The 110733-nt window shown below is 39.4% G+C and overlaps 5 protein-coding genes across 7 annotated transcripts; 4 read left to right on the forward strand and 1 right to left on the reverse strand.

Annotated features, from left to right (window-relative positions):
• Window positions 1-416: 416 nt before the first annotated feature.
• hcar1-3 (hydroxycarboxylic acid receptor 1-3) lies at window positions 417-4675 on the forward strand. Its single transcript, XM_015362749.2, has 2 exons — window positions 417-593; window positions 2995-4675. The coding sequence occupies exon 2, from the start codon at window positions 3142-3144 to the stop codon at window positions 4105-4107; it is 966 nt and encodes a 321-aa protein (XP_015218235.1). The 5' UTR covers window positions 417-593; window positions 2995-3141; the 3' UTR covers window positions 4108-4675.
• An 812-nt stretch (window positions 4676-5487) lies between these two features.
• On the forward strand, window positions 5488-8115 carry LOC102691637 (hydroxycarboxylic acid receptor 2-like). Its single transcript, XM_015362965.2, has one exon. The coding sequence runs from the start codon at window positions 5610-5612 to the stop codon at window positions 6585-6587; it is 978 nt and encodes a 325-aa protein (XP_015218451.1). The 5' UTR covers window positions 5488-5609; the 3' UTR covers window positions 6588-8115.
• An 802-nt stretch (window positions 8116-8917) lies between these two features.
• mta3 (metastasis associated 1 family, member 3) lies at window positions 8918-82022 on the reverse strand. Of its 2 annotated transcripts, XM_015362964.2 has the most exons (20): window positions 81749-82022; window positions 79454-79521; window positions 72261-72354; window positions 69897-70023; window positions 66740-66803; window positions 65995-66112; window positions 51555-51657; window positions 44972-45071; window positions 40355-40543; window positions 39424-39498; window positions 39044-39102; window positions 37925-38046; window positions 36606-36760; window positions 35516-35738; window positions 25983-26072; window positions 25233-25415; window positions 22722-22753; window positions 20255-20373; window positions 17810-17837; window positions 8918-10493 (listed from the first exon to the last, which is right to left on the reverse strand). In XM_015362964.2, the coding sequence occupies exons 1-20, from the start codon at window positions 81774-81776 to the stop codon at window positions 10446-10448; spliced, it is 2025 nt and encodes a 674-aa protein (XP_015218450.1). In that variant the 5' UTR covers window positions 81777-82022; the 3' UTR covers window positions 8918-10445. The 2 variants fall into 2 exon arrangements, with proteins under 2 accessions (XP_015218450.1, XP_006638709.2); XM_006638646.3 differs by lacking the exon at window positions 17810-17837.
• Window positions 82023-90898: 8876 nt separating this feature from the next.
• Window positions 90899-99582, forward strand: kcng3 (potassium voltage-gated channel, subfamily G, member 3). Of its 2 annotated transcripts, none has more exons than XM_006638647.3 (2): window positions 90899-91958; window positions 96466-99582. In XM_006638647.3, exons 1-2 carry the CDS (start codon window positions 91306-91308, stop codon window positions 97109-97111), a joined length of 1299 nt encoding a protein of 432 aa, XP_006638710.1. In that variant the 5' UTR covers window positions 90899-91305; the 3' UTR covers window positions 97112-99582. The 2 variants fall into 2 exon arrangements, with proteins under 2 accessions (XP_006638710.1, XP_006638711.1); XM_006638648.3 differs by having other exon boundaries at window positions 90899-91928.
• A 4911-nt stretch (window positions 99583-104493) lies between these two features.
• cox7a2l (cytochrome c oxidase subunit 7A2 like) lies at window positions 104494-110471 on the forward strand. The gene is made up of 3 exons (XM_006638649.3): window positions 104494-104667; window positions 106700-106834; window positions 108355-110471. Exons 1-3 carry the CDS (start codon window positions 104596-104598, stop codon window positions 108493-108495), a joined length of 348 nt encoding a protein of 115 aa, XP_006638712.1. The 5' UTR covers window positions 104494-104595; the 3' UTR covers window positions 108496-110471.
• Window positions 110472-110733: the final 262 nt, after the last annotated feature.

Here is a 110733-nt window from a genome sequence, read left to right on the forward strand (position 1 = left end):
TATATACAATAGTTACATATTCAATAAATATTCATCTGTAGAATATTAATTGGAAATCAACACAAGATGTTTGCAATATTCATTTGGTGTGATTATTTTAATTTTCATAATCCAATGACATCCCTGGCTGCATTTCATTTATTAATACAACAATTTTAAAAATAACATTTTAACATACATTTACTTGGGCAAACTAAATTCAAGATTTAGGCTTATACTTTTTTTTGCTGACAAAAAGACTGCAAACAAGCTCTTCCATGAGTATCTTACTGGTTTTAAAAAGCGTTCTTTTTTAAAGAAGCAAGTTATAAGGAGGGACCCAGTGAAAAAGTGACAACTCCTTATAATCAACTATTTATATCATTTCCTTTTACTCCCTAAAAGGAGGTGTCAGATAACTTAAACCTTTAAAGAGCAATCCAACCGAGACCAGCTGTTACCTCATAGCTAACTGATTTATTAGTTCATAGAAATAGAAGATGGAAAATATGCGGATTTATGATACGATATGATCAAAGACACGAGCAGTGGAGGATTCTACTACTCAGCATTCTGAAGAAGCCAGAAAGGTGTCGGACATACTCTTACTGTAGGTAAGATATTCAATTTAAAAAATAGTATTCGCTGTTGACATAATTAAAGAGAACATGTTACCAGGACAGCCTTTGTATTGCTTGAAACAATTGCTTCAGTGCCAGATTCATTTTGATTGGAACTTCGATTTTTCATTTCTCGTTCCAAAATCACAAATACAAGTGGCTGTGAGCTGATACTATTCTAGCCAAACTGCCCCATTATATTTGAGTGAAAACCCAATAATCCAGTCAGTCCAGTTCAAAAGTACGCAGTAAAAGCTTGGATGAGATTTGGAGATGAGATGAGACTTTGAATTTAGATGTGAATTTTAACGTCTTATTTGCTTATGTTTTTTTTTTTTTGGAATAATAGATGTAGTTTTCTATAGTCTTAAAAAGTCTACATGGTGGTTTATAACTAGCATAACACAGCACAGTTTTTATATAGACAGGTTTATCATGCTGAAGGTTATCCTGGTTTTGTAGTGATAGCTGGACTGAAACTCCAGGCATATCTCCCCACGGAGTGGCACACTAGTTATCCCCAGTAATGCTGGGACCCATTAATACAGCTGAGTGGACTGAAGCAACAGGGGTAAATAACCCAGTTTAAGAGCACAGATCACAGAGTGTAGCAGGGAGACAAATTAAATAAATGCAGAGATTCTTACACAATTATACACTCCAGTCTTTTTCCACATGCTTTCTTTAACATTCTTCACTTGTTTTCTGATAATTTAAAAGATTTTTATAAAGAGAATTCATTTTCATTATGATGTGTAAAATTTAAACATCCTGACTCAGATGGCTTCCAGGAAGTTATTCATATGAGGCATTTACTGTCATTTAGAACAGTTTGGTGATAGCCCACAACCCCATGCAACGTTTGAAAAGATAAAAAAACTGATAAAAAGGTGATTAATCTATGGATAGACAAATAAAACATTTCTGAAATCCAGCATCTTGCTATCCAACAAACATCATGGAAATTATATGAGATTTGTGAGATATTTATCATCCTCTTTTTTTCAGAGTCTTACTAGAATCTAAAATTAGGTCTTAAAAAAGAAAAATGTTGAGCAATGTGTATGTTTGCTATTTTGTTGAACACCACTGAAGTGATGATGTGCTTTAATTAGATCAGGTCATTGCACTCATTATTTTCACATCTAACTTCTATTTCACAAGTACAGTAGTTCAAGTAGGTAGCTGCTTTGGCATACGAAGGCTGCAAAGGAACAAGTAAAGGTGTATTCCCTGCTGAAAAGAGAAACAAAGAAACAACGTTTTTGCTCTGCACACCCAAAGAAGGCCCCAACGCTGAAACATTGTGTTTCTTTTTTCTTTTTCCAGCATGTAATAAACCTTTACTTGTTGCACAATGTGTGTCTTCTTGGCTTCATGCTGCCATGCAAAAGTAGCACTAAGGTTTCTAAAAATGTGCAAGATGACGTATTCAGTCTTTAATGTTTACTGGAACTGGGGAAAAATTCTATGACAGCATTAATTGCACATTGTCACGATATTAGTTCCCCCTCCTTAAGGGTGCTCAAGCCCTATCACTCAAGACTTTATTCTATGCACCTGCTCCCTATTCCTAGCCCACCTTAAAAGCCAGGCGCTGACGCTCTTCCGGGCTCTGCATCTGATTTCCATATTGTGCGAGTCCGGGACCTGGAAGCGCCTGGTCCCGTTAAGGTTTTAACCTCCGTTCCCGTTCCCGTTCCCCGTCCGCCGGTTCCGACCCGGCCTTCGTGGTTTTTTAATTCTTGCTCTGACGGATCTCCTGGTTCTGGACTTTCTCGTGTGTTTTGGATATTCCCAAAGGACTACTCTCTCGGATTGTTCGCCTCGGCCACACCTCCCCCGTGCACCAGCGCACCTTGGACACGCCCCCCTGTCTTCTGCCCCGTATTCCTGCATGGCGTTTCCCCAGTGTTTCCCCACTCCGTCGGACTGTGTCGTCCGCATAGGGTCCGGAAAGAACTGTTCGTTACACACATGGCATATATACTGTATAAACATATGTCTAGAACTGAGTGTAGTGCCCCTAGTCTTCCCTGCAATCTAAAGAAATCCCCAAGGCTCAAAACTAAAATGTATCTGGAACAAATTGAAGATGAGTATCATTTAACTCTATCATGGCAGGATGGAGGGGAGGGGGAGTTTTTTTTATTAAGAACTGTTAAGTGGTCTTCAACAATATCTAATGGAACCACTTTCTACTGAAGTACTGTATAAACATCTGTACCTTATACGCACAAAATATTGCTGCTAGTTCCTTTGTAAATGAAGTGCAAGAAAGTTTCTTAGTACTCACTTATCTACATATTCTTGTGCCATTCATTTTATGTCTTTTTTTCAAATAATTTTGTGTTATTTAAAAAGTTGATAATTTTTTACCTTTTTTTTTACACAGATCCTCCGGATGCTGTAAAAAAAGGCTTTGAAAATCTGTTACTTAAGTAAGTGGGCTGGAAAAGCAGCAACCTTCCCATTTTTGCAGAAGTGAAGGTTCAGTTTAAAACCACAAGCTCAGTTTTGCAGTGTACACTTGTTTTTAACCATGGCTAACAACTCGATGCACTGTTTGTCTTCACAAAAGGATTTGGGCAATATTCTTCCTCCTATCCTCATCATGGAGTTCCTGCTTGGCCTCCCAGGAAATGCTGTGGCTTTGTGGATCTTCTGTTTCCGCATGAATCTATGGAAGCCCAGCACTGTGTATCTTCTTAACCTGGTGGCGGCAGATTTTCTGTTGATCATCAGCCTGCCTTTCCGAATTGACAACCTGATGAGGGGGGAGAATTGGGTGTTTGGAGATGCCATGTGTCGAATTAACCTCTTCATGCTGGCGGTGAATCGCTCAGCCAGTATCAGCTTCATGACAATCATTGCCATTGACCGTTACTTCAAGGTTGTCCATCCACACCATTTTATGAACCGCCTGTCTGCAATGCAAGGGGCCATAATATCTGGCTTGATGTGGGCCCTGGTGCTCTCTCTGAGGATCCCTCTGCTCACTAATCAGCTACTCTATGAACACGACAACAGCTCGCTGTGTCGGAGCTTCAGCACCTACAAGGAATACAGCTTTGGAATCAAGTTGCACTACGTACTATATATTGCTGAGTTCTTCTTGCCCTTATTCCTTCTGCTCTTCTGCACTTTCAAGATTGTCTGGATTCTCAAGTTTCGGAAGATGGATAAGGACCGCAAGGTTAGACGAGCCATTGTGGTCATCGGGGTCATCGTTGGAGTATTTGCACTCTGCTTCATGCCCGGGATTGTGACCGGTATAGTTACCCTTCTCATCCAGAAGTACAGACCAGGTGATTGTGTTTCATTCTTAACTGCGTCCAGTCTTTTCAGCCTTTCCATAGGTTTCACCTATCTAAACAGTGCTCTGGATCCCGTCATTTACTGCTTCTCTAGCCCGCTGTTTACAAAGACATTGAAGACTGCCTTCAACACACTGGGGTGGTGTCACCTGGAAGTGGACAGGAGAGGTAGTGCCACCAGTGAGGGGTGAAAGATGGGTCTTTCTACTCACAAGATTTCAAATACCAATGCACGGACTTCTAGAAAGAGTTATCTGCTTGCAAACATGCTTAGAAACAGTCATCACTAATTTGGAGGGTTCTTTATCCTCCTCAAAAATGACTCCCAAGGTAATTGAATCTAATATCACTTTTGAACTTATGTCTTACAGCTTGTGCACTTTGAATTAAAGGACTTGACTTCTATGTAGACATCTGTGTGTACAATTTAGTGTGCTATTAATATGAGATGGCAGCCTATATATCAGGATATGGCCATTTTGAAGGCCATTTAGAAATTGTTAAATAGGAGACCATGTTGTGTAAAAAAGTACTTAGTCATCAAATATTGCTTTACTTCAAAGCCTTTTCAGAAGAGTATATGATTTTTTTGTTTTTCAAAACTTTCCTTTGCATGTTTGTGGTCTTAAAAAGTTGCAATTAAAAGCTATGCAAGACAACAGCAAATATAATGTTTCTGTCATTGAGGAACTCTGGATTTAATTTGTGTGAAATGAATGTAAATGTAAATCTAAAAATAAATATGTATATAATGTGCAACTCTGTGTATTTCAGTTATTTCTTAACTATGTAAACACCTGTCCTTAAAAAATAGATTTTTAGACTGAGTTAATTTGTTTTGTATATAGAATGATTTTATAAGACACAAATAATATCTGTACTAAAATGAATATGATTTTTAGCATCCACTAACAAATGCTAATAATCAACATAATTATACATTTGTTTAATTTATCTTGATGTTATCAAAGTAGAAATCAACAGAATGTTATTTTTACATTAATTAGAACAGAAATATAAAACAGTGGAGGGTGTAAAGAATTCAATTTATTCTAATTCTGTTTGATTCAATATCAATCAGCTGAAGTTATGCTTCACTCTGGCCATAACTTTACTATTAAAACTATATTACTCAAGAAATCTATGAAGTTAAATGCAGTGAAAGCGAGACTGTAATCGGTATGAATAGAGGCTTTCTTGTCAAAATAAAGTTTTCATTCCTTTGATGCTCTTAAGGAGGTGATAAAATTAATGTGTGTGAAAGAACACAAGTGCTGCAAACGTTCATACCGATAAACTTAAAACTATATGCAACCCCTGAAAATGATTTTAAACACATAGTTATAAAGAGCTTTTCTATTCTACTTTCAGCTTCTGTACAGAACTGCAATACATCCTGTATACTTGGAAACAGGATGGCCATTACTGCGCAACATTTGACAGACCTATCAGAAAGACGTGCTAAAAATGTTTGCTTGTGACACAACCTATTTCAACACACTTGTCGGAAATTTATCCAAACCACAAATCTTCCCCAGCAAGCCTTTGTATGTGTATAAACACTTATCACTCTTTGGTTCACTCATTATAAAAAGAAGTGGGCAAGAGACGGTTCTTCAGCACTGCTCTATGTTCTCTTCTCAGTGTATGAGCGTGAGTTTCTGCTGGGATTTCTAGAGAACCTTATTCTCATATGGCAGGAAACAACTCATTATTCTACTGCGCTGAACCACACAAGAATGTTGGGAAGGTCCTGGTACCAATTCTATCCTTAGAGTTCATTTGTGGATTGGTTGGGAATATGTTGGCATTATGGGTCTTCTGTTTCCGGATCAGATCTTGGAAGACCTACACAGTGTACATGCTCAATCTGGTCATCGCAGACCTCCTCCTCATCGCCGGCCTGCCTCTCAGAATCATTAACTATCATGAACAGGAGAACTGGACTTTCTCCGAACCTACCTGCAGGATCAACTTATTCATGCTGGCCATGAATCGTACAGCCAGCATCTGCTTTCTCACCACTGTGAGCATTGACCGATATTTCAAAGTCGTCCATCCGAGGCACCGTTTCCACGTCACTACGCTAGCGGGAGCAGTGAAGGTGGCATGCCTGCTGTGGGTACTGACCATCCTCATGTCCATCCACCTCACCCTGGCCAAGCTAGTGGACATAAATCCTCAGCAGGAGAAAAACTTCACGCTTTGCAGAAGTTATAGCTCCTACCGAAATCCGACCCCTGGCATGATCTGGCATGGTGTACTTTTCTTCATGGAGTTCCTGGTAGCATTTAGCCTGATCATCTTCTGCACTTTCAGCATCCTCTGGCAGCTGAGGCGCATCAAAATGGACTCACAGGCAAAGGTCAAGCACATCCAAAAGCTGGTCATTCTGATTATGATCATGTTTGCCATCTGCTTTATGCCCAGTATTGTGGCAGCAGTGGTGGCCCTGCTGGTCAAAAGTCTCTACCGTGATGACTGTGACAAGTTCAACATCTTTGGCCGTGTGTTTCATGGCTCCCTGGCCTTCACCTACATGAACAGTGTGCTGGACCCGGTCTTGTACTGCTTCTCCAGTCCCTCTTTCAGAGACAACGTCAAGCTGACACTGCAGTCTATTTGTATATGGAAGAAAGGATCTGAAGTCTCTAGCAAGCACCTGAGGTAAACGTTAAGATGTACAAATAAAATGTCCCCCTCAGGAGCTGGGGTGTAGTATACAGACTGGACTGCTCCACTGTTACCGTTGCTTTTGATACTGCCAAAACAAATTGTTTCATTTCCACAAGGAATTAAACAAAGGAAACATTTAATTTAATGCAGCATGTGCACCTGTACAAAGAAAACTTTTAAAGTCTGTTTCTGATTCTTCTTCAAAAGAGTATTCAATCTTCATTCGATTGAAAAACATACTGCTTCCTCTACATTGTGCATAATCTTCACTGCCTTACCAGTTAATTGTTGTGATGAACTATTACCTATTACCAATAATTAGCAACTATTAAAAAGTAATGTAAATGTTTTAATGGTCTTAAAAATCAGAAATCCTGGAAATAATTTCACACATCGCAGAAAACAAAGTTTGTCCCATAAATCTACCAGATTTGTTTTAATTGCCTTGTAAAATAAAATAAAGCATTATTGCTTATTGATTAACTTTATTGTGCTGTATAGTTATTAATGAGCAGTTCAAGGAAGTCCTACTGTAAGATGTACAGAATATCCACTTTCTCAGTGTCAAAAATTAGGAAGTTAAAACCTAGTGAAATTGCTACACAAACCTATAAAAACTGCAACAAAGAATATTCTTTATAAAGCCTGTTAGCTCCTCTATTCTAAATTGTTTTTTATTGTTAATGTCAATATAGACATTGATTTAAATGGTTTGCATAAAAATATAAATACATACTCTTTAGAAACTATGCAATAGAACTACAAGTCACTCTTTCAAGCAGTGGAATAGTGTCTGTAAAGGGCAAGACAGCCGTTAGCTACAGTATTTTCACAATGGCTTCAACCAAAAAAAAGCCATGTACCACGTTTTAATGAAAACCATTGCTAATGGGATTTTATTTTAAATGAAAAAGCTGCATCTGCAAGTCCTACAGAATTTGCAAAAAATATCTGCTAAATAACTTTTTGCTGAGATTGTAGTTGTGTTCTGCATATTTTGGGAAAATTAATAATCCAGCTTTATTAAGTGGGTCCATGATATTAACTGTGTGGGCATGAACAGAATGCTTGACAATTGTAGGCTTAAGCCTAGATCTGAGAGCATGAACATGAAGCTCAATTGAGAAGTGCAAGCAGGCTGAATATGCCACCAGAAAACCTCAAACACCCAGACAGAAAAAAACAACATCCTTGGCCACAGTGCTTCAAAACAGCCCACACCCTATTAAATACAGACAGCAATTCTATCAGCTGTTGTTTAGTGTGTTTCTCCATAGCTAGCCAAAGACGAATACAAAGATGTGTGTTGGAAGTATAAACATAAATAATTCATGTATATACAGTGTAAATATACCATATTCAGAATGATAAAATTGCATTCAATGTGCACTCAAAAACATGCAGAATGACACTGTGTGACTTAGAATAAATGGATATGGGCACTTTCTGCCCATTCGAAAAAATATACCTGACAATAATCCTGTAAAATACGTGAAATACATAAATACATACAATTCAAGAAATTGTGACTACTGCTTGTTTTTTTTGTGTGAAAATTTCTTGAAACACTGTTGACTGACAAGAATACACAAATATAAGATTTGATACAGTCATAATATTTATTCACCACTGTAAAATTGTAAGACTTTTTGAACACAATCAAAGTAGTCACAATTTGAGTCAAAATCTGTAAAAGGAATGAATGTATAATTTGTAATTGTTGGAAACTCATCTGGATATGAGATCACCAGTCTGGTGTCCTAACAGGACCTCCCTGCTAGATGCCTTTCAACGCACTGCGTACATTTCAGAGCTCAATGGAAAATTTCAAATGCATTATACTTTCTGCTCAATTTTCTTTCATGTTGGTTATAACATTCTTGCCACATTATACTCTTAAGTGTTTAGTTTTTAAGTGCTTCTTCAATAATAATTTTCATTATATACATTTTGTATGCAATGTAACAAACAGAATGTCATATCCGCTTCCTTTATAATACAAGCTAAAGCTTCCAGTAGTCATGAAGGTTAATAAATGCTCTCCATCTTTAGTGTGTATTACATAATGCTCAATTTGGACATTTTGGTCCTTGATGCCCGTTTCCTGTCCTTGCTTCTTGTCAATCATCTGCTGTGTCTCTGAGCCATCATACAAGAACGTAATAGTTCACACATCTTAGAAATTATGGGTCCACCAATCTGCTTTCAGAGCTTAAGATAAAGGGTCACACTTCTACTTGTGCATGGTTTTCACAAAGATACTGTAAAGGCATTGCATACTGAGAGGTGAAAAGAGAAACTGAGAATCAGAATCAGACACAGACAGGGGTTTAATCAAACCAGCACTGGTTTTAATTTGATCTGAATGCTTGATCCTTAGCAAAAGCTGAGAAGTACAATGTATGTTGATGGCAGTGACAACCTGGAAATAAGTGGACAGACAAACCTCATCCTAATTCTTCATTACTACCCTAGAAAGCACATCAATGGAGAACATCCCAAAAACATAGAGAATAAAGGAGAAATAGCCAAAATAAAATCATTTCAGAACACTGAAAGCATTAAAAATTGAAGTGGTTGCACAAATGTGACTTTATCTTTTACTGGTTTCAGTTAAGCTAAGTGGATGATACTTTCTGGTCCTTCCTTTGTAGGGATTAATGCATAGTTAATTATAATTAAGATTTTCAATATGTTGGGAATAATGTCGCCTCTTCTTGACATTACTTATATATGGGAAGAATACTGCAATGGAAAGCTGTTTAGTGGCTATAGATGGAAATAATCCCTTATTTGTTCATTGAAATTTTAACTATTGTATATTACAGAGTGATCAGAATGCTGAGGCTGCATACTTGTGAAGAGTTATTGGTTTCATATGAGAAATAAGAAGTAATGTCTAATGAAAGAGACCAAAAAATGCAGGAACCCAGTCCATACCAAATCTCAGTGATACCACAACAGGCTCCATTTGGTGTCAATGACCTTTGTTTCAAGAGGCCTTGTTGAAAACTTGGGCTACAAAGGGGATGCACCCTATTTAATGAAGGTGTCCTATTTCAAAATCAATAGATTATCTGCATAGATAAGAATGTCAATAGAACAGAGCACCCTTATAATTATTCTAACAGGTGTCAAGACCACTTCTTATCAGTCCACTTTTTAAAATTTCTGATCACATTTTAAGTTTGATTGTCAGTGGTAAAAATTCAGAACAGGCACAGTACAAAGACCTGTTATTTTAGAAAGCATTGAAACACTTTAGCATACTGCATGAGGGGAAATGTTAAAAAAGGAAAATATTTTAAAAATACATCAGACAAATCTGACGAAGATCAAACATATTTACAGTCATTTGTTCACACTGAAAAGTAAAAGCAAAAAAAGCTTCCCAGTCCAATATAAGGACAGGAAACTAAACTTTGAAAAATACAGACATGCCTTCCAAAAGTCCTGCCATTTTTAGGAAAGAAATGGCCAAAATTAAGAGGCACTGAGCATTATCTTATTGCCACTCTACCAGGTAGGCTTTCTTTCACCTTAAAGACTGGCATTGAACACTGCACAAAATTAAAGCCTCTTTTATTCCAAAATGATTGTGCAATATTACAAAATGAAATAATGATGGCTGATGTCAGTACCCTCCTGATGTAACTGGTTGGCTGGTTTGGACAGTCCAGGCTGTGGGGTAGATGCCACTGAAGAGCTGGCAGCTTGCTCAAATGGGTGTGGATGTGTTTTAAGGACAGCAGGGTGCAGTCAGTCATGGATGATGATGGGTCCGTGGGTCCTGAGGCTCGGGTACGAGGGGCAGTACACTGATCTCCTCACTCGGATCTGCTCACACGGCTGTCTACATGCTCTTCTTAACTGGGTCCGAGAAAGCAGCTTCCGAACTCTCCTGAAAGTGCGAAGAGACAGGACAGTCAGAGGCATGTGGTCCCAGGCAAACACAAGACTCCACAGTTTTCCTCCAGCCATACAAAGATTTTGACATATTTGTTTTTTTTAATTAAGTTATAATACGAATGAAAACGTTTTTTTTCTGAAATCTCTATAACAGAGAGAGGTGTGTTATTCTTTGTTTTCATCTGCAGAGAGCACTTCTCATCTGCAGAGAGCACTGTTAATCTGTTTATGTGGACAGATGGCTTTAAGAATCACTCTAAGTCTGGTTCGTCTCATAATGTTAAAGCACTTGTGAATGCTTTCTGCTGTTTGTTATTCACAGCTGTTTCCTTTAACAGAAGATATTCCCAACAGCAAGCTCCAATCCTCTGTCTCTTATGGGAGCCCTCCAGCCATCTGTCTGTAGAAACCAGTCTGCTGGTGTTCAGTCTGCACACAGACCAGTTCCACACTCAAGTATAAAAGACACCTGAACACGCCAGACCTCTTGAGCCTCTGGATCTGAATAAAGGATAACAGCACAAAGCAGAGGATAACAATGTTTCCCTTTAAACCATAGCAAGAGAAATCTACCACAAGAAGATTATGAAAGGCTCTAGAATTATTTTAGCATTGAATGCATTTGTCAAATATTACAGGGGCTGCAGAAACAGATAATCCAGACATACGGTAGTTTTGTAAGTGTCTGATATTGAGTGATGACAAGCAGAAAAAAGGTTTCAGGTTTGATATTTGAAACTGCCTCTCTTAGACACTAAAGAGTATTTGCCAAGACATCATCAAAGACAGCTTCTATTTACTACTATGTTCAGTGTTTTAATATCTTCAAGCAGTATGAAAGACAATAACTAAGCTTTTATCCAAACAGAAAAAAACACCTTAATTATACACTTTGATTCTGTTTTCAATCCTTCAGAGGTTTAATTATCTCCCTCTCAGGAGGGCCAACAACCTGACTGGGAGCCAGTGTTGGAGCTCCTCTGTGAGAGAATTAACACAGAAACAACTTCCACAGATAACACACAGTTCTTTGTTTAAAAGGCACTGCTGTAACTGTCGTATTCAAAGTGATTTAAGCCTGGAGCAAGCAGTAATTCTTTCAGATGTGTTGTAGAAGATTTTAGAGGGTGCAACTATACCAAGACGTTCAGAGTTCCTCTTCTTGGAAGTTATTCTTGGATATTTACTCCTGCTATTCCTCGTTTGGGGATTAATTTCCTTTAAAGTATACATGTTTCTTTCCCATTCTGAAGTATAGACTTCATAAATTATATTTTGTGACATTCCAGACATGTTTTTACACAACACTGGTAAAAGTATGATCAGGATATGTTCGAATAACTATGATTGTATTACAACTCATTTAGAATGAATAAGTCCACAAACGTTGTGGGAGTGAAGACTGGATAGAGGCATATTATGGAAGGTACAATAAGCCATGTCAGACACATTAAAACCACAGAGCCAACATCAGCTGATACATTGCAGAACACAGCTAATATACAATGGTAATGTAGAAAGAAGCATAATTAAAAAGTAAAATAAACATAGCATGCAGATTAATATACATATTGGAATTTATATCTTAACATGAACAGCAATTATATTTAAACACAGAATATTTAAAGTTGTTGTGGAACAGAGATATTTCCATTGAGGGAGATAAGATGTATAGCCAACTATATGATATATGGCTGCTATAACTGATATAGCAGCCATATCACCCTGCAACTCACAACTGGCAACCCACTGAAGCTAAGCAGGTGTGAGCCTGGTCAGTACCTGGATGGGAGACCTCCTGGGAAAAACTAAGGTTGCTGCTGGAAGAGGTGTTAGTGGGGCCAGCAGGGGGCGCTCACCCTGCAGTCCCTGTGGGTCCTAATGCCCCACTATAGTGATGGGGAGACTATACTGTAAACAGGCGCCATCCTTCGGATGAGACGTAAATCCGAGGTCCTGACTCTCTGTGGTTATTAAAAATCCCAGGGCGCTTCTCGAAAAGAGTAGGGGTGTAACCCCGGCGTCCTGGCCAAATTTCCCATTGGCCCTTACCAATCATGGCCTCCTAATAATCCCCCTCTATGAATTGGCTTCATCACTCTGCTCTCCTCCCCACTGATAGCTGATGTGTGGTGAGCGTTCTGGCGCACTATGGCTGCCGTCGCATCATCCAGGTGGTGGTGGTGGAGGGGAGTCCCCATTACCTGTAAAGCGCTTTGAGTGGAGTGTCCAGAAAAGCGCTATATAATAATTATTATTATTATTAATTATATCCCTCAGACAATTGCTGGTTCCTATCACAAAGCATATTTTTGCAGGCTCTAACTTTAATTAAAATATTATCAAACATCATTTCATCCTGTTCAGTTCTGTAGTAACTGAAAAAATGTGGTTTGTACCACCTCTTAAGTTAAGTTTCCACTCCTGTGCGCCTCACATTCTCTCTTGACCTTTGTCTTTGTCTTAGTTTATGGCTCCTTATGGGAGACTTCTAATCTAAGTTTACCCTTTTCATTTTACTTCTTTTCATTTCACCTTTCTTCAGATGCATCACCAGGATACAAAATGTATCATGTTGTGCGGCATGTACATGTGTTATCAAGCATTCTTACGTACCACTTACAATGCCTCTCTCAGACTGGCACTGATGCAAGCAGATTAAAAAAAACACTGGTAAATATTTGTTTTTCAGACCTTTTCCAGAGACTTCTGGAGAAGCATTTGGCCTGGGAGACATTTCTTAGCCAGAGTGACAATCAAATTTGCCCTAACCCTTGTTTCAGATAACAACCGCCATTAGATTGTATATTGTGTTAAAGGGTGTTGCTTGTTGGCTAAGATTTGTCATCTCACTCAGCAGGAGTTTGAAGACTGCAAGGTAAAGCTGTAGGTGTCTGGCGGATGGTTATGGTCTCTAGTTTTCAATTCTGTAAGTGTTTAAGAGGGTTAAAGAGGAATAAAATGGAGAAGCCATAAAAGAAATAAAGAATATATTTCCTCTAAAATGTTGGTATTAGTTATGTAACAGGCGTCAGTGAAGATGAAACCATTCCAGTGATGTCATTCCATTAGAGTCATTCTCTAGGAGTGTTGAACCTCGCTATAACAAGGAACTGGCTCTTGATTTTAAAGGGTTTGGTTGTGACCTGTAGGAATGCTTCAGGTGTGCTGAAGGAATACCTGTGAAGGTGGATCAAATCCACACACCCCAACTGCACTTTCAAAAGGAATAACATGACCCAATACAAATGTTTATCCAGGTGGATGCTGCACATTCGTGGTGGTTGAGGGGAGTCCCCATTACCTATAAAGCGCTTTGAGTGGAGTGTCCAGAAAAGCGCTATATAAGTGTAAGCAATTATTATTATTATTATTATTATTATTATTATTATTTATTGAGAAGTTAGGCAGAAGAAGCTTTGGTTTAACATATGGTCAAACACTTGATCAAAGGAAAAGGAAGTTAGGATCCCCCACACAGAGAGAGGTGTTAACCAAGGAGTGGCAGCAAAGGAGTAGATGGGATAGAGGGATGCAGAAAGAACAGAGAAAAGAACAGAGATTTACTATGGTTTACATAGTTTTTTATGTATTGTATAGTAATGTCATGGAGAAGTATGAGTAAGAGTAGCAGAGGTGAGGAAGACCTTGGATGTTGTTATCCATCTGGAACTTGTGTTAAAAACTCCATGAATTCCCTGTTTGAAAGGTTGTAAGATATTTTGTTTGGTAGTTTTTGGTCACAAGTAGCTCAGTGTTGTAAACATTTGGCAACCAAAACTCTTGAATCTATGTTTGCAAAGAAATGCACAACCTGATTTATCATCATCTAACAGCAATAGGCACAGGTGAATCTTTTACAGTCATTAGCTACGCTGATAAGATTGAGCCATGGCTGCAGAGCACTCTTAGATCTTACTGTGTTATGAGACCACTGCAACGTCACCAAACAACTTGGCATTCACTCATGGTTTCAGTCTAGGTGACTTTGTGTCGACTTTGACTGAATATAATTTGATGACATCTGGCTCAAACCAACTGACGAAGTGGAATGTTCAATGTTTTGTCGAGGTGCCATTGTAAGAGAACAGCAATAAGTTTTAAGCAAAAAAATAGTCTGAATGGATTTATTCAAAGTATCCTCACTTTCTAAAGCAGGCATGGCCAGACCTTATGCTGTAAAGACAAAGTCAAACATATTCATTGGTTATTTATGAGTGAGCTGCTCAATAACACGTAAGAGTTAAAGTCAGGTTTTAATTAATTTATCAAGTTAATAAATTCAGCCAAGCCAGGAAAGACCTGCTCGAAGAGGCTGCAGGCAGTGCGCTCACATTTCTATTCAGAATGATCTCTAAACTACTTTCCTGTATTCCCTGCAAATTTGGTACATCGTTATATGTCTTGCAATGATTGCAAGCAATCATTCAATGATTGAAGGTGTGACCTTTAACACCTGTTGAATTAGGGATTTTGTGAGACCATGGCAGGCAACTCTCACCTAGAATATCACTCTTATGATGCAAAACACATAATTGAAAAACAAAGGCATCACTGCTGTATTACATGTGGATAATCACAGTGATTATCCATGATCATCCTGGATTATCCTGGAACAAATAAAGTACAAAACATCTTCCAGCTAGAGTAACTTAAAGTATGTTAAAAATCTAAAAAAATCAGTTCAAAATAGAATTCAATAAGGTTTTGGATTATTATATGTTATTTTCTTCAGAAAATACAACATTTTCTTTTTTCAATGAGCAAATTACAGAGCAATTACATTTGATGAATAAACCTGATGACCTTGCAGGAGAGCAGCTGCATACAAAGAAAATAAAAAAGCATGACTGTCAATATTGTGTAATACTGTGAAAGCTATCAAATGCAAGACTTGGAAGGCTGTTTACCTTCTTTGAAGACATTGTCTTTATTAGTAAGCCCACTGAGAAAATGTAATTTTAATAAAGAATCTATTAGCTAGATAATTAAGGTTTACTGCATGTCAGTGCAAGCTAGTCATTTCTTTCTAGGGTTATGTGACAGTAAGGTTTCACCTGTTCAGCCTGGCTGTTTGTTTATGTGTTTGAGTGTTACGTGAATTGTACAAGTATTGATTTGTATAGGGTCTCATAGTATTACATTTAACCGGATCTAACTAAAAAATGTGTCCAAGCTTGGTTTGTGGAAATAAGGCAACAATAACTGTTTTACAGCCACAGTTGCACGTGCACATACACTGTACAATTGTTCAATTAAAAGAGACACATCCCTAAAATAATAATGATAATAAATGCTACATTATTGTCAATAATTAATATGTCTATTAATATTATGTAACAAAATTGCTTACTTCGGTGCTAAATAGGTATTTTGATTAAGAATACATATGATAAAACATTTATCTAGAACTGCTAACACAGGAAAAAACATAAATACCCTCTAACAGCAGTGTTTGACAAATTTCTAACTGTAGACGAACTGAAATAGGTTGGCACTAACTATCTGTGAAGACATGACTGCTATAAATAACACAGCTGTAATTACTTGAATTTTACATTTTTGTGTTACAGCTTCTCCGATGAGCAATGGTGCACCCCTTTATGACATCAATGCTTGAGCAAAAGGATAAGTTAGTTACCAAAGAGAAAATAAATTGACTGAACTACTGTCATGATATAAACTGTGAGTATGAGTTTCTAAGAAGCACAGGCCAGAAAATTATGGCTGACTGACACTTATGGAGTGATTCCATTATGGGGTAATTAATAAATAAATGCAGATCTCATTTTTGATGAAGGCCCATATCAACTTAATCATTTAATAATGGTTTTACACATATAATAATATAAAACATTACTTTATAATTCTGCCCTCTCTATACCCTTTCTTCCCTGGTTTCAGTGTAGTTAAAGATCCATCAATCAGCTTCAAGCTATATTTAGATACTGTTTGGTGCCTTGGAGAACAATGACTCATTCTGACATTAAACTAATGGGAAAGTATTTTTCTCCATAAGATGATTGGTAATAGCTTCATGCTATCGGATTTTAAGTCACATTATTTCTGAATTCTTCTGCACAAAGACTCATAATGTCTTCCAATATTGAATTAAAGGGGTTGTCTAATAAAGTAGTTCAAGGAAGGCAAAACATTAAGTTGTAGCATAAGTTTTAACCAGTTTTAAAGGTTTATATTTCATAATATGTTTAGCAGTGGTTCTCAGTGTTGGTTCTGGTTAACCCTGCTTTTTTCTGATTTTTATGGTCTTTGCTTTCAGCTCTGAAAAAGCTGGCTAAGATTTCTAACATGAACCTTTTGCTGATAAGAGAGTTTCAGGATAGCCTTGATTTAGGTGTGCTAACTGACATATAGCTACAGTAATTGGATTTAAGCAATAGGAAAACACTGACTCATTGTGGGAGCTGCCTGATACATTGTCATTTCAACCTGTGTCTGTTCATCATCAATTGATCACTTATTAAGTGATCCTTTAAGTCAGAAATGGAGCAAAATCGTAATGACTAAAGTGAAAGACTGCATGAAGTTCTGCAGGCGGAAGTTGTTGGAAATAATCTACTTTAACAACAGTATTTATGAAACAGGACTGAGGGCAGAAAAAAATCTAAACTAACAAGCTAATCAGTTAAAGGCCCCAATTAGCACTGCTGATTAAGGACCCAGCTGGAAAAAAAGCCAGCAGAGACAGAGTTACTCCTGGAGCAGGACTGAAAACCATTGTTTTAGAATAATAAAGGCTTCATGACTAGGTCTCAGAAGCTGGAATTTATTTTTCCTAGAATGGCTGTAAGCATTAGTAAACATGAGAGCTGTATTATCTAGATCGCGGGTCTCAAACTCCAAAACTGGAAGTCCACAGAGCCCTCAAACCTTGTCCCACCCGACTCTCGGTTATTTAACTAGATTAATTGTTGTGATACCTGAATAAATTCACACACATTTAAAATTACTGTACCAGAATGAACAACAAGGGGAAAATACAAATGAGGGTAGATTTATCTGAGCTAGATAATAACTAGATTGATCAAGTCAATTGATATTTCAAGGTTTTGTCAATACCAAAGGGCACTGAGGCCCCCTAGAACAACAAGTCGAATTGACGTTATTTCTAGTATTTGGTGTCTGGTGTCTAACTATGTACTTGGCCCATTTTTTGGGCAAACACATGTGTTTAATTTATCATGCTGTAAAACAAGGACCGATATGTGAAAAAGCAACATGAGGAGATGTGTGTTTGGTGTGTGGATCCTTGGAATCAAGTGAAGGGTGGGATAAAACTGGACTTACCATAAGAAGTTGTCTAACGGCTGCCGAACTGAAATGAAACAAGCAGCCAGTCATTGCACAGAAAGACAGAAACAGACAGCTCCTCTGCACCAGCAGGACAAAGCGGATCCTTTGTATCAGCCTACAAGCTACCTTTGAAGCACAACCCGCCAGTGTCACAGACACTGAAGGAAACACTGACCTGACAGGGGGTCAGTCAGAAACTCTTTTGTAAGAACTAAAGAAATGTTACAAACAAGAAGAGGCCATTCAGGTCATCTAGCTTGTTTGGTTGTTAGCCACTCATTGATCCGAACAATTTCAGCTTTGTCTTGAAAGTTGAGTAACATGTTCCGGGTCCAACAACTCTTTACAGTTTGTCTGAGTTAAATCTAGTTATGTACTGTATCTCAAGATTAATATTTTCAGGCGCAGGGCCACACTCAGATTTGTACTGAACAGTTATCTATTTATATGGTATCTTTTATTTTTTTAATAAATTTACAGAAATGTCAGAAATGTTAGCTTCCCCTGGCAAATTCATAATACAGAATGAGAGAAATGCAACATAACACACTGAGAGGCAGAGCAGTTCCTGTGAAGTGTACAATCCATTATTCTTTCAGTGACAGGAGACATACAAGCTATGAAATAGGAAATAGCTGCTATATTATGTTATTACCTCACAACTGCTTTTAGATTACAAGGAAGAAAAAAATTCTTGCATCATGATTCAGTCCATTTCTATGCAACCCCTCATTTTCCAGTTGTCCCCATATGAGAAGAAATTGTATTTTAAGTCAATCATTTTGTAATTACAATGTTATTAACATCCATTTACCCTTCGGAGGAAAAAGAATTGGAGAATAATATGCATTGATATGATATACACCAGCACCCAGAAATATACCTGCAGTATAACAGGTGGTGACTAAGGAGTACAGTGTCCTAAATCGTAGCGTACCATCCAAGGATACTGCAGTCCCTGAGGCCAAGCTGTACGGTGAGGAGATTTCAGGGCAAATATGACAACGGATTTTAAATCACTTCTGATTACGAGAAGGATTATATTCCCAGGGTCTTCAATTTTAGATAGAGCTTTGAAGCTAAGGACTGGAAGTGAAAATGCCCAATAAAGGGAAAAGCACCTCATCAATATACATCAGATGTGGCTGTTGTGCTGCCACACTCAAATCTTAAAAAAAGAAAGAAAGAAAAATGCTGAATTATAAGCAATCCAGCACAGATTACTGAGGATTATTGTGTGATTGAACAAAGGATAATCATCCTTTTCAGTCTTGACATACACTGTGCAGACAAGCTTTCAGGTTTCAATTCATCCTCACGCTACCTTTGTTGCAGAAGAACGCCACAGAAACTCCAGCTCACATCCTCTTAGTGATTTCCTTTTCTCTCAAAGACACAAAGACAGACTTACAGCCACCTCACATGGCGCTGCACTAGGGTTCCTCAAATTCAAAAACACCCAAGGTCAATTTTAAATGTATGCTTGCAAGTGCCCTGTTCTTACCAAGCAGGTATGCTGTGCAGAACATTTCATCTGGGTTCATCCATCAACCTCTGCTTAGCTACATTTAGCTGTTTCCTGCTTCTCACTGCAGATGTGCCAGTTGTGTGAGAATTGCATGTATTGCGAATAAAAATTCAAGAGCAACTTTTCCTTTCTTTTTTTTCTTCACATGAACTGTATGGCTGATCATCTGTACACCTGAAAACAAACTACTGTTTTAAACTTTCTTTGAAGCAGTGCATGGGGATTTTCTCTAATTGATAAAAATGTGTTCACAGTTACAAATGCTAATTAATTAATTATGTTTTATTATGTATATAATGCAGTTCTAGAATGCAATGGAAAATTGAATTATGGTAGGAACCATCACAATGGGTAATTAGTTCCCTCACCATTCTGTGTACAACGCCCTGAGCAAAGGAGTACTGATGTGTTACAGCACAAAATTAGATATCACTAATCATTACATAATGCTGCAAAGGAACTAGTAATAGGTTTATTCCATGCTGAAAAGAGAAGAAAGAAAACACAACATTTTGGCCGTGGAGCCTTCTTCAGGTATAAGGCACCCTTCTTCAGAAGGCTCCATGGCCGAAACATTGCATTTTCTTTCTTCTCTTTACAGCATTGAATAAACCTTTTACTTGTTCCTTTGCAGCCTATACATGCTGACGCATCTACCTACCTGAACTATTACATAATGTTGTTGTGTACACATTGTAAAAAGACAGTACAGCCCTGCAGATGATAGGGCCATGTTTGAATACTAACAACGTATACTTTATTTAGGACAGCAAGACACTAACTTGTAGTTCTTTGCTCTATTGTGTGCACTGCATAGGATACCACAGAGCTCTAAATGATACTGCTCTACGTGGCCATAGGCTGTGTCTCACAGGGTGCCATGCTGTGCATATAGTATGGTATATGCCCACCTGGTTTCCTGGGACACCAGGAAGAAGCCGTCGTCAGGAGCATCAATCCAGTTGGGTCTCTGTTTGCGGAGAAAGGTGCCAGCAGCTCTTGCTGGGTTGCTGCTGGCTCTGCCATTGTGCTGGACAGGAAGAGGAAAGAACAGGGGCACCACAAATACATAGATGTTAGGCCTCTAACAGGTACACAGCTGCTCCTTCGCTTTTGCAATACTGTAGAACTTGATTTCAAAGTTTTTATGAAAGCAAAGTTAACTTTTGTACTTTTCTTTATAATTTAGCGTTCTATGACAAAAGTGAGCTTTTACCCATTTATTACGAACAGTTACATATCTACAAAGATGCATGAATGTCTGGTGAGACAATAACTATGTTGATCTTATAAGTGAACGTAAGAAAAAAAAATAGTTTGGCTGCAAACCAAGTTTTAGTTCCTTAGTGGTTCTAATTTAATTTCATCAGGGTTGCATGTGCCTCAATACATCATAATGTGCTTGAGATTCTGAATGTGAATTTTTGCTTTATTTTAATTCAGAATGTGTTCTGTTTTCAAATACTCTTGAGGCTGAAAAAAAGGATATTTTTTTTTGCAGCAGTTTATATCTACTGCTGTAATACCCAATCCCATCATATCAGCTACATGCCCTCCTCGAGAAATACTATCAAACACCAAGACAGCAAATGAGAAAAAAAACAGTCCACAGATCAGCCCTTCCCCTGCTTCATGCTGACAAGTCCCTGAATGAATTCAAACAGGCTGACTTGCTGTAATTCTACAGCTCATTAATCACTCTTGCCTGTGCATTAAGAACAGAACAGTCAAAGGTTATGTTGTGAGGATTATAAATGCCTCTAATATGCTATTACTCATAATAACTTGTTGTGTTCTTGTCTGTGGTTTTTGCTAGACATCATTGTTTTGCCAGGGAATCCTTTTAACAGCAATGAAACTCTGAATATAAGCAATGTCCTATGTGCTCAGGGACCATGAGAGTAATGTGGCTTCTGCCATCCTGCAATTTGTGTCATGCTTGATGGGGGTTGAACCCAGCTGAATACATAAATAGGTGAAGTAAGAAAGAAATTTAAAATTGTACTGCATCTTTTATCAGTTCACACTAATGCCAAACTGAATTCTACCCTAAGACCTTGGATGTGCAGAAGCTAACTAGTTTTCAGATAAGGAAAAAACACAATAAAAAAATTGATTGAACTATAAATAAAGTGTAATGCGTGTGAAAAACCCATTATATTCCCTACAGTTTGTACAGATTTGAGAATGTGAATGTGTTTCTTACATGAATAAACCTTTTGAGGGTGAAAAATGAATATTGTCTTCAGAGCTTTCAAAGTGGTGTACTTGAAAAGTTGAGCAATTTTGGGATGAAAAAATAAAATGTGAAAGGAATTTACTGGCTCCCATGCACAAGCAGTGTGGTTTGTGTTTCATATGGCTTATTTAAACATCCAGGGGCACTGAACAATGGCTGACCCTGTGTTCTGATCCCGGGCTTTTCTCCCTGTCTGTGTGTCTGTGTGTCTCATGGAGAGCAAGCTGGGGTATGCGAAAAGATAATTCCTAATGCAAGAAATTGTAAAGGGTTAATAAAGTGATGTTATTATTATTTATGTTAATGGTCCTCATGAGGAGTTTGTCCCATTTAAGTAATGTTATTTTGTCCTTTTCACTCACCGGTTTACTGATACAACGACCACGATTAGAGTATAAGCAGAAAAACAAAGTCCACTGGTTCTTTTTCCAAGATATTAAGACGACAAAAAAATGGACACAATTGTGTAGTGTGGTGCCTAGTGTAAGAGACATAAGCACTGGATCAAGGGGACTCCAGCGTGGCTTTTTAGTTCAAGGAAACAACCTCATTATTTTACAGTTGCCTGATGTAGATGAGCATTTAATTGGAGTTCCACGAATGACAGTAATCTCTGTTATTCAAGAGCCAGACACAAAGACGTTGTAACAGCTGGTTTGTGTTCCATGTGGGTTGTCAAGGAGGCACTGGAGCAATGTTCCCTTCAAGATTTTTTATTGTATTTCATATTTGTATTTTCAATCTGTCAAGATATCCACCTCCCATCATCTTGTATGATAGGGTGCCTATTGTTTTGTTTTGTTTAAAGGTTTTTTCAATATTTGTCAGAAAATAACCACAACAAACAGTGCTCTCAGGTTCTGACCTTCATGGCAAGATTTCCACTTTTTTGGGGGAAATCTAATTTTGATTTCTTCCAGTTTCAATTCATACAGCCTTCTCAGACATCCCTCTTTAGGGATGTTTTTCATTACTGTTTCCTCATTACTCCAAACCACCATGGGAAATGCCCTCTGATTTTCTTCTCACTTGTTTTTATTAAAAATCAGTGGTTGCCGTGGAGCTGGGCACAAGGTATGCCACAACTGTCTTACTCATAATAAAAATTAAGCACAGAGCTAATTAATGTAGGGACTTACCAGGACTGGTCCCATGATGTGGCTCATGTTGTCTAAGAAAAAAAGATATAGAAATTCATTTTAAATATATCGGTATTGATTGATTTAGAAAGAAACGGACAAATACCAATAATAAGCAAGAGGTACACTATAAGTCATGCCATAAAGCGAAGTATTTGTATCTTCCAGATTCAATAAACCAGATAGACAATAAACAATAACAAAAAATAATTATTATAATAATTGACAACAAAAAAGTTATAATATGTCATGTCTGTTCTAAATACTGTTTTTCAGCATCATTTTAGTTTCATTATGCCTTTGGGTTGTGCAAGGAAACCAGGGAACCCAGAGGAAACCCTTACAATCACAAGGAGAACATACAAACTCCACACAGACAGCACCCCAGTTCCAGAATTGAACCCAGAGCCCCAGTGCTGCACTTTCCCGTGTGCTACAGTGATGCCCTAGAGTGATACTATGGCAAATAAATTATTTAAAAAGTGGTCACATTCTCAGTGTCTTTGAAACAAAAGTACACTCAGCCCAGAGATATACATTTTGAAACAACGCACAGCCTAATGGTGTCATATTGGATCCGAAAAAAGCCAAAGATAACATAAAAATTGCTCCTAAAGAGGAATGTGGGCATACATTCTGACAGCTTTGCCCTTTTACACTTTCAAGTTAATGAGAGAAATTAAAGGTTTAACAATTACTGAATGTTCCTCTCTCTAATTTTATTTTCACTGCCAGTTCCAAGGCTGAGGCAAGTGTTAGCACAGAGCAGTTCTCACCCAATTTTAATTATTTCTACTTTTAGACATTCTGACACGACAGTAGTGCCCAATGAGCTAATGAGGAAACTAGGGTGCTGAGGTGTTGGACTGCTTTAGTCTCTCATCCTCTGAGTGACTTTGCAAGGTGCAAGAGACCTACAGTGTTGATCACACGTGGCTGGTGGTCTATGAAGAGACCAGAAAGTGTCCAGATTTCCAGCTTCTCCTCAATGGTTACACAACATAAATCAGACTGCTCACAGCCAATTAATTCCACGGAGTTATGCTGATGAGTGTTTAAAAATAAATGTGGGGAGATATTATTATCTATCTTAGAATAACTGATTAACATCACTCACAGCTGCAGAAACAATAAACGTAAACTGTTTACTTCAGGCGCATCCAGTAATGACCTGCTGAAAGAAGTGATGAAGAGATAGGACAGAGCACTCTGAAGATCTGTTCGCACATGGCAACTCCATGTGGTTTACAAGAAGAAGAATCTGGTGAAAGCCCAGAGAGGAGAACAAAGTCTGGAGGGACGAGGAAAAATGAAAAACAATTAAACAGATGGTCCGATTTTCACATTACGGCTGCAAATGAAAACGTGAAGGATATACAGTATGTTTGTCAACTCATATGCATGGACTATAGGTGGTTCCTTTGTGTGTGGAATTTGTGTGCTCTTCCCATTGTGGATGGGTTATTCTGAGAACTCAGGTTGCCTTCCACATCCCAGTGATTGCTGACAGGCTGACTGGTTCATCTAAATGGTCCTCTCCATGAGAAAGAAAGCTGGGCCACCCACTTCTTAAATCTGCCCAGCCCTGCGTGGCTCTGGTGCCTCTGTCTCCAGGGCTTTATGATTCACAAGTATAAATATATTCACTTTTCTGCTTGATTAGCATGAACACTTCAAAGAGCTCATACACACTACTGAGTCCAGGATTCACAAAACGGGGTCAAAAGACATCAAAAGTATAAACCATTTTGAAGATCGTTTAACTGAAGCTTTTGTGATCTGCTACATTCTGACCCTTGTAAGTTAAAAACAGTTTTAAGACTTAGATTATCTAGTGATGGACGCCTATTTGAGGGGATGAAAGTGAGAGAATGGAATTTAATTCACACTGTGTCAAATTAGGTGCCCCTATGTCAGTGAGCCTTTAAATGTGAAACTGGATTTTCAAGTATTTTTTTTTCTGTTCACCGCAGGTGTCGAGCTGATGCTTTATTAGCCAAGGGGAGTCTTTGCAATCAAAGACTCATTCAGACTCATCTTCTTCGAGAATTTCTCTCCTTGTATTTCTGAGACTTAGGAGAAAAGTTCATGCCTGTCTGGTAAAATGGGGATGTGGGATAGCAAAGAAAGCTTCACTGTCAATGTGTTTGTCACAGAAGACAGCACAGTGCTGCCTAGAGAGGGAACACGGGTTAGCTTCTATCAGATAGACAAAGCCAAGACAAAACGTTATTTCCACAGTAAAACAAGTCTCATAAAGAAATGAAAATGAAGGCGGAGGGCATTTGTTTTCTCTTGTGTGTTTGATGCAATGAAATGAAGCCGGGTTCTTAAATCTTTATGGTCAAATGGCCACGAGGTTGTCCAGCAACCCAAAAGTGCCAGGATCCTTGAAGGGATCAGGCAGAACCAAAAGGACAAACTACAGATTATGTCACGATGAATGAGAGCATAACACACATATATACAGTGCTGTCCATTTTAGGATGCATAATTTTACGTGTAGATTACCATGCCCAATAATGTTCCCTCTTCTCTCCAGCCCCTCTATCCTGCTGTGGTGGTTGTAGCTCCGTTTCCCCAGAATTCCAAGGGGACCGTGGCTGGGCAGAGAAGAGAGGAGGCGTTTTGCGGGCTGGCACTGCAGGCTGGGTGTCCGTGCCACTCTGGGGCTGTGGAGGGGGGGGCGGGACTCTGTAACACACAGCACAGGCAAACTGAGCAGCTTCTCTTTGCAGGGAACCATAATGCTTTAACGACAAACCTCCAATAATCACACATTGATATGACCACGACACAACACCAAGTACTGTGCAGTGATGAATGCTGTCACTGGAACTGAACAAAAATATTGGAAATATGATTGAGTGCAGCAAAATAAGCAGTGTCCTTCTCGTCTGTGCTCGCAGACGATGTGGTTGTAGTGAATAAACTCCCCCACACAGGATAACCCTCCCCTTGCAGGGTTTGAAAACTCACGTGAGGTGCTTTCCAAATTCATAACCAGGTTTGTTGTTGAACTGTTAAAATTGAACTTTCAATATTATGTGAAGAATACACATAAACTACCCGATTTGAGAAAAAGCAGCAGACGCAGATCAGATACATTGTTAAAAAATTAAAATGGGACAACAAATATGCTTCTCGCATGGTTGCACCTGGTTTATTACAAGCTAAAAGCCTGAGTTCAAATGCTGTTTTTCTGTTCTGTGCACATCATTGTTATTCGGGGCCTCTGCCAAGCAGAGATTGTACACCCACCTAAGTACTTGAGGACGCTGGAGAGAGTCACTCTCGGAGAAGCTTTCATCTTGGCTGGTCTCTCCACTCCTTCGGGCAGCCGGCTCATGTCTGGAGATCAAAGAAGCCAGACTTCAGATCTCGAGTGGGATGTTAAAGATTACATGTAATGTTAATGACAACACAACAAATAAAGTGCATTAGAAACATCTTCACCAACCAATCCACATAAAAAGGAGATTGACGTTTCTCCATCGACCACTTTGATCTCTTGCACCCTTCCAGGTTCTCTGACTTCCTGATCATTCTTCTTCTGAAAGATAACTGGATTCTCATATACAAGCTTCCAGAAAAAAATGCATGTCCTTTTAACAGGACAGTTATGTTAAGTATTTTTTTATTACTAGGATAATAAGAAAACCTCTGTGACAGATCGGTAGGCCTGCTCCTCCCAATCTATATATATATACCTTAAACATGAGAAGAGAAGTATACATTTAAGAGAGATTAATTTTAAATTTGTATTAAGGACTTCTGAGTGGGACCACTGGTGAAGAACCGGGCTAAGAATTTGGATTGAGCCCTATAGTCTGGTCATCACCAGATTTAACATGGGCCAGGCCTTTGGTTAACTGTGACCAGAATTCTCCTGATGGTGTTATATAGCTGACGTTCTGATCGCAACATTGTCTTGCCTAGAGTATTCTTGCCTTGCAACATACGATACGTCCTGTGATCCACAGGAAGACTTGGACCTCTGCAGTGTCGATATTGAGACGTACATTCCTCCTCTAGTCATAGAAGCTTGTCCTCGCACTTTGGGGTCATAGTGTGGCCAATGGCAAGTGACTCTAACAGTGCATATTGGAGTACAGCCTTTGCAATCCTCATTTCATCTGAGTTGACTTAGGGTTTTCACAAATTCATAAATTAGTAAGGAGTTAAATATTCAAGTGTTATAGTAAACTTCACATGCAAAAAATCTTAAAACAAATTTAAAAATGTAAAATCTTTTAATCTAGGAAATAATTAATGTTTTAGGAATGAACAGTTAACCCACAGACACTGCTCTATCATTTCATTTTTTAAATGTTGTTTAACGTTCTTATCCTAACAATGTTACATAACTAGCCTGTAGTTTAAGCTGAGTGTCTGAAATTATGGATAAAAAAAGAACGTGAAGTGAAATATTTTTCATTTCGATTCAGTGCAGAATGTAATTTTGGAGCCAAACAATACCTTGTCAAATGCTACATAAATGCCTCTCAGCTACAGATAAATATTTTGAGCTGGACATATTTCTGAGTGGGTTGTATAAGCCATTAAAAGAAATATATATTAAATACATGTACAGACACATATTGTAGCCCTTAATGAAGTATATGCCATTTTCTCACTTGAGTGTTATAGAAAAGAAGCAGAAGAATTTTATATAATGGATTTGCTATCATGCACCGAAGAGGAAAACACACATCGAAGGAAGTGGATAACTAACAGCCTTTCATTCTGCCAGGACAATCGCTGTTTAAACAAAGCTTGCCAAAGAAAATGTAACCCCTATTCAATTCCACATATGTAAGCAGAACTCCAGGTTCATTTCCAGAGCAAATCAGACCAGTTTAACTACACTGACACTGGGTTTAGGGAATGTTAACTGTTGCTTTTTTAAAAAACTAAAAAAACTTTAAAGGCAGATCATTTAGCATTGAGGTTAGGTTTTAGTGTTAGGGTGAGAGAATATAGCAACGTCAATCAGGTGAAGAGTGTGACCTGCAAATGTGTGGGAAAACAATTTAGCAGTAAGTCATTGAAGAAATCTCCACCTTGAAAACGGATACAGAGTATTGAAAAAATATTTAGTATTAGCCTGACTACACTATGTACATGCCCAGTGCTATCAATGCAAATACTGGCCTTAAGCTGAGAACAAGCAATTTGCCAGAACCCCTTGATGAGATATTAGGTCGTAGTTCCTCTTTACTCCTGAGGGTACACAATCTAGGTACTAAATATATCCCTGGATAAACAGAAAATGGATTAATTTTAGGATTATCAGTGCAATGAGGTCCAATAGGGATTAGGGGCCTCTAGCTTCCAGATGTGGAGGTTTTGAGAAAATGGGTCGTAACAAGCTTGCCTGGCCGACTGTGGTTTTTAAAATACATCTGCCCTGACAGCGCTAGCTGGTGCTTTCTGAATTACATCTTGGTTAGCAGAATGGATAACATGGAATGCTGGTGAATGAAGAAGTAGGAATCCCTTACATTCCTATGTTGAAAGATAACTTGCAGTAAGAATAAACTCTGCTGTACAAAAATACCAATGAGTTTTCAACACCCAGTGTGACAGTTAATGAAGGTGCCTTCTTATTCATGGAACTTGACATTGCATTTCTTGAATATCTCCAACAACATTGGCCTTCCCATCTCAATTCTAAAATTAGATCATTCTTTATTGTGTTGTTTGCCTTTTCAAGCTTTTGCACTTTGTTGTGTGTACCTTTTGTAGTTGTTGTATTTCATTACCTTATTAACTTGTATTGTCATCCAGAAAATTCTAAAAACATGCTAGACAAATGTATGGTCTGTTACAGGCTCATGTGTCATGTATGACAGCTCTAGCATAATTGGGTTTGTAAGCAATCAGAAACAAGAACACACACCAAAATATTGCATGAGTTAGTAAGAAATCCTATTGAGATCAGGAACCTGCTTGATTTACAACTCCACTACATGCAGGCAAAAAAAAGATTAATCGATACATAGGAGAGTGGAGAAGGGGAGAACTAACCAACCTGATTCTCTTTTTCTTCAGTAAGAACACTCTGTTGTTGCTTTTGAGTGGTTCACTGGCGCCAATTGTCCCAGATCTGACACACTAATGTACAGCAGTTAAAAACATTTGGATGCAACAGCACCTTACTTCTGATTGATATGGCCCTTCTGGCTTTTATGCGCCTGGCTAATGTTCAGTCAATATCCTCTGGTTAAAAGAACAACCTCAGGTTGACTGAGCTTTAATGCAGTGAGATCAATTCAGATCAATCAATATCCTAAGTATATCAGCAGCAGACACAAAGATGCTACAAGTCCCTAGACCTTTGCACAGCCTCGGTGCCTCAAGCCAGTTAGAGATGCTCTGCTGCTGTAGTACAGACTTTAATTAATCGTTAGCACTTCTTCTAAGAGGGAATGGGCACTTATCCCTAAGGTGAGTCACCAAAATTCAAATTAATTGCAGTAGCAGTACTAGGAGCCACTGTCTCCTTGTTTATGCTTTTAAATGAACTGGGTTCTGAGAAGCCATACTTGAGAGGCAACCCTAGAATTTCATCCCAGGAGACAGGAATGAGTGATGTGGAAACAGGAAATTTCCTCACAATTCATGTAAAGGAGTCAAATCAGATGGTTGTGTATCACTGCATTTTGATTCGTGTGTTGAAAGACAACACACAGGCTTTTGAAATGTCACAACCAAGAATGGTTTCTAGGAAGTATTCTGTGTACAAGATTTAAAGATACCTTTTGAATTTAATGCAGCATTTTTGGGGAGACGGTCTCTTAGGATTTGGCAGCTTTAACAATTTACTTTTGAGGCACGTGTGAGATTTTAATCTTTTTGAGAAGTTTAAGAATATTGACTTGGGGATTTGCAGAAAAAAAAGGCTTGTGCCTTCATTTAGTTCAGCAGGGGCAGCCGTCTTGGCAACAGGGAGATGAGCCTTGTTTTAAGTGATATCGGAGTAGGAGAGGGGAGTGACATTCTGATCCCAGGAAGTTGTGGAGTTGGTTTTATGGTGCGGTGTGGTGAGAAACTAGAGAAAACGGAGGAATATGAGGAGGAGTCGTCCAATTGTCCAGTGACTGATCAGTAAATCTTTACTAAATAAATGTTTCAGCCAGAACTTCGTTAAGTCTCATATAGCATGCAGTCTCCTAAAAACCTTTAAATTAATGCTCTCAGAACGATAGTGTTGGCAGTAAATATATATCTCCGGTCAATATGCAGGGCTACATGGTATGTATAGCATTCGTTTCCAAATTATACTGTACTGGCATGGGATGGCACTGCTGATTAGCTAATACAAGGGGAGGATAAAGAAAAAAAGAAAAGGGTGAAAGATTTGAAAGTCTGGGGGAGGGTAAACAAGAGGTGTGAAAGTTTCTGAGACCTCTCCAATGACCCCTTCAGAGCAGCACAGCAAAAGGTGTGGATATTCAGCTTGAACAGCATGCTCACCTTTTACTACAACCGAACACAAATTCAGATGTCAGCTCACAAACACACCTTCCGCTGCTTCACCAAGTTCTGAACAGAGCTCCTCACACGAGAGCAGCCTCTGTCCACCTAGCCAGACCTCAGCCTCTCAAGGCAATCCAACCCATGGACAGACAGACAAAAACAAAACAGGGGGCGCCGTGAGCACTGCATAGTCTGTGCGAGTGCTGCTGCCAGTTTTCCTCATCAAAGCACGTCACGAAAATGAAAACCTTCTACGTTGTATCGTTCTATCGTTCCTAGCCTATGTGCATAATGTAGACAGACATGAGTTCAGATTTTTAAAAAATGGAATAGTGTGACAATACATTGTATGGACCAGAAACTGTGCTACAAAGTGTGAATGTTGGAGCTGTTCAGAGCTGGAGATCTCTGTCCGGTCCAGGGCTGTAACACTGCATGCGGTCTTGCCAATCGACCGCGTGCAAATTACTCGCCCAATCAACAGACAAGTACTGTACAAAGCACAAGTGGTACATAAAATTACAAGGACTCAAGAGTGCTTTTAACCTTTTTATTTTTTATTTTGACCAGTCAGCACACACAACATTCACAACAGAAATGCATCACCAGAAATTGACGCACAAACAGAACACTGGAATGAGGAGATCACTGGACAGAGAAAGACAGGGGAGTTGTGGCGGGGGAGGGAGAAATGTAGGAAACAGTGTGAACAACAGAGTGGAGGAAATAAAAGACAAACACACATTCACAAACAACAGTGAACCAATTCATTTCTAGGATCTTTTCCTTTAATGATTTTGCTCATCGGCTTTCCTGGCCAGTGATTCTTACACACGGAGTGACGCATTCTGCAATGAAGTAAACAGAAATTGAACCTTTTTTTTCCTGTTAATTTCCTTCATTTTGTTTTGCAATCGGTCTGTGCTTTCTGAGGAATAAGTGGGTGTATTTATCCTTGCACCTTCCCAGCCTTTGTGGTAAAATGAAAGAAAAAGCAAAGAACACTGCCCCTCCAGGTTTCTTCGCTGATAATTTGAGAACACTAATTTCTAAGATCTTCTCAGATTCTAAATGTTTAAGATCTGCAGCTGATGAGGTGTTCAAACTTACTACTGAGATCTCTCATTGAATAAAGTGTGTTTTATGGGTGCGAGATTACTGTAAGTATCAGAAGACTGTCACAAGTTCTTTTTTCTCTTTGGAAAAGCCCCACCTAATTAGTTATTCTTGGTTTGATTTCCAGTTACTACCACACATTTTGAAACCCTGTAAGACACCACACATCAAAAGCAAGAAACAGGACCACAGCCTGTGGGATCTCTGACTACATCACTCATACTCTGCCCACACAGGGTGTTGAAAAACATTTTCTGAAAAAGCAAGGTTTAAACATCTCTGTCCACCTTCAGAGCAAAAAACGAATTGCATTGAAAAAGACATAAACCAAGCAGAAAATAGCAGGATTACTCATGTAGTCTTACACTGAAGTACCTAGAGCATTCTTTATTAAGAACTGCACTTCAGCCATAAAAAGCATTTTTTAGGTTTGGCTCCCACGGAAAAGAAATGTATGCTCTTCAAAACCATGAAAAATTGATCTGATGAATTGTTAATATCAATATTTAGAAAATGTGCTTAATTTATCTTTTCATGATGAATCAAGAACTTAAATATAAAATGTTTATTTACCTGCGTTAATGATAAAGAATGAATACTGGAAAGACAGGGACAACCTGCCAAGTTTTCATGTTGATCACAAAGAGGGGAATCAGTTGTCTGGGTTCAATTCTACCAGAGATCAGGGCTTCACGTTAGACAGAAAGCAGGAACCTTTATACTCAATTAGCTTGCTGGATGAGAATCCTGCATCGCCCGCAGCTCACTGAAGCCAGATTGTTGCCTTCTATAAAGACTCAACCAAGCAAAAAAGAAATGTACAGTATACAAAGCAGATCTGGAGACAATATCATTGTAATACAGCAGATATACTGTATTATCTTATTATAATGCAAATATGAGCTTGAACATCCTGTGATGGAAACCTATAATAAGGGAAATGGTGGAAGAGGAAGAGAGATATCAGATTTAATTTGCAATTTTTTAATTAAAACATCAGAAGGCTTAGCTCACTAATCACATGCTTTACTACTTATATTCCCTAAGCTGCCCAAGAAACGCAACAACAATTTTATCAAAATTTGCAAGCTGCATGTTTTGATGTCTTTTTGGTGCCGGTTCACTAGTACAATAAATTAATGGGGTACTCAAGTTTTAATTCCTTAAACCCCTGTATGATCTATGGTATCTATTTAAAAACACAACGTCTAAAATCACAATACACTGATAAAGGTCAGAAATGACTGAATTTAATAGGAACAATCTAATGACACATTGCCACTACAGTCTCAGAAGTGAAAAGATGAGCTGAAACAGGCTGTGCTGTACCACTGAATCACAAGCCATTATAACATATGGGCCCACAGTATCCTCCATTAGTGTCGTATTCCTCCCTTGCTTGTAATGAGCAACGTTAGCATGAAAAGAGGCTAACTGAATGAAGCACGCAGGGATAAAAATACAGCACATCTGGTTTATGTTTTCCATTGCCAAGCAGGTACATTTTTAACCAATATTCCCTCGTTTTCATCTGAAAGTTTTGCTTCCAGTGAAAAACATCATGCACTTAGTACTCCAGAAAGTGCAGCGGCACTGCAATCCCTTCACTTTCCTATCATTAATAACCAACCAGTGCGGACATGAAAGTAAATAGGTGAATTCAATCAACAAAACAGTCTTTTAGTAGTATGACGTTCCAGCAATTAGGGTTACAAGAATGCAGGAAACAAGTTAGGAGGAGGAAGAATATTCTATTTTAATGCATATTTCATTTGAAACCCTCCTTCAAAAGAAAATCCTGCAATATCATTTGCTGTTGCTCATGCTCACACTTCTCGAGTGCCTCGTCTTGTCCTGACAAGTCCCGGCGACCTCTTTTTGTTTGAATTTCAAACCCCTCCTTCACCTGCTCCCGATACAGCCTGAAGATGTGCGGGCAGCTGAGACAAGGCGCCTCTCCTTGCCGGAGTTCTCTGGTTGGCACTGCCTGTGCTCCACATCCTCCCACCCACTTGTCTCACTCCCCATAGACCCCTTTCCCCCTCCCAGGGGTCCCCACCCCCCTTCCAAACCCTGACGTCTGTGCTGTGGGCTGACAGCTGCTCTAGGTGGGTTTTCTCCAGCCACCATACCCACCCCTTCACTTTTACTGAAAGCCCTTCTTATGCCAGAAATGTGTTTTGGTATAAAAGCAAGCGCAGCAAAGCCTCAATAGCATCTTTCCACTACTCCGAGTCCTGTTCACTAATTTACACACATCTGAGAAAGAGACCATTCTCTGGGACCTTCTGACCTGATTTACAGCTCTAAGAGTAGGATGCATGTCCCATGCAAATGCTGTAAGACGCGTTTAAAAAGCCTATTAAACACAGACTTCATACATTTTCTTGAAGAGATTATAATTCACATATTTTGCTTTAACTTTTACAGAAAAAAAGCACCTGAAAGCCTCTCCGGAATTGTCATCAAGTCCCCAGGTACCATGCCTTAACAAGCTCCTCCAGAATTATACTTGCAAATCTGTTCCCTTTGTTATTTGTACTGACGCAACCCTGCAGTGTCTTTTGCCCCTCTCAGGAATAATACATTTCTATATTGTGACAATAAGCTATTCCACAGCCCTCATCCTCATTTCTCAGAGCTGCTAAAAATGTTTCAGTCCATAAACACCCTTCCCTTCAATCAATCAGATCGAGTTAGCAAAAAAATATTTTTTTAAAGGGAATAATCCGCTAGCTCTCCTTACAGCAGCTTAGGAAATATTTCCTTTGCTTTCGCAAGCTTCATCACTGCACGAATATGTAATTTGGCACAGTGGGCCATGTCACAAATCTTGTACCCTGCGGTCAGCCTGAAAGCCTAGAGGAAAAAGTGCTGTTCCGGTCAGAGAATCAGTTAGAAGAGTTCTTTGTGAGGTATTTTTTGAAAACCAGCATATCTGACAGATCTGGAAACATCCTTTTGTCAAATTAGTAGGAGTCCATTGTACTTTCTAACCCATTTAAGCATGTACTCCATGAACGTTGACCTTTTATCCCAGAATTCTGCTAACCTAACTGGGATTTCTTTGTTTTCTTTTTCCAGTCTATTTTTAGAGGCATCAACTAACTTTTCTAACACCATACCAGGAAAAACCCAGCTAAAAAAACTCATAGATGAAGGACAAATTTATGAAAATCTGTTGATGTATATTGGTGAATGACGTATCAAACATGGATCCTTTCTAAGGATATAGCTCTTCCAGACTATCAGCCCAGTGGTCACTAAAACAACATCAGGAATGCACAACTCAATACATTTATTTATCCATACAAAGAACAGTCTGAAGTATCCAGCTCAGACACCTGCTTCTTCAAACATCACAAGTACTATACCATCTTCAAAAACTTAAATCACAACTTAAAACAGTTCTCCACAGATCCCTTCAAAAAACAATTTTCAAAAGCATCCATTTTCCCCAATCAGAAAAAAATGTTTTTGCTTGTAAATTTATGAACAAAACTGCTCTTAAACAAAACTGAGTGACTTGTCTATGCCGTGTCAAGATGTGGAGAAATGGCTGTTGGAATAGTGACCATACAACACTATTGGGACAGACAGAAACAGCCAATGGTAAAGTCATCATTCTGAACGTTACAACAACACTCGGGTGTCACCTACTATCCAGAACCTGAAGAGGAACTGATGACAAAACAGCAGAGACCGGTGGTGCTCTCACTCCCTGACATTAATGCAATGGGCTGCAAGGCAAGCAATTAACTAATCGAGCAATCTGAGAAAACAGCCCTGAAAACCAAAACTCCATTTTGAACCAAACATCTTCGAAAAAATAGTGATTTCATTTGCTAACCACTTGTGCAAAATAGACATTTTTTATAGCTAAAATACATTTATCTCTATACACATAAATAGTAAAAATATAAGGATTGTATTATACACTTCTCATGTGTAATCCAAAAAACAAATACAAAAAAGGGGCGGGGAAAAAAAAGTTTAATTTTTGGAGATAACTCAGACAAAAGGTGACTAGAAACCAAAACAAAAATAAAACACAAAATAACAGATGTGGGGCCAGGTACAGTTTATTGCAAACAAAAAAATACAAAAAAAAGATAAAATAATAACAGTAAGAGACAGGGAAATGGCTGAAAGCATGAGTGAGTGTGACAGAAGTTAAGAATTTAAAGAGGTCTTACACTCTGCCTTAACGGCAGCAATGTTAATGGGCACAAAAGGTCGGCGTGCCGCCTGGCGCAGCCGGATGAGGTCCCGGCACATGTGGCGTGCCAGCTTGGTGAGCCGCGTGGCCTGCAGCAGGAAGGCCTGCCTTGTCTTCATGGAGGACTTGGGGCTGCCGCTGTTCCTCACCGGCACGGCGTGCGCAGACTGCCGGGGCCCGTGACCCCGGGACCGCGGCTCCTGGCGGGCGGGCGGGGCAGGGCGGCCGGGAGGTGAGGGGGCACAAGGAGGGGAATGGCACATCGGGGAAAGGAGGAAAGGAGACGGTGAGAGAAGGGGGCAGACAGGGGACGAGGACAGGACATGAGAAAGAGGGGAGAAAGACACCCGTTACTGCACTGCTATATTTCACTTCGAAAAACAACCACATTTTATTCACAAAAAGATCCCAAGACTCATGGAAACTCAAGGAAATATGAGCATATGGAATTACAGGCGAATTTGACAGCACTGTTTTATTCTTAGAGGTTGAATGCTAAATATGCATTCAACTGTTTTGGGAGGGGATGGGGGGGGGGGGTGTCGAAAATTAAATGTATTTCACACTAATAAAAGGTACTCACTTATGTGAGATACCACCAATTTTAAAGGCTGCATGCATAATGCAACAAAAGAATGTTGTGCATTATGAGACTGGGAGTAATATGCAGGGGTATTTAAATAATTTAGAATAAAAATTTAAAAGATCCCGGTTGAAATGACTTATTCTGGATCTCTGAAGAGCAGAGTACAGCAGACAGCTCAGGTCCTGCAGCTTCAGTATCTAAGGAAATACATTAGGAAGGACACTAAAAAAAAAAATCATTTCAGAAAGGGTAACGAATGTTCTGACTCTTGTCTTTCTCATTTGCAAATTAGGACAGCATCCCGCAAAATCTCTCCACCAGAGCAGCAGACAGTTGTTTCAAGGTGAATGAAAGGGCTTTAGCTACACAGATAAAGCATCTGAAATTGCCAGCTGCAGAACCGGACACACTAGGGCCTGAATGAGAACAGATGAAAATTGCCAGGGGCCCCCCGATGGAGAAGGTTGAAGAAAGTTCTTACGTTGGGGGCTGGGCTGGGGGACATCTTCTCTTCTCCTTCAGCTCGGCTTGGCATCTTCAGGCCCCCGTACTTCTTCCAGTACACCCAGCAGGACACACACAGACGACACTGCATGTTGGGGGGACCCCAGGAGTACCACTGAGGCGACTGCATGGCTGCAGGAGGAAACACCAGAGGGCCTTATTAAAATAAAGCTGGCGCCACTACACTACCCTTGCATTGTCCATCCATTATCAGTGACTTGCTTAATCTGGAGACTGACGCAGCAAACTGGAGACTATTCAGGAAGATCAGGGCACAAGAAGGGACTGAGAACAAATGAGAACTCTCCTTTTGACACAACACCAGTGTGTTGGTGTTCCTCCTAATAGGAACTTGACACAATGAAGCTCAAGGGGTCACTGAAATCTTTCAGGGTGCTAATTAGAGAAGGGAGAACACAGTACACATTCAAAAGGTGACACCTAGACACACTGCTGTGTTTCATCTCTTTAAACCACCAAAGAGCTTAAGATCCGAGCCTGGTGCTGAATTTGTTTCATTAAGTTGGCGTCACACTACATGACACGACACGACTGCCAGTCTGAGAGCGTGTCAAAATTATCGACTGCAGTTGCTGAACCTCACTGCCTTTTCTCTCCTAAAGGGTGTCAAATTATACGAATAGGAATCGCAGGCGGTGGCTAATTACACGATTCCCTCATGACTTTTCCCTCTTTTCACCAAATCTTGTATTGCTCCACGAGAGTACCGCGAGGTCGCCTCATTTTGGCGGCCAATCAACGTGGAGCACAAGAAGAGCACCGCACGAAAGTAAACAAACAACGTGGAGAACAAGCACATAAATATCTTGAAAAATTTAACACAGCCATTGTTTTCCACAAATAATCCTTCTTTATAAATATAGAACAAATTTACAAAAATAAAACACAGTTAAAAATATAAAACCAGTTTGATTTTATCATAGCGAGTCGCTGAGAGTCGTCGGGGCTGTTAAGAGCGCTATGACTGAGTAGCTGGGGGTGTCACACTACACAACCGACGGAAACGGGAGCGCACTGCGACCCTCTACAACTCGCCGGAATTTTCTTACGATTATGTAAACGAAGGCTACAACTGAAAATCCTAGGAAAAGCCGTGTAGTGTGATGCCGGCTTTACAAAGTTAACAAGTTCAATGAGACCCTGAGCCCTGCTTGAGTAGAGCAGTGTCTTTCAGGTCTAGAAGCTCAGCGCCCTCGGTTTTCACAGGCGCCCAGCAGTGCCCCCACACAGCGGCCAAAAGCGGCCCTTCCAGCGTGAAGTGACCCAGGTACTTACAGAAACAGCTCTCGCAGGCCCGGCCCAAGCCCGGCTGCTGGAAGCTGCCCGCCCCGGCTGCACCGTTCATCGTGGCAGTTTTACCATTACTTGCCGAGATCTGGTTCGGGTTGGGCTTGTTGCTGCAGAAACCGCGAGTAAAGAAAAGAGGCTTAGCCCTCCTGTTTGACACGAGTGAGAATTCAATAACGCAACAAGCCCAAAAGAAACCAGAGCACTAAATTTCATTATCAGTCTGTCCTGCCAGGTCCTCATGTCTTCAACTTGGCAATCTGATTCTTGCTCATTCTACACATTTCTAAGTAATTTAAAAAATTCAAGGGCGTTCATTATCTAAATATGGAAGGAAAATTGGTTCATTAGAAGCTTTGGGAACGTTCAGAGGCTTTACAGCGTTATCTCAAGGCCATTTAATAACTTGCACAGGGAAATTGTGGATAAAGAGCAGACCCCCAACCCTGACACAATAGGGGACAGCCTCAAGCAGCAATTCACATGCCACATGCATCAGCCCCCACACTCCTGAGAAGCGAATGGCCCTTCTCATCAGTGTCTCACACACATAAATGCTTTCTAACATGACTCTTCCCAATGCATTTGCCTCACATGAGCAATATGGTAACAGGCAAATGCAGGTGATGAACTGATTGGGAATAATAGGAAAATGTGACAACACTTCTAAAATAAGCTCTTCTTCTTTGTACGCTTTTTATTAACTGACATTCTCTGAGGTACCTGACAGGACAGCTTGTTACACGTCACAAGATCAGATTTCTTAATCTACTTTTGAACACACAAATGGAAGGAAATATACAGATTATTGCGAAAGACTCCCTCCTGAACCGAAGAAAGTAGCTAGACACTCCTGGGGCTTCAGAAATGTCACTAAAACCTGAGCAGATGCATAATTCACGATGTATTTGCCTTCTAATTCTGACAGTACTGTTTGTTAAAATATTAACCACCTGACAACAACATCCAGAGGTTCCCACAGTTCCAACTATTATCTTTGCATTAGTATTTTCCTCCACAAAATTCAAGCACCAAGTAATTCAACTCTTCCATCTAGCTGTACAACAAAATACCATCAATGTTTAGAGAATACAAAAGCATACTTACTAAGTTGGGATGTAAACTTGTTTCAGCTTGCTTTCAGCCTCTGCTGCCTTAAGTCGCTTCTAAACAAAACATAAATTAGAGCAAAAGTATTGAGCATCAGTTTCTAAATGTTTCCAGTTCCATGTACAAGAGAATAATTAAACAGTACCATCATGAAGAAAAGTTCTAGAAATATCATTATTCCTTACCAAATACAATATTGTGATAATTATAAGAAACAGAAACTGAAAAATATGGACAAAAATAAGACTGATGGTGCATTCTTAAGTATTTCTCAGACTTAAGTCAAACTTCCAAAGTTGTGAACTTGCATAAAGATCACAAATGTGCGTGATGTAAGAAGCATAAGTGCTGTGTATTTTAGTTTCTAGTAGACCCACCTGTTGCACGTATCTGTCGGTGGTTTTCCACATGTAGTAATATTCTATGATACTCGTCAGGGATTTCCATGGAAGCTTTCAGAAGAGAAAGACAAAAAAATCCAAATACTCAGTTACTAAACCACCCATCCTTCATAGGAAAATTTAATATAGACAAACATTCTCTCTAAAAACATCATTAAAGGGTCTATGAAGTCAAGAGGCAGGCTCAGTGTCAATTATGCTTCTACAAATGATCGACCCATCTTCAAAAACACTGGATAATAAACAGAAAAACCAAACTGCTTATAATTACCAAATGTAATTCTCTTTTCGGATTTCACTGCACACTGTAATTAAACAGTTCAACTCAACTAACCATCAGGCACATTGTGACAGTGACTGATAAAGAAACTATATTCAAGCACTTCATATTCAACAGTACTTTTCAATGTGGTTATATAACTGTAATTTATCATTTCCACACCTCAAGGCTGGGGTAAAACAAACTCATCCTTTGAAAATATCATATGTACTTTGAAACTGCTCTCATTTTCACAGGGAACACTGTGTGCGAGTGTTAGGAGCCTTAATGGAGAACAATAGTCACTGGTGGAGTCAAAGGGCAACCATGCTACTTCGACTTGAACTGAATAGCCGTGGATCCATTAGGAAATAAGGGCATCCATAAATAATGTGTGGCAGGAAATGAATAGCTCCACAAAACAACATAACTAAAACTTCAGAAATGTGTAGCTAATGAGCACTCAGAGTAAACAGTTTCCTCTGCATTTTGCATGAGAGCTTGTGCTGTTATTTCTACTTTATTTTCTTCCTATTTTAGCTCCCCTTTTTACTTAATCGGCCTGCCTCTCTGACTTTGTGCTCAAAATCCCCGCTCTCTATCTCATTTTCCAGTCCCAGAATCCCCACCCCCTCCCTGTCAACTCACAAAGTCTTGCCGGATGTCATTAAAGTCCTTGCCGTATTTCTCCAGTGCCTCTTCGAAGAGGTTGGCCTCTGAGGCGCTCCACTCCTCCATCTCGTCCCGGCACAGCACCGGGCCGCCCTGGGGCACCAGCACGCTGATGGCGCTGGACAGGTCGTAGCCGTGCCGGTGCAGGGTGTCCATGGCATGGAACTGTGGGGAACAGGACACTGTCCAGACCACACTTCACAAACAGCAGACTGCTCTGCTGCACCGATTATGCAGCATTATTAAGCGTGTTGGATTTTCCCTTTTATCCCCATAGAACTCAACCTCAACTTATAATGCAAATTTATTCAGAAAAGGGTTGCAAGCGTGGCATAGGCAGCAAATGGTAAAAGTTTATACACAAGAGAACATCCAAGCAAATAAACAAACCATTAGCTGCATCTTTTCAGCAGGATGAGAGGTGTCACAACCCTGATTTTAATTCATTGATTACAGAGCAAGAAACCCTTTTGACACAGAAGCAACTCAGTAACCACTCTGTAGTGTTTACAGTGCCCTAGAGCCATTTCCCTAGTTGTGCAGAAAAAAAAAGGCATTTGTTTTTTGCCTGTAAAAGCTTCTTAGATTCATGTACACGTATACAATACAAAAAAGGTTCTCAAAATGTTACTACTAAGTTGGACCAACTACTTCAGCTCCAATTACACATTTCTCTTATTACTCCTCAGGAAAAAGAAAAGTGAAGAAAAAAAGACCCTACTTAGCGTGCCAGTTCAGCCCGGAGCCCTGAACATGCACTCAGTTCGATTATGGTATCTTGCCTGCGTTTGGGAGGACTCCCCATTAGAGAGCTCACCATCTTGCTCTCTTGTAGAGAACAATATTTTCCCAGAGACGACTAGAATAACATCACAGACCTCTGAACCCTGGCTCAGCTCCCCTGGTTATCTGTGTGAAGTGCCAGTAACATTCAACTTCTACACCCACGGCTGGGTCTTTCAGGAATAACATATTGCCGGTTCTTCATTTTAACAGCTTATTACTTTTCTTTACTGTGCATTTAATGTCCAGCAAAAAAATACTTCTGCAGCTAAGCCAGAACCTTGAAGGGATAACGTTTCCCACTTCATTTTAGATACCAAATGACTTGACTTGTTTGGCACTACTTAGTGAAAATTAAATTTTTTAATTTTAAAAAAAGTCCTAAGGCAAATACTACGACTAAAACGACATTACAACACTGCAACAACATATTACCCTTCCTATCAATACAGGGCAGGTAAAATCAAGTTACAACCAACAGGAACCTAGTGACATTTCCATTAATACAGTCAGCACTGCATTTGCTTTTTTGCTTGGAGTGCTTTTAAACATTGAAGAAGAACAATTAGAAATAATGAACAAAGGGACTGATAATTAGAATCTAGTTAAAGAAAAACAAACAGTGGTTTAAGTGTTGACAACAGAGAAGATGGATTAATTGCTACCAAGCCGGATGTTTTAATCTACAATGCTCCACACTTCCCCCAATAAGCAACGCAGGAAACATTGCAGTTTTGTCCCCAATTCACGTTTAGATAATTTTGCTTAGGGGTTGCATTTTGTCTCGGTTACAACAATGGATTTACAATATTTGGCTTTTATGTTGTTTTGTTTTTACCAAATGACAAATAATATTACGGAACCGATTTTTGCTTAATTTTCCACTTCTACTCCCTGAACAAATTTTAGTGATAAAGTCATATCTTGTTTGGCAGGATGGGTACCTGTACCAGTGTTAGCAGTTATTAACATGTTGCATTTTTACTGCCCCACTAATCCCAATGATATACTGCCACCTGTGACTTTGCTTAAATAAACCTGTCCCAGATAATCGTCTTTCATGGTTCAACTGCTGCTTACAGCACTGCACACAGTCCCCTCACTTCATAAAGAGAAGTATATTCCCTTGAGCACATGTGCAGTTCATGTCTTGAGAAAACCAAATTTATAATAAAGAGTACTTTTCTCCCTGTTGAATGTCAAGGGAAAGGAGTAAAATGATGTATTCTACCCTTTGCTCCATTAAAGCAGATGGTCTCTCGTAAAGGTTTTGGTACTGCTGCAGAGCAACCTGCAATTTTATTAAGAATAACACTCTTTTGTATTCACATGTGTTCACACAATTTTTACTCTTGGCTGCTTGAGTGTCGGTCTCCCAGTTTTTCAAAATCAGAAAAGAGCACTTGAAAAATATCAAGCGATTGTTCTATTATTGTCCTATCGATATCGGCATACACCCTGCTTTTGAAACAACCTGAAAGCATGCATTTTCTATATTTTCCTTTACAGCCGAATTTTTCCAGAAGTGTGGTAAATCGCTCTTATTTATGTCGATGATGCCACTCCAAGAATGTCCAGCATGAATCAATCCCTAGTGCAGACGATGCTGATGGAGATGAAAACATGTTGTCTAAAACATGTTAATTAGGGTTGGGTGTTTGTCATCTAAAAACACATGCAAACCAAACTGATAGAAAACTATGCAGAAATACTTGTGACAATTCAAGGGGAAAATGCTTTTGGAAAGAAAAACCTAAATGGTGCTACAGGATATTGGTATCATTATGAAGAAACCTAAAAAATGCATCATTAGACATCTAAGTCTTATGAAGAACACAATTCGCAATCCTGAAACAATTCAGACAGAGAGGCCTGAAGCAATGGACGAAAGTAGAAGCCATTATTCAATTCTGAGGAGGCTGAACCAACACATTAGGAAGAGAAAGTTACTCGATAATGCAAGGACTTTGCCTCACCTTGGAGATTCATTCAAGTCATTATCACCGGGCGGATACAGAGACAAACAAAAAGTTGACCCATGTTGTGCACCAAATGTACAAGAACCTCACAGAGAAGGGGGAGGCGAGGATGATTTCTGAGGAATTTCCTTCTCCTTTTTCCTGCAGGTGTCCCTGTGGCCAAGATTAGGAAAATCCCAGAGGACAGCTGCAGGCACTCACGCTACAGAACTCACACAGCTTTGCACTTCTAATGAAAGTGACGCGGGGGAGAGCTCTTCCGATCAGAAAGAAGCTAAAACCTATTTATCACCCTGCGGCCCTTCTTTGTCCGGTGTGATTCCTGCCTTTGTCGGAGTCGTTTTCTCAGTGCAAACAGAACAAGAAGGAGTACAAAATCCTGGCACAGCAAGAGCGTTCCTGTCCCAATTTGCAGCTGCCTGCCATCCAGCAGTCTTGTCAAGGACAAGACGCACTGTAAAGAATAAATTCCCCCTCTTTGATGACATCAGTAGAAACAGAGGAACACCAGGCGTACAACAACAGTACAAAATTGTACAACATGACCAGTATATCCTGTATCTGAGACTCATCTGAGAGATCAACCATTCTCTTTTACCATCTAAGAGCGAGAAATCAGGAAATATCACAACATCCGAGCTTGTTTTCTTATTCAGCGACTACGGCACCCACAGTTTCATGACCACCCAGCACCTGCTCCACACCCACTCACCGGGGACACCTCTCTCAGGTACGAACTGGAACACCACAGGAACAGCGTATCACTGGCACGGGTTTGAAAGTGTTCCCCAAGGCCACACCACAGCAGGCTCACATTTCCACCGTGTACCAAACTGCTAAACCGAGTCCCGAAAACTCTGTGCACCGCTTGTGAGGCTGTATTATTTATTTTTTACTTGGGAGTATATTTCAAATTTCAAAGGCAGCTGTTTGGTCCTTTCCCCTTTAATTGTCTTGAAATTATGTATTCCTGTAAAATTCTGGGACTAGTGAACCTGAGAGAAAGACTAGCCCTTCAACCTAACCATGTTATGAGATGTCCAGAGAGGAGGAGGGACTACAGCTTTGCTGGCTACATTGGAACTGGGTGCTAAAGTCTCAAGACAAAAGAAGATGCCACGTGCAGTTATTAAAAAAAAAAACATCCACTATGTTTTTCTTAAAGACTTTCAAAGGTTGGAATGCTTTATTAACTGTGTGTTGAACTACCCTGATGTTCTAACATTTATTTTTCAGTTACAGTAACACTGTAAAATATGGTCACCCATATGAACATTATAATGTCAATTGTGCTGAATTCAAACAGTATGGCACTTCAGTGAAAAACAGTTTTTGACTGTTTTAACTGTGATCACCTGTTTTCCTTGAGCAGGTTTTGAGCATGTTTAAATGTGTCACTTTACTCATGTTCACGCACTCTGGGCAAGATGACAAAAGAGAACGGTAACAAAGTTGCCATACTGTATTATGAGCTCTTCTATTTTTGATCATTACATGAATTGCCAACAATTATAGTGGACCGGAGGGGAATTCTGAATCTTTTTTTGCATTGCATTAACATTAAAAAATACTGGAGACAACACCTGTGAAATTTATACTGAGGACACAAACGTGTCTGACACTAGCAGAGCAGTAGGGAAAATAGGCATCCACATTAGATCCTCTAACAGAGTTTCCAATCCGCAGTGGTCTGTGGCAAAAAAGGGTTTTTTTTGTGGAAAATTGATCCTCCAGCTTGAAAAGCGTGAAAACCCCTGGCAGAAGAATAATTTCCCATGGTAGATTGTACAGTTAGCAGTGGCTGCAGCAAAACCGAACCCTGGGAGCTTACCAGCGTGATGTCCCGGGAGGCGGCAGCGGCGCTCATATGAAGGCTGGGCTGTCTGACAGAGCTGCTGCAGTCCAAGGCCCGCGCAAACGTCCCCACGGCACTGTCAGAGGAAAGAGAGGAGGCGTTGCCATTAAAACTGGGCACGGGCTAATAAAGCCCCCTGCGACGCCACATGTGCAACAAAGAACAAAGCTCAGATCGCCAGCGCAAGAGCTGGAAGGTGGAAGACGGAAGACGGCAGCCTCTAGTAACCCTACAAGCAAACCACGGATCTTACACAACCTTCAGCTCTCAGTCCTGCCAACCTGCGAATGGCAGCGCAGATGGCTCCCTCTTATCGCTCGCTCAGCTGTGCGATAACACTCAGATCCCTCCAGGTTATTTGTATATTTACACACAGACCCAACCAAGCCGGGCCTGCAGAGTGCTCACTTTATCCAAAATGTTTTGGGACTGAAATTGCACAAAGTGGCCTTTGTCAACAGGTTATTTCACTGATGTTTCAATGCAGATAAAATGATCTGTTCGCAGATAACAAACCATGTAGCACCAGCCCTTTTCTCAATCTCAGAGGCAATTTGGGAACAGGTAAGAAGGTAATTGATTTGGCCTGATCCTAAAATTTTAACGAAACTGAGTAACACAAGCAAGATAGCTATCAAGATCTCTATGACTACAGTAAGCATCAGCTCTTCCAAACCTAACTGTGTTCCCAAACAGACACAACACCACAGAACAAAAGAGATTTCAGACTCAGCTCTGAAAGTGGATACAGAGCATCACTTACAGAACTCCAAGGTATGTTTCTATTGCAAATGCCCAGGGCTGAAAAGCTCAAAATATCTCACCTTGTACTACTTACTCATAAACGTTGTTGCTTGTTCTTTTACACGACTGTCCTCTAATTTCTGTACACTACAGAAATCTGTTACTAAAACAAATAAGAGATGTCAATGATGCTGATGTGAAGCATGACAGGAATGCTCATGAGGAGGTATAGGTTGGTAGGGGAGTAGAACCAGTGACAAATGCAGCAGACAATCCCTCAGTTTCTGTTCCTTTCAGAAGATTTGTGCATCACCCATACAAAGCAAGTGATGTGATAGAGAGGTGAACGGATACCACTCAGAATTGACTAGAAAATGTATGAAAAGAAAAATAAACAACCTCAGCTCAACATTTCCACTTACAAAAATCGATATGCAATTTACAAGCACGCATGTATACAACAGGACATTTGAGTACTTATCTGAAGAAGAGCCACTTATCCATGCTGTTACTCATTGACTGAGTAGCAGGGAACAGCATTTTAAAATGTTTACAAATAGTTTTGGCAAAATTGTATTTTATTTATGCCTTGATTGTCCAATGGAAAAAGACCACAGACTTATAACCAGAATGTGGAAGGAAGTACCGCACAGTAGTCTGCTTAGATTGCTCAAAATTAAATCACCATGCTGTGTAATATAATAATCATTACTGTATGTGCTGCCACACTGCCTTCGTTTCCCAGCCTGGTTTGACTCTGGCAGTACAGTGTGGTGTGCTCAAGGACCTGTAAAACCTTCTGGTATAAGGCTCCTTCATTCTGGAAAACTGACAATATAATAAAATCTGTCATACCAAATTTCCAATAAGCACAGATCAAAATATTTAGAACACCAACAGGCTTTGTAAAAACAGTTTGCAGAAAATACACAAAATCTAGTTACAGATGTACTTGCATATATAATACGTAAATGTGTGTAAACTGATTCACCGGCCAATTTATTAGGAACCTCCAGTTTAAAGAACTGACTCTTTCAGTGGCAGACAATGCATAGAAGGCGTTGCAAGCAAAAGACTCATATTTCCATTGGCCAGAACAATCACATCACAAGCCTATCTGCATCAACTGGTGGAATATGGGGTTCAATCAGACACATCCTTGCTGAAACAGACATTGCTTTAAGAATAGGAAGCAAAAGTCTTATAGAATACATGGCAAGTCATGATGTTTGTGCTGTTCATGCTGCTTGCAGGGGTCCAGCAACATTTGATGGGGATTCCTGACGTTATGAGATTTTGGGAAGAGAGTACAGAAATAATAATTCATCTAGATTTGGAGCTTGACTGTTCTTGTGCTCTTGCTTGGAGGACAAATCTTCAGTTAAGCGCATAATATTTCAGCAGGCACTGCACTCTCGTGTTCCTTTTCTGGTTTCCTACTTAGTCCCTAATCACATTATTGGAAGTCCACTCTCCCCTCTCACGGGAACTGCTCATAGTGTTACTGGATCTGGCCAGCAGGAGGATCAGTGTGGGACTCAATGAGAAGTCTTGAGGTGATGAATTTAGTATCACTTTTATCACTGGATCCTTCTGGGCATTTTGGGAAACGCAGGTTATTATGTGTCCATCCACCATTTTTCTAAACACTTCAACTAATTTAGGGTCAAGAGGGAGCTGGAGCCTAGGCAGGCAAGCAGTGGGCACAAGGCAGGATACACCCTGGATGGGATGCCAGTGCATCACAGGGCACACACACCGATACACTTGCACTCACATCTGGGCCAGTTTTCCCAGAAACCAATTAACCCACCAGTATGTCTTTGGACTGTGGGAGGAAACCAGAGCACCCTGAGAAAACCCACGTGTACACGGGGAGAACATACAAATTCAAGGCAGATATCACTGCAGGAAATTACCAACGTTTCATCATTACTACACAAGTAGGGTCACTCCTGGGATTGAATCTCAATGACTACACTTTGAACACATCAGGTCACGCTTATATCTTGTATTATATAATGTGACCAAAAAGGGAAGATGAAGTTGTGAGCAATGTTGTGGGGAGTGACTTATGATTTTCATTTACACAATCACAATTAATGTTCTGAGTGTTGCTTTTTTATAATGCTAATTATTTTGCATTAAAATATTTTAATTCAAATCTATGTATTCATAGCACGCAATGAAAAAATAAGTTTAAAAAATCATATAACGCAGGAAATTTCACAAATTCAAACCTGGTGTGACATGCACCTGAGCTACGCTTTGGGAACCCGTTACAGAGCCAACAGCATGCTGATGCTTCATCATGTGGCTCAATATGGTCTGCGAACTGAAAACAAGTATGAAGGGGGAAAGGCAAGTCAAGAAAAAGTGTCAGATGTGGAGCTGAAAATTAAGATTTAGAACATGTTAAAGGGCTGCATGACAGTGATCGGGTTTGTGTGTATGTATGGCAAGAATGACCCTTCGATTTGTGCAGTTAGAGACACAGGGAAGGCTGTTTGTGAGAGCCATGCATCTGCTGTGTTCCAAGCCTAGTATTATTTTTGTAATTCTGTACACTGTACAGTCCTGTATTACTGTTTTTATAATAATTTAAACTACATACACATACTAGCACATTAACGATTGATTTTACTTAAGGAAGGGGAACAGGAGAAGAGAGGTGTTTTCATTAGATGTGATTTTGGGTATAGGCAAAATGTCAAGACCCGCATAAAACTACTGCGTAAAACACGAGTCTACTGTATTTCGTCTGGCACAGCATCCCGTTGGCCTCTGGAATTTGTTAAACAGCAAAAGCTATGAAACAAAGCAAAATATTGCACAGCACATAAGGACTTGCAATGCATAGTACAGTAGATCAGCAAAGAAGAAATGTGGAGCCTGCAGACTAAAACCAGTTCAGCTGTCCAGTATCTTCCTTAGCAGTGAAACCACAAGAATATAAAATCAACATCTTTCTCTTGCTATGGGGAGAAAACATTATTCCCTCTTAAGGTTTACTACCAAAATAAGTGCTCTTTAATAATTTAAAAATACTTAGTGGGTTCTGAATCTTAAAGGAGTCTAAAAAGGATTTATAAAAAGTACTACCCCTTTGTAATGTCACATATAAAACTCAATCATTTTTAATAGATGTTTTTAATAGAAGTAACAAGGTCTGCCCATTGAAAAGAAGTGTTTTTTAAACTTGTGTACGCAAACACAATCCAAGACCATTACGAAACAGTCCTGCGGATGAGCACTGTGAGCAGTCTTCTGGCAGCTGCGAGCAGGTAGTCAGGGTGCTCTGACCCAGTGTAAGGAAGAGACAGGCAGATAGACCGTCTCCATGGAGACAGGTAAGGCTAGGCTAGGAGAGGAAAACAAGCAAAGCGCGTTCTGGGCACTAAAAACTCAATTATCAAAATGAACAGGTTCACCCTCCTTCTGCAGCTGAAGGCTAAGCTGTTTGCTCAGCTTTTGAGTGAAAGAGGGGAAAAAATATAAATATATAATCCTGTCTGGTCCAATACAACGAAGCTATTCATCTTAGAACACAGCTCATAAACACAGACTCTACCAGCCATGAGCAAGTCCCTCACAGCATCTTTTTTAACAAACAATGATCTTTACAAAAATCACTAAGGGGAAAAAGAGTGTTCAGAACTATAAAGGTTATCCCCTCCGTTACATTAAAGGGGTATATGTTCATACACGCCCCTCCACAAACCATCCAGGAGCTGTGAGAATACTGGAGGAGTGTTCAGGAAGAGACAACTGCATTCCTGTTTTCCATTAGTTCACGCTGCAATTACCTCCATATTGTGATGTAAATAACAGCTTCGCACAAGGATTTCAATTACAGATATGTGTTCTAAAAGCTTTCAGCATACAATTTTCTCAAAACAGTCTTCAGGCATTCTACACTAGAGCTTGTTAGTAATAACATATCGATACCCCTTGGCTATACTGCTTCTAAGTGGCTGTATTTGTTATTTTGAGCATCATCTGTGCAATGACAGTCTTCTTCACAAAATACTATGGTCTTATTTTCTAGTATATCTGTATCATACTCGGGGAGAGACTATAATCAGAATACAATACCTGTTTATGGCCATTATAGTGTTACATCAGTATTTGTACCTCACATTTAAAATGTATTCTCTTCTGCATCTGTAGTCCAGCGCCATATTCGTTCAAGAACTCAGTATTGAGCTAATGTTACAAAAGAATCAAGCTTTATTTCAACATCAGCCACGAAAAGCACAATTTTATATTTTTTGTACTTAAACGTAAATGTAGTCATTTGTACATGCACTAAAGTATTATTCCATCTACTTATTCTACACTGAAGTGTACTTTTTATACAGTACCCTGCAACTCACAAATGGCAACCCCCTGAAACAAAGCGGGTGTGAGCCTGCCCAGTACCTGGATGGGAGACCTCCTGGGAAAGCTAAGGTTGCTGCTGGAAGAGGTGTTATTGGAATCAGTAGAGAGTACTCAACCTGTGGTCTGTGTGGATCCTATTATAGTGATGGGGACACAGAAATGTAAAAAATGCACAATCTTTCAGGTGAGATGCTTCACATCTTATGTCTCGGGAACACTGACACAGCAGCAAATTTAGTCTCCAGAGGCGTCTGAACATCTGTGTTGAGGTCCACTACAAAATCGAGGATTATTCGGTTCGTGATTTTTGATTGCTAACATTCCTTTGTTCTTAATACATACTCTTTGATCCAAAATGCCATCAAAGGTACGAAGATGCAGCATTACGTGTATGTATTAAAGATGAATGTTATAGACAATTAGTGCCACTGGTGTTTGCAGAGCAGTAAAATGCGAAACATACTGTTCTGCCAACAAAGTTAAGATTGCTTCTTATTCAGTTAATGAGATTCTCAGCTGTCATCTAGAAATTCAATGATCCAATAAAGTTAATAGGAATTTCAATGAAATCCTTAGGAAAACATCTGGATCATTTTGGCCTGATCATCAGCACTGAGCTTCAGCCACACCTTGTCGCCGGAAGTTCGGATATCAGCCGTGACATTCGAGAAAAGTCCTTATGTAGAAATGCATCCGCTGCTAGTTTGTACCATATTATTTTTTATATAAACAGCATCAAAGTAATTAAGCTACATGGTAAAACTTGCTTTACAATCTTTCAATTCATCCGAGGCAGCAAGACGGAGGACCTTTTCCCCAATTTCAGGACGAGCAGGCTGCTACCCCTTCTCCATGAACTAGAGAGAGAGCCTGGGCCACATCAGAGGCTTTCCTTTTAAACACATGCTTACTGTACTTGTCATATTCAGCCAAAAGCCTATCCTTCTGCTTTCATTGGTGTATACGATGAAAACAGGAAGCATACATTTCAGAGACATATCTAGCATATATTACCTGCTTATTACATGAGAGGAATGAATACATCAAAGTAATGTAGACTGGACTTTAATACAATTCACGGATTCAGCTCAACCCAATGTATTACGTTTTGATCAAACCAGGCCAACCTGTAACAATAAGGTTAATCATACACATATTGCTGTGCAAGTCTTAGATACTGCATACATAATCAGAAATTACAATATAAGTAAGCAATGAGCACTTGTTTCTCTCTATACGCCCATTAAGCTGAAAGGTTACATGTTGTACTACAAAATACCCATCTATCAGGCTGAACAGCTATCTTAAAGCAAAGCAGCAAAAAGTTCAGCAAGAAATCACTAGAGATGTCTCTGAAACAACTATAAAAAGGCAACTTCAGAAAAAATCTTAAGACTTCAGTGTAGCAGCGAACATGAGGTGAAATACATACCGAGCTACTACGAGAAACTGGTCTATCTGCCTGTTGGTTAGAGGGCAGTGTGGGTCCCACATCTTCACCTCCAGTTTGGACTGGTCCCTCTCATCTGGCTCTCCTGGAACACAAAAGAGCAACGGCGTTACAAGACCACACCACCACTAATCTTTTACATTGCCAGCTTCATAAATCAATGACTTTTTATCCCACTGTCTTAACAGAATAACCTTGTTGTTTTTTATGAAAAATCTGCAAGGAACTGTTATGTATAATAATGTCTACCAACAGACTGGGTTTACTTTAAATGCCTGTTTTTCTTACATTAAATTTTTTCTGCCAGATCTCTCTACAGGGTGCTTGATTTTTTAAAGGAATACATGAATATATAATTTTCTTTAAAAAAAAACCCCACTAAAGAGAGCATGTTAAAAACAGCTGCTGTACGTGACCTCGTATTTACAGGCGGATCCAGAGGACGCCCGAGAGCCACTGGGCACAGGCAGTGAAGCAAGAAGCCTCAGAGTGGCTCAGGACAGCTGGGCACTCGGCTGGGCCAGGTGGGCCACAGCATCCATAGACCGTGTATTCAAGCCAAGGTGCTTCGCCAGCCCTCCATCTGCACCTCACGCCCCCCCGGGAGAGGGCACAGCTCCCGGCCGCTGGCGCCACACCACAGCCGGCTGCACGAGGACACCTCCCACACAGCGCCAAATGCCGATCTCAATTAGCACCTCGCCTCGTGACAGAGAGGCCGTCCCTTTGGGCAGAAGTAAAAGATGTCCTTCGGACGCACGGGAAGCCCTCTCTAGTGTGGTTCAATTCCACTGGGTGCCATTTCTCTCCAGCAATACTTGCTCACACTACTTTGTCTACTATAACAAAAATGTACCGTACCTATCTCTTCTTAAACCTCCTTAAAATGTCTAAGAAAAGGTGCAGAACAGAGAAGAATTATGTGGCACAGAGAGGTATATGAAGCCTATGAAATGTTTACGTTGTTTCACTGGAAATCTTTGGACAGAGAGAATCTACCCGGCCTCCTGCGACAGTAAATCTATAACGAATTCAATCCACAACTTCAACTGCCACTGCAAAGGGAGTTAACATAAATCGACACACTTTCAGCCCTAGTCTTTGTCTAAACGATATAATAAATATGCAGAAAAACAAAGATCGCTTTCAAAACCACTACATGTAATCAAGCTAATATTATTAGACACTAAACAAGTCTAGTCCATGTAACTTCTGGTCCTGCAAAGGCTCTTCCATATTACTGACTTACAGCTACAGCAATCTCCCATCAAGGCAAGAACAGACTTTTTTAAAGCTGGGTTTAGTCTGCAGTCATCTCCAGACTGCGAGGAATTCTCACTAAATGTAAAGTGCGCTAGGTCGGCAGATGTTCTCAGACACCCTACTGAGTGTTCTGCTTTCCTGTGGTATTTCTCCTGGCTGGGGTCAGCGCTAATGGACTGCATTAGGCACTCAACAGAGAGTGGAGAAGACTTAGTCGAGCCCACTTCCTCTGATCAAGACAGCTGGCCCATGATGTCAACAGGCAGTGCTGCTCTGAAGCCCTGCAAGACAACTGTACTTACATAGGAAACAAAACCATCCAAATAAAGGTACTGTATTTTTTAAAGAAACAAACTTTTTAGTGGTGACTAGACATTGCAATTTAATATTACACAAAACTGTTCACCGGGGAGAACACAAAATTGACAATAAAAGTCAAATTTAAAATTTTCATAAGTCTGACCAATTTAATAAAATCTCTACACAAAATAACTTGACCTGTCATGGGCATTTTAAGAGCTGTTTAGTTCATAAACAAAAATTTTTAAGGACTTTAAGTATCCTAAAGGTTCCTACTCTTTTTCTAATTCCTAAAGGGTACGTGTGAAAAGAATAAACAGCAGGTTTCCTTTCAGTTTATTCTCTGCTTCACCTTTCAAAAAATGCAAATATAAATTGCAGAATAGTTTGGCAGGTGGAAGGAAATGAATAGGTGGAACAACCATGCAATGTGCAGCACCAGCTGAAATTCTCTTCATGTTTCCCACCTGATCAATCACTGGAGGGGAACAGGAGGCTCACTGATTTACAGTTTAATTTAACCGCTAATATGCCTGGCCATCACACTATTCTCATTATGCTGTTAAATATAAATTAAACCCACCAAAGTAATCCTACAGTTAATTTTATTCTTCATGAAACATGAAGAAATGTAGAAATTACAACTAAAAGAAAAATGAGGGCATTCTAATAGATACTTCTCTAGGCTCAGAACCGCAGATGAACTTATTTTCTACTCAAATTTTAAATGGCGGGAAAAAACCTTGCAGAAATATCCTCCAGACTGGTCACAAACCCAAAGCTACAGCAAAAAAACTTTACAGTTAGAACATGTAGAAAAGTGTAGAAAATAAGAAGTTTAATTTAATATACCTTAAACCAAAACCCTCTTTAATATTTAATAACACTGTCAACCATTATTCTGTTCAACTAGTATGATAATTATGTGCCACTCCGTGCTAATTAAAAATTAAGCATTCCATCTCACTTGTGTCATGGTACTAATGTGCTGCCAAAACCTATTAGAGATACTGAGCTGAGGTTAAACCCATCAACAATCCAGGTCTCTACAGAAACAGAAATAGGTCAACTATACCACTTCTTTTCATAGTACACTAAGCTTCAGTATACAATGTTCATAAAGTAACAGCAGTATAGTTCTACTGCTTTTTGGACCTTGACTTCATTGTTAAAACCTCTTCAACTCACTAATGACAGGCAACGAAAATGGTCCTCTTGAAAATGGAGATGTCACATCACGTAGCATCATGTCAAGCGCAGGGAGAACTTGAAAGTTCTACAACAGAAATGCAGCAGTCGGAAAACAAACCCGACTGCGGGGATATATTCACTGAACATTCCCGGCACCAGCTCACATGCCCAGTTTGGAAAGGGCTGGCAAGAGGACCTCTTCCCTTTTGATTTTTGTTATAACCTGTTCTGCAGTGTGTCCAATAGTCCAAACCTCTGTCCTCTTAAAAAACTAAAATAAAAGTTGGGGATGTCTTCCAGCGTAAATATCCTAGCAATGTCCTGGATAAGTGGGAAAATTCCCCAGCAGGCATCACAAATGCCATCCAACTGTGTCATCACATTGCCTTCTCATAAAACACTCTGGCACTGGTATTCAAATGAGCATACAACCAAGGTGACACCATTTTCCTGTATGTTTCTTTAGATCAATTAAGTATAGCATGTATTCCTAAACACAATATTTCATTACATCTGCATTGGTATTCCTCTCTTAGGATTGAGGTTTTATATAAACACTATATTAAACAGTATCAGTGTCTTCCAATCTATGGTAGGCGTGCCATTGTTGCCAGTTATCAATTGCAGGCTTTTTTATTCATTCCTTCTTCCAGATCCATATTCCTCTCCTACCGAGGGATTTGTTTAGCAACGTCACATCTGCTCATGTCAGCCTTGCTCCCACTAAATCAATTCCACGCAGCTAAGTCTTTCAAAAAGAGTAAATAGAAGGACAAACGCATTCAAGTGAGAACCTCCTTCAAACACATTTTTGCTTGCAAAAGAGGTATTTAAGTTGAAAAGGTCAAAAACCGCTGAGTAAGATGTCTCCGTCCGTCACATAATCAGTCATTAGCGTGACAGAGGCATGTCTTTATGCATTGCTCAGGTTTCGCCTCCTGTGAGGAAAACCTTGTACTTATGTGTCAGTAATGTCCCAAAACCCCAGCGCCATGATGCTACAACCATACTACAAACACCTTTAGACTCTCTAAGTCTGTGCAGACAGCAGAACATTATGCTTGCAAAGGTACAGCAATCGTACTGATGCTTCAGTGTATACAATGGTAGATGTCTGGTATCTCCTTTGGTTAGACATGCTCTAATGACACAGTCTCCCATGATACCCACATCCCACTGCATGGCACACTCCTCCACACCCACACAGCTTTAATACCTCCACAGAATGCTTTGATTAGTTAGCTGATTAACTCTCTCTCAGCTCAAGCTCGGGTACTTCAAAGGAAGCACACAGAACCAAATCAATACAGCCTCTTCTGATTAATTGTCATTTTTTTGCCTTTTCTTCATGAAAATAAGTCAATTATACATTCATAAATGTTTTAAGGGACGCAGATACATTTAATTAGAATGATCAGGTCATTCATCGATGTTGTTCTGAGCTGAAAGGCTACCGCAATTTGCCTGGTTTTGTGACAGGTGGATTATTTTACAGTCTATTAAAATCACTGACTAACTAGGCTTCCTACTTTGCTATATAGGAACTACAAATTAGGAGCCACTTGAGAAAACGTTTTGATTTTCACCCCAATGCAATGTCAAATACTCAAGAGTCGAAAGATATTAGAATAATAAAAAAGTATGCTTGTTAAAGTGCATTTTTGTCTCCAACAGGCACTGTGCTGACTTAGTGGCAACAGAATAAACCCAGACACCTAAAGTAACTTCCAGGTAGGATGCGTAGTTACCAAATTTAGATACCCGTCTCCCTTAAAGTAATTTAAGGGATTATTTATAGAAAGCAAGCTAATTAAGTGATGTTTCTTGTGAAGCACTGCACATGGCGAGGACATTTCCAACGATTTCTCAGCAGGCTAAATCTGTTGCAGTGCAGCTGGACAAGGCGCCCACTTCCGAACCTCGTGAAACAGTCATGCACTGCTAGATCAGAAAAAGGGAAAACTGAAATAATCTGCATTTGACGGGTACAAAAAAACAGTCAAACTGTAATGTTCATTAATGCTCAGATACTAAGACAGCTACAGTTATATGGCTGGAAACTATAACCAAGTACTTAACGAAGTTAAACAGGACTTTTAAAACCAAACACCCCATTGTTTCTTTTATGAGTCTCAAACACAATCCTTAGGTACAGGTGGATTATTAAAGGCGACAAAAGTGATCAATTAAATTCATCCTTTGATGGCCGTTTACTGTCCTTTTAAAAAAGGTTTTCCTGACACATTTTCATAGGTTACGTTCATCAACAGGACCTCTGGTCGATTCAAGTGATGACCTAGGACCTGAAAGGCCATTTGAGGTGACCTCTAAAGTCATGTTACAAGTATCTGCTGCAGCATTACATCTTACTGCAGATTGTCAGCTGGGTGCATGCTTTTCTCTTTAAACCGATTCAGAATTCTCTGGAGGAGGGTGGCTGAAGGCATCAGAGGCTTAGCAAGCAATCGGACAGATGCAAACTGTTATTGGTTTTACTCAATGCTTTTAGCAGGCCTTTTATTCAGTACCGCTGTGTCTCTCTCTTGCTCTTTCCCTTGAAGAAGTCATGCTTTGTACATTACCTCCATGCAGTACAGTGCACACTAATGAGTCAGAGCGGTTCTTAAAAGACCATCAGCAGAAAGGCTGTGCCAGCAAGGTCTTGGACTGTCAGTAGTTCACTTAGCCTTAGATTTTTCCAGCTACTGTCAATTTGATTAGCTGTCAAGCAAAATGAACTCTCCCAGCTTTTCAGCAATCCAAACACGAGCTCCCAAAGCAGCTGTTTACAGTAGTGCTCAGCAAGTCCCACAACCTTCAGAGCCATAGTGCTGTAGGAAGTGACAATCTTAGAAAAAGTCAGCAAAGGGTTTACACCTGATGACACAATTCTGGGTTTAAAAAATAAACAATGCACTCTTTAATTTCTTAATCCTTTATAAAAAGTAAAAAAAAGCCTTAATGTTTGCTTAATCCTTTTCCTTTATGCTCCAACTGTGGGAGCACCCTACTGCTTTCTGTTGATGAACACAAAACAGATATTTAGCCAAACTCCAGGTACACCAAAAAGAACCGAAGCCATGTAAAAATTGTTCCCATGTGTAATTACTTGAAATTATGAAATTGACAGGAACACAGAAACCCCACTGAGCAGTGAATTCAGACAAGCATTGCCACAACAGCTCTGTCGAACACAGCCATTCCAAACTATTACCTGAGATCGTTTTTACACTCTGATGAAATGGTGTGTGAATTGAAAGCAGGGGTCTAGGGCTGTTCACTGACTTGTTTCACTGACTTCATTTAGGTGAGGTTACACACAATCCAGTAAAATCTGCCCACTACAGTTTCATGCGAATTTAAAAAAGAAGAATGCAGAACTGTAAAACTTCTGTGTATCATCCTTCTGCTTCCCAACACTGTTCCAGCTCTAGAAGCAGTAGAAGCTTTCTGCTTTACTGTGGAAGCCATAACTGACCTTCTAATAGGTGGGATACGACACTGGATCCACAACACCTTAAGCAAAAAAAAAAACATCTTTACTGACAGCTACACAGGTCCTTTTTTGTGGTAGTAGCATGATGTACCAACCGTAAATATATAATACACCCCACCTAAAGCCCCACTATGACTTCTCTACCGTAGCCCAGAGTAGCAAACTGTGCTCTGTGCACCCCAAACCAATAAAATAACCAGGATCCTGCCTTAGCTGGAGCTGCAAAAAATTTACACTGATGAGCATATAATAAACCCACAAATTTCATTGTGATGTTCATATTAACTCAGAAATGACTCCTATTTATGGTTCACTGACAAATGAACCTAACTAACACTGACTAAGTGAATTTCAATGATTTAGGCTCTAATTTAACATTTTAATTGTAAATTCCCCAATAACAGAACACTCTTGCAGGCTGAGGATTATGTCCTCATCAATCACATACAGCAGATTGGAGGCACTAAAACTAAAGCTACAGCTACAGTATAGCATCATAACCGGGCTTGACCGGAGGTAATGTCAGCAGCACTCCCTGGAGACTATGACCTACTCTGGGATCCCAGCTGATGTTATACTAAAAAGGGGGAAGATCATATTTCCTGAACATTGCACTTTATCACCTCTTTATGCTGCTTCCTCCACAAAGCAATTTTTGAATGTCTGTGAGAAGTGATATAAGCAAAGAGAGAAGGGGGGGGAGTCTGCAGCAAATCAAACTCACAGGAACGTCAAAACATGCAATTAATTTTATCAGCTGCAGCCCACACACCGGCTGAAATATGACTGGTTTCCGCTGGTCCCATATTGTTAAATTGCCTTTTATCAGAACGAAGTTAATGAATTATCATAAAATGATGGCGAGGATCCAGATCATAGTCTGAGGCTAGCTAGACTGAAGGCAAACCTCAACACCCAAGTGATCCTTAGCTTGAGCTCACCTAACAGAGGGTAACTAGCACATTCCTAATTTTCTTAAAAGCAGGAAGTTCACAGTTTAAGGAAGGCATGAGACAATCTAGTCTCATTCTGCAATCTGCTGTGTGCCTCAGATCCCTCTTTACACATCTCCAAACAATCGCAGGTATCGAACTCAAGCAGCTCCAGAACCTTGGCACAGTAAGGAAGCCTTATCCCTTTAACTCACAGATGGAGGAAAGGCTGCCCATATGCAAATGTTTTATAAAGCAACAGACATTATTTTTGAATTCCAACAGCTAATATTTATCTTTAGAGGTCCAAGGATCCTCTTTACAAAGCCTTACAGCATGCCCTTCAAAACATTTAGAAATGAAAACTACAGCAGATCATTAATTACAGAATTTACTTTCATGTGCCAGAGGCATTCATTTACATTCAGTCACCGGCATTCATCTACTGTTACACTTTCACATTGCTCACCTACACACAGACTACCTCACATCCACATACAGCGTTAGGCTGTGCAGTTCTTTGAGATCAAGCATTTACTGGCCCCCGGGTCTAATTTTAAAAACAGCTCTTGAACTTAAGAGTTAACTGATGTGGACCAACTGCAAGGTCTGACTAATACGCAGATTAAAAAACTCCTCAATTCCATCAAATAAAGAGTTGTGATTTTTTTTGCTTTGCCAATCTATCAATCTTGATTTTATTTCCCGACTAATATTTTTACAGCAGAACCTGCCTACTAAATGTCAAGAGCAGCATTTCAATTTAGAACGCTGGCAGGCCACACACTGAAATGTCATCTTATCATCTGGCCCCAGGAGTGGATGCCTTTGTGCTGTTACAAAAACAATTGTTTCTTTCTTCACCGCCATTGCATCCACCAATGTCTGCACAAAATAGCTTTCATGTCAAATGATCAGGCACTGGGAAGTTTGAGGAGATGTCACTTTTCCAGTGTCAGGGCCTGTCACACAGAGCACGTTTTTTGCCTCTGTGTTCCGATGAGTCACACTTTTGTAACAAAGGGGAGCAGCATTCTCACTGTGTCAGCAGCACCCCCCGCTGTGAGGAGACAGTGCAACCATCAAGGCACAAGACACTCCTGTGTTACAGCGGAAAAAGTTACACTGAAAGGAGCTGCATCTGAAAGCGCTCCGATGTGTTCAGAGTTCAAAGCAGCCAAATAATTAGAAAGACTATTTATATATTTACTACTAAGAAGAAAAAGGGCAGCTATTGGGGGAAAAAAAAATCACATCAAAACAATAGGGATCCAATAGTTGCAAAACTGATGTTTCAACCTTTTATACAATTTGCAAAAGTGGATGTGTCTCAGACGACTCAACTGACTGAGAAAAAATAAAATGAGCAATATAGGGAGAATTAAAACTATAAAATAAAAAGCTCTGCTGCTCTCCACATGTTCTTGCTGTGAAATTAATAGCTTTCTTTTTAAACCAACAACTCATCTCTAAGACTTGTGTAATGAACTATAAAGGAGATAATATTTCACTACGACAAATATCAGGTTTGAATGACTATGATCAGCACAAGACAAGCCCTGTGATACTTCTAGTCATAAATATCAAGACAATGAGTAGAAATATAAAAAAACATTACTTAAAGTCAATAAATCTTCTTGATGCCATTACTCGATCTTATTGGCTACTGTTACCTCCCCAAAAATAATTACAAATAAACACTGCTTCCACACGCAGAAGCTGACAATTTAAACCAGTTTTTAATTTATAGCTATTCAATCCCTTCTACGATACATCTCTGCAGTATTAAACACAGAAATAACATCACTTAAAACATGGACTGAAGAAAAGGATTTGGAGTAAATGTAATGCTATTCCTGAATAAACCTGAATATATGTAATGACAAAAAAAAAACCCAAACAAATGGGAATCACAGAATAAATGAGCAAAACTGACGCCTCGTTTATTGATGTAGATCTCAGCACAGTGGAAAATAATTTCAGATACTGGGCAGTGTGAATAATTAATCAATGTGCAGAGAAAGAACATTCTAACAGCCCGCAAGCCAAGTGAAAAGTCCCAGTAATCCATTTGCCAGCGAGCACGTCTTTATGTGAGCAATTCCTTGCAATTGTTTTTGCTTCAGAGAGCAAGGTGTGCCTTACATCCCCAGGACTTAATTTTTTTAAAGAAAAATAAAAAGCTGTGACAGTATTTAAAATGTCATTACACTGCCAGCACATTTTAGCCATTTATCTGCCGTGACACAAAATGCAAGAAAGAAGTACACTAGAGCAGGCAAACATGAGAATCTTGCCATAAGCAAATACAGAGAACCAGTTTTGCCACTCACTGGACCACAAGACCTGCGATTTCCAGGATGCTGGGAGACAGTAAGAGAATTTAAAGGTGCCTTTAAACCGAAACCAATTAACATGTAAATGAAACACTTGTTAAGCACACCTTTGCTAAGATTAGTGTTGCTTCACAAATACCACACACAGCAAGCAACACTCTTTTCACTGCTCCTTCTGCCAACTGTTGTTCTCCCTGACAAAAAGAGAACAGCTGATCTGTATTACTGACGTGATCCGGAGAGTCAGTGTCAATTTTGAAAACTAGCAGAACACACTCATTTTACCTTATGGGCAGTGGCAAACTGAACATTTTATAATAAACACATTTGAAATCTAAAAAAAAAAAGATTATAATGTCATCCCATGCACAGTAAGTAATCAACAATATTAGATTTTAGGATAAATTATGACCCTGTCCAATTTTAAAACTATACGGTCATCCTCACAGGTCATTGTTCAGTACAGCACAGTACTGCACATGGGTATAGCACACAATTGTACTTTAAACAAAATCGTCTGCCGTATTTTCAAAGGTGTTCAGCTCCTTTATTCATTCTTTTCCCCCATGCTTGAAGAGTTCAAACCAAAGGTAGGAGGAGAAGCATCTAGCTTGTAAGAGTGACCCAGAGAAAATCAGTTACAGAAAGAGAGGGATGAGACAATCAGCCTTAAATCTAATCCATGCCTTGGCAGCCATTACAGTAATTCCATCTGCAGGTGAACCTCCTCAATTTCAGGCAAGAAAACTACAGTATGCAGCTGTTTCTGATTCTTAGCTCTGGGAGCATATCCCTTTATACCTTATTTCTGTATAACTCAATTACACCACCATGAGTACCAGAGGGTCTCCTCTGTGATGTCATCCTGGATCCTGGAACAGATCTGATCAAAATCACCTCCATTTCTTCAAGAACTGAAGTCTGGCCTCTAACTCTATTAGAGGAATAAAAGCCTTTAAATTGATACTTTCATTACATTTTATGAGCTTCATTTTTAAAAGTCAATATTTTTAAAAGCACAGTTAAAGAAAACACTCCAATAGACAACAAGAGGAAAAAAAACTGTGATTGAGCTTTTACAGTTTCAGTGCTTATTGCCATTCTAAAGATTATAAAACAATGCCCAGAAGATCGCTCTCCTTGCAAGAAGTGAGATTATACTACGCTACAACTGCACTTCCTGATCATCAGACAGTAGCTGTTTTCAAAAGACACAATGGGGGAAACATTTCTTCCATTAGAGTTGTTTATCCATATTCCCATCAGCTCCCTCTTTCACTTGAGCAGGTCCCCAGTTCCACAACCATCAACAGAGGAGGAATCATGAAACCTGCATGAAAACACTCAAACCCCAAAGGACAGACCTGCCAGTGAAGCTGATGTGTGCACACCTTACTGCCAACTTCCCTTCCAAGAAAGCTTTGTGAGTAAGGCATCATTTCCTCAGAATAAAAATACCTGAAATTTAGTGCTGCAAATAAAAAGGCTAGCAATCACCAAAACGATATCCGAAATCCCCACTTATTTATGATTAATACAGTAAGCATGTTGTAGAAAGTTACAACTAAAAGTATAATGGCTATTTCTATTCATGTATTTGACAAAGAATGTTGCCAAATACTCCCGTGGTAATATTATCAATATCAGAAAATTTTGAGAAATAAAGTCCAGATCAAATCTATTTTAAGTTTCCTTTCAAACAGATTTGAAGCATTTCTAATCACATAACCATGTTAAGCTTTATTCAGCTTACTCAGGTGCTACACCTGTCCAATGCAGAAAATAGCTGCACCTTTAGAAATTGTGGATGATCACTAAACCTGCATAACTCATCATGTCTTTATAAATGACATAGCATGATTAAGCCTTAAAACCTTGAGCCTTGAAATGTCTTGAACTAATTATATTAAAAAATCCATTAGACTTAAGAAAAAATGAAAGGCAGAAAATTAATTCTGAAATAGGCTTAAAAGCTTGTCTTTGAAAGAAGACAATATAACTGGGGCAATCTTATACTGTGCTGCTACTGCTGCTGCTCATCTCCACTCCACAAAAAGATGTTTTACTCAGCGTGCCTGTTTAGCTCAACAGGGGAAACGGCATCTTATCAGCAGCTTTTCTTGCAAATACACAACTTGACCTTCTTACACATTCAGAAACCTTTATTACAGCATTAAAACATAAAAACTATTCTGAATAGCGCAGTATAGAAGGAGTGAGATGCTGGTGTGTGTGACCCGGCAATAGCAGATATGACCTCATGCTGAATATTGTGGCGTTTCAGAGACAAGAAAGCAACACTGAAAAGAGCAGAGGTCCCAGGGCTGCTTACAGTACATCTTGCATCAATCAGGCCTCAAATAGATTGTTTATAAGGCTGCAGACAGATAACAGGACTTGTTTCTTACTTCCCCCCTTCTTCATACTGAAATCATTCAACCATATGGACACAAAACATTACAGCAAATTGATCATCTGCAGCATCTGACAGCACAGAAAGACACAACAATTATAAATGGTTTATTTCTTAAAAACACTGCTCAACAATTTCTGGTAGCCGTCAGGGTGCAAGGGTTTTTTAAAAAACACTGCAGGCTTATTTCAAACACCAAAAGATTTATCAGCTTGTTTCCAGACAGCAAGAGGAAAACATTTCAAACAAAACCGATTCTGATTATCAGATTAAATGTCAGGTCTTGGCAGATCACTGCTGGTGGTCTTGTGGTTAAATATACAGCAGTGGCATCATTTTCTGTTCTGCCTTAGTACACATTCACCTTGGCGAGGGAGATTAATTACCCTGCTTCATGTTTTTTTACTAAATATTTTTGTATGTCAAAACTATTTAGCTTAAGGTGCCAAGAAACTGAGGCACATTTACATTGCATTAAAGGTAACAATTCTTACGTTTGAGCTCAAGGAGCCACAGGGAAGTTGAGGGCCTGCAGAGGAAACTTTCTATTCAGTGACTTCCAATGTACACAGCCTCCTAATTTCATGCCACACTGTCTCTTCCCCTCCTCGACGTGGCTGTTAATGCACAGTATTTCACTTGTAATTCTCCAAAGAGCAAAAAAATCACTACTATTAAACACTAAAACCACATAACCTTTTCTGCATGGGGAATAAACAAATTGACAAAGAAACAGACAAATGTGTGTGTGTGTATACATACACAAAAAATAGTACCCTGGATCTTAAAAAAGTTAACTCACGAGAACCTCAAGATCTGAATTAATAATTTATGGAAATGTGCTAGAAAAAACATTTCCATAGATTTATACTCAAACAGAACTGTCCTTAGAAAATGTCATAAACTGAGTTTAAAAAACATTTCTGTACACCATTTTCTAATTTACCAATTACTGAATTAAATCCTGATTTTTTCAAATTCTGAATACATTTAAAAAACCTGGTAGCAATGACTCTTTCACCAGAACACAGAAAAGGGCTTAACATTTATTGAACTGCAATCTGAAAATGAAGATAGTGTAACTGCAATGTCTCATATGTGTGGATCTCTAATTTTTAGTGATAGCTTTGTAACACCTACACATTGAAGTAGGAGCTATCACTAATTCTCACTGAAATAGCCTTCCCAATTATTTGACTTCTTCAATAATTCAATACTGCTCCATGACTGAAGAACTACTGTATAGGTATGTGCTGCAGTCAATCTGAAATTTGGTAGATTACCATTTATCCAATAGAGTGAGTACTAATTAGCAGAAATTACCACTGACAATTCCAAAATTTCCAACAGAAAACGGTCAAATTGTGTTGATCATGTGTTTTTACAATGAAAAGGTGGGTATCGGCACTGATGGGCAAAGCAGCAGTAGTTAATAAGTAGTAAAACTTACTATTTGCTTATATCCATCATGAGTAGCATGCTGGCTGTTTCAGTCACAGAAACACAGACTATGACCTACAAAAATGGACTACCGAATCTGAAGCCCTAATTTCCTAGTGCGCAGTCTAAGACTAAAGCTTTAGTATTGTTCATCTCCAAATATTACTCATATTAATCAATAATTGCACTGCAGCTAAATATTTTTTCATTCAATTATCTTTATTTGAGTATAGTATAATTTCTAGGTTTATTAAACCTATCATGGTGCTGCAAAGATTTCTAGTTAATTTAATTGATTTCTGTAGTCTTCTATATACTTTGAAGAGCTGTCCATGTCAAGTGTAGTTTATAGATAGTTATATAGTGCCTGACAGGACAGACAGTGTCAGGCGAGGTGCATCATGCACTCATCGAACTGCAAGCCAAAAAGTCACAGGAGTCTCCATTTGCAGAAAAGCTGATAGAGAGCACTGGCTGACTTATCCCGACTCTACCCTGGAAGGGCTCTGTTTTGCATGTGAACGATGCCGATCAGTCAGCTAGCGATATTGTCCAGGCTCACACTAGTGACGTTTAGAGCTCAACCTGTCCTCCAAAGAGCACCTGTACTAGTGGAGCCACCCAGGAGTCCCACCCTGCTAAAATAATATTATTATATTGTTTTATAAAACATTTAACATTTTATGATTTACTTTAGAATTAAAGATTCTAATAAAACTTTGAGATGATGGGTGACTGCATAAATTACTAAGCTATTTCAGTGAACTACCCTTCAGCTGACTGTAGTGCTTTTGGAGAACACTTTAAAACTTTTGTGCTGAATAAAAAACACAGAGTTGAGATTGAGGGCTAGCAGCATACACGCAGAGAGACGAATGAAAATGGATAATTCTGTATTAAAGGGATCAGAAAGACAGACAAAACAAAGGCATCATTAAAAGGTAACCTGGGAGAACAGCCAGCCTGCATTTCACTATGAAAATCCAAAGAGGCAGCTATTTGAAAGATAAGGAGTGGGCGTCAGAGACGGGAGGAGGACAATCTCACTCACCTTCCTGCAGCATATCGGGAACATCCGCCTGGAATCGGGGCCCCACGCGGATCTCGCCCTTGTCTGCCAGCAGGGTTTTCTGCGTGGGGTCATACACCAGTGAGTAGAAGAAGGTGTCCTGGAGAACAGAGGACAGGCAACAGAGGATTTAGTTTCACAGCTCCATCCCTCTTTCAGGTTTCAGTTTGGGGCTCGGCACACCGCAGCTGCACTCCCACGCCAACAGTGCAGCACTTGGAGCAAGTCAGTGTGTCCCTCAGTCCCTTTCTCGAGTTCAGCTTGAAGCAGGAAAATCACCTTGATTCATTTTTCTGTACAAGCGCATGAATAAGATCTAAATATCCTTTTAAGAGCATTAAAATTAAAGACCTACTCAACCACAGAAATCTTACTCTTACAGAGAGAAAGATGAAGGTGTTGAAGAGGGAAAAAAACACCTCATTTACAAAACACAAAACCTTTCATTCATTACCATTTACTGGCAAGGGAAATCCTATGTGGTCCTAAAAACTTTCTAAAATAATATTCAAAATTATTAGTAATAATTATGCTATCACACTTGGTTTCACTAACGTCTTTCAGTGCTAGAAACCAAGCTGAGGGCAATAAAACAGTCTAATTAAATCTTCCTCAAAACTGAATGGACGTGCTGTACATACAGAAAAATAAAAGTTTTCCGACTTTAACACATATCCTTCTTTCCTAGCTTCTCCACAAAGAACCTTGTATGAAGTCCAGCATGTACCTCTTTGTCCAGATAAGAGAGAACTGATTCCGTTTCGTTCAAGAGAGCGACACTGCATTTTCCCCTGCAAAAACAAAAGACAGCTCTCAGAAACACAGGCAAGTCGTGAGCTCCCGAGCTGCGGCACGAATACATTACCCCACCACCTACACTCCTGCAATTGAAAAGGTTCGGAATTTAAAAATACTAGGGTGCTTCTGCTATATGTTTTAATTACACACTTTCATGCAATTTTAAGGATATGTATGTACAAACTGTCTCTTCATTGGCCCCATTAAAATAGCCTGTGTCCATGCTGAGATTCAAGAGGTGCTCATCAACAGCCTGAAAACGGGCATTAAGTGAGCAGTGCTGGAAAAAAGGATGAGCAGCACCCCCACCCAGAGCAAGAGAGGGTTCCTTTCCCCAGCTAGCCTTTCGAAATTCTACATCAGCTGAACTTAACTTTTTTTTTAAATGAATGAAAACCCAAGAGTTTCCTTTCAAACCATGGGAAAAAAAACTTCTAAGAAAAAGCGATGGTTTCATAAAATTGCACTTTCGTAACCAGAAAATGTACGCTGTTCAGAATACCTCATTAACCACCACCATGTTCTCCCACATTTTGTTTTCCTGTAGCTCAAGTGATTTTTCATGCATTAATCATTTTGATTTTGATGTTAGTACTGTGCTTGGGGGGAATCAAGATTAATCTGTGGGCATAGATTATGTCTGCGTTTGCACTGGAAAAGTGTGCATAGATAAGCCTGTGGATTCTGTATTAGCCCATAACGTTTCCTTTTCAATTTGTTAATGGCACAATTTCAAGATTTAAAAAGTGTACTCACAATCTATAACAATCTAAGTTTAAAAAGTGCAAGTTCTGGAAACACAGGGAAAAAAAACATTTTAAAACAAGATCATTTATTTGACATTGCTCACTCTGCTAGTCTGAAAATAAAGAGTAAAGAAAATAGTTCTCAGAGTAGCAGAAAAGTATTGGTTTTATCTCATTTAAAATGCCTCTGTATGTGAAAATAAAAGTGACCATTTATCAAGAACAGTTGTCAGAATGATTTGAGAGACAGGCTTATGCAGCCAAAGGACTAGACTTGCAATACTGCAAATCTCTTTGAGCAGTTTTCAGGTGAGCCTAAAGGATTGTTGTGATTATTACATTTTGCTCAGCAAACCAATAAGATTAAATGACCATGTAAATTTAGAAATCAGCTGTGGGGCTGTAGTGTATGTAGCCCAGGGTAAAGTTGGTTACAACACCACTACAACTGCTAGAAGCAGAAAACGGTGAACCCCTGTGGTTTGTTTGAAGCACTCTGAATGTGTGTTGTGTTGCACAATGCAATCGGAAGCTCGGTTGCTCATCTTGCGGTTTGACTGTTGACAAAAACACAAAAAAAGCCTCGAAAACAAAACTAACACACACCACCAAACAAAATGTCTACCACGGAAGACGGTTTTACTTTCTCTTTTCCATGTTCACGGAAAAAAAAAAACTGGACGTTAATTGACTTAGACCAGCCAAGAAAAAGACCCGCTAGCAAGTGTGAGTCAGGCCCTCGGTGTGTGCAAGCTTTTATTTTGCAGAAGCAAGGAATAAAGTCAGCAAGGCACATTCTTCCACACAGCTTTAGAATCAATAAGTGCTTACAGCACTCACCGCTCCAGGACTTGTGCTATTAATTCCCTTTTGTTTGGATCAGCAGTACAATTCAAAGCAGGCAACTTCCTGCAGCTTGAACAATCAACACTTGTAAATGGAAAAGCAAATCTATTTATTACAGTTTAGAACCATGAAGGACAAATATTTAAATCTATCCTTGCGCTACCTTGCTGAACACTGCTCATCGCAGCAAAAGCAAGGTATTTCTAGATTTGATTTCCTTAGCAGAAAATCCTGAGACTAATGTTTACGATAAAGCAGGATACTGCTAGAACCTTGAAAGCAAGTATTTATTACATATAATTTATAACAGAAATAATACAGCTTTTGGAAGATGACTTGTCACTGTGAAATCTACTCTAGTTAAAAGTTACAACGAAAGCAGAAACGAACTATCAGGAGCTTCGTTTATGGAGGACTGCACTAAAACCTGGTGCAGTCTAGCAATGAGCTACTCCACACAGGCTTTTCAGACATATGGAACAAATTAGTCAAATATCTGCATCAGCTACTTTTTAATGACATGAATGTCTCATCTGATTAACGCAGTTAGAAGGCGCTGGTACAGTAAACCCTTGGCAAGCTACAACAACAGAATTCAGGATACCTTAGAGCCTCTTCAGAGCACTGTTGATTTGGTCACTACCTATACCCTTTAGAGGGATCATTTTTATTCTGTAACGTCAATTTAATCTGCCTCAACTCCCAAATTAAAGTACTGACTAATACATTTTATGGCAGCCTAGTAAAACATTTATCAGTTGTATACTGGCACAGAATCAGAAAAGCTTAAAAACTTCCTGACGCAGAATGCAAGTACAGTACATAAAGATACTATTCCAAATTGGAAGTCCACTGTAAGCAACATATGCTGAGGTTTGATAATGAAGAACATAAAAAATGACAAAATTTGTCATTTGCATGTGGAATGACAATGCATATTATATACAATTGTTCACACGTGTTCTTGCGTCTTTTCAGCATTAGCTCATACACTATGCATGTGATGCATGATCTATTTGTACAAAATGCGCGTGCTATAGTGTTGCAGTTTTTTAAAAGATTTTTACTGTTTTTTAAGAACTTCTTTGTTCTTCAACTATGAGGCTAAGAGGTTTACTCCAAACCCCTCTGAGTCTCTGTGTAAAGTAGAATCTCCTGTTGTTTTAGCCTAATGCTTCTAAATGTATTTTCCCTTTCCATTCGCCATACATTGTTGTCGACCAGGACGATATTCCCTGAGTTGGTGAACAGCTTTCAAGATTTCAGGATCCCACTCGGTTCTTGTACTTCTTTCACAAGCTCCATATTTCTTTCCAATGGCAGATTTGGTCTCTCTCCCTTTAAACTGCCTCCAGAGCACCGACACCTTTTGCAGCATGGTAGCAGAAGCAACCAAATGAGTTCTAAGCAGTGGACTGTATAATTATAGCATTATCCTTCCATCAACATCCCTTACTCTGTTAGTACTTGGCACATGATGCCAAGATGTAGTACCTGATATGTGTTGCTGGTAGTGACTCATACTGGCGGGACAAGAAGAGTTCGCGGTGTCTAAGCTGGTGTTTCTGCTTCTCGGTGAGATCAGGCTCGCTGGGGTTCTCCTTCTCTTCTTCCAGCTCCTCTGCACATAGACAAAGAACTAAGGTCAGGAAAGGTTCAAGGAGACAGACTGCTGAAACATGACATTAACTACATCATACTAATAATAAGCGGCAATTTCCTGTGGATTACTGCTCTCCAAGCAACCTTAAAATGAAGACCCTGACAGATCTGACACCAGATACCAGAAATGATCCCAATATTTGAAATGAGATCAGTTTGGCTACCCGCTCCGTACATTGCAAATCCTCCATGGAAAATGTCTGCAAACCCGTTCCGCTCATCTGTGAAATCTAATATCCTTAGGGCATCACTCCTTTCTGACAGGCTGTTGGTTTTACTTCATTAAAAACGCCTAAAGAAGAATTTCAAAGCACTCAACTTTAAGGATTGCATTCAATGTCTAATAGTGTCTGGGACAAATCTAATTTACAGCACAGGTTGTATTAGAAAATAAAACTTTTCTATACCCTCTATACTTTTGTGAATCACAAAAAGGTAAGTGGAAGATAATTATACGTTCACCATATCCGTCATGCAGCTTCCTTTTTAGGGTAGCATGACATGCTTCATGGCGGTAACTATACAGATAAGTAAATATGCAGGAGTTTTTCACTTTAGATAATGCAGGGAGATCTGAGAACAGCCTAATTACAAATGGGATTGTGATGACAGCATATCTAACAAATCTGACTACCTCTCACAGGGTGGGCAAGAAGACATATCTTCACCTCCGGCACCCCGGAGCCTTTAGAAAACACTCAATTAGTCAGGACACAATGGAAGCTGCATTTTTTAAAAAGAAAACCAAAGCAATAAGTAACCATCTGAATAAAAGACAGCTGAAAAAATGGGCTGGATAAATACCTTATTGAAATATTCTTAATTAATGTCAGACAGTCCTATGAACCAAAAACGGTTTGTACTCAAATTCTGAGATGATTAGTTGCATAACGAGTCTTCATGGGGTTTTATTATAGCTCCCAATTAAGAAATGAGACAGGACTTTTCAAGCTCACATACAGCACTCGGCATACAAGAAAACACAGATGGGGGGAAAAAAATGATAATGCACCTCCGTATTCCACCAGTCATATTTATTATTACATTTGTTTCTGCAGCAATCCTGGCACACATCATTCATTTCCACTTTTAAATACACAAAGAAATTCTTAAAATGATGAGACCAGAAGCACAAGTAAATTACCTGGTGAAATGGACTAAGGTGGATGGCTCTTAGTCTGTGCATAGTGTAACCCTAACAACTGTACTGCAGTAAACATGGTGCTGTGCCGGCAGGCGTGTGGGCCCCGTGTCTGTGGGATCAGTGTGCTTCACTTGGCCGTAGGGGGAGCTGGTGCACTAGGGGGCTGTTCTCTTTCCTGCCCTTTCCGTTTCCCACACACATGGCACAACTCCAGCCTTCAGTCACCCCTCCTCTCCCCTCTCTAGTTACAGAGATGAGGAAAGTGGGTAGTAAACAAGTACATGGACTCTACATCTGCCCATACAATTCCTCAAGCCTTTAAGACAAAACAGCAGATGCAGGATCGGATTTAGTAGAAAAGGGAAAGATCGATACCGCTGGTGAATACGTCGCTCTGTCCACAATGGCACACCGCTTTGAAGCAGAGGGGGGAAGAGCACTCACTGATGTGGCAAAGGAAACATGCTTCTTTTTGAGGGAAGACAGTCATTTCTAACTGCAGCTGGCTCAAGGTGATCTTTCTGACACACACTGGGCTGCGAGACCCTTGCTACTGATGCCAGGACTAACTCTGGGCCTCTTCTGGGTATTCCCCCACTGAGATCTTCACAGTGGGCAAACAGACTTGTAAGCCTCAGCTTAAAATGAGTTTATTTTAATTTTAATTTAATTAATTTTATTAATATGCTGCTGTATTATTGCAATACTGCAACAACCAAGAGTGCACAACCACATATCTTAATTCAATTCCATCATCTATTGTGCAGAAAGTGCTGCAGGTGATGCTGTATAATGGGCCCAAGGATGCTCCGCTGTACCTTGTGCCCGTTTATGATTCTGCAAGGTCTTCAGATTTTGCTCCATGTCAGACCACGTGGATGTTGACATTTACTGTGCATTACTACTAAGATCTTCTGACAGCTCAACCACTGAGAAATGACCTCTTAGTCAGAATTATTTGCACATGCATTAAGTAACATACTCTCATTCAATGAAACCCAGACCATGACACATGCAACCAATTAAATTCATTGCCGTTTAAGTGAACTCACTGGCATGCTTATCTGCAAGCTGTATGAGGCTGTTCGAGATGTCCCTCCTCCGGTAAAAGCAGACCACCTTTGCCTCAACATTGCCACTTGCAGTCTGAAACACAAAAGGGACAAAAAGACTCAGGACCCATGAAGTACATAGATACTTGCATACTGGTCATTGTGAGCAAAACTCATTTTGTCTTACAATTGCAAACCAATAAAACATCCACAAATGCACACAAGAACAACGAGTAATAATAAGAGGCACAGAGATGCTGGCTTTGCACCTGGTTAACATCTTACACAAGATCAGAATGTTCCCTGTACATGGTCACATCTGTGATTAAAACCAGGTAGTTGCCCCTATGAAAGATCAGGGATGATTATCAGATACTTCGCATGGATTTTCGATATTTAAAAAGTATGACCAGATTACATTTTTGGTAGCAGAAAAACTGCTCTTAGAAAAAAATCCGGGTTTCTTCATTAGCTCTCTTTTTCTATGAGATGCTGTTCTGTTTTTTTATGTATTTGTTGGCGTTTCTGCGTGGCTCTGTTTTCAAAGCACTTGATAAAAACTTGCTGTGGCCGTGAAGAATTAATGTTTCTGCGGAAGGAATAAAATGGTTATCGAGAGGTTTCCTCCATGTCATCACTGTCTGGCAGCTGCAGTTAAATGAATAAACAATATCTCGCCATCTCACTCACAAATTATTCTGTAATTAAGGGGGGAAATCAAGAAAAAACAAATGATGTTTATCCTTCATCTCACTAATAAAACCTGTGCCCTGAGAGATACTAACTCAATACAGCCCACTTGACAGGATTTAGCAAGGGTCTACCATTCCTTCCAAACTCTCATGTTCACAAAACGTAATGTGCCACATTTCCTTTGTTAAAAAAATCCAGGTATGCCTTTGTTCCTTGTTTTAGAAATGCTGTTACAGACACTATCACAGACAGTTTTGATGAAATTTGCACTGCACTGTCTGTCACCGCCCACCCCATCTTCCTGGTGCAAACAACGATTTATTTGTGCATAATGAATGCGTTTATACCTCAAAGCATTCCTCTGTATGCCAGCTACACATTACAAAAGACATCTCAACATCATAATACTTATCAGAAAACCCAACAAACACTCTCACTAGTCTAGGCGCTACTCCCCTTCATGAAGGGATAAATCGTGTGACTACATGGATTTCAATTTTTTTAAACACTTAATTCTACTTAACACCCAAACACAACTGGTTCCATGCGTGTAATGATCAATAGGCCTTTTCCCTAATCACAAAAAGACCTTAAAGATTTTTCAATTAATATCTTCACATATTCTGAGATCTTTACAAATGGGACAATGTGTCACCTCAAACAATAATTTTCACACAGAGCTGTCATGTAGAAGATCTAGAAAAAAAGGACCAGTCATTCTATTTTGTGGGTGTGGGGTGGGAAAATACTGGAACATTAAAGGTTACAGGAAGAGTTTTCTGTTGTTATTCCTGATTAGCAACATAAGCAAAGGAAAGTCCTTTCTCAAAGACACTACAAATGAACTGCAAAATGTCCGTATCTGATCAGCTTACTAAAGTTAAGCCTCGGGTTAAGGCAGAGTATCAGAAACAATTACTCACAGTAAAGAAGAATGTACTATAATTTACCATCTAGAACCAAATATTAATCACAAAAGTCATCTCTTATGTTGTGACGGTTCATTACAAAGACGATTGCTCATTTTGCTCATTCATCTCCAAGGCTCAACATCTGTACAGACCTGAATATCATTTTCAAGAGTGTCCACTGTGTCAAGAGTGACTTCAATTGCATCAATGATATTAATGCTTATATCATTTAGGAGCAGTGATCAGATATGCCCCGTGACCCTACTTTTACACTGGTGGTAGCCTATGGTGTCTATAACTGACAAGAGCTCCACTGGCCACACAATGATACTGGTCAGACTACAAGATAGAGTAATGCAGGGATCTGCAACCGTGCTCTTGGTAAGACCTGGTGTCTGAATTCTAGTCGTTGGAATATCTGAATGTTTACTTGACATACTTTCCAGATATTGGTTCATTGATCTTTTAAATCTGTAAAACATGGAGAACTGCAGATATCCAAGATCCAAAGATCAGGTGAGATCAGCCATTGCAGACTCCTTTCTTGTTACAAAGAAAGCTTTCTCTTTTCTTGTTACAAGTCAGGGGAAACTTCAAGCCATCAAACAAAGTCAGAGGAGGAAAAACATCTGCGGAATAAAAACAATGTGGTTCAGAATCTTTCCTGAATCCATATTGTCTGAAAAATAATGAGGGTATTTGCACAAAAGAGTTAAGCCAACAGTAATGATTACGCTGCAAAATGCCAACCTGTTTATAGAAACAACAAAATGGGATGGAAACGCCTGTAAGCCTCTGCAGAGTAACTAAAACTCCATTGCCAAGGGTTTCATTATTATAGGAGAAGGTCTGGGCTGCTTCAGAAAGCTCACATTTCTAGCTGTTTGGCCACGAGTAGAGAGAATAATATCCATGCTTTACATGCACCAGTTTATTAATCCGATTTTAAACCACAGTCCAGCACATCTGCTTTTAGGTCAAAAACAATACTGAGTGCCTTTCATTATGCTTTACTTCCAAAATGGGAAATATTAAAAAAAAACATTCATAACAACTTTGTTTTTGCAAAGCTAGACTAACTCATGAAAGCACTGAATCAATGTTTGGGGTTCTTGGCTTGGTGCATAAAAATTGTACATGAAATACAAGAAATTCTACAACAAGACAGAGAGAATGAGTGCTGGTGCTGTAAGGCAGGATAAGACACGAAATGCCAGCCACAGATCCACTCCAGGTTAAAATGTGTACAATAAAGCTGACACAAAGCAAGGCTAGAACTATAAAAAAACATGCAGCACTCACTCAAACTTTTGTTAATTTTGCACGGAAAAAGGCTGAGAGCACTGCGTCAACCTCCCACCAAGGTGCTTTCATAGAGCCCTTTGAAACACGTATGAAGAAAAAAAAACACGCTTCCATTTTAGAAAAACACGTGGCAACATTAGGGCCCTGGAGCCGAGTTAGTGAACAAAAGCCCTTCTGAGTGCGCTCTACAACAGGAAGCCACCACACACGCCGGGAGTAAACTGTCCAGAGCAAGGGAAAAGGTAAAGACAAGGTCTTTTCTGGCAAACATCGACCACCAACATTTTAAACTAACAATATCGCATTTTGACATTTAAAATTCTTAACATCAAAGACTCTGCAAAGGCATTGTCTTGACTTGATGAGATGCTGGAGACGTTTAACATGGCTTCAGTACTCACACGTTGCACAAGGTATTAACCAAATACTGACTGAAGCAGCAGAAGAATCAAATTAATGTCCTTTTGTTGCTAATACTTCCTTTGAACACATTAAGGGCTGGTTATAGGGAATGCGATCAGATGAGTAAATAGAAAGGGACTTGGTTCTTTTTAACCCTGAAACCCAAAGACTGTTCAACTGTGCAGGTGTCAAACGGACGGACTGAAATTCAGTGCCAACATAAACAACTGCACCACTCTGCAGCTAACAAAACGAGACTGAGCTCTTAAACCCAACACGCCGTCTCGCCATGCTGAATCGATAAAAGTCTTTGGAGCATCGTTGTTGTAAGTAAACTGCAGTGAAAGCTCTATATTCACTGATCCTTTGACCGTTATCCCCGGCACCTCCATCTGCACAAAATTAAGCATTCTTCATTCAAACCACAGGCAACTACAAACTTAATATACACACCACAAGCCTCCATTTACCTAGTTAAATGCCTAAATCACAATACAAGCGATTAGGTAATTAAATCAAATGGAACATACGGAATAAAATATAACAAATTGCTGGTGTGTGCCGAGAAAAAGGTACCCCACAATTACACTAAGGAAATAAACTCAGACATGTTCTCGGCTGCCTGCTGTTGAGAAGATGCTGGCTCTTGCTTGGCTCTAATGACACTCTGAAATCTGTAATTCTGTCATTTAAAATGTTACAGCTTTGGAATAACTATAAGCCATTTAGCCATTGATCATGTAACTTCCAATCATGCCAAAAACCCCTCATTGCTCACAGTAATATACACTGAACATATAAGTCCTCACAACATACTTGGAATTTAGCCAATTCTAATTGTAACACTCATTGTTTACATTTCCAAATAGACGTAATTGCCTTAAACTACAGGCCAGCTTCCCTTTAATTACACCAAAATAGAACAGTTAAAATAGAGTCCCTTTAGCAGATTAAATCTAGTCCAATTTTGTCAAATAACAAAAGGAAGAAGCTCTGATCAGGACCTAACAGAACAAATAAATCGCACCTGCATAGAAACTGATAAAAATTCCTGATGCCCTCTCTACCAAGTCACTTGATGACTGCAGCTCCATGCTGTGGTTCACACTGAATGGATAGTATTCCATTATACTCTCCATTTGTGTGTCCCAGCACCAGGTGACTGCTCTTGGCAACTTTAAGTTGATGTGATAGCAATTTCACTGAGGTCATAGGATCCCAGAGTCAGTCATGCTCTAAAGCCAAGAATTACTGAAAGGAAACGCAAACCCACTGGTGTTCTGCAAGCACCACCAAAAGGAAGTTGCCCAGTTTGCCTACCAATCCAACAAAATATCCTCAAACACAAGCTTTGTAAGCCACACACAAGGATTATCGATTTTTATGAAGAGTTTCTTAGACGAATTTGAAGAGACCCAAATAACCTAAAAGCATGGGTGATTTGTGACAGATCTGTACTACAATCTTGCAGACTAATGAACATTCAAAAAGGAATAGTAGCTTCTAGGAGTAACAGTCCACTTAATAAAGCTGATTCCAGCAACCATATAAGCAATTTGACTTGTCCTTGTGTTCAAATGAAGAAATAGCTTGCAACTCAATAGTGAGTGCAGACAGGATCACAAATAAGAACCCTCACCAACTCAAGCAAAGAATGACTGCTGATGTGACTTATGACCCTTCCTAAAAGTCATATGCAAACTCCTATAAATTACAGACTACAGACAGGGTTGTGGTTAGTATGGAATATGTGTAGGAAATGTGGAATATTTGTGGGAAAAGATGCTTTAGCACACAATCTCCTCATGTGGAACAAAACGTATAATTCATTTGAGACTCTTTGGAACTCTTATATGCTTGGATTAAAAAAAAACACTGTCAATGACCTCTGGCCTTCCCTTAAGGTCACAAGAAAAATCTAACTCTTTAGACAGTACACGTCGGGTCACAGCTTTTATGCAACATATCCAGGATAAGCTATATCAGAAAATCATCCTTGTCCTTGAAAAGTGATGGCTTGACTACCGATGATCATTGCTTGCAGCTATATTTATTATTATTGCAGGAAACCGTTATGGCTTGCTAGTCATTTAAATAAAGAAAGCTGGGTCTACTGTATGGAGGCATCTGCTATATCAGAAACATTACTACAGTACACTCTAGCCCAATCCCAGCAGATCTCTGGAGCTAGGCCAGGCTGGGACTGGTCAGTATTGCTGCCAGGTTTCACCATCACTTCGCCTGACGAACCAACGTCTCATCTGATCTGCTGTGCAGTGAAACTGCTAGGTTTTCACCTACAGTGTTTTGTAAAGGTGTTCAAGTTTGCTGTGGAACAACAATAGATCTACACAAAAACTCAAATGAAGACTTTAATAGGTGAAAGAAGTTAAAGATTGCCAAAAATCGCCATGAAAAATCAAAAATTAAGATGTTGATGATACATATTCACCCACCCTAGGAGTCAATGCTTGGTGGAAACACAACCAGCAGCAATTTTGGCTGCAAGATGTTGTGAATAGTTCTCTACATACTTCGCACAGCCATTCCTTTTAAAAACGTGCTCAAGCTCTGGCCAGTTGGTTGGGAATTGTTGATGGACATCTATTTTCTAGTCTTGCCACAGATTTCCTTTTAGATTCAAGACAGGACTTTGACTCCACCACTTTAGAGCATTCACTTCCTTCTTGCTAAAACCACCTCAGTGCATATTTGGCTAAATGCACCAAGTTCTAGCTCTTTCACAGATGGAATCAGGTTTTATATCTAACGTTTCCCTGTTCTTTGCCTTGTCTGTTTTCTCCTCAATCTTGACAAGATATCTAGTCAAGTCCCTTCTTAGCAACTTCTTAAACCGCTTTGCCTGACAGCAGGGATGATATACTGCAAACCCTGCACAGTGCAACTTCAAAGCTTTGTTGTACCACTCTGCCACACAATTCTGTGGAGCAAACAGGTTATTGCTGATTGGTTACATTTTCTCCCATCTTAGCCGTTGAACTTGAACTCTATTTCATTACGATTTGTCGCTGGCAGTGGCATCCCTATCCAATTTCCTCCTTTCTGGCTGCTCAGATTGAAGACACTGCCTGATCTAGATACACCTTCCTCATGACTGACTCTACTATGTTCAAAAGGATATTCGGTGTCTTTGAAATTTGTGTTATACTCTTCCCCTGATCTGTATCTTTCTACAATGTTGTCCTCGAGTTGCTCTAAAAGCTGTTTGGTCTCCATGTGTGAGTCTTTCCTTGAATTTCACTGCCTGACTGAGGGACCAACAGAGACAGGTGTATTTATACTGAAATCATGTGAACCATTATTATTGCACACAGAAAGAGACAAAGTAGGACATCAGTGAAGGGAAGTAAGTACTTTTGAAAGGCACTACTGATGGTGCTACACTTAAGTGGGGGATAAAGTGAGTCCACTTCTGTATGTAATGCACTTTGGGATCTTTTGACATGGAAAGTCCTATAGAAACACAAGCAATAACAACATATTGCTGACATCTGTCAGTCACACAGGACTGAGAGTCAACAGAGAGATTACTTTCCATGATTTCCTTATTGCCAACACTTTCCCCAGGAGTCAACTTAAATGGTCAGATCGAATAATCCCTCAGCACAAAGGCAAAATGAATTACATGCAAAGATCAACCTTCACAAAATCCTTAACAACGATTAAAGTCCGCCCACCTCGGTATACAAGTAGGTAAAAATAAGATCAGTGACCATGAGCAAATACTGGTCTGTCAATTTTACCCAGTTCCCTTAAGAAATGTAAGCTTTTTGCTCCTTAAAGGTCATCCCCTCAAGGGTTTTACAAACATCCACTCCCACCCTGCTCTTGGTTCCAGCCCAGAAAAACACTGCAAAATACCTTGTTCAACTCTTCTATTCTTCTGATTAGATATGGGTTGCTTGAAGAGTTCTCAAAGAACACATAATCTGCAACAAAACAAACAGGGTTAGAGCTTTTCAAAAGAAATGTTTTTATTGTCAATATTTAACTTGTAAACAAATTATTTTTCTTTAACCTAGATTTACAATAATTACAGATTTACAGTAATGCAATGGATGTCTAATTTGCAAAATGAGGTTAACTTTTTAATTGAGTACTTAAATAAAACCAGAAGACAAAAGCCCCCCCAAGGAACAGAGTTTGAGACTCCTGCACTTTGATGCCTGAAGATCAATGCAGAGCAAACACAGAAGCATATGTGATAAATCTTTTTTTTAAAACTGAAAATAGAAATAAATTATAATTCTTATACAAATAATGCCTATGACGATGCTCAGTGAAAAGCATATCATTACTGTTGCAAAGGTGTTTGTAACACAGAAAGTGGCATATCGCATAACTTTAAACAACATTAACCCTGGTGCATTTTTCTCATACACAAAAAAGCTCCAGTAATGCCGCTCAAAATGCAGAATCCCACTGAATTAGGTACATATCCACAGTTATGCTGTTTTAGGTGATCATGCTAAAGAATAACATGATAAACACCCAACACAAGAGTTAAATCGACTTAAATGCTGAGTTTGCTATGTGCATGTATTTTTATTTATATATATATACCTGCATGTATATAACACGTATGTACAAATAAAAGCCTTAATGTCTAGAAAGGAGTGTTTGCTGGCAATGTCAGAAAAGGCAACATTAAGATACTTAAGAGGTTTAAGAGTGTTAGTTGGTCTCAGAGGAAATTAAGGAGCAGTAGGACCAGTTGCCATGGACAGGTGCAAGTATTTGCAGGTTTTTCCTGAGCTCCTACTTCCTAACCCTGAAATCAGCTTCTGGACTCAGTGTTTTTAGAACATCAGAGCTCATGGGAAAGCGTCCCTAGTGATCCAAGACAGCAGAATTAGGAAGAAGTAGAATTGAAAGATCTCCACACAACAACTTAAATAATTAAAAAAAAATAATCCATGGGTTATATTAAACCTTTACAATGTATAAACCAGATACAAATCTCTAAAATATTTTATATGCAATAAAAACAAACTGGATTGAAGGGCAAAAAAACATCAGAATGACTTGCTCAAGTGAATTTTAAATAACAGAATACAGGTCTATATCCATATATAAGTAATACGCACATATGTAATGTGGTTGTTTATTAGGTGTTGACATAAAAGTGCATATACACTACTGGCAGCTACGTCACGTTTTAAGACACCCAGGCCAGACACCTACCTATGTAAGGCCTAATTTAATTCAATACAAAGTACTCTTATTCTGATCATTCAAAAATAATAATAAAAAGAAGCCGGGACGATTTCAAAACAGAAAGCAAAGTTTTTATTGTATTAAGGACGAACTTCTCCAGTTACCTGATGACAAAGAAAAGATTGTCGTAAAAGATGCCAATATTTTTAGGTGTCACGTGACTGGAACATTCCCATACTTTGAAGCACAAAATTTCACACAAGACCAGTCTGATCGCACTAGCTTCGTTCAGTAATTTCGATATATTTTATTTACCTTGAAAAAAATAATGCGTGGTGGGGGGGGGGGGCAGAAAATTCCAGCCATTATGAAAAATGTTTTTTTTTATCCTAGCAACCGGAGTTTCAAAAACCGATAGACATTATTATAACATAGGAGACACTAAAAAGAACAACCACCTTTTTCCAGATTAATGACAGAAAAACACACTCTGGGACCATACGACTGCCGAATTGCAAGTCTTTGGATGTGACCGTGCATAATAAACCGTGAATGACTGATTTACGGACAGGGACCAATGGAGATCATTGCAAAGACAAGGGCATAAATACAAAGAAACACCCGAGAAACAATGGACGCACATCCAGAATATAACTGTAAAACTTACTTTCAACTTCACTCTTTGAACACTCAAGACCTTATATCACAATAGACGTTTACACGTGTAGGAAATGTATCAAAAATTGAAAAAGTATCAGATGGTGTTTGTTTTGGGAGTGCTGCTTTCAGTTTCTAATGGTTAGTTTTAAGGCCCGACCCAGATTTTAATCCCAAATAATTGAAAATTCCTGCTGCACCGGGCTCGCAAAAGACCTGCTTCCCGCAGCTTTTTGACAGGCACATTAAAACCGTACTTCTGCGAATATCTATTAATGCACACCCCGTCACGCTGAAAGAAATACCAACACTTTTGTAAATCAAAAATCTAGACTGACATACCTCCGACCCGGTACATGTTGGCCGCCATTTCTGCCCTCCTGGAGCGTGAAAAAAATAAAAAGGGAAAATCATAAACTACAAAATAAAATAAAAATAAATAAAAGAGTACCTATATATAAATATACCGCAATGAAATGGCGTGGTGGGGGGTGGGGGGGTGGAACGAGACTTGAGCGGGAGAGAGATTTAAAACAACCCCCCCTCTCCCTGCATACAGTACAATACAGCAACAAACACGCCGAAAGGCTTCAGATCAGCTCGGAGCCCTGTTTCCTGGTGGGGGTGGAGGGATGTGGGGGATTGGCGGGGAGGGCACAGACGGAAGGCGGTGCCATAGTGGAGCTCCGGTGCTGCGTCCACTCACAAGCCGCAGTTGTTCAGCGCTGGGCAGGAGTCTTGATGAAGTGCCTCACGACGGAGGTTATTTCACGTACTGTGGGTACTTACTTCCACGGAAATACCCGAAGGCAACTGAGTAGAAGGGGTTTAAAAACACACACACACCATTCATACATACACTCGTTGTTTGGGCTTTGTCTTGTGTGTCTGTGCCATGTTTTATGGAATAAAGTTTTTAAGCATTAAAAACACGTAGGTTACAAACCAGATTAGGCCTTTCCGTCCATTGTGGGTATTCTGCTGCTAAATTTGTGCCATCTCACCCTGCGGTTTCCTGAACCATACCTGGGGTTATGCATCAACAACATGGCTGGATCACCTGTTACACTCTCCTGCCGCCCTTTGTGTAAATAAATCTAAAATACTCTTGCTCTTTTTGCCATTCTGTTATACACTGCTGGAGAAGACTGTTGGGTTGCCTTAGTCAATCCCTTTCAGGAATTTGAATCCTTGAACCAAGTACCCTTGCATTAAACTCTGTTTATAGACTAAAAATATTCTGTTCCCTCAGTTTGCATATACACGGCTGTCTGTCTGTGCAGAACATGACATACCTCAAAAGTTATCCTGTAACCCGGTTGGGGTGTTAGGACATTTTGCGCACCCATGTGCATACGATTATGTAGCACTCTTTAAACTGTATCATTGCCATGTGAGTGTATTTAATGACCCTAATAAAGGTGTGTCTAGAATCCTGGATTTTTGTGAAAATTATTGAATTCAGATTAACAGAGAAAGGAAACTGAAAATCCCATGCCTAATAAAATACCACAGAAATAATGAGGAGGCAATAAGATAAACAGCTGGATTCAGCCTAAGCTTCACGATGACAGCCCTAATAAGGCCGTTCATTAATTAACCTGTTCAGATCACATCAGCAGGCTGTAATTGTTCTATCCGTAATCAATGTCTTTAATTAGACTGGAGTGCAGCAGAGATATGTCAATGGACTCAGTGGGAGACATGTTGCCAAGGGATTCTCCTGCATTCAAAGAGGTGCTAGGCAGCAGTTTTAGTTCCTCTCGATGTCATAACAATCAATGGCTGTATATTTCTATTAACGTCTACTGTATATGCAGAGATGAGGGTGGAACACTTCTAATCACAGCTTGGAGTGGCCCTGTTGTTAAAAGGCTGGCAGAACCCAATCAGATGCACAGATCCATTACCACTCAAACAGATTTGCTGGAAAGGGGATGGCTTGGGTCCTATTGGCAGCACGTTCTGCGACATTGCCTATGCTATTGCCTGTCTGTTTCTCAGTTAGAAAACAACATTGCTTTACAGAATTACAAGGGAAACTTAATTTCTTCTATGTCTAACAAATCTAAGATCATGTTTTAATTTAGGAGGTTGCAGCTGCCAGCTAAATCTTTTGGCCGAGACGATATTGTGTTGATCCAGTGATTTGGGTGTGTATGCAAGCTATCAGTGAACAGTACACTACAACAAGATTTCATATGAACACTGTGAATAAGACTTCAGCTGGAGCTGGTATGGTGAAGACAGTACATGTAGACAACTTAATGGTGACAGGTGACTAACAAAACAGAGAATAGAGTATACTTGACAAATTCAATTGGTTTGCTTAAGGCTTTACAGTCTTAAGGTTTTATATTACAAATGCACCTTATTTCTTATGTTTTTTTTTCTTTTTAATAAAATTCGATCTAAATATGTTAAAGAGATTGCTAGGTGTGAGTTCTTCACCATTTGGCTTTGAAAGAATGTTAAAATCCACGAGGCTCTCTAACATATCAGGAGACTGTATGTTTTATGGTCTGATTACTTTTTATTCTGTGTTCTGAGCTGTTTAGTTTTGAACGGTCCTGTCCATCGGCCCATGATGTCATACCTAAATGGCATTAAAAGGTATGCACCCATTCCTGCACTGTTGGAGCTCCATCCCTAGACTTACATATCTGGAACCTCCAGCATGTGGAAATACACCCATCAAATCAGTGGCCTCTTGCTTTCATAGGAAGAAAAATCCACTGAAAGAATCTGTTGTAGCACCAAGGGTTCTGTAATTTGCCAGTATAGTACTTTATTCACAACGGCCAAAGTGAACAAACAAATAATATTTCAATACATTACTGAATCCCATGGCCTCTGAATAATAGAACATGTGCTGTTTGAGTGCAGAACATTCAACGTGCTATCTTCAGTGCTTTCATCTTTTATTGAGAGGACTTTTGAAAAATTAATTGTTCAGTGATTTACCATTTCATAAGCACAGCAATTTGCAATAATATGCTAGTGTTTATTTTGATCACCTTGAAAGCTGCTCTGTATTTTACATATACAAAGTAAAATGCACTGCATTTGCCACTTTCTAATATTTATTGTTTAAAGAAAACTTAGAAAAGTCAAAATTAAAATATACATCCTTCATGAACAAAATGTAGAAATATAGAAAACAGTGACCAGATCTACTTTAAAATGAATATGGTCCACGTGTAAGTGTCAAAGAATTAAATAAGTCTGTTTGGAGTAGTTACACATTTATTGCAGCATGTATCATATATCACAGAACCCACACATAGAGACAACAAAAACCACAATCTATCTGAAAACAAAAAACTAAAGAAAACCCCTAGAAACACAGGATGAACATGCAAACTCCACACAGAAGGATGGCCACACAGGAATTGAGCCCAGGACTTAAGATCTGTATAGCAGCAGCACTAACCACCACACACTGTGATACTGTACACACCAATTCATCCACTTGTCTTGGTAAGCCTAGTGATACTACTGTACACTGAATCTAATCACCAGATAATAATAAGTAATAGTAAATAATACATCTCTAATCACAAAAAGTTAAATAGCTATATAACCCTGCAACCCACAACTGACCACTCACTTAAGCTCAGCAGTTGTGAACCTGGCCAATACCTGGATGGGAGACCTCCTGGGAAAGATAAGGTTACTGCTGGAAGAGGTGTTAGTGGGGCCAGTACAGGGGGCTCACCCTGTGGCCTGGGTCCTAATGCCCCAGTATAGTGAAGAGGACACTGTACTGTGGGGAAAAAAGGCACCGTTCTTCAGATGAGATGTAAAACCGAGGTCCTGACTCTCTGTGGTCATTTAAAAGTCCAGGACGTTTCTTGAAAAGAGGGGGTGTGCCAAACTTCCCCCTGGTCTTTACCTACAATGGCCTCCTAATAATCCCTATCTATGAATTGGATTCATTACTGAGTTCAGTCATGTCCACTGAGTACTACTGTGAGGCAGGGGCGTAGCCACGGGTGGGCCTGGGCGCATACCCTTAGTGTTTACAGAGCTAAAATACATCCAAAGTATGTATGTGCGCTTTTATTAGCAGACCATTCTTGCAATTAAAGGTACGACTAATTGGTTAGCACTGTAATGCGACTATAACAATTCAGTGTCAAGTCTTTTAGGAAGTCACGGATTTCCAAATTAGGTGTCTTTTGGCATCGAAAATAGAATACTAATTTAATGGGTTTCATACACGTTTAAAAGCATCATGAAGGATCAAACAAGCCCATTTTCACTTGTTGCTTATAACAGTTCTAAGTATTTCTTATGCCCGCTTATAGATTGTTCAATAGTTTTACGAGTTACTCTGAAGTTAATATTTTGTTGCACCACACAATGAACACAACGCAAAACGCAAGATTCAAAATCCGTCCGAAATATTGTATTTAAAATACCATGCAGGGTTTACCTCGAGCTTCTTCTGGTATGTTATGCTCAAGTCCGCTGAATATTTAAAGGCAAGGTAAAAGCTCCGTGACGTTGGTCCCACTACAGACAGCACAAACGATGAAACCCACCTCATTCGTTAGTGCTACGTTTGTGCCTGTTGGTACCGTTGAAAGTAGCGTTTGTGCTGCTTTCGTTCCCGAGATAAAGCACCTTGTTTTTCCGCTGATCACGTGACCATGCACGGTGACTTTGACCTCCAGTGACCCCGTCTGCCGAGTTCAAGCGCGCTGTTACAGTTTAGCTCGTACCCTTAACATTTTAAAGACAATCAATATCCATAAACATATAGTCTCCTTAAAATAATGGCAACAAGTTAACCAATGACATAAACCTGTGGTTGTAATGTCTGTAAAATCACCGTGATTGTAAGATCTATGGTTTTTATTTTCTAAGGCACGTTTTCCTTTTCTTCCCCTACCTTGACACGCTTTTGCCAAACGCATAACTGTGGGACACCATCGCAACAAGACCTAGATAGGGACCCCATGCATATTGCATGTATATCGCGGCAGTGTATGTCACGACTGGCGCCTTGCTTCCATGCCACCCTGGCACGACTGTCGCAATAAAGGTATCAAATCAGGACATGATATACCCAGATAGGACATAACATAACGCATATCGCGATATGACATACCCCGGCAAAAATGCCCCGACCCATGTCGCGACATGAAAGGCTCTATATCGCGATATGAAATGTCCCGACAAAACGCCCACCCCCCATGTCGCGACATGGAGCTCATGTATCGCGATATGGGCGTGACAGTTTTGGTCATATCGCGATACATGAACTCCATGTCGCGACATGGGGGATAGGGCGTTTAGGCGGGGTATGCCATATCGCGATATGCGGGCTTCATGTCGCGACATGAGCGCGGGGGCGTTTGTCATATCGCGATATGCGGGCTTCATGTCGCGACATGAGCGCGGGGGCGTTTTGACGAGCCAATGTCATATCGCGATATATAGACTTCATGTCGCGATAGTGACCTGCCAGACGCAATGGGTATCGCGATGTGATTGTGATGCGCGCACTCCTATCGTGACATGCTGTCGGAGTCGTGAACGCGCTGTGGGTGCCATGACATTCTTTGTCTACTATTCAGTTTTGACCTCAGTGCGACTTCTCTTAGATTGATCAGTAATTGGAAACCAATGGATGTGTTACTGTATATCCAGCGTGCTCACACAGCACACACGGTTAACCGGGGCTACAGTATTTGGACCAAGAAGAACATCCATCACCTGTGTATCTACATGTTCTCGGAACTTCCGCTGTAGCGCTTTACCCAATCAGAGTGTCGATTCTCACTCTTCACCCAATCGCGGCCCGAGCTGTTCGGGGTTTAGCCAATCACGGGTCTGGGAGCTGTGCTTGAGCAGCGCCAGGTGGATCGGCTTGTTTGCTGTCAAGGAGAATCTATTTTTAAAATGCTTTACTTATTTGTAAAATAACTACATCGGCTTATTTTGTAAATGTCTTTATTCATTCACAATGTTCTGTACTCTTCGAAATAAATACATTTTTATTAACTGTCTGCGCTGCTTTCTGTAATGAATACATGGTATTTGAACAATTTTAATCGTATATCTAAGGTAGGGGAAACACCTTCTGCTTTGTACTTAAAAAATGAATAGAAATGTAAAGTCTATGATCATTATATTATTATGCTCGTGCTTTCAATGTTTTTATTGTTAAATTATATCGATCTTGAAACTATACCTGAAAATGTGAATATGGGCTCTCGTGTTTTACCAGCGGTAATGTGGAAACTGGTGTCTCTTCACCAATGAAAGGAGTACACAAGCAATACATTTTCGAGAACATGGTTAAAAATGAAAAGAAAACACCTAAACCAATGAACTAACATAGTAACTTCTCCCTAAATGTAAGACTGTTTATTCGCGCAAAGGCTGCAAAGTCTGGGGTCAACTGATCATAAGATCACAACTGAAAGGTGGTGGTCGTGACTTTACTGTTTTGCACGTCACACAGTGACGTCACAGTCAGGAAAAGAAGGCGCTATATTGAAATATTTTGAAACATCCACCCAACCCGACCAGACAGACTCGGAAAACAAATTGCCCCCATTGTTTTTATGACAATCAGGAGTTCAAGTACTGAGTTTGTTGCTACCTGTAAACAGCCTAGATAGTAGATAGTCACTTGATTACCCGAAAAAAACAAGGCACTATATCTCGGAAATGAAAGCAGCAAACAGAAGCTACTTACAGCGACACAAACCGGCACAAACGCAGCACTAACGATTGAGACCGGTCCGGTTCCCCTACGACGTTGTAGGAGGGGTTGAGTGATGTCACACACACCCGAAAAAGAAGGCGCTATATCTCGGGAAAGAAAGATGCTGGGAAGTTACTTTCAACGACACAAACGTAGCACTAATGAATGAGGTGGGTTTCATCGTTTGTGCTGTCTGTAGTGGGACCAACGTCACGGATTTTCTACCTTGCCTTTAAATATTCAGCGGACTTCAGCATAACATACCAGAAGAAGCTCAAGGTAAACCCTGCATGGTATTTTAAATACAATATTTCGGACGGATTTTGAATCTTGCGTTTTGCGTTGTGTTCATTGTGTGGTGCAACAAAATATTAACTTCAGAGTAACTCGTAAAACTACTGAAAAATCTAAAAGCAGGTATACGAAATACTTAGAACTGTGAAAATGAGCTCTAGCAGCTTTTCTTTAGATAAAGACAAAGTCCTCAAATGAGAGACCTTTGCAAACTAGCTGTCATTTGAAAGGGAATTTGCCGACTCTCTAGACAGTGACGAGATTATCGCCATATTCAATTCCAAGGCCAAAACCGCATAACAGAGGTAGGCACTTGATTGTTTTTTTGTGCGTGTCCGCCGTGGCACAGTAGCGTTCGGCAGCCTAGGTAATTGTTGCTTAACCTGTCTGTGTGAGAGAGAAACAGTATGTACAGTATACATATATAAGGTTCCGCTAATTCTGCTTTTGATTATACCACTCGAGAACTGCATTGTAAATTGGAGGGGTGCCCCCGTGCTGGCAGGACGGTCAGTTTGAGCCCGGGCCACCCACTTTTGCACAGACCCACCCAAAAATCAATTCCTGGCTACGCCCCTGCTGTGAGGAGAGCGTACTGGCAAACTATGGATGCAGTCGTGGATGCTACACGTTGGTTCCTGGAGGAGGGGAGTCCCCATTACCAGTAAAGCACTTCGAGTGGAGTGTCCAGAAAAGCGCTACATAAGTTTCAGTAATTATTAATTATTATTACAGTGCTCATTTGAAAAGGCGCCCTCTAGTGTTTATAAGGATATTGTGTTGCAGATTTCCTTTGCTACCAACGGATTGTGCAACTGAGGTGCGTTTAATTGGGAGACACCACCTGTTCTTTCTGTAGATGATCTGTCCAGAGAGTTATCAGTCAGTTACAGGTCTGCTAGGGTTTGTCATGAGATTTGGCTTGAGAAAAATACGCCCGACTCCATAAGAGGGTTCAGATACCGTTAAAAAGTGACCGTGATTCTGTTTTATCGTAACATTTAAAGCATATAGGTCATTTAATTTCACAATTGGGAATATTGTCCAATGTGCTTTCGTCGCTGCATACTTCAATATATAATATTCACTCTATCTTTTGAGGGTCAGGTCATTCATTAGTACAGGCGACGTTGGGAGAAAAGTCCATTTGTATGGATATTTCTTTATTATGTCTATATCACCACTTATTGTGAAGCCCTTACCTGACGTGTAGTGCATAGTGACAGATTTAGTTCATCGCGCCTTCAAATAGAGCACAAATTGCCTTTCAACATTTCAGATAACCTTCTATAATCTATGAGACAATTACCCAGTGAAAATGAAATGTAATTTCACTGGACTTTTAATTTGAAACTAAAAGCACAATCAATGACCAATTTATTAGGAAGAAAAAGTGTGACTGGCACCTTAAACAGACTCAAAACGAAGACTGCTACTAAACTTTAATAGTAGTAAGGGTAATGAAGAAACTGCTCACTATAGCATCAGTCAGGTCAGTTAAAAGCAAAATAACAGCTCATTAAGGCTGAAATACATGACGAATCGCTAAATATCATGTAGTCGAACGTGACGCACGACATGAATGTATTCACAGAACAGAATGCACTTTATATCGAGGACCCCTACATGTACTGATAACAGTCAATCTCACTCCACGGAAACCCCTTTCAGGACGATGTCGACTTGATTGCGCATGTCCGTGACTGGTCCCTAGTTAGATATTGTGTGAATCGTTTCATGGGGGGTCTCTGTTGGGGGCTTTCACTTCAATATCTTAGGCCGATTGTTGACCATTTTTAATCTGTTACAAGCTCACTGAATATTTTTTGTTGTTTTTTCCCCCTTTTTCCCGCTGTTAAAAGATACACGAGAGCCGTAGCAGCAGCAACAATAAAATCCCCAACACATTCCATAATAATAATAATAATAATAATAATAATAATAATAATAATAATAATAATAATAGCTTACACTTATATAGCGCTATTCTGGACACTCCACTCGAAGCGCTTTACAGGTAATGGGGACTCCCCTCCACCACCACCAGTGTGCAGCCCCACCTGGATGATGCGACAGCAGCCACAGTGCGCCAGAACGCTCCCCACACACCAGCTCTCAGTGTGGAGGAGAGCAGAGTAATGAAACCAATTCATAATGTAGAACTTGATAGTACTGTAACGCTTCGGGGTTAACGTGCAGTACTATTTGTTTTTTTTTTCATACATACAACTGAATGAACGAATGCCTTTGAAATTAAACGGGATGAAATGGAAACACATTATGGACAACAATCTGATGTTTATACAGGTCTATGTATTTAGTAGTCCATCTCAAACTCGGAGCGCATGAATATTTTATTATATAACAATATGGTAATCGATATTGTACAAAATCACAAGAGTTTATGACGGCATCCAGTTATCCCATTGTTTCCAAGGTGCATGAACCTCCTGGCAAGTTGAGCCACTCTTACTGTTGTGTGTGTATGTGTATGTGGGGGGGCGTGTCCATCTATGACATCACTCCTCGGAATTGCTGGCTATAGCTGAGCAGGAGCGAGCGAGAGGAACCACAACCCAGCCTTCCAGCTAGGAGTAACGCGAAAGCGCTCTGTTGAACTGACTTTACGATTTCAAATTAGCAAGCTAAGTGTCTATAGTAGGAGGCGGAAGAACATGAAATACTTTTTCCTGACCACCCTGACAGCTGAGCCTTGCCTGAAAACTTACATGGTGACCTGAAACTGGAACTTGGGAGACGGGGAAAAGTATGACGGTAAAGGTGTACGTTTCCACGGGAAAGAGTCCCCCCTCTTTTCACTCTCCGTAGAACTGGAGGGGGTCCTTCGCAGCTCATTGCATCGCTTTGCACTCTCTGCTCTAAAATGAAGTTTGGTAAAAGCATTTGCATTTTGAATGTGGGTGGCACCAAGTACGCGTTCCCCAGGGATGTAATAAAGGATTTCCCTCTGAGGAGAGTAAGTCGGCTGCACAGCTGCGTCTCGGAGAAAGAAGTGCTGGAAGTTTGCGATGACTACGACCGGGAAAGGAACGAGTTTTTCTTTGACAGGCACTCCGAAGCTTTCGGCTTCATCATGCTCTATGTCAAGTACGGGAAGCTCAGGTTCGTCCCGCAGATGTGCGAGCTGTCCTTCTATAACGAAATGATTTACTGGGGCCTGGAGAGCTCCCACCTGGAGTTCTGCTGCCAGAGGCGCCTGGATGAGAGGATGTCGGACACCTACACTTACTTCTCCGAAGAGGACACCAAAACGGAGGACGAACTCAGGGCCGAGGAGGAGCTGGAAAACCCGGCGGCCACTGGCAGAGGGAGCGCCAAGTGGCTAGAGAGAATGAGAAGGACCTTTGAGGAGCCTACTTCGTCCGTGGCCGCACAGATCCTGGCTTCTGTGTCCGTTATATTTGTCATTGTGTCCATGGTGATACTTTGCGCCAGCACTCTGCCGGACTGGAAAACCGCAGAGAACAACAGCGTGGAGGAGCACAGGTACACAGACAATTTAATGGATCCATCAGGGTATTTATATTTTATTTTATTTCATTACTATTTGTTTTTTAAGTCTCATTATACAGCAGCACCTTTCAATGTAGTTGTATATATATAACTTTTAATCTATGCAGGTTCTAATCCCACATGTAAAATATTTAACAGATTTACATTATGTTTAATCCCACTCTTAGTTAATACACCTATGTGGGCTGCAGTTAAAAAAGGAAACATTCATAGACATTCATTGCACACGCAGGAGGGCAATATATCTATTTACATTGTGTTATTCAGCTAGTTAAGGCATTACTCATCCGAAAATGTCAGACAAATTATCAGAATAAGTTTGATTAAAATATCCACGATTTCCCGAAAATTACCACTGTATGTATTATGATCCACAGAAGAGTTACAATAGTTAAAATATATTTTACATCATGTAAGCAGTTGTATGAAAAACATGTATCAACATTTTTAGGATTCTCAGTCTCATGATTCAAATTGCATCAAAAGTAAAAATGAGTATAGCCTTATCAAATAACTGTTTAAAGAGACCGAGTGGTTCCTTAGCACGAGAAATTGAAGCTTTAGAAGTCTTGAATAGCGATAAATATGACATACATTCTTCACAATTACAATTACTGTTAACCATTTTTGGTCTTAGACTTCAAATCCTTAATTCACTTTATTTGTTTCCATAGGAATACACAACACATCTTAGAAAGACACACTGATTGTAAAATCTTGTGAATTTGTGTGTCATTTCAGTGTGTTTAAACGTTATATGCACTTCGAATAGTAAGCCATATTTACCCTTACATCATTGTCAAATGTCAATGTTCTGTTGTCTTTTCCTCTGTCGGAATTCACAACTGTTCTTTTATTTTTCAGAGTTTAAAATTACTGCATACAAAATCTGTACAAAGCAGAGTGGAACAAAATTTAAAAACTACAGTAAATAATCTTACTTTTGGTAGTTTTGCGGTTAAAGATTCTTGACTCCTCGTGTGTGGTTTGCATAAACTTTTTTCTGATACGAAAAAGTCAGAAAATATTGATGCTTTAAAATGACATAAAATACATAACATCCATTTGAATAAATGAATAAGCTGTACATTAATACCACTTGTGTTTTTCACTCGCTCTTCTTTGTTCTCGTGGTAAACACTTTCAGGTATAAAACACCTTGTAATTGTCTTTACTAATTAATTAGCTCATTTTGGAACATTACCCAGCACAGTCTTCAAAAGGAGATTTTGAATACGCTCATACCAACGTTAACGCAGTAAGGCAAGCGCTTTAGTTTTTAATTTATCCGCTTCCAGATACACATAAGCATTTTCTTTTTTTAAAAAAGAGAAAATACAGATAATAATATAGATTTAAATTTCACTCAGTACCGATTTGGCGCGCAATAGGATTTCCCTCGGGTATCCCTGAATTTAGTCAGAAGTTTATCCAGCAAGAGATCGATGCAAAACCCAGTAAGAGCCGAGTTAAAAAAAACAGAATTACGTTTGTAAACTAGAAGACGAATGAGGCCAGCACTCGAAGTTGTCGCAGCGATAATCTAGTCGATTCGGCTGTGGTCTGTAAATACATACTGTAAATAAGTTATCCTTTATGTCGACCCGCTCGAAACTAGATTGGCTGACCGAATGCGAAATGTGTGCAGGTGTCAACGAGTATCTGTTTCAGTCTATTGCTTGCTCGACGTTTCCATTATAGAAGCCTACTACTTTCCCCAAAGAACGAGTCAAAATCATTAAGCTCTTGTCTCGTAATTCATTTGGAATTCATCTGTGCTCAGCTTTTGTTTTCGAATATGCACAAACGAGAATAGTAGATTAGTTGTAATGATAATGGCTGACAGGTATTTGCTATTAAAGTGCACAAGTACAGAGATAAGAGGAGTTGTTATTTCATGATTGATTTGATAATCATTACAGTTACTACCGCCGTCAAGGCACATGTAGTCCAAAGCAAATACTATTAGAAGACTTGTAGTGTTTGTCTCTCACAATGTACACCTTAACATCTGTAATAGTGTAGATCTAAAAAGCACTGATTATTTAAACGTGTTTTTAACAATACATTTGCATTTAAAAAAATTAACATTAGTTTACAATAAATCATTCTTGCTACATTAACAACTGTTTATTACTTTTAGTTGATATGAGCTAGCTTGTGGAGCTGTGGTGGCTCAAATGGCAAGGGTGTCTGGCTCCTAACTGGAAGGCCCTGGGTTCAATCCCAGGTAGGGGCAAGTGCTGTACTGTAGCTTGCTCTAATTCCTTCCAGATGGCTCCCAGATCACAGCCTGCTTTCCAAGTGAGTAGTGGCAGTTAATTCTTCTGGAGTGTGATGATCACCTCCACCTCCAGTGTTGGATGGTTGAGGAAAATGGTGTCCCTTGCTCCCCATTCCCCATGGGCCTTTATGGCCTGAAAAGGGGACCCTACAACCCAAGATAGATTATAAAATCTTATTTTTAATGTCCTGTTAAATTTAGTAACAAAAACAGTTCTCATGGCTTTTTTTTACTACAAGTTTCTGTAGCTGGTAATAATTGTTATCTTTAATATGGGAAAAGGATCTCTCAAGCTAAACACAAATGGTAAAGGCAGTCATTGTAACTGGTTAAAAAAAACTTCATCGACAAAGAAGAAATTCTTCACTTTCTGACTGGATCGTGTCAGGAATTACATTTTTAGTGTATAAAGCACTCTCAGCGTTGGGTGTCCTGTCTCAACTCACACGTCCAAGATTTATATTTTTATTGGAACTAATGCATTTTCATTTTTTTCTGCCTCTATCATATCTATTTAAAACACCGCCAGTAGCACGTTGCCTTCTACAATAGCACTGTTTCTTGTCAGAGCACTCTCCACCCAGATTGTTTTAACTCGTGTGTCTGTCTTGTTTTCATCGTCGTCACACGGGCCGATCACAGGTACCTGGAGGCTCCTGACCCCTCCTGTTTGATAGGTTGTAAGTTTGTGAGTGTGTACAATGGGGCACAGGTGAGCACAATGTAAGTTTACAGCCAATCACAGCACAAGAACACAGGCCAGGTGGAGGTACTGTAACACCTGGTGACTGGCTGGCCAGAAGGAAACTGGAGCGCCAGAAGGGTCAGGTTTGTGACTCATGGGAGAAGCATGAAGCTACAAATGTCAGCTTGCCGGAGTTCTACCCAAGGAATCAGAACCAGATTGCCTTAACCTTGGATTCTGTGTAGTCTATAGGGTAAATAAACAGTAGTTACTAGTTTGATATTGCTGAGAAAAAAGGTTAATATTTTATAAAGAACATTTCATCTAATATTTATTCAACAAATTCATGTATCAATACAGTTAAGATCCTAAATAAGAAAAGAAGAATGCATCTGTGAACTTTCTTTACTGATACAGATATTGTATAAAACCACATAAAAATACTAATGATTTATTAGGTGTAAATCATATGACGGACAACAGCAATTTGTATTTGAAGTTATATATGTATTTTATATAATTATATAAGTGTGATATACTGTATTTACAGTTTGCTCCCAATTCACTGAGAATCAAATCCTTGTTTGATATTATGGATTTGAATTGCGAATCAATGGGCCTGGACATTTGTTGGTGAATTGCTGATTCCCATGCTCCCCAGCCTTTAGCTTTCATACCATAGTATTGTGTTATTTTTCATCACTCGACGCTCAGTACTCGGTGTCACGGTCTCTGGTTTGAGATGATCACATGTCACAAATTTATGGGCTCATTTTACAATAAAGTGGTGCTAGTCACCAAAATAAGAAAAAAATCTGAGGAAAAAAAACTTCCATTTATCATTTAGGCTGGGTACTGAGCAGCAAGACGCTCAAATATTTTCAGTTTAATAGATGCATGGCTACAGAGAGGTTCATAATTTAAATATACGTTAAATATGATAAATACAACTGCCTAAAGTACAACAGTTATGTACGTATTATATACTGTACATACAGAAAAGTGCTCTTCAAAAATTTGGAAACATGGAGTACTAAGAGAGAGAACAGCATTATTCATTTTTCTTCTGTGTAATCTCTGGATTACATATAGAGATATAGAGCTCATTCTTGAATAGATACCAGGCAAAATGCAAGTTCATCTCAGATATATAGTGTTTGTCATAAGAGAATTATCATACTTTGCTGCCATTATATTAGACATCAATGTCTGTAAATCTTAAAGTAACAGAGGGAAAATCAGTTTAGGGAATGCAACATTCGAGAGAATCTCGAGATTATGGTAAAAAGAAAATGAACAGCTTTGTTCTTTCCCATGGCATATCCTCCACATGGTGTTTCCAGACTTTTCAATGGTACTGTACATGTATGCGTGCTTGTCATTTTCAGTTTGTATTAAGAATATTAAAACGACCTACTGTTGATAGACGTGTTGTTTAATCATGACAAAAGGTTAAAAGTAAAATGTGCCATTGTATTTGTCTTCCCTCAGTAAAGTTTTCTCCCGCTCTCTCTCTCTGTTGGCTGTGCTGGGCCTTACAGGATCATTGAGGCGGTGTGCATCGGGTGGTTCACAGCAGAGTGCATTGTGCGCTTCATCGTGTCAAAGGACAAGTGTGAGTTTGTGCGGCGGCCCCTCAACATCATCGACCTCCTGGCCATCACACCTTACTACATCTCCGTGCTGATGACCGTGCTGACGGGCGAGAACTCCCAGCTGCAGCGTGCCGGTGTCACGCTGCGGGTGCTGCGCATGATGAGGATCTTCTGGGTCATCAAGCTGGCCCGCCACTTCCTGGGGCTGCAGACCCTGGGCTTGACGCTGAAGCGCTGCTACCGGGAGATGGTGATGCTGCTGGTATTCATCTGTGTGGCCATGGCCATCTTCGGAGCCCTGTCTCAGCTGCTGGAGCACGGCCTGGACCTGGAGATGGGCAATGAGGACTACGCCAGCATCCCCGCTGCCTGCTGGTGGGTTATTATCTCCATGACCACCGTTGGCTATGGAGACATGTACCCCATCACCATGCCTGGGAGGGTGCTAGGAGGCGTCTGTGTGGTCAGCGGAATTGTGCTCCTGGCACTGCCCATCACCTTCATCTACCACAGCTTCGTCCAGTGCTATCATGAACTCAAGTTCCGCTCTGCCCGCTGTAGTCGGAGCCTGTCCGCCGAATTCTTAAACTGACCAACTACACCACCGCCCTCCTTCTGCCTACGTTCTAGCCCTCGTTTACCCATTGAGTCATTGAGTCATTCTCCTGTTTTCGTTTGTCGTTCAGCAGCATCAAGGACAGACATATTCCAGATGCAGACGCAACTTTGCCTTTAGTTTCTAAAGCTTTTTGAGCTGTTTCCTCCAGTCTTTCTTCCTGGGGGCTGAGAATAAGACCTGAGGACATGCCATCAGTGGTCAATCGAATTCTCTTGAGTTTAGGCTTTGTTGTAGGAAATCCACAAAATGTCAGCACTCAGAATGGAAGAATACAATGTACAAAAACAGAATGGAAGATATTTAGTGGGCAACCAGAGAAACACAGTTCACTTTTTTTGGCCTTAAATTTGACTGTGTGGTAGCAAGCCACAGTGATGGAAATGATCATTTCAGCAATAGTGCTGGAATTGGTAGAAAGTAAGGATCAGACATGAACCATTTTGAAGACTGTTCCTTGATTTAGTTCCTAAATTTCTTGATTTAAATATAACAAACTTTGGGGGTTTCAGATGTGATGTTCACAATGCCCTGACATGCTTAATAATCTGAATAAGGCTACAAAGACCACAGATTTTAAATCTCCTGTCCTTTTTCTGTTTTAACAAGGTATGCACTAAAGAGTCCTGGAACTGCCTGGTATCAGCTGCATGCAATAGGGAGAAGATGATTGGGCTATTTTGTGTCCACTGATAAAGGTTTTTACTTCAAAGTACATCTTGTACAAATCTTTGTGAAGAGAAAAAAAATACTAAGTGTCAGACTTATGGAAGAGCAACCTCTGAAAGTGAGAGCAATCAGAGATATCTAATTTTTAACATAATGTCTAAACCAATTTTTCTTTTCTCAGAGGAAGGTGCTAGTGACACTTTGGAGCAAAGATCTTTACCTATCTTAGCATGCCTGAAAATTTGACGTGCCACACAATCTACTCTCTCTTGCAGTGCCAGCTGTAGTGATTCATTGATCTGCCTGCTTTGCCTGGTATCTATTTTTTTATTTAATAGCCTGGATTGATTAAGCAATTCCCTCTACATTTTGTCTGTCAACACAATGGAACACGCTTCAGCGTTCCACTGCTAATGCGATATCACAATCTTCTGTCAACAAAAAAATAATGTGATCACTGATGTTCTTCAAGCCCACAACGTAAAACCTGTATACAATGTAAACTGGAAGGTTCCACACAGCAACAGTAAGCCACAGGGAAAACGATGGCATGACTGACACCTTGCAACCAAAGGGGCAATATTGAGATTCATAATAGATTCACAATAAATGGCCCTTTTGGCTTTTTCCTCAAGGGCTGTGTTTTCTGAGGTCTGCATACCAAAGTGAAATACAAACATGTCCTTCAGGAAGAAAATACAAGATTAAGGATACAGGTTCATTTTCTTCACAGAGAGATGTGATTTTTTTTTTGGTATGACGATTTTGAAACACAATCCGCAAGGTACCGGCTATACCACCCTATTTCCCTGCGTCTTACTGCCACTGCCATGGTCACAAGACACACTCACTTCTCGTCTTTGAGTCCTTCAAACTGGTTGCTTTTGAAGGAAAAAAAAACCATTACAGGTATGCAGCAGGAACAAGATCTGAACATTGTAAAACATGTTGTCATTATTCTTGAAGAGTCCCTGTACCATAGTGTGCGCGGGCAGGGGGCGGTTGAGCAGGGACTTTAGTGATGAAGGTTACATCATTTACACATCAAGACTGATGATATGGTTAGGGGTCTGTTATCTCATCCTTTTTATTGGCTGTTACCTGCAAGAGTACAAAGTCATTCTTACATTTGGAAGACTACATAAGTGCTGGCGTAAGTTTCCATATCAGGGAGTGGTTGAATTCACACTAGGGTCTCATTACATGATTTAGCTGATCCGGTTGGTAGGGATTCTTCATTTCTCCACTACTTAATATGTCAGGTTAAGTCAGTGCCATATTAAATACAATGGAGAGTGAGGTTAAAAATATTCAGAGGAATGTGGCTATAAAGTATACCCCTGTTGTAACCTCTTACAGATGCTGTATTATTTATTTTATTAATTTTATTTTAGAAGATATGCTGACTTTCAATAAAGGTTTTCATTAATCTTAAATTACAAGAAATATACATTTGTAGTGGGTTTGCTTCAAATAAATATATATATTTTAAAATATTAATGCTATATAAGATTTATAATTATAATAATAGACTTTCACCACCCAGTGTTTTAATAAACCTTTCTGTTGGTAAAGTGAAATGAAACAATACTCTGGTGCACTCTTGTAAAAAAAAAAAGCATCTACCTTTTCCAGGACTGAACTCTGATTGCTTTTTCACCAACAGTCTTCTATGGATTTTGTAGTATACAGTATATGTAAATTCAGGAAATTAAAACTACCTAAGAAAATTAAATTTGTGCAAACTATGAGAAAAATAAATCAGCTTGTTCGTTTTGGTTTGCTTAGGTTTTGAATTGTGTTAGATATTGAACAATGTTTTTGTAAACAGGCTCATCAGAGGTTCACTTACATTTTGTGTCTAGGCTTAAGCTTAAACAGCATCAAGGAATGTACTGTGCTATGGTCCATGCAGAGTTCCTGGAGATTCTGTTGAAGACTTTTAGTGGCTTGGCTATGTCACAATTATTTAGCACTTTTAGCACTGTGTTCAACTCCATGCTCGATTTTATATTAATGTAGCAACAATATTTTTCTCTCTAACAATACAGGATCAGGGCATAATGTCTCTTTGTTTACTGATGTGACCTGATTTCACTTAAGTAGGGCTAGTAATCCAGTAGAATAACAGCACTCGGCGCCTACAATATCATAAGAGTACGGAGTCCTTCCTGTGCCTGCGTGCCTGCCACAGAGGAGCTTGGCAACAGGGAGATTGGCCGAGCTCTGATGATACTGTGGGGGTGAGCTGCTGTTAGTCTATATTAATCTGAAGCACAGCTGCTCTTAAGAAATCTGGTTGTGCTTTACACAGCTAATAGTGTAATTTACTGTGTCCTTGTTAGAGTTAGATATTCCCCATATCCACAGTTAGTGTAAAACAAAAGCAAAGATTCTTGCAAGACTTTCAAAGACATTTAAATTCAATTAAAACATCCATAAATCCACCAACTGCAAATTCCAGACCCAATACTTTAGTTTGCTGTGATTTCTGTGAACTTGCATCTATGCATCACAAAGCTGCCATTAGGTACTGGGTTTTAATTTTACAATTAGAGGTGAGTCACATTATTGATTTAATCTGGTTATTAGGAAATAGAAACAGTGGCCATTTCAACCATTGCTCAAATTATCATACAATGCCAAATGGATTTTTATAAACATCCTTGGACAAAAATATCTTATATTCACACAATGAAGGCCATGCACTCAGCCTGCCTGAACATTAATCAACATTTTCCATGTTTAATGGCTGCCAGCATTCATTATGTGTGATGATAATGCGCTTGGAGAATCTTTGCAGGTCTAATCACAGCTAAGGTGTGGGAGCATACACACTGTGGAGATCAACACCTACTGTGTCAGCCAGGTCTGACTCCAAGCAAAAAGACATGCTCACAACACATCAGTATGCCACACACTGCGCATTATAATTGTACTGCTTTAACAACTCATCAGAGATGGTAAGAGGAAGCTGCAGAATGAGTGTACCACATACAATAAAAAACAGATGACAGCTAAATTATAAAAACCTCTTTATCTTGCAGCAGCATCTTAATGGTTTACATTTTCCTCTTGATTCGATCCCTGAATAATGTAGAAATGAAACAGAGAGGGACATTTTCAATGGCTCTTATTTAAAATATATTTTAAAACAGAATACATTTACTACCCCCCAAAAAACATAGGGCTTTAACACAGGCTAATACTTAAATGGCGATGTAAGCCGTCGGGGTTACACACTTGCACTTCATTGATGAAGCATCCAGAAGTTATGTTGAATAAAACAGTGTTACCATCTGGCTCGATGACCTGAATCATAATCCAAAGGTGATATCATGATGTTCAATGGAAAGTTACAAATATTTTCTTTGTGAGTCAGAAAAATCTAAAAAGAAAACGATGAATTGTATAAGTAAGTCAAAATAGTGTAACAATGCAGTAGGTCTGGGTTGTTTGAACAATCACGTAATCCGAACAGGCTTGCTCGTAATTAAATGCTCATGCACACTGCCCCCTGTGGAGTGTTTGTGGAATCATTTAACATTTAATCTATCAATTGACTAAATAAAAAGCATTTAGTAATCAATCATTAGGTTTTGTAATTAAATCCAGCAAGACCTAATTCTATTCCAAACAGAGTTTAAATCACACTGCACTGGGAATGCTATTGACCAGAAGAAAGCAGGTTATTGTTCTTATTAGCCTAACTATAAAAAATGCCTATACCATCAATTTTTAACATGTATCTATTTTCATTTAGAATAAGTGATTAAAAGCAAGTCCAATATGGTCCAAATGGTGAAATAAACATGAATAATGAGATTTTCTTGCAGCATTCCTGAAAATATTTTATTTTTTTAGCACCTGAATATCTAGAAATGTCATCTGATTAGATTTATTATTTTATTGTCCAATCCTAGCCCTTTTTTCTGTTTTATTATGAAATGCATCTTGTTTCACTTGGGTCTAAAACTCACAAATCTTCTCCTGCTGCCTTTGCTTTCATATCTAAGGTGTTGCTGTGCTTATGTTATCTGAAGCAGAATACTATACTGCAGAATATCCATATTGGTCCAATGTTATTAAAGACCTTCCTATTCTGAAAAAAAACACAACCAGGAAGATACAGGATGCACATTCCACCTTTAATACGTGGGGAAAATCGTATAATCCTCCATGTCCTTTAAAGCTGTGTCCTTTCAAATAGACTTTCGGATGACTCTCCTTTATGTGGATTAATTTTGAAAAGGCCTGGAACTGTGGACAGGAGACTACTTTTTATAAGCCAAAAGGTTGTTGTAAATTTATAAGGAAGCTGCAAAGGCAGATTTATCCTGGACATCCCAATCTTTTATACAAACCACACCATATTAAAGAAACATTTAGACATGTATTGAACACAATTCTGCATCATCAAATTTATGGAAGGTAATTTTGAGATTAACCATTCAGGTTACAAGCTACTTCAGTTTCATATGAACAATATGGCTAACACAATATGCAGAACAAATGGCATTTTGGTGTGATGTCCTTGATAAAACAAGGCCCTTTCTTTGTTTCAGTATTCTGGTAGCTGATGGGAATTTAAATTATGTTTGTTGTATAGAAATAGAATTTTGTACATTATGTACTTTTTTTCTGATAAAATGTGTACAGTAAAAAGCACTGGTAATAGAATCACAAGCTGTGTTTGTGGCAGAACGCTGCTGAGAAATGATGAATTTCTGTGCTTTTCCTTTTGAAATATGAAATCCTGTAGAAAATTGATATTCCAAGACAGCTTTTTGGTTTTTCTAGTAAATAATCTGCTTCAATAGAAATCTTATTTTCAATATGGGGATCAAATTTCTGTTGTGTAAAATGTGACTGCAATTTCCGCAGAACCCTTTTGTTCATTAGCAGATAAGAAAGTTTCTAGTTTTTAATTTTATATAACATCTATTTTATATATTGCTTAGGTTTCCAGATAGAATGGCTATATGGCTCAAAATATTTGAATATAAATAAAACAAAATGCTTCTCAAGTTCTGTCTTGGTGACTATATTTGGAATGACAATTGCAGATTTCAACAAGGCAGATCCAAATCTGGATTCTACAAGTATGAAATGTCTAGCATGCTGCCATAGTAAACGCAAGTGGTCGTTTCCAGGTTTTCTGTCAGCACTATGATCCAATATACACAGTCCTGTGAGACCAACTGTTAAAAGGAAGTCCAGTCTGGGAAGATCAGAGGCATGTTTTCACTGTCAAGCTTTGACTGCTGACATTTAAAGGTTTAAAAACACCAGTGTGTAGCGGAGGTTTGATATTTCTATATCCCCTCTTCTCGGGATTCACTCAGGCTGACTTTAATCTTTAAAGCTTGAAATCTTTCCACCTCGTTAATTATTATTTTATTTATGTTTATGGACAATTATTGTCCATGTCTTTCACACTTTCAAATATCTAGCAGCATGGGAATGCCAAGTTAACTCCGTGTCTTCGTGTCAGAATCCAATCAGGTTACCTTGGCCAAAGGTTGCTGTATGAAACAGAATTAGAAAGCAGGAAAGATATTTGAGAGGATTCCAAGTGTCTTTCTAAGCAGTTTCTAGATCGTGTCAGTGAGTACAAGTAACACACAGCAAACACCAAACCACAAAGATGCTGCACAGGTCTCTAGATTTCTAGTTGCTTACAGTCGTTCTTTAATTCTACAAAAACATACATTTAAGAAGTAAGTTGATGTCGTATAGAGGTTTCCAAAATAATAGTTACTCCTTCCTTTATAATTCAACTTTTACTTAGCACAACCAATACCTATAATTTACAGGTCTGTGTATTTTTTCTACCTTTTAGTATCCGCCTTCTTTCTGTGCGAGGCAAACGCCAAATGTACTTCAAATTCATTTTAAATAACTGAAAAGGACTTATATCTGCATGTGTTTGAGGCGATCTCCAGACGTTTAACTCAGGCAATCTTGAATAAATGCATTCATCTTCTTTCACCTTATGTCTGAAATTGTTTCACGCCGAGATCAGACCCTCGTCAAAGGGCAGTTCAGGCTACTTTATACCGTTAACAGTTTCACCACAAGGCGGATAAGCACGAAAGAAGTCGTTGAACAGAATAGGGATAAATAGCAAGAGCAACTTCCCTCTATAAAGAACTATGTATGCCTAGCCAAGGGTTTGACTGCAGATTTGTTTTGTGGACAATATTTCAATCAGTTTGTATTCCAGTTAAATAGCATATGTTCAATCAGATACGATTCAATTAGAAAACTTTCTTCATTAAAAACGTTCCATGGGGACATACCTCGCTCTAACATTTAACGTAATTTTTAAACTAATCATATTTATTTAACAAAATCGCCTAGTTCATACAGAGCTGATAAAATGACCAATTATTTTTTTTATTTAAACAATCTATATTCTATATCAATCGACACAACATACAAACAGCTCACTAAATACTGTCTGGCCTAGTAATGACGGCTCAATAGTATCAGGTAGTTTTGCCTGAGTGAAAAAAGTAAAAATAATTTTAATTAAAAATAAAGTAACGCGTGATTAATTTTAAATAAACAAAACAAATAATTTCGTTATGTCTAAAAGTAAAATATAATCAGTGAAGCGATGTGCAGGCTACAAAATGTTCTTGGTTTTTCAATCAGGCAGGCGAGGCCAGCTCACAACGTCACTAGTGTGTGACAGCTCCAGAGGGTCGACCCTACGCCGGTCGCTGAGTGTAGTTGGCTTGTGGTGGAGGATCACGCACCTCTGTATTTTGCAATAAAAGTGTAAAATGTATTACAAATTTAGTGGATTCACACAAAGGCTAACGGGAGCGGCACCGGCAACAGCCTACAGCCCCCAGGTAAGTGTAAATCAGGTTATTGTAAAGTCAGAAAGGCGAGGTTACAAGGGTAGCAGTGACCTTCACAGAGGCCAAGTGTGAGGATTATGAATGAAAAATGTCCAGTTAACCACTTTCTTTATAATGATGACGATGCACGACTTCACCGGTTCACCGTGGATTATCATGGCAACTGTTTCTTGATTTTGATCAAAGATATGGACGGTATTGTAATTGTACAGAGGTAGTCATTTCCTGGCTTTGGTTTTCATTCCATCTCAGAATTAAATGACTTAATCTAGTTAATTAAGTGGATACGAAGTAACACCTGATCATTTGTAGGTTGGAATCAGGTGCTAATAGAACTTAAAACCAGAAAAAAGCTTGTACTGGAAGAATAGGTTGCCTATCCCCGTTTAGTATGCAGCTATATATGGAATCGTAATGTACAAATCCTTAACATATTTCATTTTCTGTCAATGTATTCTTCAGTGGAAATTTACACCAGGGCAGAACATGGTTTGCTTAATGTTTTTCACATTGTGATCTAAACAAATTCAGTGTGTTTACGATATGTATTTGATGTTTTTGGATTAGACGTTTTTGCCGTGGTGCTGTAGGACAATACTCCCTGGGACGTTAAAGGACATCAATATCAAGTGGTTTACTTTTTGTATTTTATACGGATATTGTGTCTTCTGGTCTTAATCTTAATCGAATACGCCTGTAAAACATTACTATGATGATAAATTCAGCCCATGAAAACTCATTGTGGCATTAATAGTAAGACCAGTGCCCTTCACCTCTCAGATTACCCTGGAAGGACGTTGCGTTGCTGTGATGAAAAAGCACCCGCGATTCAGCCACAACTTGATTGAAATGAGTTGAATGCAGGGAGAGTTTAAAAACAGTATGATTAAAGTCAGTGTCACAGTAGTAATCTCAATTAGACCACAGGAAGCAAGTAGTACAATTGTAGAGTCATGATTCCTGTAGAAATACAGGACTTATTTCATTCAAAAAGATCTTTTAAAAGTGTCACTTTAAGAACCCAAAACACTTTACGAGTTCGCAACTTGAATGGTCTACAGTGACTTAAATAAATTCCTTTGACTAAACGTTTACATTTCCGATCCTTTTGCAAGACATCTTCAGAAATATGTAAGTCTTTTCAGCACCGTAATGGGTTGGTTCTTCACAATGTATCAACATATTAGAGTAAATGTACCTGAGAGACAGTTTACCATTGCTAATCCTCTGCGGAGTCATAAATGCTCAGCTTCTCTTTCTGATCAAGTGGAATTCTAGCAAGGCATTGATTCAGCTGGGAGCTTGTTTCTCTAAACTGTAAATAGTGCTTGACAGGAGCTGGGGAGTATTGTTAAGCAAACAAAGTTGTTTGGCAAGGTGACCTTGGCTCCTGACAGCAGTGATGTGTGGAGCTGGGTGCTGGCAGGTACAGGGAGTGCAGGGGTGAAGGAGGAGAGGACACACAATCCAGCACAATCCAACCTTTTTACATCCCAAATGTTCACAGCAGTCAAGGACAAATTTTATTGAACATTTCAAATATTCAGTGACATTTCAAAAGTTTCTTCTTTAGATATAATAGACTAAAAGACTTTTGAAAAAGAAAAACTTTGCTGGAGAAAAGCAAAAGGTAAAGGTGAACCATAGTTCAAATCATCCCACTAATGTTGTATTTAGCATAGCCTATATAGAATAGTCCATTATTATAAAGGTCATTCCGTTGTAGCTGAGGCTACAGGCCTATTGATATTCAGACTGTGACTTAGAGGAAAGAGTCTGAATAAAGTCTGTGAGGTTAGGACTTAATCCACCCATCTAAAGGTTGTATAATCTGTCACTGTGGCTGAGTAGCCACAGTGTGTTAGTTGATGATAAAACCTTGTCATTTTTTGTATGATTTTCAAAAGAATGGAAATTGTAGTGTCAGAGTGCCGTAACTCAAAGAATTAGTTGAATACAGCAGTGATAATCTATATGTATAGTTTCTCTTTTCATGCCGACAATGAAGGATGTTGTCTTACAGGGGCTGAGACCAGCTGTACCAGCAGAACCCCCGCCCATGATCTTCGCCACCCCAACCAGAATTGTGTCCGAGTCGGGAGAAGCTGGCCAGTTCCTCGGTGCCAACAGAGTTCCTGATCTCCAGAAGTTATTTCAGGTAAAAAAAATCTCGTTGTTCTGCTCTCAGGCAGGCTTTATTAGAATGATAGTTCAGGTGGGTAGCTGCGTCAGCATGCGTAGGCTGCAAAGGAACAAGTAATGGGTTTATTCCACGCTGAAAAAAAGAAGAAAGAGAACACAACGTTTCGGCCGTGGAGCCTTCTTCAGGTGTGAGGGCCTTCTTCCTCACACCTGAAGAAGGCTCCACGGCCGAAACGTTGTGTTCTCTTTCTTCTTTTTTTCAGCATGGAATAAACCTATTACTTGTTCCATTATTAGAATGATTGCAAATGAGAGTAGGCCATTTTGCTCGTTACATTATTTTTTGAGTATCTGTTCCAGCCTTTTTTTTTTTGTAGGATCCCAGTGAATCTGCCTTAACAGTATGACTGGATATTTTATTGCAGACAGGGAACTTCTTAGTCTTTTTTTCTTTTTTCACTCTCTTGGTCACTAGAGAGAGGTCTCTTTATACATTTCTCTTCTGTTTTCAGAGGCACTACAACTATAAATTAGATGATTCTGTTTTGAAAATGTCATGTCCTGTATGTGTAGGCTTATTAACATGTTTTTGCTGCATACAATATATTGTGTAATATACTGTGATATAATATTGTATGTTAATCTGCTTGTTTAAACCTGTTAACTATTTAACACATCAGGGTGCTTTATGTTTTTCACCTGTTAAAAAAAGATCTTCAATGATACAATGGGAAATTAAGAATATTTGTAAAGAGCAAGATAATCTCTTATTTAAAACATCCTTTTTTAACAAATGCGTGACAGTATATAGAAAGGTTATGGAAATCTGTTGTATTTTGCTTGGTATTTGGTGATAGTATTAAAATAGATTAACTAGATAATAGAAGAGGCTGAGTATGTGGTCAGAGGGCAATACTCAGAATGAATACTCGATGTCTTGTGAATAAGCATCTGTTTAAGTGCACAGAATTGCAATATTCTGTATTTGGGTCACCATGTTGTAATGGGGTTTCTAAAATCACAATGTCTTGCTTTGTCTCATGTCTTCAGAGTGGGTTTGTGGTACTTTCCTACGGTTTGGTTTTTCTATATTGTTAGAGCACAACTACCCTGTCATTTAGGATTAAAAGTGTGTAATGAAGAAAACAATAGATGACAGTTGTTGCTTTAAATGGATAAGCTTTCCACTGGAGCATACATGCAAATAAGCATTTAATTGCACTTGTGAATATGACAATAAACTGAACTGACCTATCCTACCAGAGTAATAACACAAGGTGACAAAATCAGTTTAAAATGACCAACTTCAAATATCAATCTCATTGTTTTTTAACAGAGACACAAATGTGACTGAAGTTGGGGACTTCTTGTGTTTTTTGTTTTGGGGACTGTAATATATTAATAACTACAGGTAAAATGGAAGACATCAACTGCAAGATTCAAGATTTTAACTGACTAAAAACCAAGTTTCGTGTTTGAACTGAAATCATGAAGCAGCTCAGAGCTCTCCTGCTGATGCCCACACTCTCTCCCCAGAGGTCTGACGGGGTGCCGGTACACCTGAAGAGGGGAATGCCTGACAAGCTGCTGTACCGCACCACCATGGCTCTCACGATAGGCGGAACCCTGTACTGCCTCATTGCTCTCTACATGGCCTCCCAGCCCAGGAAGAAGTGAATGCTGTCTTCCTGACCGTCCTCTCATCCGGTGTTAATAAAACCCCTAATGACAATGACACTGTACAGGAATCCCAATCAACGACAACCTCGTTTCCATGATTAGCCTGTTAATATTGTATATAACCCCACTTCTTTAGAGCCAGTTGTTTTTCTGCCATTTATTTTTCCCTTCTGACAGCTTTTGTTTTCAGTTCCAGAGGGCATCCTTTAAAAACCCAGGTGAATGGCAGAACAATTCTGATTGCCTTGATTAGTGTTATTATGGTGTTATGGTTGCCTGCGTGGAGCTGTGAAAAGGCACTAATGGCAAGTCCTTTCCTCTTAGTCAGGCATCACTGAAAGGGATCTTGATGTTGGTGGGTTTGTTAAGGCAGGTACCATTGTTTGTGTTTAAAAGCAAATGTCTAGGGAAAATGCCCATTCACATTATGGTTTTGAACAGCCTCTTAACCCCAAGAAGCCATTACATTTAAATATTATAGCAGGGTCAAGTACAATGTTAACTACCACAATTATAAAAGATAAGTTTTTGTTTTCCTTACCCTCTCAGCCTTTCAGACTACTTCACATTGAAATGAGCTGTTTATAATGTGAACACTTGAACCTGAAATTAACAGAACCCAAGGAGAAATCGATGTGGCAGTCACCATGGTATGCAGGGATCAATTCACATTACAGTCCGTGTTCTTATGCAAGCAGTGTGTTGTTGTGTCTAGCAATGGATGGTTCACCTTTTGCATTTTGCAGATGTTCTGATGTATTTTGGATTGATAAATGGTTTGGGACTACAAAATGTTATATTCAGCATGTTAACTAATGGCTGCAAGAAGAAATCACTCGACTTGAGCGATAGAAAATTAAAAGATTTATTGTCAAAAGGGTTTAGGTTTTCTTTAAAAAGCCAAAGGCAATCATAAACAGCGATATGGCTTAGCAGCCAAAAATTGAATTCTTCATGTTAAAGTGTATGTAATATTACATTGTTGCCACTGATTCTTACAATAATTAATTCCACTTATTGTACAATAATGAGTGAGCTGCTGTAGAATAAAGGTGTCCGGATCTGTGTTATACTGTGACTATATCGTAGGATGCTTCTCTTGCATCCATGTCTTTTTGGGGAGAGTAAATTTATTTTTAAAGGCACATTTGTACAATAGTTTATTTTACTCTTTGGTTTAAAATATTGCAATAAAAATACATGTAGTGAATGAGTTCCTAATGCTTAATTTGCTGTAGTTTATTATGTATACAGTGTTCTGTATTTGCATAATTTACTACAACATCCCTTCCTTTAATCAATTAACAGGTATTAGATCTTCACTAGATCACTTGACGAAAATGGTTATTACCCACAAGATGTAAGATGTTCACCATTGCTGAGTATTTTTTTAGATATTGTAATAGTCATTATTAAACACCATAGATATCTCCATTCTTTCATCTCATTCATCAGCTGGCGAAAATAAATGTATGACTGTGCATGCAGATGAGTTGCCACACTGTATGACTGCAACAGGTTAAATTAAACAGGCTCTGGGATTAGTGATCAGTGTTGCCTGTAAACTGTGTTTGAGGGATTGATGAGGTACAACACTGCTGTTGAGAAGTTAAATGAAAAGCAGCTCGGCTTGATTTTTTTAGAAATTTTGTGTTTTGAAAAGGGAAACCAAATTGATCAAAGTTTAAAGAAACACCACATGCTAAAAGATAAATGCAGAAAAGGTGGAACATTGCAAGCAGTAAAGTCCATGATAAACCATTCCATGTTTTGTAAAACAGGTTAGGCATTGGTGTGGTGTATCAATAGTTACAGGAATACACCTTTGAACCAGAAGTTATCATTTATCTGACTGCAACCTGAACATTTGTGTTTGGTTGATGTTATTATATTATTTGTGTTTTAAACATTTTGCCATATTTGTGTGCAAATAAGAAAATCTTGATGAAATAAAATCCAAAAATAGGTTTGTATCTCCACAGAGAAGGTGGGTTATTTCTACATAAGACTGAGAACCTGTCATGTCTACGTTTTCCACTTGTGTAGTTACCTTGACCTCTGTCTGTTTGCCCTGTGACCTTGAGTGGGTGTTCCTTAGGGGCAGAAATGTAGAGTCTGAGTGTTGACACATGCTGTCCCTTAGGAGACTGGTTCATACAGTTTTCCCTGCTTTGTGAAACAAAGCATACCCCCTCAAGCTTAGAGGAGTGCTGAATGTCAATGGAGGATCACAGG

The sequence above is a fragment of the Lepisosteus oculatus genome, chromosome 17, assembly GCF_040954835.1.
Source record: "Lepisosteus oculatus isolate fLepOcu1 chromosome 17, fLepOcu1.hap2, whole genome shotgun sequence".
Taxonomy (NCBI): Eukaryota; Metazoa; Chordata; class Actinopteri; order Semionotiformes; family Lepisosteidae; genus Lepisosteus; species Lepisosteus oculatus.

Bases quoted from the DNA above. Each gene is read 5' to 3' on its own strand.
- hcar1-3 (XM_015362749.2), top strand. From the start codon at position 3,142: ATGGCTAACAACTCGATGCACTGTTTGTCTTCACAAAAGGATTTGGGC.
- LOC102691637 (XM_015362965.2), top strand. From the start codon at position 5,610: ATGGCAGGAAACAACTCATTATTCTACTGCGCTGAACCACACAAGAAT.
- mta3 (XM_006638646.3), bottom strand. From the start codon at position 81,776: ATGGCGGCCAACATGTACCGGGTCGGAG. The intron at 72,355-79,453 runs GTATTTTGCAGT...TTTGTGTTTCAG, and splicing joins GAATAGAAGAGTTGAACAAG to ACTGCAAGTGGCAATGTTGA. The intron at 20,374-22,721 runs GTAAGTCCCTAC...CTTCCTGTCCAG, and splicing joins ACATCATGGGACCAGTCCTG to CACAATGGCAGAGCCAGCAG.
- kcng3 (XM_006638647.3), top strand. From the start codon at position 91,306: ATGAAGTTTGGTAAAAGCATTTGCATTTTGAATGTGGGTGGCACCAAG. The intron at 91,959-96,465 runs GTATTTATATTT...TGGGCCTTACAG, and splicing joins AATTTAATGGATCCATCAGG to GATCATTGAGGCGGTGTGCA.
- cox7a2l (XM_006638649.3), top strand. From the start codon at position 104,596: ATGTATTACAAATTTAGTGGATTCACACAAAGGCTAACGGGAGCGGCA. The intron at 104,668-106,699 runs GTAAGTGTAAAT...GTTGTCTTACAG, and splicing joins CAACAGCCTACAGCCCCCAG to GGGCTGAGACCAGCTGTACC. The intron at 106,835-108,354 runs GTAAAAAAAATC...CTCTCTCCCCAG, and splicing joins ATCTCCAGAAGTTATTTCAG to AGGTCTGACGGGGTGCCGGT.